The 144,179-nt window shown below is 37.7% G+C and overlaps 4 protein-coding genes and 1 long non-coding RNA gene across 11 annotated transcripts in view; 4 read left to right on the top strand and 1 right to left on the bottom strand.

The window, feature by feature from the left end:
* Positions 1–2,790, top strand: part of LOC121194648 — a 6,833-nt gene extending 4,043 nt beyond the window's left edge. The window contains exon 3 of the long non-coding RNA XR_005895397.1: positions 2,554–2,790. This is a non-coding gene — a long non-coding RNA (uncharacterized LOC121194648). The remainder of the gene's footprint in view (positions 1–2,553) is intronic.
* Positions 2,791–18,114: 15,324 nt separating this feature from the next.
* LOC121194834 (phospholipid-transporting ATPase IH-like) lies at positions 18,115–47,987 on the top strand. 5 transcript variants are annotated; one of them, XM_041057909.1, is made up of 31 exons: positions 18,115–18,563; positions 27,119–27,241; positions 27,490–27,579; positions 28,483–28,563; positions 29,174–29,281; positions 31,265–31,393; positions 32,691–32,794; positions 32,913–32,963; positions 33,114–33,178; positions 33,270–33,351; positions 33,454–33,604; positions 33,713–33,910; positions 34,000–34,173; positions 34,945–35,111; positions 36,183–36,254; positions 37,383–37,456; positions 37,596–37,699; positions 38,631–38,812; positions 39,223–39,456; positions 39,654–39,831; positions 39,928–40,030; positions 40,550–40,695; positions 41,103–41,162; positions 41,418–41,545; positions 41,671–41,806; positions 42,333–42,356; positions 43,381–43,446; positions 43,689–43,792; positions 43,892–44,057; positions 45,676–45,878; positions 46,987–47,987. In XM_041057909.1, exons 1-30 carry the CDS (start codon positions 18,525–18,527, stop codon positions 45,859–45,861), a joined length of 3,525 nt encoding a protein of 1,174 aa, XP_040913843.1. In that variant the 5' UTR covers positions 18,115–18,524; the 3' UTR covers positions 45,862–45,878; positions 46,987–47,987. The 5 variants fall into 5 exon arrangements, with proteins under 5 accessions (XP_040913843.1, XP_040913845.1, XP_040913844.1 ...); XM_041057911.1 differs by lacking the exon at positions 46,987–47,987 and adding an exon at positions 44,753–44,870 and having other exon boundaries at positions 45,676–45,812; XM_041057910.1 differs by lacking the exon at positions 42,333–42,356.
* A 13,792-nt stretch (positions 47,988–61,779) lies between these two features.
* On the top strand, positions 61,780–88,877 carry mcf2lb (mcf.2 cell line derived transforming sequence-like b). The gene is made up of 32 exons (XM_041057840.1): positions 61,780–61,845; positions 67,848–67,931; positions 69,784–69,898; positions 73,928–74,018; positions 77,259–77,378; positions 77,567–77,683; positions 77,863–78,012; positions 78,112–78,236; positions 79,025–79,139; positions 79,243–79,362; positions 80,208–80,399; positions 80,499–80,690; positions 80,887–81,046; positions 81,387–81,448; positions 81,566–81,651; positions 81,834–81,900; positions 81,983–82,098; positions 82,461–82,530; positions 82,625–82,717; positions 82,807–82,899; positions 82,998–83,123; positions 83,960–84,181; positions 84,318–84,410; positions 84,633–84,711; positions 84,889–84,961; positions 85,083–85,189; positions 86,529–86,594; positions 86,760–86,837; positions 87,315–87,424; positions 88,318–88,430; positions 88,528–88,631; positions 88,742–88,877. The coding sequence occupies exons 2-32, from the start codon at positions 67,856–67,858 to the stop codon at positions 88,819–88,821; spliced, it is 3,411 nt and encodes a 1,136-aa protein (XP_040913774.1). The 5' UTR covers positions 61,780–61,845; positions 67,848–67,855; the 3' UTR covers positions 88,822–88,877.
* A 1,504-nt stretch (positions 88,878–90,381) lies between these two features.
* On the top strand, positions 90,382–136,452 carry phf11 (PHD finger protein 11). Of its 3 annotated transcripts, none has more exons than XM_041057070.1 (17): positions 90,382–90,580; positions 91,320–91,424; positions 131,451–131,584; positions 131,746–131,780; positions 131,889–131,959; positions 132,414–132,426; positions 132,514–132,593; positions 132,706–132,728; positions 132,920–132,987; positions 133,092–133,180; positions 133,306–133,313; positions 133,722–133,756; positions 133,854–133,918; positions 134,224–134,380; positions 134,731–135,102; positions 135,190–135,261; positions 135,362–136,451. In XM_041057070.1, the coding sequence occupies exons 1-17, from the start codon at positions 90,470–90,472 to the stop codon at positions 135,436–135,438; spliced, it is 1,515 nt and encodes a 504-aa protein (XP_040913004.1). In that variant the 5' UTR covers positions 90,382–90,469; the 3' UTR covers positions 135,439–136,451. The 3 variants fall into 3 exon arrangements, with proteins under 3 accessions (XP_040913004.1, XP_040913003.1, XP_040913005.1); XM_041057069.1 differs by having other exon boundaries at positions 132,381–132,426; positions 135,362–136,450; XM_041057071.1 differs by lacking the exon at positions 90,382–90,580 and adding an exon at positions 90,582–90,688 and having other exon boundaries at positions 132,381–132,426; positions 135,362–136,452.
* Positions 136,453–136,512: 60 nt separating this feature from the next.
* On the bottom strand, positions 136,513–143,470 carry LOC121194283 (RCC1 and BTB domain-containing protein 1-like). Its single transcript, XM_041057068.1, has 11 exons — positions 143,213–143,470; positions 141,941–142,091; positions 141,692–141,858; positions 140,899–141,057; positions 140,707–140,814; positions 139,357–139,499; positions 139,066–139,256; positions 138,763–138,889; positions 138,502–138,653; positions 138,262–138,392; positions 136,513–137,849 (listed from the first exon to the last, which is right to left on the bottom strand). The coding sequence occupies exons 1-11, from the start codon at positions 143,336–143,338 to the stop codon at positions 137,709–137,711; spliced, it is 1,596 nt and encodes a 531-aa protein (XP_040913002.1). The 5' UTR covers positions 143,339–143,470; the 3' UTR covers positions 136,513–137,708.
* Between the last annotated feature and the right edge of the window lie 709 nt (positions 143,471–144,179).

The raw sequence follows: 144,179 nt of genomic DNA, 5'->3' as shown, positions 1-144,179 counted from the left end.
ACTCCTTAGTTATGCAAACTCAGTTTCCTTTGTAATTAGTGATTACTGGTCACATTATTGGTTTCACTCAAGTTTTTACCCTCCAGTGTTCGGGTTTAGTGGTATAAAATATGGGCTTGCTTATAACCCTTCTGACTGCTCGACCAGTTGTGTTTCTTGCCGCGTTGGACCTGTTTGGTGGCTCAGTATAACCACTGGCTAGAACTACCAAAATAAACCCCAAGTTTAACTAAACTGCTATTTGCCTTTAAAATGGGACCTCAGAGGGATGAATATTTGGTATTGCAGCGACCGTACCTCCCAGTTCCCACCACATTGTCATAATGTGGTGCAGTGGATCACATGAGAATGAGCTGCACTAGTCAGAGAAGCCAGTGTGAAGAAAACTAACACACCGATGCTGACTGCCTTGTTGGCTTGACATAAATCTACAATATATGCCACGAACAGGCACAAGAACATGAGATCCAACAGGACAAATGAATAATCACATAAGTCTGGATCATTTAGAGTTAAACCCCATTTTCTTGGGAACTCTGAGTGCCATTTGAGGCAAACGGAACGGAAAGGAAGCATCACATTAAAAGTTTTAAGTATACACACTACAGTCTTCCTATTTGTGTACTCAAACCAAGGATCTTTAGCCCGGTATTTGCTGCCAGTTTTTTTCTTTTTCCTTCTTTTTCAACATAAGTGGTTCCACAAAAAAACCAAACCAAAAATCAGCAATTGATCAAATCTGACCCTTTTTGCAGACAAAAGTAAATGTATAACACACTTTAAAGCATCTGGTCTGCAATGAAAGTAAGGGCGCCTCCTGTGTACTATTATTATATTCTTTCTTTTTTTATTGTTCTTTCATCTGTCCCAGTTGGACATACTAAAAAATGACAGCAGTATTATCAGGAACATTGCTTCTTCCTGCCCAATTAGTCCCTGCAGCACAATGATTCAACCACTTTGGACATACTGACTCTCTATACTTGGCTTTTAGCCATGTTAGCAGGGTGGCTAACAGGAAGGCGGTGTCCACGCACTGGTTAGTCCACCACTTTGCTCCTGGCTGAAGGATCTAAAAAAAGCATTAGATGTATTGCCATGAAATTTTGTACATAAATTCATTTTACCCAGAGTATGAATCCTACTGATGTTGGTGATCCCCAACTTTTCTTCTAGCACCACCATCAAGTCAGTGTTTTCACTTATCCCAATGAAATATCTCTTTACTATAATAAAGAGAGACTAACACCCACTCGTGGTTTTCAGTTGATGTATATCTGATGTGGCAATCTGATGACAATCCCTGTAGTAAAACCATGAGGTTGACATTTGTGTATTTTAATGAAATATTTCAACAGCTATTGGATGAATTGCCTTGAAATTTGGAGCACAATATGGTGCCATCATTAGGTCATTTTTTAAATTTGTGCACTTTGTGTTGACTTAATTGCAAATTTCTGAATTGTAAGTAGCTTTCACGTCAGAATCTAAGCCATAATTACAACAGATATTTTTTCTGAAATTTCCAGTTTAATTTAATTTAATTTAATTTAATTTGATTTGGCACCAGAAAACAAAATGTGGATCGCTCACGTGTGAATGTTCACAAGTTTGGAACATGGGAATCTTCTACCATCCTTCCCACATGACGTGGATGAAGCAATAACATGTTAGCATTGTCACTTTGTGCGTGTTAGTATGCTAACATTAGCATTTGGCTCTGCTGTGTCAAAGTACCCCTGTAGGCTCTTAGTCTTGTTCTTATACTTATCACAACTAGCTCACTGTCTGACTGACAGTCTCTAGCTCTCACTGACTCTTGCTAACCAGACAATTCACTCAATAAAGTGTGGTGTACAACACACCTGCTGTGTTTCTCTATCACTGGCTCACACACATACAAACCCACCACATGCTGTAAAGGATTTCTGCTCCTCTCTGGCAGGTGATAATTCTCAAAACAGCAGCGATGGGGTTAATGAGGGGTCAAAGAGTTCAGATAAGAAACAGCAGTTTTATAGTGCCTGCTGCAACCTGCAGCATGCTGATAGCTGTTTGGACTGGCTGACCTTTGAACTCTGCAGGGTCAAGTGATCAACAAACCGGGTCGTTTAGATAGGTCAGATTGGAACAAGTGAAGGATGTGTATGTCACAGCAATATGTCCAAGCAGCACAGATAAATTGTTCTTAATGATTATAACCCTACTCAATTTGTTTCCAGAGCCATTAGATTGTTGTCAGCTGTCAGACTGTTTAAGGTATGGGATAAATTTGATAAATTTGTAATTGAATTGATAACATACTGGCTATTAAGCATTCAGCTGACTGGATTATCTACTTGTGTGTGCTTGCATCTCTTTATACCTATGAATATGTATATGTACACCTTGTGCACAGTATGTATGTAAATTATAATCCCAAATAGGATACTACAGGGTTCTGTCGTTTCTGCTCTGCTAGGATTTTATTTATTGACTTTTGACATTTGATATCCCTGCAAATCAACATCCTCTCTCTGTCTGTCTCCCTTTTTCTCTGTCTGTCTGTTACAGCAGAGTTCACCTGAGGACATGGATCACTGTGGGGAGGTGGGGGCTGTGATTTACAGATAGCACCTCATCTCCTCTGCTGGCAGGCCATCATTACGACGAGCACTGGGAGATGGGTGCTGTGGGCAAAAAGACCTTTTGGAAAATGTCAGCAACAGTCAGAGCCCTAAATTTCCTCCATTCAGTCTTTCCCCTGTGATACTTCCCACTGAATTATTATTATTATTATTATTATTATTATTATTATTATTATTATTATTATTATTATTATTATTATTATTATTATTATTATTATTATTATTCAATGTTTTGTATCTAAGTACATTGTCTGTTTTCTTATGTGGCTTACCTTTGCACTGAATGTAACCAAAAACACCAGTTCTATAACTCGCTTATCTCAGCAAAAATAGACATTTACAAACAAATCAACAACAACAACAACAAACAGCAGTGTCTGCAGCAGCTGTCTTTCCCCATTCTGTTTCACTGGAGCCAGCTTCACTGTCTTAATACTCTTAGCCCCTCAGTTGGCATGTTTTGCATGAACCCACTGCATTTTCAGATTTGTAAATCCGTCAAAATGCCTGTAATGAATATTTCTACAGCCTTGAGTGTATTTAATGTGCTGTTTGACCAGCCCCGCAGGAAACATTGACAGATCTGGCACCAGGACCAGATCATCATTGGATAAAGGCCTCATTCAGTGTGGAAACAGGATGAAACAGGTGATTTACATTTGAACACAGACTTCAGACAGACTGTCTTTTATCAAGAGACTCAGAAATGAAATAAACATTTATTATTTGGCCACGTTCTTAGATTCTGATTAACATATTTCCCTTGCATGGGTGTACATGTCATGTATATTTCCATTTTAATTAAAAAAAAATGAAACTATTAGTACAGTTTTCTTGATGGATTAAATGTCATCTTGTGAAACAGGTCTTTGTTATGACCTCAAAAATTACATTCTACAGTCTGTTTGTCTGTCGTCTTAAACAGCTTTTGCTAAGAAAAAAAGAAAGGAAATATGTATTAAATAAACTCCTGCATCTTATTGCTGCGCAAGAAAAAAAATTGTCCTTTCCATCATTTTTTTCCAACATTCAATCTGAGAGGCAAATTAATACTTCAGAGTGAGAAGTTACAAAAAAGTTTTAACATTTAAACTATGTATTAATTTCAAGGCCTAAATGTGCCCTCAATTATTTTACCATTGCCCCTAAGTAATTGATTTTGAGAAGGAGAGAGGTGGAGGGATGATCTGTGTTGATGTGTGAAAACTGCAAAGCCAACAAATGAAAAATAACTTACAGCATAATTGCTATGAGTGATGTAACCTTGCTTTATTGATTTTTTTTTCCCCCCATCAATTTGGCTAACATCAAAGTTGGACCCATAATAACGTAAATTGTTCCACCACTTTCTGTGATAATTTATATTTTGTTCATTCACTTAGCGTCCTGTTTATCATTGACTCGTTGCATGTAGCCAACCACACAAAGACAAACATTTGTGAGACTCAAGTCCAGCGGCGTGTGGTGTGTGCCGAGGTGTAGACTCGGTGAACAGAACACAAACAGTGCGTGTACAGAGACAAGATAATGAGCATCTCAGGTGACTACATGCAGTGATTACCAGGTTGCTGGTGTTATAGGAACTATATCACATAAACATACACTCCCACTCTGTGCACACTTATTCAGACACACATATATGCGCACACACACACACATACACACACACACACACTCTTGAGAGATCCTTGGTTATCACACCCTTCCAGATTGTTCTGAACTACTTATGGAAAACACACACACATCTCAAGATGTGGCCACACTTGCCAATATGAGCCCAGTGTTAAGAACAGTTGTTGTCGTTGTCGTCGTGTGTTTTTTTTTAGCATCTCTAAATTCCTAGCGTTGCTAAGGTGCTTTGGGAGGGGATTAACAGAGGCTGGCGCCGATGAGCAAGCCTTGCAGATTTCCAACCAGCAGGAAAAAGACAAAGAAAGAGGGGAAAGAAGGAGGAAAAACAGCAGAGGGTTAGACAACAGGGAAATGGCAGTAACAGCTTGTGTAAACATGATGACTTGAGAGAGGTAAAGAGGTAAAAATGAATGAGCGCTGAGCAATAGAAAGTGAGACTAAATAATAAGTATCCTAAAGGGGAGGCCTCAACTTTCACACAGGTAAGGTAGAGGACACTCTCCCTTTTGCTCTTTCTCTCTGTAGTCTTTGCTTCCTCTCCTCAACATCTAACAAAATTTTCTTTACCCCTTTCTCCTTCTCCTCACTGTCTTTTCATGTGCTCTCTCCGCTTTGTTTCTTCTCTCTATCTCTTTATTCCCTCAAGGGCAACAGTTTCAGATCCAGACACTTTTGTCTCTCTCTCTCTCTCTCTCTCTCTCTCTCTCTCTCTCTCTCTCTCTCTCTGTCATAGCTTCAAACAGCGCCGGCGATCAGGTCATACTGATGTGCCCGGAGCGTCAGTGACTGTGCCGTCTCAGGTGAACGTCTCCCAGCGTGTCCTTGATGACACTCTCTCCCTTTATCCCATCTCACTGCTTTAAATTAGTGTAGTGAGTAGTGAAGGGAGCAAAGACAACACGGCATTTACCAATTATCGACCTGTTCAAAGGTACCCTTGTAATGGTGATGCAATGCTTTTAATATTTCTGCAGCTGAGAAAAAAAAAACACAACTACACATAAACATAAACTGACCTTGATTTTCTTTAAATCCCTGGACACATGTACACATAAAAATCTGAGTGTATTTTCTAAGAGTGAAATCTCCATTAGCCAAAGAAGGTGCACCAAAGGGAGGGAGGTCCACATGCTTTTCTTTGAATCCTCTCCTCAGGCTCAGCTTCTCAGGTAGAGTGTAACTGGATGCGATCTGTTTGTGGAATACAAGGCACTTGACCAAGGGCCAGCACTGCTCCTCCCTCGCCTCCCATCGCCTCCCTCCCCTATCCTTCCCTTACCTGGGTCAGGTTACCCCTCAGCCCCCCTCCTTCCCCTCTCCTTTCCTTGAGTGGTGGCAGGTAGTGTGTTTTGCAGCCGCATCAGTGTCTGCGGATGTTGAAAAGCATGTGTCTGTATGTTTGTACTCTACCCAGACAGGTGTTTGTGACTCTGTTTGGGCTCGGCAGCTGGGCTCCTGTAACTGTGCCCGTCTCGGCTGCGGTGGCTAATGTGACTGGGTTGGCTGAGGTGCGGAGGCGGCTGTCTTTCAACCACTGATCCCTCAGAACTACTCATCTGATCAGGCTGGATCTACGCTTCACGGCTGCTGGGGTCACACAACCCAACCCCGGGGTCAACCAACTAATTACAGACCCCTGTGTCCTCCGTCTCTGTCACCACTGGGGATATGGGGAAGGTGGGGAGTGGAGGGAAGAAGCCTGAGAGGAAAAAAGAGAGAGAATATTGACTTAGACATTACAAGGTCAACAGTGAGTATAACCAAGCCGTACACTTTTTCCCCTTCAGTTCCGTGAACAGTGGAAGAGTGTGAGGCTCTGGTTTACAGCATCTCGGTCGCACCCTTCCCAGCCCTCAGGCAGAGATAGAAGTTTAGACCCATGGGACCAGAACTGCATCAGTGTATGTGGAATAATGTGTCAGCTCCCCACTAACTTTATATTCAAGCACTGTGCCGGTTTCCATGTGTACTTTCCCGACTTATGTTTACAGATTTACTGGAGCAGTCCAGTATACTGGCCCCGATCATGTCTCTGTGGTGAGGCAAACTCTACTTTTGAGAAGCTGAGAGTCCACATGTTGTGCTTAAGTCCCTCTATCCTGACCTTTGGCTGTGACCATTGACTGACCCGGAATCTGAGGGACGCTGTGCACCAGTGGCAGTCATAGAGAGAATACACATGCACACACATACACACACTCACAAACTATGTACCAAACCACCGTTATACTATATTAGGCTGCAGGTTCATTAATCACAAATGCGAGGGCTTCTCAGCCAACGTAGGAAATTAATCAAAAAAGGGGACATTAATCACATGCATGAACAGCAGTAGTTACACCTGTGACAATGCCATCTGATTTAAACGTGTTACTCCAGACTGTGTTAATGATGCCACCCAGGGCCAGGCAAAAGCAACCTCTCTGCGATCACTGAAACAATAATGCACTAACTATGAAGCAATTTTCTTACATGTAGTCAAGGGGTATGCTGATGCACATTGCACAGGGGTCAGTGGGTGTTGCAGCAATTACCAGGTGCAGCTTTTTCCTCACAGCTTGACCACTGGGTTTTTCAATCTGAATGTTGAAATGTCTGTTGAAATTATATTTAGTCATACTTATTTTTTTTTTTCAAGCCATTTTGCCCACTGACAGAAAGATTATCAGTTTGAAACAGAAATACATGTGGTGTATAGAAACTAACAGTTTATGTGAGAGATACATACAGAAATAGGGAAAGCCTCAAGCAAACCCTGCATGTGTGGTTACACTGCCCTCTTTTGAATGCACTGCATTCTGTCCCAGTCCCTGCTGCAGGACTGGAAATCAGAAAATAGAAATAGATGAAATGTTAATATACAGAAAACTCTCACAACTGAAGGTCATTTTAAATGTGACAGAACAAATGAACCTTATAGAATGAATGATAATACCATATCAAATGCTGCACGATATAACACACTTCAAAATAAAGTTGTATAGCTGTTATACTGTTACATGCTCACTCTTTTGGAATTTTGGAATTTGCAGAATCTTATGTTTTGTTTCACTCCAAAAAACACTTCAGAGGAAAGAGGTTCTTTATTCTTTCAGATGCAGCTCAAATCTGTTGTAGGGGAAAGATGTTCAGAGCTCAAGGGCAATTACTTTTTTCTGTTCATGTACACAAAGAAACAGAATTATAACAAATGTAAAATTATGAATAACTAGCTCAGGTTTTTTATTAAATTATGAGTTCAAAGCAATAATATGCAGACTGGATTTTTTGGCTTATGAAAGTCCTGACATTGTTCTAAATAGGCCAAGCATTTAAAATAGATCATTTAAGATGTTGTGTTGTTTGGAGGGCTGCTCAGTGTGTGTAATGGTATCAGTGATTAGAATGCCATGAACTCCAAACAAAATATTTGAATTAAAAAAATGCTAAATATGTTCCAAGGAAGAAATAAATAGCTGACCCTCAATTCTGAATCCATTCAGATGGGCCAGCCTTTCAGGTTATCTTTTTCAGATAAATCTCTTTGAGATCAGAGATTAAAACACACTACTTAAAACAGAAAGTAAGGTTCATGTGATGATTGGTCCATTATCTTTTTCTCATTTTTTGACAGTCCCAGAGAAAATAAGAGTTTGCAGGGAGCCCCTGCGAACACAAAAAAAATGCTCAGCAGAGCACTTTTCTTTGAAAATGTGTGGAAATGTTTTTATTTGGTGTCAAGTAAGCATAAAATGACCCTCAGCTTTATTCAGTTAAGTTTTGAACTAAATAGTAGGTCTAGTGGTACTTCTTTTACTGCTATAGTAGTGATAATAATGAAACAATTACACACAGACAGTGGCTGTAATATAATTTAGTATTCCCATAATAAATTATTGTCCTCTTGAGCCTCTTAACATGTCTCTGAGCTTGAAAACAAAACATTTCAGCCAGGAGCTCTTTTAGTTCAGATCCGTTTGCTTCTCTCTTACGGCAACACCGTTCTCTGACCCCTGCAGCCTGACAGGCAGCTCTGATAAACTCATATCACGCATGGCAGGGAAACCGAAGACCTGGCCTAATTAGCAGGCGGGACCAGAATGATGAAGAGAGAGGGGGGGAGAGAAAGGAGGGAGAGAAGATTGAAAATCAAAACGAGGAAGACTTTATTAACAGAGCCGGTGACCCCTTGTTATTTATTCATGGCATTACTAAAGAGGACTTTGGAACAGAGTCCCCTGCCAAGTTCCCAACAACCATGTTGGGCCTGTTTGCTGTTTTGTTCCTGATAGGTTGCTAAGCATTACAAACTACCCTCTCTTTCTTTTTCTTTTCTCTCTTTCTTTCCCTCTCTCCTTCTCTGCCTCAAATACTCGCATACATGCACTTGACACCTTCCTGAGTAGACTTACCTGTCCAGGTATTCCAGTAATCCAGGCCAAGCCTTGTCAGGTGGAAGAAAGTCTATCCCTGGGCAGAGACAGGGGGGAGGTGGAGGAGGAGGAGGAGGAGAGGGGAGTTGCAGTAAGTCTAGCCGGTGGTGGAGTGGAGGAGGGAGGAAGAGGACCAGAGACAGGGGGCAGGTAAAGGGGATCGTATTCAGGCTCCTGGGGACAGGAGGCTTGGCGTGGCACTGCACTGCCCACCCAACATCAACACTCTCAAGTTCCCTGGCTGAGATGGGCCAGATAATCACCCTCTCTCCACAGGGACCATCTGGAGGCAGGGAGGGAGGTGAGGGCCATATTTAATTTCCATAAAACATAAATTTACTCATCTGCTGGCAAGATAGGAAAAAAACAAACCAAACGCTAACTCGTTTTTCTTTTACCTTAAAGCTGATTCACTCAAAACATCCACACATGAACACAACATGTAGAGCCCAGTCCGGAGAAAACATCACACACGTGCTCACGCTCACAGCAGTGCTCCCCCTCATCTCTGAGTGTCTCCAGCTTGATTGACGCTCCTATCCCTGTAGAGATCAGAGGACAGCCACTGTGATTATCATCTCACAGTGGTAACCGAGACACCCTTAATCCCATAATAATCCTTCACAGTCAGTCAGCACACAAGTATCCTGACCTCCTGCAAAGAAAACACATACACACATCGACATTTAACACTTAGCACATACACATTTTCAAACAAAACAAATACCAGACTACACAAACTCTGCCTGGCACTATTTTGTCATGTTTCCAGATGCACCATTTAACTTTAGTTTCTAATAAACGCAGATGCAGAGCAGCACCACACAAGTACCTGATCATTGTCTCTCATATTTCATATTTCTCACATATTTGCTCATATATATATATGTATAATACATATAAAGTAAAATAATTTCAATACTCATTTACATATAATTCAAATTCAGTCCAAAGCTACATGTATGTGTGTGTGTTCACTTTATTGTTATGCTTTAAATTTATTAAATAAAACTCTGGATTCTAGTTTTTGTTTGTTTGTTTGTTTGTTTTTGCCAGCAGACAGGTACCTGTATGTATGTAAATCCTTGTTAATTTTTAATATTAAAGAAAGTGGGAAAGTTGTGACGGTCTCAAGTTCACACTCACATGGGACCAGGTGGGTCAGACCCTTCTTCTTTAAATGACATATTTAGGCCTCTGGCCTATGTTTATTTATCCCCCTGTATATTCACAGTGCTCATGTGTGCTATGTGAGGTAACTGAAGTTTGTCACTACGAAGTAACTGCTGCCTTTCTGAAGAAGTTGAATGATAGCTGGTTCGCTTCCACGAAGCCCTAACTGCAGGGAGATGTGCTCAGCAGGGGGTCTGGGAGTCAGTGAATGTCATTGTTTAACAAGCTGTTTCAGCACTGTTCCATAGACAGGAAAAACTGCACACTGCAGACAGGACAAAGAAAGATTCTGCAAGTCTGTGTGTGTGTGGATATGGTAATAGCACATACAGGCTTGTGTGCCCCTTCAACTTGCTAACATGGTTAGGAAGTTGAAGGGGCGTCTAAATGGGTTATTATTTCACCTGCTAGGAAGAAATTGGTCGCTCTGCTTTAAATTTCTCCCTCTTTTTTTTTTTTTTTTTTTTTGGTGGCAAAGTGTGCCACAGTGACATTCTTTATATCCAGATATACAAAATGTCCTGTGATTACTTTTGACAATTTGGGTTTCATTACAACACTTAAGTATTTGACGTTCCTGCTGTTCTTTTATTCCTTACACTCATGGCATTTTGTGGTGGATTAATGATCGTAAAGTTTTCTTGTTTTTTTATTTCCTGTTAGTACACGGTAAACACAGAGAGGAGACTGTGATGCTGGTGACCTGATGGTGACCTGATACTCAAGATAGATTCCTCTTATAGGCTGGATTAGATTACTAAAAGCCATTGCACACACACAGAGGAGCAGAGAAACATTCAGCAGTAGATCTGATTAAAGTTAAAAATAAATAAATAAATAAATACTAGATATGTTCTACAGTTGTACAAAGAAGAAGAGTGAGGACTTGCAAATTTTCTTGTGTGTGATAATGTATTACATATGTTAAAATGCTACAGAAATTTTGTATGCATCTGTTAATGAGATGTGCCATTTTTTTTTCAATGAAGCTTTTGAATCTGATCTTGAAAGTAAAACAAAGTAAAAAACATAACTGATAACAGCACCAGATTTGGGCTCATTTATTTGTTTTCAATTGAGTCATGCCTGGGATGTAAATAATTCACTGATCGTGCATCCATTGTTCTCAAACCCATCCAAAACTGTACTTTTATTTTTACTGAGTAAAAATAATGAGTGTTGGCCTAGTCAGAGCTTTTAGTAGTAACAGAATCCATCTGATGACAGAGTTGCTTCACACAGACAATGTATCCACGAAGAAAACTTTTGCGATGCCCTTCAGGCTTTGGAGAGCATTTGTGTTATTCTGAGTGTGATAATAAACTCATAGTAAATTCAGGTTTAGAAATACCAAAACAAGTGCAAAACTACTTCAATAAATACAGCACTTTTTTTTAAATGCCAAAAATCCCATTTAACATAATGAACTGTATTCTCTTATTCCCACTTACCTTCATTTTGTAAACATCCACTAAAGATAAGACTGTTGGCAATTTTCCTTACATTCTTGACAATTCAAATTCAATCCAAAGCTACATTTGCAGGGATGTAATTTAGCCATTATAATTATTTAATGCAAACACTTTGAGCTTAGTATCGAGAATGGTTTTCAGTGACTACCTTTAATCTTTTTCCCTGTATGAATGGATGAAGCAGGCCTCTAATGTGTTCTGCTGGTCCCTTTTCACTCCACTTTCTCTAAAATACTGAAATATCATTCAGAGTTGTGTATGGTCTGATCCCTGTTATTGGTTACTTATGCATTTTTTTGGCCACAGGCTGGTAAGCTCACATTAGGGTCAGAGCTGCACTGAGGTTGATAATTTCTCACTGATAAATATTGTTCTTCTCCCCATTAAAATCTGAAACCTGTAGCTGTTGGCTGAATCTACATTTTCCAGGTTAAATTTAACCACATATGCAAAAGAAAAAAACAAAAAAGCAGTAGCCCAAAATGCTGCAAAGGGCAGAGAATGAGTGTGCGGCCAAATGATTATATGTGAGAAACATTTCATTTGGCAGGATACATATTTACAGCACGTGAAAACATACCTTCAAAATGGCTTGAAATCCTTGAAATATTTGTTCTTCTGTTGTGAGTAAGGCAAATACTGTAGTCTACTTGATACATGCTTTACATGTGCATATTCTTCAGCCAGCACCAGATGCTCTATACTACATTGTCTTGCTCTCTGCTCTCTTTCTGTGTGTCAGGTACACACACAAACATACACAGACGCACTTTGGAAAAAGAACGCACAAGCTTACTCAGACCACAGGATATCACATTTTTATGACTGGTCTCAGCAGTGTAGCTACAGTACACATCTGTCTCTTTTGCATTAGCGTGATAGATGTATTTTTCATGCTGCCATTAGGGCTGAAGCAGTGTGCTGTGCAGGGCTTGTGCATGCTAATGTGCCCTCTCACACCTGCAGTTTCCAATTACCCCTGAGAAATGGCGCTAAGACTCAGTTTGCAGCCACCAGCAATAATATGAGTAATAGCAAAATTGCACAAGTCCTTTGTAGAAAATTGGAAAAAAAAAAAAAAGAAGATGAAATCATTCAAGAGGGGGTTGGAGAGGTCATAGAACAAGAGGCAAGAAAAGGAAAAAGAGGTGAGGGTAGGGAGAAAGAGGAAGTGTGAGGAAGAGAGCAATGCAGGGGTTTCACTGTTTTGCCTTGAAACTTTTGTAACCACACTTCCGGGTATCCTTGGCGTATTGATTTTACTGCTTTGAACAGCATTTCCAAAGGTCAAGCTCAGAACACTGTCAACTTTGGCGCTTGATGCTCTCCTCAGATCAGAATTCAGCACAGTCTGAGATCAACAGAGAGATGTGAGATGAAACAGAAATGCCTCGAAGAATCCATTTAAGTACATCCATCTTGCCTTCCCGAATCATCTCAGCTCCTCAGTCATCTGTGCTTGGGTTCATAACTGATTTTGTTTTCCCTTTCTTGTACTCTTTCAGCTACAGGCAAATCGAGCCAACTATGTTTTCCCTTTCTTCTTCTTCTTCTCTCTCTGCTCCATCCACACACAGCCAACTATGCTGATTAGATTTTTGGTATGACCACGTGAGACAGAGAGAGAGAGAGAGAGAGAGAGAGAGAGAGAGAGAGAGAGAGAGAGAGAGAGAGAGAGAGATGATACTTGATAGGCCTATTTTCTGTGTATTGAGCTGCTGATGTGTGTGTGTGTGTGTGTCAGACAAGGGAGTATTAGAGGTCCTTGTGGCTGCTGGTCTCGATAACAGGGGGCGGAAAAATCAATCACCTCCTTTGACAGCCAGGCGAGTAGCCCTGCCCCTTTATTTCCCCACTCCTCCCTCCTGTTTCTCTCGGTTTCTTGTCAACCTCTATCCGTCACTTGCAGAAGATGATCTACACAGCGTGCATGCAGGAAACCAAGTACAGATATGAGCAAACATGTCATTACCCCTATGTAGGCATGCACACACACACACGCACTCAGGCAGGAGGCACCTGGTAAAGCCATGGCAGGATTAGCAAGTTGTATGAGTTGGTTACACTGAGGAACACATGTTCAGGTCACTGTCTCTCTGACTGAACTATGTTATTGCTCCAAACACTGTTCTTCTGATTATACTCCCCTCTCTGCTTTTCTTTTCTCTCCCTATCCATTCGCCACCCCCCACCCCTCCCACCCCCTTCTCTCTGTCATATCTGCACGTGTGTGTGTTTGTGTGTGTGCATGTGCACAAACTGAATACATTTAAGGGGTGAGGAGGGGGGCACCAAATCCGTAGAGAGGACTTGGCAGTTGCTCTTCTCCCTCCCGCTTCATTGCTTTGGTCCTTCCCAAATCCTATTTCACGGTGCCAAGCATCCGCTCCCTGGGATCTCCACAGCTCCCATCTCCAGACGCAGGTTTAAGCCCCTCTCTTGGCACCCAGACTGGGCATGGAGAGAGAAAGCATGTGACGCACATAAGCACCGCCAGAGACACAAACACACCTATTATCTTTGCTCAGAGAGGGACTGGCATCCTACAGTGTGTGCAGTGCTTACTCACACAATCTTAGTCGCACAAGCTGTATTTGCCACATTTACTAACCTCTGACATGAGCCGAGAGGTCACGCACAGACCCTGTAAGCTGGTTCAGTCTGATGCACATTCATTCCTTCATCAACTAAATCACTCAAGCAATCACTTGCACACCAAACACACTCAAAAACTCATTCAGTCAAGTAACAACAAATCAGTCTAATGTAGCTGTTGACACTGTTGAAGTTTCATGAATTAATAAACAGTAGACAAAAGACGACGGGCCTAATTGTCACCTCCTGTTTAATTTGTTCTCCCATGATACTGGGTAAACTCATGCTTTAACGGTCCTCCAATTACGACTAATCAAAGCAATTAATTAGCTGCCAAATTACCTGAATCTACACCAACAGAGCCATGGGGTACATATGAACATTGCTGCATTGAGACAACTGATGTGTTTTTGCGTAATGGCCACTAGATGACACCAAATACCTGAAATTACTGCAGGCCTATCTCAGTTCCCTTATCCTACAGTCTGTTTTCTGTTACACATGAACACCCATTACCCTATCACATGATTATGATATAAAAAAATATAGGTAAGGATTCATATGTTTTAGTTTATAATTGGTTTTGTAATTAAGCTATTTCTACTAAAAGTGGTGGGAATGTCAGATGGTCTATCTAAGAATGTTCCTATCACATTCCGTAAAATCAAATTTATGATAACTTGGCACTATTATTAACAAACATATTTCAAATGAATAAATAGTCAGGCATTAGAAACAGTAGGAAATCAGTTTAAATTTCTAAACACAGTAACATAACTGTAGTCAGCTCTGTAGCATGTTTGATTTCAGACATTTATAGTTAAATATTCGTACCTGTACATGTTTGCAGATGTGGTCACTCCCCTAAGGGGTGCAGAAGAAGATCTATAGGTCCCGTACCTTGCAGGGATGACTGCCTATTCGGAATGAATGTGTTTGTTTTTCCACAAACCCTCATCCAATATTCTCAATTTTCCACAGACAATGCATTGATACGGGAATAATTCACGTCTACAGCATAATAGGATCTGGTGTTTTTGCTGACGAAAGTACAGAGTCAGCTGCTCACATTGCAACAAGAGCTGTGATGATTAAAAATACATGAAAAAAAATGATGCTACAAACCTGTTTACAACTGAAAAAAAACATTACTAGAAAGTTTAAGGTTTCTGCTAATATACAAAATGTCAGCATATAAACATTGGTGGCTTGAACTTTTTTCTTCTTCTTCTTTTTGTTTTGTTGAGTTTTGTTCAAACAAATAGAACCAATAATCTCTTAATGAAGTATTCAGGAACACTCAGTCTGTGAAAATAGATGCATAATGTCCTGTCATAATGTAGATGCATGTGTCCAGTTATGTGTTGGGCACTTATTTACCCCCTACCTGCAGCCCTGTGGGGATTTGTATGTACTCTATTGCCTCCAAATTCCCATTAAGTACTGTGCACTGCTTTGTCGTATGCCCGGAGAACCGCAATATTACCAGTACTCCTAATTACCAAAACCAATAGGCCTCATCCATGAGCATAAAAATGGGTAGAAGTTTATCCTTGACAATACACTGATTTGTCCATGGTGCACTCCATCTTTTATTAAGTGTGTGGGGGGGGGGGGGGGGGGGGGGGGGGGGTAATCTAGGATGAAAAATAAACATGCGTCATGTTGGCCATGTGCTCCATCATCATTTGCAGTCATAAATTTGTTTTTTAAAGTAATGTGGCACTGCTCGATTGCTAGAATGACTGTCTTGGCCTTGGTCCTCATTGTTGTCTCAGACAAATGTGAATAAATAAAGGAACTGTCCAGAAATACAGAATGCAGATTCTGCCCACACAGGACTAATAGCAACATGAGGAAAGTAACCCACTGCCCCATATGTAGCGCTCCCTCGCCCACACAAAAGACAGAAGGAAGGAATGAACAATGACCCAGTTCCTCCACTCAGATGGAACATTAATAGTAAGTCAGTCAACTATGTGATAATCACAGCAACAGCAGTGGAAACATCAACCTATGCTGCAAACTGAGCAGCATCTTTGGCCCAGTTCATTTGGAAATTAAGGCCAGCTCCTCACAGACGAAAATCTAAACTCAAGTCAGATTTTCTGATTGGACGTAATCAGGTTATTTTTCAATTTATCCCAAAAAATGGAGGGATGAAGGATGGAGAAGCCATTGCTCTGAGTTGATCAGTCAGTATCTTCAACATGCAAAGACTCTAGTAAGTGAACATGAAAGACTTATTTTATCAGCCAGCAATTTAAAATGCATTTATTCCAAAAAGTCTGCTTTTCTTCTAGTCTTATTATAGCACACATTGTTTCATATTTATATCTTCCTAAGCTCTGCTAAATTTTTGATTAACATTGCACTTTTTTTGTAGGATAAAAAGGTAAAAAGAGGATAAGACCTATCTCCACAACATGACAATGACATTAACACGCAACATGCATAAAATTGTCACAGCCCATAAACAAAGAGCATGTTGTAATCTGTCCACTGAGGCAGACTCATCATTAGACACTAAGTGCCCTGGGGTCTTGAGGGAGGTAAACAGCAGCATCAAGCATTAGTAGGTCAGAGCTGAAAGTGCTTTATCCCCATGCATTATTAATAGTGTCTGTGCTAATTGAAAGTCATAACTCCGCAAATGAAACGTCTGGGGCAAACATCACGCCCTGCCGCCCCTCTGCCACAGGATCCCCCTGGATGGAGATGTGGCTAATTTTAGTTTTTCTCTTGATGACAAATGCGGTGGTGTTTCGTAAGGTTTTTGTAAGTTACATTGTGTAACAACAGGCACAACACTGGCAGGTTTGCTGTTGTGTACCTGCAGTAATAATAGGTACTGTCTAATGGCTTTATTAATGGTTATTAAATAATTTACAAATTCTTTAAAGAGCCATTAAAGTCAATTAATAATAGCAGCATTCATGAAAAACCCCTTTGACTAGTTAGACAGTTTGAGCGCACATTTCTAGGAAGGGGCTGAGATGATCTATTTAATTTTAAACCTCTTAATAACCCTGACAACTGCAGACTTGATGATAAAAAAACTTTATTTTCAATTTTTAAAAAACATTTAAAACAGAGCTGATGGCTTGTAAGAAAGCAAGACACCCATTAGAGTGTATTCATTGTTTATTAACATTTCTAAATACATTATTACCATGTAGGAAGGATAATCAACAGCCAAAGGGGATTTTCTCAACCTGCCAACCCAAAATGTGTTCCCACGATGTATTAACCATCAATAAAGCCATTAGTTACTCGGCTGTAAAGAGTAAATACCTTAACAGAAAGTGGTACCAAGGAACATTACCACTGAGTAAGGGTACTTCAAACAGAGACATATCTTGCAGTATTATTACATTATTGTAGAAATATTATGTGTCTGCATGAGAGTGTACATGCATGTGTAGTTAGTGTATTGTGGAAACAGACAGCTGGTATTTAGAGCGTGTGAAGTGTCTCCTGCCTAAATATACTGAGAGGCTGCTGGCAAAATAATTACGTCAAACAGACCTGCAATACACATGGGCACAGTAGTGGAAAGGAACTTAGTACATTTACTCAAGTGCTGACTCAAATTATTATCAACTAATTTTAAAATAGTCTATGACTATTTCAGCTCTAATTGTACTTTATTTACTGGTAGGTAATCTATAACAAATCATCCCATCTGAAATGCTCTTCACACGTGTTTGCAAAAAAAATACTTCATTTGTAAAGTAACTAGAAACTGAAATGGTCAAATAAAAGTAGTGCAGTAAATAGTCAAATGTTCCCCTCTGATATTAGAAGTGAAACTGAAGTACCTCAAAAGTGAAGTCATAAACAGTACTTACAGTTACTTTTCACTAGTGGTTAAGAATCTGAATAATTTTTCCACCACTAATTTAAGAGATATTAAAAATAACTTCTAGTTTCGCTCATAACACTGGCAACCCACAGCCACAGTGAGATTCTTTTGATATTGTTGTCATTTTAATAGTTTTTTTTGGACATGATCATGAGTTTTGGATTGTTTGGATCGTTTTCTTTGCTCTGTGGCTTCTGCATGTGAAAACACGACCACTTCTTTTAGTGCACTCGCATCTCCCGGATACATGTTCCAGGAGATGCGAGAAAAAAAAACCTCAGTGCGCATGTGCAGCGTAGTCATCTGACGGATGAGCGCTGTGGACGTTTCGTGTTGCCGCTACACCGACGGCCACCGCTGTAGCACAGAGCGGGACGCGGACCGTGTTCTCCTGCAAGAATTAAAACGCTTCATTACAGGGAGAGCTGAACGCGCTTACGACCCGGAGAGGCTCGGGGGCTCGCATGCGGTGAAGTTTCTCCGGAGATGTAGCCAGCAGTGTTGAGCGCGGCTCGTTGTAATCGCTCGGTCGCTGCATGGCTCTTCCCGGGGATGCCATGAAAATCAGAACAGCCGACTGAGAGACCGCTGCTCCTCGCTATCACAGACACGGCGGCTGCGGCGGTGGCGGTGGTGGTGAGCGATGGATACTGGTGGAAAGATCCACATTAGATAGCGTTCACGAAGACCCAAGGAGAGCTGAACGTCTCTGTAGCACAGTTTAGTCGCCGCCGGGGCTGTTTAAAGGATGGATTTCAGCCTGCTCCGGAATATCATCAGCAGATACGTAAGCCCCCCCCCCCCCCCCCCCCCCCCGCCGCACTCCCCCCACCCCGTCTGTCAACACTGTCACAACTGTGTCTGTCTCTGTGTAAATATAATGCGTGTTTCAACCCTCTGTTTTTAGCGTCTATCACACGAGTTGCAGGTTGGATTGCACGCTGCCTCGCTCCGAGGGTCTGAGCGTGGACGCGCACGGTGATAAACACTGTGTTCATCTATAATGATAAACATTTCTCTCCAGTTGCTTTGGCAGGCCATCGGCTGTGGGCTTTACAATGTTTTTCTTGTGCAGCTGAATGGGGAATGTGCCAGTGGCTACAGATGCAGTGATGGCTGGTGAATGTGTAGAATAGAAATGAACTTGGCTGGCCCACTTAAGTTGTTCTAGTGAGCTACAACATGCATGCATACTAAACTATCTCATGGCCTCCACTTGCCCTGTCTGTCTGCAGAGGAAAAAAATCCCAATCAGAACTCAAAGACAGACTTGAGAGGCCTTGTAGGGACTCACTCTGCAGCATTAGTTTGTGCATCGTACTCACTTCCAGCCTGATAGAGCAGTAAGTTGTGCAGGTTAAACTAGAGGGGGTCTTACTGGAGCTAGAGCTAAACTAGTGGGTAAAACTTACTCAGTAAAAAAAAGAGGGAGTCCAGCAAGGCCTCATCATTAGCATTAATCAGTTACCCAGTCTGTCTGTGAGCAGGAAATAGCCACATCATAACGAAGCGGATGATGGTGAACTGTAACCATATTACTACTTGGTCTGGTCTGAATAGGCCGGTGCCATCAGCAGCCTGTGATTATCTGCCAGGACAGGAAGCAGCTGGTTTGTGGGTGCCTGAATTAGAGGTGGTGGTGGTGGTGGGGGGGGCCTCTAGAAGGAACCAGCTCTAACACACTGAGTGATGCTCATCGGACCGGGCACCTCTGGAGTATCGACACATCTGCTATATGCAGTCTGCGACCCTTTCACCTGACCTTAAAACTGGCTCAGGTGTTGTGAAGATAACTATCTGTTTGTGTGCGTGGGCGCATGCTTTTGAGCGCGTACGTTTCTGGTTCGTCAAGCCTGTTTTGTGCAAATTAGTGTGTGAGCGTGTGTGTATTTGTGTGTGAGGCGGGCAGGTGACAGTGTGTAGGGAGCTTGACGGATGCTCCAGCAGGGCTAATATCAGGGGAAATCAGATCCACCACTGAGGCGGAGAGGAGGGCGGGAGGGATGGGGTCATTGAAGATGCCCCTCATCTCTCACCCGTTTCCTTTTGCATCCTCAGTCTGCCACATTATGAAGTAGACAAGGAATTAATCATTAATTCAATTATCCACATATTGATTTAGAATTGGAACGATGGTTGATGTATATTCCCGGCCTCTATTACTTGCGTGTCACCTTCTGTTAACCCTGCCATATTCTGAGTAACTGCTCCCTTAATGAGACTATGCAGAAGAACAAACATTACATCATGCAAGGTGATTAACATCTGATAAGCAGAGCTCTCAGGCCTTTTCTGTGGACAGAGAGATGTAAACTCCTGTCAAGGTCACTGCCCGAATGCAGCCAGCCTTGAATACCTTTATAATTTTCAACCAAAAAAAAAAAAAAAATTGCTGAATGTGTAAGTCTTCTTCAGCCATTAAAGAGTGTACGTCTGATTTAGTTCACTTTACTCCACTGGGCAAGTTTATGAGCCTTTCACTTCATATCTTGTTCCCTTATTATTACTCTGTCACTGACGTGTGGCTTGTCCTTGATGTATTTTCGTGTGAGGGACATTTGTGTTTCTCTGCTCTGCTTTTACTTGCTTTTGTGTTGGTTTGTTAACAACATTCTAATACATCTGTGGAATGCAACACACCACACTTTTTCAAGGCTAAAATGATAAAGTCCTGGACTTACTTCCATTGTTGTCCGTGGTGTGTACGCAGTCCAGCAACCACTACGAAGACAGGGACAGGCCATTAATGTCTGACAACTCTTAAATTCAATCATACATGTTTTTTCAGGAAGCAGAGGAGGTAAAAAAAAAACAAAACATACTATATACACACAAAAAGAAAATAACTATCTTTGCTGTGACCTGTGGTCAAACCAGAATTTTGTTCATTATTTGAGATAATTCCACGATTTGGCATTTTACTTAATCTGTATCTTGACCATTGGTGCATCAGCATTCACTGTGAAGTGTAAACTGTGTTGCCTGATAAACGTCATTATTAACTGCAGATAGTTATTCAGATGTATCCATTATGGCACTTTATAATGAGAATATTATTAATATTAACATATTCTGTCCTGCTTATAAGCCTGTTTCCTGACTCAAGAAAAATTGCTGGTGAATTGAGTCTTTACAGTTCAGTAAATACTTTTTGAAAAGGAAAAATATGGTGTCATGGTGTTTTGCAGAGCATGAAGTTTAAATGGGACGTTTTGTTGCATAATAACCTAAATCTGTTCAACTTTTTTCTCTGCTGGCATAAAAGAATGGCTAAGCCCTCATGCAATAAGATATACAGTTTAATAGGAGTGTGTGTGTGTGTGTGTGTGTGTGTGTGTGTGTGTGTGTGTGTGTGTGTGTGTGTCTGTGTGTGCGTGTGTGCTCTTGTTCTGGTATGTCAGCAGACCCCAGGCCAGGGCATGGCAGGAAGAGATTTATATTTATATATTTATTTATAATGAGATTTATCTGTAAAATGACCTGCTGTGGTTCTGTGCTGTATGTGTCCACTGTCTCCACTCACTTCTCTTCTGTGCCCTTTTGTTGTCTGGTAATAATAATAATAATAGCAATGGCGTGATGCCTCAGACAGGCGCAAACCGTGATAACTGCATGAGGTCACAATCCGGATAAGAACGATGCTGGCATGTGTGGGTGATGGTACGATCATGCCTAATACTTTTATAGGAGCTTCAATATGTCCTTTTATTTGTACTGCTTACCATTTATGTTCATGTAACAGCCTCTTGCGGTAACAACATTTTGATTTATATCATACTTGTGGCCACTGCGATCTCTTGTCTTCAGCTTGATTTAGCCTTGTCCCCCCCGCTATCCTCACCCTCCTTTATATCTTATCTCTGTATGTATAACTGTTATTCTTACAGAGACCTCTCACAAACTCAGCAGATAAAAGAGAAAGGCCAGTGATGTCTCCCTTTGATCAAAAAGGTGCCAGCGGGGCTCGGAGTGCTGAAGGGCTTAGAAAGGTTTTATAGCAACTTTACAACTCTTTGAGTCCCCTGGCTGGTGTTGAAAGGCAGAACACAGCCTGCTAGATTACTGTTTACCACATTAGTTCTCACTGCTACAAACGGTTAAGGGTAGTCTATTCCTGTCCCCTGCCCCCCTTGGAGATGGGACCCTGGCGGAGAGAGAGAGAGAGAGAGAGAGAGAGAGAGAGAGAGAGAGAGAGAGAGAGAAAGGCTGTAGGTGAGAAAAACACACAGGGATTTGTGTTTGGGCTGAGCGAGCATTGCCCACTGGCCTGAGTGTATATCAGAGAAAACAGCCATGCTTCTTCATAGGAATGATTTTTCTTTCCCACAGCGTGCCCTGAAGACAGAGGCTTTATTAGAAGACACAGCTTCAAGCCTGTGTTAGCATGTTGTTGGCGTTAAGTGCAGACAAAATGAGAAAGAGGGTTTGTTGGGATGCAGATTACAGTGGTGGGAGAAAAAAGGAGGGAAGAGAGGGAGGGGAGAGGAGAAGTAGCACAGCTGGATTAAAGACTTATGTAACAGTTGGATCACAGCAAGTCAAGTGGGAGAGGAAGCTGGGGCAACAACAGAATACACATTTTTGTCATTTTAAAGTAATCTCATACTTATCCTTTTGATTTTGTTGCAGATATACAGTTATTTGCATCATCAGGAATGTTATGGCTTTTGTCATCAGTGTCAGCCATTGAGATCAGTGTGTACAGGCTGCAAGTCACTATTTTCTTTCCCAAATTTTCAAACCCAAACATCTTTGTTTTCTGTCTGTACCTACAATGTGCAGTGTGTTCTCCAAAATATTATCCTCTGAGAAAAAATTATAACAGCTAATGGCACTTCCAGTGCTGCTTTTAATGTTTGTTCTTTCATTCCACTTTGTTTTTCCACAGAGTGTAGATTAAGAAGTCCTAGCTGAATCAAATAAAAGCTCCAGGAAGATCTCGACCATATTGTCAGTAACATTTAAATAATACTTCACATTTTCCTTAAAATTTCATCTCATCTTTTGTCACATTAGATTATTTTGTATTTCATTAGATTAAGGAGAAAATACTATACATTTGATCTTTAGTCTAAACATAATGAGTCCTCCGTGTGAAGCTGTTTCTTTGTGTTACGAACTTGCAGATGTAGTGTGGCGGCCTGTTGCTGAATACTGCATTGCTATGGTGATTAATGGGAAATGAGTGGCAGTGGAGTGCATGTTGAACAGGTAGCCTCCATCCTTTTTTAGCTGATCAAGCTCTCAAGGCTCCTTTTATCTTTGCTCAATGCTGCGACAGACCCCACAGCTTCCACTAATAAGTTATTACCTTTCTTTTAATATCTCTGGCCTAAATTAGCAGCTGTGCTACTTTCTCTCATTTTAATGTTGAAACGCTACCTTTAGATCAGTAAAACATTGCTCAAACAGCTGGGTTCACGAACAGGATTGGGTTGTGCCAGCTATTCATAAATTCATTACAAGTTTCTTGTAACTGCTAGCTAGGGGAAATTTTGTAATGTTGCAATGTGTAAATGTATATATATATATATATATATATATATACATATATAAAAACAACTAATTTCTGCGTGAGAACTAGTTTGTGCTGTGGAACCTGTATGTACACTTACGTCTAGGCTTTGAACAAATAAAGAATGTAACTGTATGTTTCTGCATACTCTGTACAGCTAACATGAGTAGTTCATTAAGGAAGAGCTCGGTCAGAGGAATCTGATCAGTGAGTTAATGAGGGAAACCTGCTCCACATGCTGCGTGCGTCTGCAGGACAGCATGGAAGAGGGATGAGACATGACAATTATAATCAGGCCAGTTAATGGTGTATACCTATTATTACACCTCTGTGGTAGAAAGGACCCACATCATGAACACAGAATGGGTAGGTCTGGGACTGCCAGGGTCAGGGCTTAGTTTTCCACTGTACATGAAAATGTACACATTCGTAGTCCTGTAAAAAGCTGTGAAGAAATGCATCTGCAAATGTTAGGCATACTAATGGGGGAGAGGGCCAGGATTAGAAAAACTGTCTAAAAATAGCAGACCTGCTTCTGTTGTCTCTTGTGAACCCAGAGTTTAAACAGTTAAAAAACATCTACCCAAGAGAGTGAACCACTGTACAGTTTGAAACATAAAAAGGAGTTGCAGCGGTGGGATGTTTGCTGCTATCAAATCCATCCTGTCATTGTTAATGATTGATGTAAGACCAGCCTCTCTGTGAGGAGGCTGTTTGAGCGTTGTTAATAAAGACAAAGCCTCCATGTCCTCCAACCAGCCAACCAGCCACTTTGTCTGATGGAGCAGTAGAATGGAAAGGGAACAGTGGGCCGGGGGTTGATACGGATCACTGAGGATTAATGATCAGATAACGACAAACCACAATGCAATCTCTCTGTGTGTTTCTCCATCCCTCTCCCACAGTCACACTGTCAGGGTGTGACATTTGCAAAGGGAGGACACAGTGCAGAGATATGATGGCACGAATGATGGGATCAGGGAAATGGGAATTTAGGTGGAAAATGTTTGAACAGTGGAAACTAGTAGATATGCTGTAGACTTAGATACAGATGGGAGATATGTTTGGAATCATTGTCGCAATATTAATAAGAATCATTTCTAGAACTGATATGCATTTATATATAGATATATCACAGTATGGACAGGCTATTTTCACAATTACATGTTAGATAATCAAACGTATGTTGAAATGTTGAAAGCAAAAAAAAACTGTTCCACTGTTGCATTGTGTGAGACCAGAGTCTTCATATGAGTAAAACAAAAATCTCAGCAACTAGTTTCTCTTTTTAAATTACACCTTGGTTATAATCATTCATTTAATAGCACGATATATTCATATCATTATGATTTGCAGTCTCATCCAAAAGTCTTTTGGGAACTTTTGGACTTCTCTCTTCTTAATAAGGTGTTGCTTTTCTTTGTAAACTTATAAACTTTTTGTGGTCAGAGCAACAAATAGAGATCAAACCTTCAAAAATTGTTTCAAAAGGTTTGTTCAGTTACCAGGATCTTTCCAGGTTAACTCTGTACGCAAAGTAAATCAAAATCTCTTGGTATAATTATCACAATTTTCAAAATATACATTTTAAGACCAAGAGTAGCTTGTTGTGTCGGCAACAACAGCTTGTCAGTCAATCTTTATTCTGGACACGTTCTCCTCTCTCCTTGTTGCTCTTTTTTTTTTTTTTTTTTACTGTTTCTTTCAGTCATTATGTTCATCTTTCTTTTGTCCCCTGCATCTAATGCTCCTGCTGCTCGCTCCCCTTCAATCCGCTCCTCCCTTTCCATCTCTCTCTCTCTTCTTTCCATTTCACTGTATCTCTCTGGGTCATGTTGACCCCACTAATGTTTTGGAGGGGTCTCAAGTCGGCTGCCACTGTTGGGTCAATGCCTATTTTTATCCCACTGCTAAGCGCCTGTTGATCACAGTGGCTAAGTTTAGATATGTGACTCTGATCTTTGTGCTGTTGCTGTTTGCTATTTTTACCAGGTAAAGTTACATTAGCCTACAGTTGATCTTGTGTCCATGCTTACGCCTTTTAAAAATGCATTGTTATGAATTTACAATGTTACTGTAACTCTAATGCAACAGGACTCAAGCGTTAAATTTACATCATGTCAGCTCTGAACACAAAAAAAAAGTTTTGGTCACTGGCAACGACGAGCTACATCCCTGCCAAAATGTGGAGGACATTTAAAGCAGTGAAGCGCCGCTTCCACCGAGGTGCTTGTTCCAGAACTTTTCTGCTAATGGTCAACACTTCTGCTTTGAGCTGTGTCAGGCAGGCTGCTTTGCCAAAGGCTACGCTCACACTGCCCACTCAGGCCAGAGCATTAGGAGCCATGTAGGAAGCCAGATGGAAACAAACAGCTGAACGTTGTGGTCTCCTGTTTTTTTTTTCTTGGAGAGTTCTCTATCCACAGTAATGTTTAATGAAGGACACCTTGGAAAAATGTGTGCTGCGCTAAACTCCCAGAATGCACTCCGGTACTCCCCAGGGAGCTACTTAGATGTAATAAAGATGAGAGATGAACTGAGATGGAGGTTTGCATACACTTTAGTCAATATGTATTCATTATTTTGTATCAAGACATTGAGTTCATTGTTGTTTTGGACCTGTGCAGGGAAAAAGAATAATCAAAGGATGGAGCAGAGCGCAGCCTGCAGAGAGGACCTGCAGGAAGAACTGAAAAAGATAAATAACAATTCCACACTTGTGTGACTCAGAGCTGATCCCACCTAAACACATCAACAAACATGCACTCATTCTTCAGCTGGCTCTGTCTTGTCTGTGAAGTTGTTTGTTAAAAGAAGTTATTGAAGTCATGTAACACAGTCTTGTGTAACATTCTGTTTCTTCGTTGCAGCGTTTAATCCACAGCAGTCAGTCCAGTGTCTTTCTAAGCTGATCAAAAATTTGAAGTACTGACGTTTTGAAAGTTTGTTGCAGTGATGAAGAATTAGACTGATTGTTTAGTAGGGATGCAGGGATCCAACTTTTTCTCTCTCAATGCTAATTCCCATATCTCAGCTCAGTATCTACAGGTGCAAGGTACTGATCTGATTCCAGTTCTCTCATTTCTACAAATTTAAAATCTATTTTAGATTTGCAGTCTATATCTTATTGGATGGAACTCATTGACATTATTTTGTATGTAGGGTAACATGATGCCAGGATTACTGTTGTGTCAAATGAATTTAATTAACAAAGAAAATGTATTGTGAATCAGCCACATCATGGCTGATACGGGATCAGCTTAAAAAAGGTCAGGATTGGCCCCATGTTACAGTTCTAATGTCCTGGATCAAGGCATCTGCAGTATATTTCTTTGTATAGGTACTGTCAAAAATACTAACAAATGCCCACTGTGATATTTGTTAGTATACTTGTTTTGTCTGACCAGCTGTCAGAAACCCAAAGTTAATCAGTTTGCCATGATCTAAAACAGAAAACCAGCAATCGTCATATTTGAAAAGCTAAAACCAGTAAATCAGTGACATTTTTCCTTAATTATCAGAATATCTGGCAATTCACTATTCTACTAATCCTTTCAGCATTGGTGTTGTTATTGCAGAGAACCAAATACAAAATTATACATCCAGTAAATTTTGATATACATCAGATTAAATAAATTCTAAACTCTAGATGTTTAAATATACAGCAGACCTTGAATAGCTCATCCTAATAATAATATAATTCAGGTAATAGCAAGTAGGTCATGTCAATTGTAAGCAAACACAGTTGAACAGTGTGCTTCAACCCATTTTTTCCCTCTCTACCTGTCTTGCTATTTATATCTATATATCATCTCGGCCTCCGTCAGTGTGTGGGGGAGGAGAACTGGGTGGACAGTCGGACGGTGTACATCGGGCATAAAGAACCCCCTCCGGGAGCTGAGGCCTACATCCCTCAGCGTTACCCCGACAACCGCATTGTCTCCTCCAAGGTGAGCGAGCCACAGCCCATGAGCCAGTATCATAACACTATTTGTCATCATGCTATTCTTTTGTTTCATATTCAGACAACCATGTCATCCCTATTGTGGCCATGTTTTCAAGGATGACACATTTAGCTTTTCTCGTCTTCGTCAAGCTGTGCATCGCAGTTTGCTTTGCCAGAAGAACTGATGTGCCATTGTTTCACTTTTTGTTGTTATGTGTGTGATAGTATTTTTATTGTCACTCTGTCCCACAGTATACCTTCTGGAACTTCATTCCCAAGAACCTGTTCGAGCAGTTCCGAAGAATCGCCAACTTCTACTTTTTGGTCATATTTCTGGTCCAGGTGAGATTTTCATGATAACTATAAGCTGTGGTTATTTTTCCACCTGTCTTTGATTAATCTGAAATTACAAAGCCAAAACTTTAAGGAAATAATCTCCTAGCTCTCACAAACGGCGGCTGGTAACATGGTAACAAACATTGCATTTCTGTGTCCATTTTTGTGAAATAATGTTTTTCATTCCTACATGAAACAGGCCCATATGTAATTCTTCTTTGCATTAGGATATTTGCAGGGCAGCTGGAGAAGTTAAGACAGCTGAACACTGCCCTGAATTCATTCAGTAGGTAACCAAATAGTGTTGATTTTTCAAGAACTTGGAGATTAATAATTAAATCCTGTGCCTGTGTTTGAATTTGGGAACATGATATTATCCTGAACTAATGAGTGGTGTACTGCACAATGTCTCTCCGTCTGTCTAAATCAGAATCAAAGAGAAACAGCTTTTTTCCTTGACCCACTATATTGCACCAAGTGATGAATAATCACCCAAGGACAAACTCATCATAGAGGAAGAGGACAGCTTGCAATGCAGTGTGGCCACAGCTTGGGCCTTTGTGTGCTGTATGTTTTCTCAGTAGCATGTGAAATACTGCACCCTCTTAATGGGACAAACTGGGCATGGCACACAGCAGCAATGTTTGTACTCCTTTTTCTTTTTGTCGACTGCAAAGATCCTACTTTATTGTGTTGCTCTCTAGTAAGTGCAGAGGGAATACATAAAACAAGATTTGATTACTGGGATACTTTAAGTTTGCAAGAGTGGTGCTTGATTCCTTATTGCAGAAGCTTTTCCCTGCTGCACTTCCTTACTCAGCGTTGCATTACTTGGCATCCTTTCCCCTCTTCTCTCTGTTCTCCCCCCTGCCCCCTGCATCGTTCTCCCTCTGTTCCTCTCCCTTGCAGCTTATCATCGACACCCCCACCAGCCCAGTCACCAGTGGCCTGCCCCTCTTCTTTGTTATCACTGTCACCGCCATAAAACAGGTAGGACACACACAAACATGCTCACATTTCCAGGAAATATTGCCCACAACGATCCCCTCACATACACCAACTCCTAGCCTCAAACACACACACACTCTCTACCAATCGGCTGCTCTATTATCTGTATATACGCATTCCTCTCTCAGCGAAGGGACATGCCATTGAATATGTCTGGTGATGTGAGAAATATGATAATGAATGGTCTCCTCTGTTAATCACTCTAGCTGAACATCTCATGCCCCAGGGAGATGCATCCTCTCTACCACGTCCTGGTACTGAAGGATGGGGTACTATCAGTGATAGATGAAGCTGTTCTGGCTAAGGAAGCCTGAGCTTTATTGGGACATAAATCTAAAACATGACGTGCTGGCTAGAAATCCAGGAAAGAGGTCGCTAAACTCAGAGAGCACAATGCTAATTAATTACAGTGTATGACTTTCACCTCTCCCCCCCTCTCTCTGTTGATTTCATGCTACGCTGTGGCCCCGATTCTCCCTGCACAATAATCTGTATTCGCTGTTTCTGCCCTGCCAACAAACACATTGGCTTTTCCTTCCGTTCCCCTTCAAATCTTGTTCTCTCTCCCTCCCTCTTGCTGCATCTCTCTCAGGGCTATGAGGACTGGCTCAGACACAAAGCTGACTGCTCTATAAACGAGTGTCCGGTGGACGTGGTGCAGCAGGGGAAGGTGGTGAGGACACAGAGTCACAAGCTACGGGTAAGAATGGCCTCATTAGAGAAGTATAGCACCTGAGGCCACAAAGCAACACTACTGCTGCATAGCTCACTTTTTCTATATCTGTCGCTCTCACTCCCCCCTTCTCTTCCTCTCTGCAGTCCTCTCTAACTTTGTTTGTTTCCTCTCTTGTGCACTTTTGTCTTTCCCACCAATTAATTGACCTGAAACTGTAGTAGAGGAACAGTCTGTGTCCCCTGGGCGCACCATGCAAGAGTCCCCAGGAGCCTTAACAGGACTGATGCGTTTCATAAGTTCGGATTCTCCTGTCGTCATCATCTCCTCATGTTCTCTTATGTCATTCTGATGCAACAGTGGACCACTGTTTGTTAGTGTGTCTGAGTCTAATCCGTACTGCATTTTTGATGGTCTTTGTGAAGCAGTGAGATTTAATGTTAACTATCTTTCTAAACATATAGTTGTTTTAAATTTTATTGGTGAAATCTACCTTTTCTTTGTCAAATTCAAAATATGTACCTTTGCACAAGGGATTTCACGAAGACATTTCATCTTGAGTTTGGTATTACTCTTTTTGGACTACATTGTCTAAAATGGTTTTCTTTATTTAAAAAATAAGTAATGACTGTAAACCAGTACAGAAGTTGCTCTGCGTCTGTTGCGTTTCTGTCAGAGGAGCTGCTCAAAGCGTGCTGGCTGATCAAAGTGGTAGATTCATGTGCCTACAAATTGGTGGGTACACAGACGTCCGCTTTGGCTTCACAGACAATAATGGTCATTAAGCTTAATTCATTGTTGGTTTTGGCATTTTTATGGGATGTGTTGACTGTGAGAAATATATAGAATCTCTGGACTTATCTTTTTAAGGATTATAACTTTGTTGTAGCAAAAATATGCAGCCCGTGTTCTCAATTTCAGCCATTTTCTTACAGTCTTTGTTCTAAATATTGACCAATCACTGCTGGTCCATATAAATTCTACAGTGGATATGACACTCCACTCCAACAGGGTTAATTTTCAGGAAATATACACAGCAAGAATGATAAAGAAGTGATAGAGTAGAGGAAATAAGACGCCGGTTTATTTAGTTGTTGTTTCGTTTTATTTACAGTATTCCTGGTACTGGTACCAGATGTGGGGTTGAATCTCAAGATTTGTGTCGAAAAGCAGGAGCCGGTTTCACTGAGCTTGCATGCTGCTCTGCAGAAATTTCTCTCATATCATTGCAGCGTGAATGAAAACAGAGATGTCAGACCATATAATGTGAGTGTCTAGCTCAGCACCTCCTATGTCGATGTATGGTACATTTCAGTCTTCAGTTTCACCATTGTGTCAAGGGTTTATTTAATGGGTGCAGGTACATCTAATTTCTGCTGCATCTGCTGCTCCTGTCGAGTGCGTAGAGAATGTAGGATGTTGAGGGTCAGCTCAGAATGAGGTTCCAATGCAGCTACACAGCAGAGCATTAGCTTGTGTTACCATAGTTTTCAGTAAATTTCATTGGTAAGGACAGACATAATACATCCATGTGCACAGAAACTCCCCTTGTCTTTTTCTGTCTCCCTTTGTCGTTGTCCTCATCTTTCTCTCACACAGTCCTTTCTTGCTTCCTCCCTCTGTCTCTCCATCTTCTGGCGTTCCCTGTACCAAGGTTTCTCACTTCCGTAGATCAAACAGAGAGGATTAGAGTGTGAATTGGGAGCAGGAATAATGATGAATATATTAATCATGCAAAATCAGAGAGCGTGTGTCATGTGTATGGTCACCGTGGAGATGGGATTTATCAGAGCTTAAGCTGCTCCGCTCGCATAATCTGTTATGCAACTTCTTAATCCTTTGAAAAAAAAAAAAAAAGATGTTAAAGGATGAGCACACGATTACCCGCAGGTCTGTCTGTATGTCTTTTGCTCTCTGTTTTTACGTGAAAATCTCGTCAAAATACTTCTCATTTATTATTGATGTGAAAGCCATTACGGGGTGCGTGATGTGCCTGTCCTCCTCTGTCAGGTGGGGGACATCGTTATGGTGAGGGAGGACGAGACTTTCCCCTGTGACCTGATCCTGCTCTCCTCCAGCCGTCATGATGGGACCTGCTATGTCACCACCACCAGCCTGGATGGGGAGTCAAGTCACAAGGTGCCAGGACTAGTGCATGATTTCGATTTATGACTTTAAATTTACTATCTTTGATCTCCAAAAAGAAAAACCCAAAGGTGAACATGGGTCCTTTTAAAAGTGTATAATCACCTATATTTAGGGCCTCCTAAAGGAGTTTTGCATAAGCCTTTTTTTTTTTTTAATCAAACAATGCATTCCACAGAACAATGCTATGGTATAATAGCATTACCAGCATCGTTATACAATGTTTTTTTATACTTAAATTTTATTTGAAAAAATCTTTTTTATGGCAGCAATAACAAAAGAAGACAACACTCTTGCCAGGCACTATGGTATCACAAATATGTATTATGGAAAGTAGGTTATCCGTCCTCTTCTTTTTCATTCTTATATGATGCTACACAGTAGGTCCACTAAACACACTTGGATTTTACGCTATGTTCCATGAAAATAGTCTCATTGTCCTTTTTCATATTTTACCTATTCACAGTTCGAAAACTTTCAGTTACGTCCATATGTTCATTTAGAAACTGTTTTTTAGCTTTGTTACAGTTTTTAAACAGATTTTAATTCCGATTTCACATTGCATTTAAAAAGGCTTAGGAAGTCCTACATTTTTCTAAAACCCCAATGCTGTGCACACTCATCTAGAGATGACATGTTCCGTATTTGAATTTCTTAGATGTATTGACAGAATTATTCAGCCATATTTTGATAGTCAAATAATTATTTAGGTCCTTTTTTTTTTTAAAAAAGGACCAAACAGCCCCTTTAGGTTAGTTGGCTATTTGCCTTTTCCTAAATCCTCAGCTTTTGTGATGGGCATTTTTCACAAATCTCTGATATTTTATTGATAATAATTAGCAGGCAAATATGCATGAAAAATAATCGTTAGTTGCCGCCTTGCACTTTTCAATCAACACATGCAGTGAGACTCACACCGTCACGCTCCACATTTCACGTTTTCACTTCTCTGATGTTCATCGATGTCACTCACACCACCATGTGCGTGGCTGAGCACACACACACACATATTCTACAGTGTAGCGTAAAGTACTCCACCCACCCTCCTCAAACAATAAGTGCCCCCAGGGAGACCTCCTGCTGTGCTCACCTTCCCAGCATGCTCTCCTCTGCTGATCAGGGGAGCACTTTATAACGGCTCACCTCCCTGGCTCTTCTGGTCATTTAGAAAACCTGTAGGAAGCCAGGCTGAGGAGTCAAATGAACCCCACTCTCATTAGTGGCTGTGGGTGACATTTATCTCTGTTGTGTTCTTCTCCTTCTTCCCCCTTCCTCCACCTTTCTGTCTCAGACCTATTATGCTGTACCAGATACCATGGCCTTTAGAACAGAGCAGGAGGTGGATTCGCTACATGCCACTATTGAATGTGAACAACCGCAGCCTGACCTCTACAAGTGAGTCTTGACAGGCGCTCACTGATGCATCATGTACTCCAGACCTGCTATCACCTCTTAGAAATGAATCTTCCTTTATTAATATGTCTTGATTTGATTTTGCCGTGACCTTTTCCAGATTTGTGGGACGCATCAATATTTACAAGGACAAAGAAGAGCCTGTGGCTAGGTGAGTGTACATTTTTTTTGTTGGCAGGTAATTTTTAAAATATTCTTCCTTTAGTTTTGACAGGGACAGCGTTTTCTCTTAGATTAATGAAATATTTTGAATGGTATTTTTGAAACAAAGACAGCCACGGATTCTGTTTTATTCTTGCAGACCACTTGGGGCTGAGAACTTGCTTCTTAGAGGAGCCACACTGAAGAACACACAACACATTTATGGTAGTAACATGCAGATTCACGCAGCTTAGCAGTTAAAGGAAAGGCTAATGTCATTACTGTCTTGGTAACTCAGTGTTTTCTTTCCCCTCAGCTGTTGCAGTCTACACTGGCATGGAGACAAAGATGGCACTTAATTACCAGTCTAAATCTCAAAAGCGCTCTGCTGTAGAAAAGTATGATTAATGTTGAAACTCCGCTCACTGCATGATTTCGAGTTGTTCTTTTTCGATTGGTTCGTTTCCTGATCCCTTGCTTCACTCTCTGACTCTCTGCAGGTCGATGAATGCCTTTCTGATAGTGTATCTGTGCATCTTGATCAGTAAAGCGGTGATCAACACTGTTCTAAAATACGCTTGGCAGTGGTCCCCCGACCGAGATGAGCCCTGGTACAACCACAGAACTGAGAATGAGCGCCAGCGGCATGTGGTCCGTTCATCAACCTCTACTTTAAAAAAAAAAAAATATTGACACCTGATCCCAGATTTCATTTCTCTAAAACTTCATGGCTGTTGTCCTTCCTGCTCCCAACCCCAGGTGATCCGAGCATTCACAGACTTCCTGGCTTTCATGGTCCTGTTTAACTACATCATCCCAGTGTCTATGTACGTGACGGTGGAGATGCAGAAATTCCTCGGCTCCTATTTCATCACCTGGGATGAGGAGATGTTTGATGAAGAGCTGGGAGAGGGAGCTCAGGTCAACACTTCTGACCTTAATGAAGAGCTGGGACAGGTACATCAGCACGCACAGACATTTGCATACAGTATCTGAATGTAAACTTTATGTAGACATGCCCTTTCTCTGCCCTTCCTCCCTGCCAGGTGGAGTATGTGTTTACTGATAAGACTGGCACTCTAACTGAGAACAACATGGAGTTTATCGAATGCTGTGTCGACGGGAACGTCTACATCCCGCATGCCATCTGCAACGGGCAAATCCTCAGCGCTGCTTCCAGTATAGACATGATTGATTCCTCACCTGGAGGATACAGGAGAGTAAGTGTGTGTGTGTTTGTGTGTTTGTAAAGTAAATAGGCTTCTAAATCTAGCCTGAGTAGAAACTTGGCTTTACTAACTAAAAAAAAGACTTTAAACATATTTTAGCTGAAAATGTGAGTGAACTACATTTGCAGATTAACATGTCACAGTTTCAGACAGGAAGATCATTAAAGTAATTTCCTCTGACATTTTAATGTAAACAACTTTTTCACTTGCATTGCTGATGAACACAGTAAACGCACTCTTCAATATATCCAGTTCATGACCGCAAAGTATATGCTCTGTCTTACATGGGGAAAAAAACCCTGTGATACACAGAAAAGTGATGCGCTGTGCATTTCTGGCAGCGGCAACAGTGATTTGTTCTGATTTAATAGAAGAAAAAAAAAATTGTGTAGTCAGCTTGAGCAGCAGTAGCCACCACAGATGACCAGAGAGAGAGAAGAGCACTCCCTGCCAAAATGTAAATGGCCAGAAAACTTAAAAAAAAAGATTTCATGCTATGTTTTCTGGGAAATGTAGTTAAAAAAAATACCACATTAGTGATTAAATAGCACCAAAGTACTCTCCAAAAAATGGCAAGGAACTTGAGGATTACTGCTTGAAAAAGGGAAAACATATCGGGCAGGCTGAGGGTTTTAAACAAGCTCTTCACTTTTGTATTTTACTTCAATGATGCACCTTTGAAAATGAACTTAACTGTTGCCTGAGTGAAATAAAAAATAAAGTATTATAATGTATTGCTGTGTTATTTGTCTGTGTCTGCAGGAACACGAGGATCTGTTTTTCCGGGCACTGTGTCTGTGCCACACGGTGCAGGTGAAGGAGGAGGAGACGGTGGATGGTATCAAGAGGGGCATCCACCAGGGCAGGCCCACCTCCTTCTACATCTCCTCCTCACCGGATGAAGTGGCTTTGGTGGAGGGAATGAAAAGGTAAACACACTAAAACACACAACTTTGCGGTCCCAAAGTAATAGGGCGGTGTTTCTTTTTGTTGGGTTGCCTCTGCATTAAAATAACATTCTTTGTCAATTTTAGGATGTTTACAATCACATCAGATAAACGGTGAAGGAACTGGTGCCATTTACATTCATAGTCCCCCATTTTTAGGTGATCTGGGTAAATTCAATTGTCCTAAAATTCGGAGAGGTTGTATAAAGACAGTAGTCCTACACCATTTAACCAGTATGGACATGAGCACCCTCAAACACCATTAAAAGTAAATTATAGCACTGAAGGGCAACTTTGCAGTCATTGTTTCATTTAAATTCAGGAAAAATGTTCTTGAACTCAGCCTCATACGTCTTATGCTGTGTTCAGACTGTCATTAGCCTTGTGTCAATAACAGCCCCCTTATTGATTTCAGTGAGACCACTGTGTTGGCACAGTGTGGGTGCTGGAACAGAGGACGCTGGCAAAGAAACGCAGGGTCGTGCAAAAAAAAAAGTTGGTCGTGGCTCAACTTTTTCTGCAATACATTTTGATAAAACAGATTATTGGCCAGTCAAAGAGGCACGCTCCTGGTAAAATACTTTCGAATCTTAATGGCTGAGACAGAGGAGGACCTGATTGCTGCAGTAAAAATTTTACAGAGTTGTATAAACCATCCTTATAGTGTTTTAAATTGCTGTGCAGTGTTTTACTGTCTGATTAGCTTTAAAATTGATTGATTTGTTGCTCAAACTGGACTTCCTGGGTTGTATTTCATCTTATCACCAGTATCTGAAGCAACACGCTGTTCACTTTTGTACACAGTGCTATTTGCAGTCTGAACGTAGCCTTGCACACATGTGTGGACACAGCAAGCCCCATCACAGTGTGTTGCTCTCACATATTGCTTTCACACATGTTAAGTACTGTAGACAGCTCCAGCTGCACTAAATGCATCAGAACACCTTCAACCTTTCCGGGAGTGATACAAATGATAACTACTGCACAGTATATGTGTATATATACCTTCTATCTGACATTAATGAACCTTTTTTCCATCACTCCTGTTGCCAGGCTGGGTTACACCTATCTGAGACTGAAAGACAACTACATGGAGATCCTCAACAAAGATGATGAGATCGAAAGGTTGGTCTGCTAAGTGTCCGTTGTGGTCACACCACAGGAGATAAAATAGGAGTAAGTCGGTTGATGGAGTTGTGCTCGTACATCAGCTTCCTGGAGGGGAGCGGCCTTCGGATAATGTCTCATGTTCAGCGGAGGTTTACAAAAAAAACCACTACAACCACAGAAGAGTGGGCAGGGATTTGTTTTTAGAAACTGCTCAATCAGATCAAAATGCTCCAACTGATCTGTAATAATGAAAGGCAGCAAGGTTCCATTAGAGAGTGGTTTTGCGGAAAATGTCTAATGTTTTCATCTGTGGGAAGTGTTCTTGTAACCATCCTCGCTCTCCATCACTCTCTGCAGTGGCCTGTCAATAGTGTACTATTTTAGGGAAGCAGGGGAGCTGGAGAGGGGGGGGGGGGGTATATCCAGTGATGTGAAGACATAGGATGCAATAGGAAGGCAAAAGGTTCTAGACTATTCTCACACTGGCTGTTTTAACCTTTTGTAGGGAATCTGAATCTTTTGCTCCTGTGCATAAACTACCACACTTGTCTAAAACGTATTTTATTCACATTTCAGACCTCAGTCTCACATTTTCAGTCCTTACTGTGTTTCATTTCATCTGAATTACATCTTTAGGAAATTTAAGGATCATCTACAAGTCTCAGCAACAGCAACAGAAAGAGGGATCATTTAGTCAGAAGTGGATGTGATGACGCTACATCACATCCATTATGGCATAAATGTATTTTTAAAAAAAACATAAAATCCTATCAAACGCTATTGTACTGTAGATGAAGAAGATCATGAATGTGTCATTTGAAGCCAAACAGGCACCTTTGAAACAAACAAGAACAAACCATTCAATACCTGATTGCTTTCTGTGTTTGATAGTACCCTCTTTTCCACAACAACACATTAGGGGCCACTCAAAAACAGAGAAGTAGAATATGTACCTAACAAAAATAAATAGACTGGGAGGGGAAAAAACCTTGGTCCACATAAAAAAGGAAAAAGCAGAATATACACGGACAACTCTTTAGTGGACATATTTTACTTCATTTGCAAGCATTTAGAAAAACACACCAATTGAGATTAATGGATATAAGTCCGAACATTTTAATGCCATTGCTGTCTCTCCTTTAGGTTTAAACTGCTCCATGTCCTGAACTTCGACTCTGTCAGGAGGAGAATGAGCGTCATAGTCAAGTCAAGCTCAGGTAAGATGTACTCTGACTCAGAAGTGAAACAGAAATCTGCACTGTGTTAATATATTTTACAGGTCATGATAGGACACTTCAGTGGTCTTGCTGTTTGTTTAAAATGTTTTTTGTTGTATGTGTGTTTGTGGACTCTCAGGAGAATACCTGCTCTTCTGTAAGGGCGCAGACTCATCCATTTTTCCACGGGTGGTGTCTGGGAAGGTGGAGCAAGTGAGAGCCAGGGTGGAGCAGAATGCTGTAGTAAGTGTACAGAGTTTGTATAAATGAATACAGTGGATTTGGAAATACATCATATGAGGCCAGTTTTGGCTTTAAATATCAGCGAGTGACAGTTTTTCTGGCTAAAGGGCAGTATTGTATTCTTATAAGCTTCTACCTCATTAAATGAATTTCATAAATATAAGGTTCATAAAAGACGATTCAGTGACCCACGATGACCTAAATCCTTGGCTCCTGCCAAGAATTTACTTCGGTAAAACATTAAACACTTCAGAAGCTCAATTTAAAGTTAAGTTAAATTAGAATTTTTAAATCAGAGTAAAATGTCTCCCTCAGCGGCTTCAAAAAAATCAATATCTGTATATTAGCAATGAATCAAATGACTTTGGTGTAATGTGAAAAGGTTTGCTTGTTGAACCTACAGAGCATTATCACACAGCTTTGCAGCTCCCCCACTTTAGCAGCCTTCAGCACATTTGTTTTGGCTTACAGCCCACAATTTTACTGTCTCAGCCTTACCTCTCTAGTAACTAGCTGGTGGACCTAGTGAAGCATTTAGCAGTTAAAGACCAAGAAATTTCCCTCGTGAGTTTTGAATGCCAAAACTGAGCTTATAGGAGATTGATTATTGGACTTTCGTACATCAGGTGGACTCCAACACAACTACAAATGAATGCTAATGATCTTGTATGTCTGCTGGATGTTTAAAAACACAATTATCCACCATAATAACTTTATAAAGTGATAATATTCCAGTGTTGCATTTACAGCTTGTTGCACTTCCCTGAAGAAGCAAAATATAAAAGTACTGGCATCGTCCCTCCACAGCCCATATTGATCTAACTTTAACAAACTCACTTGGGATCACATTACATCAGATAACATCTACAGTGGTTGTGTATGAAATCACAAATCCAGTCTCTCTTCATCTGTCTCTGCACTGTAACACCAGGAGGGGCTGAGGACTCTGTGCGTCGCCTATCGAAGGCTGTCAGAGTCAGAATATGAGGAGGCATGTCATCACCTGACTGAAGCCAAGCTGGCCCTGCAGGACAGGGAGCAGAGGCTGGCACAGGCCTATGACATCATCGAGAGGGACTTTGTGCTTTTGGGCGCTACGGCAGTGGAGGACAGGTTAGTCAACGTGGAGAAAAAAAGAGAGACAGGAAGGGATAGATTTAAAAGCAGTGAGACAGAACGGAAGAATTTACGAGTCATGGAGCTGTCTTTAAAGTATTGTCATGACTCATGAGGGCAAAAAAAGACTCAGCCTGAGCTCAGATAAGCAACTTACTGTTTGTTCCCCTTTCTTTTATTCTTCACAAAGCTATGATACAAAATGGTTTTGTCCTCTGACAAAGTAGACTTCAGTATTGACCCTAACTGACAGTTTGACTTCCTAATAGATAAACTGGTGACGAGCAGGGACAGGGGTGGCCGTGCATTGATAAGTTGTCACCAGTTGGTAATTGATTGAAGTTTTGATGGATGCTTTAACCTACCCGACTGGAGGCTGAAACTCTGATTGACTTATTGATGTCCAGGCTCCAGGAGAAAGCTGCAGACACCATTGAGTCGCTGCACAAGGCTGGGATGAAAGTTTGGGTCCTGACGGGAGACAAGATGGAGACGGCGGCGGCTACCTGCTATGCCAGTAAGCTGTTCCGCCGAAGCACGCAGATCCTGGAGCTGACCAAGAAACGCACAGAAGAGCAGAGTCTGCACGACGTTCTGTTCGAACTAAACAGGACCGTTCTCAGACAACGCTCGATTTCTGGGTATGAGATAATGCATGCATGCATATCTACAGCATGAATTACGCCACATAATAAATACTGTGGATCCACATATAACATGATCACAATCCGTATACTTAGCTTTGGTCAAATCAGAATTTCAAGACCACAGACTCATCTATGATTGGTTGTGTGTACATAAATCTCCCTTTTGATTGGTCTGTGATATTATCTCCCAGGTTGTCGGTGGACTGCCTCGACTTTGGTTTGATTATCGACGGGGCCACTCTGTCTGCAGTGTTAAAGCCTAACCAGGAGGGTTCTGGCCACAGCAACTACAGAGAGATCTTTCTGGAGATCTGTCGCAACTGTAGCGCAGTGCTCTGCTGTCGCATGGCACCTCTGCAGAAAGCACAGGTGACAGAACTGCACGTCCTTTCGCAAATATACCCCAGGCGCTTTCTTAAATGACAAAAAGTGGTAGTGATTGAAATGGGATTTTTGTTTGTACAGATTGTGAAGCTAATTAAAGCTTCCAAGGAGCACCCCATAACCCTCGCCATCGGCGATGGAGCCAATGATGTCAGCATGATCTTGGAAGCACATGTGGGCATCGGTGAGCTCATTTCACTACTCTAATTAGTGGCTAATTTGTTAAATCATCCATTGATATATGAAAGACACTGTTTCTATTAGAGCCCGAGTTTCTAAAGCTTGATACTGATGTTGTAATTTGAGAGCAAGAGAAATCTGATGAAGCTGTACCGGCCAATATTTACTTTACACAATGTAAACAAACATTTCTGCTAAGAATCCCTTAAATTTGGTGATCACTCTTTACAGATTTGTGCTGAGGAAATTTTCAGGATATTTGTTATCAAAAATCATTGCAATGGTAAATATAATTGTAATTCTTAAACAGAAAACGTAACTGGTAATTAAATAATTATACATCATAAACAAACCATATATTAAACTTAATCTTAAAAGTGGTCAAATATACTTACAAATTAACACAGTAAAACATGAATGCTTCAGAGTTTTTTTGCCTATTTGTCACATAGCTTTGCCTCACATATGGCTTTGTTACATTCCTGGTCACATGACATTTTAACAACCTCTTTTGTTCCCTCAGGCATCATGGGTAAAGAAGGTCGGCAGGCGGCAAGGAACAGTGACTATGCCATCCCGAAGTTTAAACACCTGAAGAAGATGTTACTTGTTCATGGCCACTACTACTACATCCGAATTGCTGAGCTTGTTCAGTACTTCTTCTACAAGGTACTAGACAAATGTTTTGTGTACTCCAGTGGCTCACACATTTTAATCACTTTATCGTAATTCCCAGTGAAACACTGAGTTACAAAGAACCAGATTTTGCCGCTACTCTGACAGATTACTGGATTCATGAATCCCTGGTGCAACATTCTCTACTGGATTCATGGCCGCGATGATCAGTGTGGGCGGCTTCCACAGAAAGCAGCGCCCTGCCAACTGATTCATTTTTTCCTTTTTGGCAGGCCAGCTCTTAGCGGCCCACTCAGTGAGCTTATAGCACAATCTCTGCATAAACAGAAATGTGTAGATAGTAGCATTTTTAGATTCTTCAAATCTTTTCGCATATACTTGTCACAAGCTTATCACTTTCTCCACTTGTTTTTTTTTTCCCAACTCTTAAATCTCTCCAGAATGTATGCTTCATCTTTCCTCAGTTCCTGTATCAGTTCTTCTGTGGGTTCTCCCAACAGGTAAGTAGTTTATACTGTGCTAGGGTTACAGAATGCAAGCACATTGTGAAGTATGTACATTCATTACATATCCCCAGCACTTTACAGTGAAAAGTTCTGTTGAACCCTTTTCACGTCGCTGCAGAACACACTGTAGTATTTAGCTGTAGAGAGCAATACAGAACTAAGAGAAGAATTCAAATAATGCAGGTGTAAATTTTAAGATGTACTTTTAGTTCCAGATGTCTAATGCTGTCTGTGTTTGTCCCTTGGCAGCCTCTGTACGACACCGCCTATTTGACGTTGTACAACATCAGCTTCACCTCACTCCCAATCCTCCTCTACAGCCTGGTTGAGCAGCATGTCACCATGGAGACATTGAAGAGGGAGCCCTCCTTGTACAGGTGAGATTGGAAGAAAATGTCTGACTCTCCCAAATGTTGTGCTGGTAAAAATATTGTATAACTGATACCGTAAAATGTTTGTTGCATTTACTCAACTGTCCCTTTTTTCCAACCGTCTCTCTCAGGGACATAGCGAAGAACTCCCTCCTCCGCTGGCCTGTCTTCCTGTACTGGACGTGCCTGGGTGTCTTTGATGCTGTAATCTTCTTCTTTGGTGCCTACTTCCTGTTTGACAACACCACCTTCACCAGCAATGGCCAGGTGAGCCTCTGACTCTGTGTCAACAGGCAGCAAGGTCTGTTCAAATTTGTGAAATGAGTAGGAATAAAACAGCTTTTTGGGGTGTTTGAGGCATCCAGTAGGGAAATTAAAGGAGGATAATGGATATAAAGAAAGTGCTGTCTTTACGAACACTCATCCATCTCCATTGGATTCTCATGAAAAGAAGAGTTAAGTGTTATGGGATGACTTTGTGGCCGTGTTTTTGTTATCTGTAACAGTAAGGTTTCTGTCCTGGGGCTCCCCTATAGGTCAACAACATTGGATCTCCATTCATATCGACAACGCAACAGCATCTTTCTCTGTATCGTTAATTTGTATCATGTCAACTGTTTTCAATTGCCTTTGGTCCTGTTTTTTAAGTTGAAACATCCTGAAATTCATTTTACCCTTTGTCCTGATTCTTTTCTCTTTTCTTCCCCCTCCTTCTCTCTGCTTCCTCTCTCTTTATTTTGCTCCTCCTCCTCCTCTTCTTCTTTTTCTTCTTCTTCTTCTTCTTCTTCCTCAGCTTATGACCACCAACACACAGATGGTAAGCCTGTCTCCCTCCCTGTCAGCTCTCTCTGTCTTTCACGCTCTTTTAGTTCCTGTCGTACCGTTTAAGCTTTCAGTTTGACCGTTTCATCCGGTCTCATCCTTTCTCACTTCACATCATCCATGCACTTTCATTTGAATGTGTAGTTTTCTAGTGCTCCATTATTCCCCTAATCTCTGTAAAGCCCTGAATCCTGCACAGTACCTGATCTTAACTACCCGACTGACATAGTAGAAACCTTAGATGCAACCCCCCCCAACATTATCCTTGTGGCTTGTTGTGGTAGTAAATAGAGTAATGCTAGTATGTACTGTAGATTAAGATCCAGCATCTGTTTGTTTTTCTGTCTAATGTGTTTGTGCATTTGTCTGTGTGTGTGAATTTGTTTGCCCATGTATCTGTGGTAGCAGTTTTTTGGGGATGGTTGGTTTTTAATTTCACTGCTCCAGCATTCATGTGGTGGCTGAATTTGTTTTCATCCTGTACACTTTCTGTACAGACAGAAAAAAAAGCTAAAAAGAAAACAACCCAAAAAAAAGCAGGTTTAAAATGGAAATTCTCACTATTTCTGTCACTTAAAAAGGAAAGGAGTAATGAATGAAGGAAATCTAGCAAAGATACTGGTACCAACAACCAGCTGTGGCTATTACATAAAGTCCCCACTTTCCTTGTCATGATCTTTCTTTCCCCTCCGCCCTCCTTCGTTCTCTCCCTCCCAACTCTCATTCCATCTGTTCACTGTTGATGTCTGCTTAAGCCTTTCTAGGATTTCAGCAGGTAGAAAAATGTGGCTGCTGAGAGGTGAAGTGAAAATATTCCTGGTTTATTGGCCCCAGACCTTAAAAGAGAGTGGCAGTGAATTCTCTTTTCCTAACAGATTACCTCTCACCACTGCAGATATGATGTGAAGGTGTCTGTCTGCTCCTTTCCTATGCTCAAAGTTCAAAGATGTAGAACCGTAGGAGGGGGTTGTGTGATTGATGTGGCCACTGACCCTCCTCTTCTTCTCTTCCTCTCACAGATGTTTGGGAACTGGACCTTCGGGACTCTTGTCTTCACTGTGCTGGTGTTCACCGTTACGCTCAAGGTGTGTGAGCACAAGTCACATTTGTTTTCATTTTATTGCATAATCTCTCCATTTCAAAAGAGTTCATTACCATCACACGTGTTCCTGACTGGGCTTGTGGCGCTCATGTTAACTATCATGTTACATAAATGGTCGAGTGCACTGGCTGCTCGATTTGTGCAGCAGTAAAGCCTAAAGGCAAAGTCAATGACTTTATCGACTTGTTGAGTGTTTACTATGTATATATATTCTGTTTGTTTCAGCTTGCCTTGGACACGCATCACTGGACCTGGATCAATCACTTTGTCATCTGGGGGTCGCTACTTTTCTATGTTATTTTCTCTCTTCTCTGGGGAGGCATCATTTGGTATGATATCCTTTGTTATTTACTGTATCTGTAAACTTTATGTTGATTAGAACATTCCTGGAAAACCAATCCTTTTCTGTCTTTCCTGTTTCTGCTCAGGCCCTTCCTGAACTACCAGAGGATGTACTACGTGTTCATGCAAATGTTGTCCAGTGGTCCGGCCTGGCTCAGCATCATCCTACTGATTACAGTCAGCTTGTTGCCAGATGTCATCAAGAAGGTCCTCTGCAGGGCCATGTGTCCCACAGCCACTGAACGTGCACAGGTAGGTCTTGGCACCAACTCCACAGTGAAACTGAAGCTTTAAATTGTTTCTTTTTCTACAGTGGCTTCTGATATTGTTAACTAGAAGCTTTGCTAAAGCTATTAACCACTAATTAATGCTTTCCCATTTTTATAATATCAACTGTTTTAGCAGTGCATTGCAGCTCACAAACTGAAATGAGCTGCTACAGCCAATAGAATTCTCTCAAATCTTAGCTCACGCTTAATATTTTGATGGTAATAAACCATATGAGTAAGCCTCAAATCTGTTTAACTCTATTTATTGCCCAGAAAAACCATTAACCCCGTAAAAGCTTTGAGCATCAGTGTGATTTAGGGTGACTTCCTATTCCCTGTGGCTTTGCCTCACCTTCCTATGAAGCAAGCTTCATTATGGATGGAAAAATGAATGAAGGGTCTGACAGATTTCCTCTTCCTGTGCTTTTTTCTTTTTTCTCCCTTGTCACTGCACTCTAATGGACCACCCTAATCACAAATCTCACCATCCTCCATTGTTCTTCCCTTTTCCTTTCATTCACCATTTAATGCCTTATCCATACTACTGCCATCCTCCTTTTTCTATTTTCTTCCTCCCTCTTCATTACTCTCTCCTCTCTCTTCTCTTCTCTTGTTTCCTTCCCCACTGCCCCTGTGATTGTGACTCTGCACTCACTCGCTCTTTCGTGGTAACTGCAGTCCACTCGCCCGTGCCTTACTGTGGAGCCGTCCACCATCTTCATGCTTTCTCAGTCCTCCAGCAGAATGAGTTTCTGATTGGCCCAGAGAGACGAGAGAGGAGCAGGAAGAGGAGGAGGTGACTCTCTCTTTTAAGCCCTCGTCTCTGTATGCATGGTGGCATGTCCCGGTGTAAACCACTTATCACTGTCTCAACACCTCGCCTAATGTGAAACTAACTAGTAGGGCGCTATTGATGATGCCATTATGTCTGGTTTATGAGCCAAGATACATTTACAGTATCCTTTTCCTGCCATTTATGAAGTCTATTTACTGTTTAAAAAAATGAAAGTTGCATGTACTATACCATGTTTTCATGTTTCCATGTTGTCACCTTGTCATGTTATGTTTTTTGTAAAATGATATGTTATGTTGGTAGGATAATGTACAATGTGTCTTGAGTGACCAGATCACAGTTAAACAGTGTGAAAATACACTTGTGCCTCAGTGAGTGGGATCTAATATAAAGGAAGTCAAAAAGACATGTAGGGTAGTGAACACAGAGTAAATGTGTCCTCACTGCACTAAAAACCTGTCCTGTCAAATTTAGAGTCAAGACGAAGTTTGCTACAGTTTATTGGTTTGATCTCTCAGTGTTTTGAAGCCCATAACCAAAGTAAGATACCAAAAAGCCACAGCAGTTAATTGTTGTGGATTTTTCTACAGTCAGTTTAACGGGGCTCACAGTTTTCCCTCACACAACAGTTGGAGAAAAATCAGATTGAAGCAGGCGCTCAAAACACATTTTGAGCTGCATTCTCATGCCAGGTGAGGACTCTTGTCAGCTTTAATTGGATCTAGACACAAGCTGGATGTTATTAGATACAAAACACTGGTCTGAATAGGTTCTATTATCACCTCCTTTCCTTTAACGTCATCCACAGAAGGTAAGGACAGCGGGGGCCCTGGAGGGCTGTGTGGCTCCTGGCCCTGCTGGTGGAGGGGGAGGCAATGAGCAAGACCCGCTCCACCCTGATAGGACCTGTGAGGGAGACAGTGGAGAAAAAGCTGCTAGGACCTATGACTCCATGATGTCACACAGCCACAGCACCCCGCTCAGCAAACCCTAGAGTCCCCCCCCCACTAGGTGGGCTATGGTCACCATGGTAACAGCACACAGTGGGGAGTCGGGTTCTTAATGCTGCTGCCACGATGCTTCCTGCTTCTGTGCATTGCATTGGGCATGCTGTCGCGCTATGGCTCAGGCTTTTCAGGGTGGGGGGTTAGCTAGGCCTAAATGACTGTGTCTGCACAAGAAGTTTCCTTCCATCAAACCTACTTTCAGGAATCACAATATCCAATTACCTCTGCAGTGCTGGTTTCTAAGCATGCTGTGCTTCTCACCGCATGTGGCATGGGAATTAACTTGATCTGGGTAGCAGCCAAATGAGAAATTTTATCCTCTCTTTATTAGACCCAGGCTACTTAAAATCCGTTGCCACTTGTCATGTCGGCTCCAACAAGTTGTAGGCTTGTGACTGCTTACAGTCCTGGACTGTAGCTTAGGACAGATGTGAAAGTAATGATGAGGGGCTCACAGTGAAGGTTCTGGATCAGAGGAGGCTTTGTGATGTAATATGGAATGACTGTTAGGTTTTATGCATATTTAGTTGGTAACCAAGGTCATATTTCTGTAGACAATGCCACTACTAGGATACTTAATCCAACATTGATGTCACAAACAAAACTGATATGGAAAAGTAGTTACCCAGGTTGCCCAGGCAGCTCAGCAAACCACACGCAGTTTATCTGAGAACTGTCATTTTGTACCAGGAACACTGATGACATCTAGTGTTGGAGGGTGAAATTGCGAGTGTGAATTTTGCCTTTGTTTCTTAACCATGCTAAATCCAGTATGACTGTTAATCATAATGGGAATTTTCAGTGTTTCTTATTATTGATCTGTAAATTTTGTCTAACATTCACACTTTATTTGGATTTTTTTTGTTCAGTAAATTTCATACAGGGGTTCATGGCATGGGGTCATTAATCATTAAAACTAACCATCTGGATATCTAAAATCTTTACCTTCTGATTATAACCCTGCTGTTTGATCTAATGCATCAAGCCATCATATACCTTTGCTCATTTACAACTTCTGTGATTTCATCTGCTTGTATTTATTGTTTTGATTTCATCTTCTCTGTTTTGAATTGTTTGGTGATGGTGCATCTTTCCTCCCTCTCTCTCTGTAGGATCATGAGAGGCTTTTGCGGGGTGGCGTGGCTGAGTTGACTCCACTGTCCTCTCGTGGATCCTACAAAGGCACGAGCGCGGACTCCTCTCACCTCCACCTTGGTGCTGCGGAGACGCTGTCGCTCCGCAGGTCTGATCCCCTGCCCCAGAAACTACTGGCCCACTTGGCAGAAGGGGGAGGGGCAGACTTGTGCTCCCTCAGCCCCTACATGCTCCGTCTGTCAGGGGCGGGATTCGCCTACTACGCTCCAGGACCAGAGACCTCCGTGTGAACCACAAATGCTCTGAAACTATGTGTATGTGATTTCTGTTGGCTAAAACATACAGCATGTTGTACATCCCAAGATATGCGACCAAGATTTGCATCTCAAGGATCAAGGATTTATAGAATGAAATACAAACATGTTCATATACATGAAAAGCATGGACACTCCATGCTGAGTTCACCATGTGCATTTTCTGGAATACACCTGAGTGGACAGCCCTTTATTTCCCTGACTCGTCATCATCATACTTTGGTACCATCTTTTTGTTTCAGTGTAGTCCCTGTCTTAGTCTCATCAAAGTTCCTGCTCAGACTCTTACTTGAAAAAGTCTAAGAACAAAAGGGGAACCACATGCGAGGGTGCAATATTTTTTTGCACTATGGAACTGTCCAGTTTCAACGTGTCAGCAGTCGGGCCTTTTTGTATTCCTTGTCCTCATTTTTCAGTCTCACATTCTTGCCTGTTCCTCCACTTTTGTGTCCTTTTTGCTTCTTTGTAAATGTTTGTTGAAAACATTTATGTAGATTATGTGGTCTGGCCAAGTAAGGGGTAGCCGTCAAGCTCAGCCCTTTAGGTGTGCGTGCGTGTGCATGAGTGTATGCATGAATTTGCCTGTTATTGTATGTTTGTATGTGATACACCTTTGCCTTACAGGTAACCACACAGCAGCAGTCTAGGAGCCAAAGGAGAAATGTGTAAACAGAAGAAAAAAAAAAAACAGAAGTGGTGTATTACCAAGCCTTACACAAACACACACACACACATCAGCTGGTGGAGAGAAATGGGGAAAATCTGTAGAGGGATGTGCAGTATTCTAGCCACCCTGCCTTAATTCATAGAGACCCATTTTCAGTGGATTGTATTTCTAGGTCAACTTAAACTTGTTTGTTGGAGTAGGAGGAGGTTTAGAGGGCATAAATGTCTGGTACAGTGTGCCTATTCCTCTTTCTCCTTACTTTTACCATCATGATGGTGTCACGCTTTGTTTCCCTCCTTATCTGACAGTGTAGCATGTTGTATCTCTCTGCTGCATGCTGATCTGTTCTTCTCTCGGTTGTTCCTCATCTTCCTTCGTCCCAGACATCATTCATCACAAACTATATCATGACACCTTTTCTTTCTCCTGAACAATGAGCACACTGTACCCACTCCTGCCTCCATGTGGCCATGTAGGGTAACAGCAGCAGTCTTTATTTATGACGTCCTAAATTACTTGCTATCCCTCACCATTGCATTGTTCTTGTGTGTTTGCTGCCATGCTCTGTGTTATGCAAAAGTTAATGTAAGGATGCTAATGTCACTTAGTCACGTTATGAGGGGGGTTCCCTGTGTTGCATTAAACCAGGAGTTTTTCTGTATAGTGTTCTAAAATTATTGATGGCAGTCACCATGTATGTATGGATGTAACTTAATTTTTTTTCATATATATATATTGTAGTGAGCAGGGGTGTTAGATAGTCTGTGGTAAGTAGGCGGGAGACTTGAATCGGCGATGTCACAATCAGATCAGTGAGAATGTTGAACTGATTTGTCCATCATGTCCTCCAGCTCAAGATTGTAGCTCATAATGGATGAACCTCTTTTCTGCATTTCTAACATCTGAAGTCCTCTTTGTCCAAAGCATATATATTGCGTTACATAGCGAGTGACTGACTCGAGAAGTCTTGAATGTCAGATTCTGAAGCATTTTTGTACATTTATACAGTTTATTTTCGTACACATCACCATCTGCCAACATGTATAGATTTAATAACAGGTGTTCAGTATTTTTGTACTGGAGGCACAGATGATTTATCAGTTGCTGGAGGTCTGGATTTGTCTCAGTCAGAGGCCACAAAGGCTCAATATCCTGACCTCAGCTGTTTTAAAAGAAGGGCCTTGGTGCTTGTTATGCAGTGTCCCACCTCACTGTACTTTAACAACGGGATGGGGAATCTTTGTAGTCATTCTTCAGATACAGTTTTTTTTTTTAGGTGAGTCCTCCACAGCTCAGTTTTTCACTATTTCCTGTCATTTTTGTGTTGTCCATTGTGAAAATTTCTTTTGCTATTTTTTGTATTCTGGATAGAAGACTATATTTGAACTCAGTTAGAATGTGTGTTTAAGTTTGTAACCAAAATTGAGAGCAACATTCATTAGAGATTTACCAATAGGTCTACACACTGCACTTTGTTCTACAAGAGATCAGTTTTCCCCTAAAAACAAGGTCTATTGTCTGTCGACTGGGGTTTATAAGTGTTCACTCTTCCTCACAAGTTATTTTTCTAAGATGATTGTAGTGGGTGAGAAAAAAAAAGTGACCAAATAACTTGACAAGGAATGAACTGTCTGTAGGTGTCAGCGTCTGTCTCAAAATGGGTTTATCACACCAGCCTTCTAACTGCTGATCAGAATGTCAAACTGCTTTTCTAAGTCCATCAGCACAACAGCAGGTGCTCATCCTGTCACTCCTGAGCTTGGCAAAGGTCTGAAATGTTGACTTCTGTGCTCTAAGCAGCACGCTTCATATCATACCTTCAGTACAGCACTGTTTGTATTACTAAACAGGTTTTGAGAAATTACTTTTTGTTTTTCTGGTGGGGGTAAAGATTTTAAAACTTCACTTGTTGACTTTTTTGCCAGCCTGTCTGTAGCAAATGAGGGCAAAGCACTGTATTGTCATTCTGCTTGTAATAAAGAAAGAGTGAAAACACTTGTCCTCTGATCATGTTGCATATTATTACAGCGACTGCTTCATCCTGTCATTTATTTTTTTGTTCCTCTGCTGTCCATGCCTGACATTTTAACCTTTCCTGTCGTTCCCTGCCTGTCCAGTAGTAGTCCTCAGTCAGCACACAAGGGGGGAGTTGTAGGTTTCAGCAGTGAGGATCACTTCCGCGTTCAAAAAGCTGCAGTTCCTCGGCTGCTGGCTCCAGAAGTGAGCAATTCTCCATTGACCCCCATGTTAAAATAGCAAACTTTACAGCCTAATAAAACATATTTATAGCCTGGTACATTTTTTGTTTATTGATAGTTTCCACCTCCGTGAACACTGTGAGGGGGGTAATTTTTTTTTGTACCACAATCGTTTTAGTGTTATTTAGACTTAAGATTCTTTGGCGATTTATAGTCGTTGCTGATACAGCTAGAGGACCGGAGCAGCTAATGTTGCATGGAGCTGCGTGTAGCTGCCGCTTAGCTTGTTAGCCTAGCTGATTAGCCTTAGGCTAGCTCGGTTGCTCCGAGCTAAGTAGCCGGGTTCTCGGCCGGCTGACCCGCAGAGTAACCGCCTCTCCGCCAAATATGGAAAGTACACTCCCACTAAAATCCAAGATGGCGCAGCTCAAATGCCCATGGTTTGGTCACAAAACCGACTCCCCGAAACCAATGGGTGACATCACGGGTGCTACGTCCATGTTTTATACAGTCTATGCTAGCACACCTGATCTTCATTCCCCTTAATCAGCCTCTCGGTACCTGCACCTGCCTACAAACACTGGCCAGATTGTGTAATTCAGGCAGAAAGTATCAAAGTCGATACCTGTGGAACCACAGAGATCATCTTTTTTTTAATTACACGCATTTTTTAGACTACGTTACCCACAATGCAACCGCCAGTTGTTTGGTTGGAGATTCAGGTGTGTTATGCTATTAGCCGCTAACGTAGCACCGAGTAGCGGCCCTCAGTCAGAGTAGAGGAGCGGGTTACAGAGGTCCGGTAAGCTAATTTCTCTCAAACTCTACACCTGCAGATTTTCCTTCGTTTTTCAAATCTGCAGTTTTTCCTCGCCAGCTGACGTTGACTCACGTGACATCACTTGAGGCAACAGACTGGTAACTGGTGTAAATAATAAAATGAATGATAGCTGATTTCCATTTGGCTGCTTCGGTTTCACAGGCTTGGCTCGTGGTTCGTGCTGCCTCACGGTTATGGCTTGTTTTCATACTTGACTAGTCGTTCATGTTATTAGTAACACCTGTGCTTTTTCTGCAAAGACAGGCCAAAAACATTGACTGTGTAAAAGGCCTGTTAAGCTCAAACCTAATATTTTCGTAATATTTTGGCCTTTGCCGCTTCGGTTTTGATCATTTTTAAAAGTCTTCCTCTCACAACTGCTTCAGCTTATGGATGTACAATACTAAAATGATTGAATCTCCCATGAACAGTACGCTAAATGTTTTTCCTAGAGTCTTAAAACTGAATGGAAAGCCTTCTTTTTGCCGGCTATATTTGCTTTGTTATTGTTTTTTGCTATGGGTCAGTTTGTGTGTGTGTGAGTAACAATAGTCTTGTAGGGGTGAATCAGTATTTGACAGGCTTCACTGGCTGAGTACTAGTGAATAATCTTAACTCATATCAGATCAGTTTGCAGTTTAATTCTTGTGTAAACAGTAGTAAGGGTTACCAAAGGAGCATAAATCTTTATTCAGCATTTTAAAAGACCAACGAATTGAAAGTCGTGTGGAAATGCACCAGGAGTTTACTGTTTGTAAAGAAGCCCAGCCATTTTTGTCATTACCTTGTGTTGTCACATGGTGGCAATGCACCATTATCAATGGTGCATGACCAGTAGCAGTAAACGTGTATGTTTCTGTGGATGAGAATGTTTCATGACGCAGCTGTTATGCCTTTCTTCCACACTGGATGTCACTGTTGTATCAGCTGTTTGTGTTAAGCTACAATGCTGACCTTCACTTCCCCTCCCCCTCTCTGTCTGCCAGGTCTACACAGGTTTGCACCATCATGTGTGCTGTAGCTGAAGCATGCATTTGTGAGTGAGGCTGCCTCCTGCTCCACCTCCTCCCCATCTCCATTGCCGGCATCCTGTGCTCTGCAACCCTCTGCGGACGACTCGTCACTGCAGCTGAGCTGTCACAGGCGTAGCAGCTTCAGCATCATTCCCTCATCCGTCTCTGCAGCATCCTCTCCATCCTCGAAAGCATCCATTTCTCACAAGCATCCCAACACTGCTGGGCTGCACACACCCCCTTTCTCTCAAGTCTCCTTCCTCAAGCATCCGTGTGTCAAACAAGGCTGCGGCCAGGCAGTCGCATCCAGGGCTGGTTTACCCTGCTTGCATCCCCTTCTTCCCTTCTGCTCGGCTGGGCTTGTCACCGCGACAGTCCCCCTCTCCTGTCCTTTTCAACATCATCCGCTCTCCGAAGCACAGTTCAGAGAAAAACAGGCAAGCTGTCTCTTCTTCCTGTGAAAGTGTCTGTTGGCTGGGCAGCTGGTCTTCCACTGTCCCTCTGGAGGATGATCCTGTGGATGAAGACAGAGGAGATGGCTCTGGGGGAGCTGCTGGAGAGACTGAGGACCGTCACCCAGAGCATAGGTGGGTGACAAAAACACACTCCATACAAACTACGTTCACTAGTCATTGTGCTGTTGAGTGCACAGGATTATGTATGTTTACTGTATACAAATCTGTATGCAAATACAATAAGAAACAATATTGTGTATGTATGTATATATATATATATATATATATGTATATATATATGTATATCTATATGTATATATATATATATGTATATCTATATGTATATATATATTTATAGTTCAATTTAGACCAAATGGAAGCCAAAGCTAAGTGGTTTATGAAGAAAAATGGAGGATCATCATATCAAAGCTTTGTTTCTGCAGGAAGCCACACCAAGTTTAATGTGCTCCTGTTCATGCTGTTTCTGCCTCAAGCTAGGCAGGTGTTTGGCCAGCAAGCTGTGTTTTTTGAGACAAGTCATGCTTGTGGTTGCAGTGGGAAATGTGATACTGACCCATATTATTTGATCCTGTAAGAGAAAAAGGATTGCGTGGTGTTGTGAAACTGGGGTTGAAATTATTCATAACGCAGTTAAGGTTGGCCAGTTATTGCATGGAAATCTTATAACTGAACAAATTTGTTAAAAATGTTAAATTTGATCTGATATGTTATCAATACACAGATGTCTGTAAAATATGCAGAAACGGAGGCTGTAGGCAGGTTGATTTGTGTTGTGATACAGTACCTCACTGGCCTATTTCCTCAGTACTCCACCCTAATCAGTTACAGTATTTGGTATACGTGTGATCAGAACATGCGTTGAGGGCAGATATGAGAGACACTGTGACCAATATATGATCCACACACCTTTGTAACCCTGGACAGATTACTTAACAAGGACTTGTCACCTTGAAGTGGTCACACCTCTCAGTGGATTCTGGCTGCAGGATTGAACTCCAGCATTTTTCTTTCTTTTTTTTTTGCAGAGCTCTGCTGGGGATCTTCATGGCCTTTGATACAAACAATCAGGGCTGCTGCAGAGAAAACATTTTAGGCTTTTAATTTATGGCTGCAGTGCAAATTCATTATGTAGCCATTGAAAAGAGATCCTGAAGTTGCTTCTGCAGCCTCATCATTTATCAGCACTGGTCACATGACAGATTTTTCTCCTTTGTCAAACTAAAGCCACTAATATGATTTCTCATGTTTGTTTCTCATCTCTTTTGATCCATTTGCAGAGATCCCCCTTAATCCACTCATTGCCAGCATACAGCTACTCTCACAAGCCCGAATGCACACACACAAAACACACACTTTGACAGTACACTGTTTTTTTTTTTTTTCATGTGGTGTTGATATTGTTTCATTGGAGGACAGTGCTTACTTCATTTAGAGAAGCCATGGCTGCTCATTTAGTGTTGACTGACATGTATTGTTTTCAAAACATGAATCTTTTGTGTATATAAAGCTACAGTATGTACAATATGTGGAGTGAAGGAGAATGTTTAGTAAATGCATATACTGTGCACACGCACTGTCGATTTTACTTTTGCATGATGACTTTTGATTGAGTCTCTTGTGGTGCCAGCTCTGGCTGCAGTCATTAATACAGCACAGAATAGTCTGATTTTCTCCTTCTCAGCTTCAGAGATGGTGAAAGCATGGCAGTAGTGAGTGGGTGGAGGAAGGAGGGGGACGTAGCTATGCCCTAGCCAGAAGAATGAAAATGCTCAAAACACAGATCTGAAGGTGAATTACATGCTGCATCACTCCACCACAAACAAGCTAAAAACAGTATGAAATGCAAATGAAGAAAAACAATGGTCATAGTTTGCTTCTTGCCGACAGACATTAAGTACGTGCTAGTATACTGAACATTTACAGATATGCAGTCATTGGCAGCATTCTGTTTATAAGGAAATGTGACAGGAATGTGCTGCGGCAGGAGGATGAGAGCTGTAATAGGCTCAGAGAGGAGAGTCTAACACTGATCACAGAAGACAGCAAAGAGGAAGGGAGAGTGAGGAAAAAAGAGATTCAAGGAAACACAGTCAACTGAGGATGAAAAGGATTTTGCATAGTCTAATCTAGCGAACTGCTCGTTTCCCCTGAGCTGGAAAGGAAGAAAAAAAAATGCCGAAAACAGAGAACCTCAGTGTTTTTCCTTCTCCCCAGAGAGAAAGTTACAGACATATCAGGTGTGATTATCAGTGCTATGCTTGCAACATGAGTGTAAATGCCATATCCTGAATGTGATACAAGGATGAACTATTTGCATCCCGAACTTTGGTGGTTTTTCTTTTTTTTTTAAATGTACTCAGTGAACCAGTCCACCCATCTGTGAGTGTAGTCATTCAGTCAGCACTGGCCAGAGCTGTTTAGCACAAATTAGGGGCTGATGGTCAGACAGAAACAAGATTAACAACAGCAAAAATTTTTACTGTGTTCACCATCCCAGTTTATCACATTAGCATGCTAATATTTGCTAATTAACACGAATCATCAAGGACAATTAATGCTGATGATCTTTTTACAGGTCACATACCGAAGAGTTTGACACATTTTAATTTTGACCTGATGATGGTGCTAGAAGAGAAGTTGATAAATCACCAGTTATTGCAAGGGGAACATGAATGTATGAACCAAATTCCGTGGCAGTCAATCCAGTAGCTGCTTTGAAATTTCATTCAGAACCACTATTGTCATTCTCATTGTAGAAGAAAAGTCAGGGGATCACCAAAGTCATTAGGATACATCACCCAGGAACCATGAATGTCTGCACAAACATTCATGGCAATTCATCCAACAGTGGAGGAGATGGTCTGGACCAAAGTGGTGGACCTACCAGCTGACATTTCCCTACACAAAGCCACAAGTATGATGCTTGTTAAGCTCTAGTAACCTGTGATAGGTATTTTATTTTAAAGGGGGTTAATGATTAATCAATTAATTGAAAGAAAAACAACTGTAGATTAATCAGTTATGGTAATTGTTACTTCCAGCTCTAATCACAGACAGCCTCTCCTCGACTCGCTAACTGGGCATTTGACCTACTTCCAGTTGATTTAAAGGGACACATCCAGTTCAATGCGTCACAGGTCTCAGCTTTTCCAGCAGGAATGTATTCATCTGCTGCCAGTAATGCTTGGGGGCCAATTTTTACTTATCGTGTAGTAATAATGACATGTGTTGTATTTTTTTGAGCTGATATGGCTGATATTTATCACACCATGTGCGTGTGACTGCTAAGGAAGGAGCTGAGGTTTATAAAAGTGTCTGAGCTTAACTTTGTTACATATCAAACGGTCCTCTGTTGCATTGGGTGGATAAAAAGCACAAAAAAGAAGGTTGTTGATAAACTGGATCTATGTGAGACTTCATTGTTAACATAATGGGAGTGTCAGGCTCCTTTTTAGCTTGAGGCTTGAGGTTAAGGGTTCATTCAGCCTAGGTGAGCTGTACTGCTCATCCCTACAGGCAGAGCAGGTGCACAGCCAGATGGATCCAGCAGGTCACTATTAGTCTCCAGCCAGGCAGCTATGGCCTGAAAGACGCAAGTAGCCAGAGTTAGGGAGAGTGCTTCAACAATAAAGCATTCTTAGTTTATTTCATTGTGTTTTACTAAGGCTACTCGTAATGTGTTTGATTTTTCCTGTCAAACAAAGTGTCATGTAAATTGGCTGCAGAGGAATTTTAAAGATTTTATGTTAAATACCACTTGTACTGTTCTGTTTTAGATTCTTATCTGTGTTTCTATCTGTCTGTGTTTTCATTATGTTTGTGAGTAGAAAGAAAGTGTTTGTTGTCACAATACAAACTAATGGGTATCAGATTTTTACCTACACTAATGGCATGGCTTTCTGGATGGCAATATGTGTGTGTCTGAAATATCTCAACAACTGTTAGATTAATTGGCACACAATTTTGTGCAGACTTTCGTGGTTCTCAGAGGATGAACCCTAATGATTTTGGTGATTCCCCTGACTTTTCCTCTCTACAGTAGCACTGCCATGAGGTTGACATTTGTGTTCAGTCAAATGTCTTGACAACTTTTGGGTTAATATCTGTAAAACTTGGTTCACACATTTTTTTTGTTTCCCTCAGAAAATGGTGATTCCTTAACTTTTACTCCAGCACAGTCATTGAAATCTGTATGTGCCCAGTACCTAGGTTTATGAACTTTGTGCTCTTCTTCTAATCAGCAAAGGTTAGCATGCTAACAAACTACAAAAGTGGTGTCATGGTCACTCCACATGCACCTACACCTTCATGGATTTCATCGCCTTCAGTTATAAGTATCACTGCATCGTGTATGAGTCATAATGGTGACTTGTGGGTAAGAGAGAAAAGTCTGACCCTTTGAACATATGTTTGTGTTCCACACATGCAGGTGTGTCTAAATGTGAAGTCACTGTGGGTTCAAACAGTGAGGGGCTAAAGATGAGGTAGCAAGCAGGAGGTGGGAGCTGCCATGAAGCAAGGATTAGACTTAATTAACAGGGGAGCTGAAAAAGAGGGGTGAGACGGAGAGATAGAGGCAAGGGATAAGGGTGAATGTCTCTGAATAGGAGGCTGGTGTTTTGTGTCTCATCCCCTGCAGTCTCATCAGTATGTGTGAGAGAGCAGCTCCTCTCTCATCTCTACTCTAAGCCTATAAACTGCAAACTGCCTTTTGCTTGCCAGCTTTAACCACACAACACAACCAAACGCACACAGAGACACACACACACACATATAAATATAAACTTATAAGCCTGTCAGAAAGCAATCTGCTCTGCTCTCCCATCAAAGGCGACCCTCTATGTTTGCTGCTCCACCTCAGTTACTGACCACATATTGAGCAACATCACACCCTGAGCTGTCTATGGACAGCACGTTTTCTTTAAAATGCTGCAGCTGATTTGTTTCTGTGCAGTGTTTATTCTTTTTGCATCACCAGGGATGAGTGACCTGGGGACATAGAAAGAGGGAAAGAATAGGCAGATTAGTTAAGGAGTGGAGGAATATAATTAGCCAGAGCAGCAGAAGGGGATTTGTGCTCCACCGGCTGCCCTCTGCTCCTGCTCCCCTCTACCCTCCTCCCCTCTCGTCCTTCCTTGGAAACCTATGCTACTCTGAGCTGTCGATAGTTGCACTGACGGCGAGATATGTGTGTGCATCAGAGTGTGTGTGTGTTTGTGCAGAGCTGAGGCAATTCTCACCTTCAGTGTGAACAGTGTTTGTTTCAGAGGTTGTGCAGACAGTGACTCAGCTACTTTTCGTTCTGCTGGTTTTGCACTGTGCCACTTCTTCGAGTCCCCAATGTGGCTCTGCAGAGGACCCTGGACTTGTCTCATGTGTGGCCAATGCACACAGCTCCTCACAGGATGCATGTGAGAGCATGTCGGCTTGATCCTGAGTGACCTGGCACTTCACAGAAAAAAAGGATCCTTCCCATGCCTGCATTTTGGGGCTGCGTTCTGGAGTCTATTAGAGTGTGCAGCGGAGCTTTGCAGGTGCAGCGAGGGGTCTCCCTGCATGACAGAGTTTGTTTGAGAGTGTGAGACCAGCAGCCGGCTCTCATGTCTCTGCATGACTTTCTGCGGGAGGGTGGTGAGGCATCCTACCGGATCATGAACCGGCTCAGCCATCTGATCCAGAACTTGGACATCTCTGGACTGGGCACTCCTTTCCCTTTCAGCCCTGCCAGCCGCAAGAACTCTTGGAGAGATTGGGATGGTAAGACCAACAGAGGAAGGGAGACTGTGTGTGTGCTCAAGTGTGTATGGTTTGCAGTTTTTGCAACTTTCCAGCTTTGGAAATCATGCCCAGAGCTTCTCACACAGTTTCCTGTGGGCTTCCCTTGCTCCCCACTGGGCTGTTTCTGTGTCTTTCTTTGTGTGTATAACAGTTTGTGTGAGTGCGTGACTGCGCAGCTTAAACAACCACTTCAGTTTCCAACATACAGATCCCGGCAGCTGCCCTGACATTTTTCCGTAGCAGTTACAGATTCACCAGCAAATGCAGAAATTGCTGTACACAGCACCTTACCAGCAGACGAGCTGGTGCAAAGGAGGGGGAACTGCTGATTAAAGCTGCTGACTTCTCAAGTTGGTGTCCTGTGAACCAGATTGTTGCCGCTTGGAGACCTTGGTTTTGCCACTGCATAGAAAAGGACTCTCCCAAGTCTTTCTAACACACAAGGGAAAAAAATCATGGTGAGGAAAAGCAAGAGGAGTGCTTCTCAGTGGGACAGTGGGATGCCGATGGTCCCGCTTAAGCCACGTGAGTCAGGAGATGTATGGATGGTGTTTTTGTGCATCTCTGTTTGAGTAGGCTACTTGTTTTTTTGTTAGTGAAGGACAAGCTCACTTTGTGTCTGTATGTGGATTTGCATTTGTAAGCTATTACACAAAGCCTGCCTACATAATTAGTGTAAGATAACCTTACATAGAGACATATCCTTACATATTTAAATGTACATGGCGTTTTTTTTTCCTCTAACCTCATTCTTGCTTGTGAGAGGCAGCTTCATCTAGCATAGAGGTCATCCTCATATATTTATGTTTATTCTGTCCTTGAATATTTGTCATTGCGTTGTCCAAGCTTTTTATATGCCTGGGACCTATGGATTGAGTGTATGCGCATGTATGTGTGTCTGCATATATACGTGTGTGTGTGTGTGTGTGTGTGTGTGTGTGTGTGTGTGTGTGTGTGTGTGTGTGTGTGTGTGTGTGTGTGTGTGTGTGTGTGTGTGTGTGTGTGTGTGTGTGTGTGTGTGTGTGTGCGTGTGTGCGTGTGTGTGTGCTGGCATGCATGGACATATGGGCATGTTGTCTTTGTCTGTACCTGAAGCTGTGTGGTTTCAGGGAAAAGTTTTCCTTTCCCTTCCTTTCCCTCTGTTTCCTTCTGCTCTGTTAAAGTCATCAGCTGTAAGGGGAATTTAAACAAGAGAGGGATCATGTTGTTGCTTCTTCAGTTGTTTGGTTTTGCAGACTGAGGCCAACAAGGATTAATACCATACAAAATCAGATACTTTTTTTTAAATGTATAGGGAAAGTTTTTTCAGAATAGTTTTTATGTGCTAGCTTGCATTTGTAGGTTACTCACACAAAACATTATTCTGCAAGTTAGTCCACCTACTGCTGATCCTTAAAATGATCTCTACTTCAGAACAAATGAAAAAGTTCTAACTTGGTTATTTCCAAAGCGACTCAACTCGTCTCATTTTTTAAATCAAGTGTAACTGTATTAAATGGATTCTTGATGCCCTTGCACCAATTTGTGAAAATGAATGAGAAACAAGTGTGTGGGTACATTCAGACTGTTAGACTACTGTATATTATAATCTTACTAGTCCTACTTCTGTGCACTGAAGTCTGTTTGTCTGGGAAGAGGAATCCCTCCTCTCTCTCTCATCCTCTTAAAGTTTTCGGTGTGTGTATTTCCTCTCTGAATTGAGAATCTAAACATAAAGGATATCATATTTTCTACAAATTGCAAAATGGCAAACTTTTGATTTGAGAATACATAAACAAAAACTGTGTTGGCAAATGAGAAACAAGTAGTGAGTGATCATGTTGTTGCTGTTGTCAGTGGAGTTGGCCATATCAAACTTGGTAGAAAAAGTGATAAACATTTAAAAAAAAATTAAAAATAAATGATAGTTGCTTGGATTTGTTAAACGTATTTTTCTGAGACTCAGTTTCTGAGGGAAACATGTCTCAGAGAAAAGTGTGTATGATACACCATTTCCTTTCAGCTTCAGTACTCACGAAGTCTTTCAGTGAATCAGTGTGTCTAAGTTTGACTGGGTTGATCAGTTGCTCTGTCCCTTTGTTTGACACTCTTAGTCGCTTTTAAGTTGTGCACCTCTCCAACCTGATGGCTTTGGTTTTTATCTCTCACGGTTTATGACACTGATAACCTCAAGCATGACCTTGGTCATAGATCACACTGATATGTTAAAAACTGTGCCCCACACACTCATACAGACGCAAGCTTTCCCAGCGACGCACACACACACACTCAACACGAACATCTCCTCTCAAACCTTTTTGCACCACTGGACTTCTTTTAGTAGGTACTGACTGCACTGGGAGACAGAGTGATGTCTATTAGTTCATTTAGACTGGAATATATCTTTTACACAACTCATTGAAACGGCATCTAAATTGCCACATTCTGTTAAGAAACAGTGTTCGTCTTTGAGAGGTCTCATTAGAATTAAGTCTTTCAGTAAGTTTGTAAGAATGGGGCCTTTTGACTGGTGTAAACAAGAATAGAGGCTTTGAATAGATACAGTCTGTGAATGGTTAAATGGGGATGCAGGCAGTGTTTGAATGAGCTGGTCAGAATGGAGGCTTTGTACTTTTGGTCCACATATTCTGAGATAAGGCAGACGAGGAGCCCAGGCTTTGTTGGCCTAGGTAAATGAGCTCAGGGAGCAAAAAGTACCTACGTAACCACTGTAGCACAACATAACTTAACATTTCAGTTTCAGAATTTCTGGATCCCTTTTTAGAAGACTCAGACTCACACATACACCTACTCACACATATTAGCAGGTTGAATGCATTGCTGCTGAGCCAGGAGGGGTCAGGTAATTGTCCTTTAGGGGAGGGATAAGGGTAGTCGGGCAAACAGGAAGGGTGGGGTTGAGTGCTACACTGTGGCTTTTGTCTACGGGGAGGGTAACCTGAGGTTGCAATAGGAAGTCCTCACAGTTACTGAGTGACGTCCTGCAGGTTGGAGAGCACCTGCAGCCTGGCAGAGATTGAGAGTCTGAATGTGGCTCCTCGGGAAAGTTGGAGTCAGAATGAGAGGGATATTGTTACTGTGACACCTTTTGCTGCATGGAACAAGTGTTGCAGAAGAGGAGTGTACAAGAGGAGGCCTGGAACAGCAGGATGGGAGGAGAGGAAATGGCAGATTCAGGCTTCTTGATGGAGGAGGATGTGGAGGTTGAGTTAGAGTCAGAGTTTTGCATGGAAGCAGATTCAGAGTTCAGTCTAGCAGGGACGGTGAGCACAGGTTCTGATGAATGCCCAGACATAGAGGAGTTAGACTGGTTTGTGATTACAGGGCACACAGATTCTCAGTCTAATAGTAAGGTGCAAAGAGAGGGAAGCACAGGAGAGGATGGAGGGAGTCACACTCAAGAGCAAGGTGAGATGGAAGCTGACTCTGAGTCAAAAAAAGTAAATGGTAGGACTGATGATCAAACTGAGGAAGTCAAGGAGGAGGAGGTGAACGAGGGAGCGTTTGATGTGTTTGTGGCCAGCTGAGGAGAGTGGGGGCCATGTACGGATCTCTCTGGAGGAGGTGGAAAGATACTACAGATTTTCACAGCGCTGCCACTGGCTGCGTGGTAGGTGTCAGATGTTTTCATACTGTTTTCTCTTATCCTTTCTTCCCCTATGTGTCACATGATAATTCTTCCCTTGACTTTCTGTCAAAATACTGTATTGGCCTGTTTCTGTGGGCAGTTTATCCCCGTATTACATTAACTTCAGTTTGGTTCTGTTATCTCAGCTTGACATCTTCCACCCTGTCCCTGACCCTGTTCTGTCTGATTTCCTCTGCCCCCTACCTTTGCTACCATTGAGTGGTGGGATTGGAAAATAGCACTTGGCGGTACAGTTTCAGAAATATCTGTTCCTTTGCCTTTTTAAATCTACTACACTCTGAAAATATAAGCTCTGTAAATGACAGAGGAATCAGATGCTTTGTGCTCATCCATGTACTTTGTGTTGCTGTTTTTTGGGATCTGGCGTTACCTATGTAACATTGTGATATTAATCAACAGCGATGCATTACTATACTCTGCTTTGGGGGGAGGATTCCAATTTTTTTAACATGCCTTTTGGACTAATTAATTTTTAAACTTCATCTGAACCCTCTCACCCCTTGTGCTTTCCTCATGATATTATACAGACTCACCTCTCACTGTTCAGCCCTGTTTAGTGATTTGCTTTATCTCTGTCACTCCTCTTCCATGACCATAAGCCCCTTATTTCCACTTGTTGCCCTCCCCCACTTCCCTCTTTGTGGGCTTCCAATGTTCTCTGCTCTTTTCTTTCCCCACCCATGACCTGTCCAACATTCAGAGTTCATTATATTTTTAGAATAATTTCACATTTCCTTTATGAGGGCAAGGAAGGACTGGGCAGAAACAAGTAGCTCTGGCTGAAGCAGCTATTTCTTAAATATTAACAATCTAATATTTAATATTAAATTGTTAATATTTAAGAAATATTAACAATCTAATGACCAGCTTCCTCTACAGTTGAAAGGTTTTTACTTTTTTATTTTTTTTGTGTGTGTTTTTGTCCTTTCTGGCCTGGTGAACCAGGATTTCAGGCTTCTGCTCTAGTCCTGTTTAATCTGTGTCAGCAGTGGCAGGCAGTCCAGGTGTGTGACTGTGACCCACTAACGTTTGACTCGTCACCCACAAACGTGAGCGTGAGTGGACACTAATCCCCATCGTTAAGCCTTTTAAAGAACATTAGCGCCTCAACCAGCAGGTGGTGTGTATGTGAGTTTGCGTTTACGTGTGTGTTTGTAGGGAGTGTTGGAATAATTTTATGTTCAGGGAGTCAGGCAGTGTATTTTCTCCTTAGCAGAATTACCTCTTCAGTAAGGAGCAGAAGAAGCACTGTAATTATGTTTGTATAATGGAGAATGAAAATGTAATTTGTCATTTTATTACAAGGTTAAAACAGCAAAGACTTTGGTATCTTCAAATTATCTATTATGTAATACATTACAGGCAAATGTGAGTAAAATAAACACCAAATGTAGTTTGAACCCTCATCATTGAGCTTCATAATTCTTATTTTCTTGCTGGGAGGATGTGGCCTGTGTCAATATACACAGAGTGAGTTTCATTTAGACCACCCCGGAGACAATAAAACATTAATAATAAACTCGGGTTTCTTCAGTATACTTTCCTGAACTCTCATTAGATTGTTGTGACATGATCGATTCTCATTGATGAGTGAACATATAAGGAAAAGAGATGGGAAAAGACACTTGAGTGGTTTCACTCTGTCCTTTTGTTAGAAATACAGTAGTATCTGATACTGGCTCTTTTTCTCCCTTCAGGTGGCCAGAGGGCCTTTTAAGGTTTGTATAATACTGTGAGAACCGTAAGTGGAAGTTTGGAAGGAAGTCCCCGAAATAATAGGAAGAAAGGGGGTGGGGAAGAAAAATATAGAGGAAATTTAGTGGATATTATTTTGTAGTATAGAACAGAAAGTGACCCCAACAAGTGACTGAAACTCAAGTCTGACATCATTCAGGAGGGGATTTTTCAGTAACAGAATAGCCTCTCTCTGGAAACAAAGTGTGACTCTCGCTGGTCTGGGTGGTGGTGGGGGGGTTGGGGGTTGAGGGGGTTTGATTTGATATGTGTGGGAGTTGCTGGGGGCAAGGTGTGGCCGGCTAAGTGAGGCAGGGTCAGAAAGTGGAAACTGATGGAGGTTTCTGTGTGAACTTGAGTCCTTAAGGAGCGCGTCAGTACCTGGGAGCGCTCTGTAGATGACTGGACAGTTGCAGCTTTGTGTCCAAACACCTCAGGCAGTGAGTGGCCACATGGCAACAGTGGTTACAAACATCACAGATATGGTCATTTATCTAGTCTCATTCCCACTTGCCTGGCTTCTGTTAAGGAGCCACTTTGGTGTGCACACCCTCGCTTCAGGTTAACCTCAAAGCAAAGAAGAAAAGGAAGCTGTGTCTCAGGTAACAACAGTAAATATCAGTCAGTTGTCCCTAATCAATATCTGTTAACTACACGTTATTGGAAATAGTATCCAGTCAATAGGCAAGATGGAAGACACGCAATACCCTATTCCCTTTCAGTATGATAAGGGTAGAAGGAACAAAACTGATTTGGCCTTAAAAAATGTATAACAAACTGGCACAGTCCATGATAGTGTGTGAAATCAATAATGTTTGTCCAGCAACAGAAAGGCTTTTAATTTATAGTAGATGAGCTAGTGCAGTTAGCTGTGTTTGTCTGTGTCTGGACATGGTAGATGAGCAGAAATGACGCATCAATCTCATTGGTCTCCTGCTGTCATAAGACGTAAAACCACCTGCTTCAGTGATCAGGAATTCCTAAAACGAAGTAGCCTATTGAATCCTAATGGTATTGGTTAAAGTTTGAGAACCAGTGTTGTTCTTGTCTTTTTATTTCTATGAGCTATAACAACAGACCATTTGATTTTCCCCAGCTGTTTTCTAACCAACATTTTTGCTTGGACCTGTCCAGACCCCTGTGATCAGGTTACAAGCGTTCAGTAAAACAGCAACAGTAAAATGCAAGAAACCACCAGATTCACACTACCCTTTTCATATTGGGTGGGTGGGTGAGTGGGTGGTTTATCTGACGGCATGGGCCACAAATACTGTTTTTGGCAAACGTTTCTCAAATGTGGGATATCAGAGCATCATTGAACACACAGCAACAAGGCGATTTTTCCAAAATATTCCCGCTTGCAGCTGCCGTGTCTTGTTCTGTAGCATTAAACATTCTTTTTAGTAGCTTGTTTTCTGATGACATCTGTGTCTTCCTATTCCAAAATGAATAAAATGTCATGTAGTTATCATATTATTTTGAAGGAAAACAACACAAAGGTGCTGAAATGTTCATGTGACAACAGTGATGCAAAATAAAGATTTTCACTGTACAGTTGTCAATGAGCTTGTGCAGTACACACATGACAAAAATCTCAAATCACAAAAAAACATGGTATGGTCCTTTAAGTCTCCTGACTGGGTTAAACCTTTGATTGATGTTGTTTTGACACATCAGTCATGGCACCAGCTGGTCTCAGAGGAAAATGGTTTAAAGGAGGCCAAACCTAGAAGACACATTTGAATGAGTCCTGTCCCCATGTGTGTGTTTGTGTGTGGGAGAGAGAGGGAGAGGAGATGAATGTCAATGTAGTAATACCTTAAGGCTAAGTCACCTGATAGGTCTCATTGCCAAACAGAAAGTATTGTCAGAGACAAAGACAGTTGTCTTAACGCACAGGAAGAAAGAGGGGAACATATGTAACACTGAGGGATATAATGTGATGTTCTGTAATTCCAATGAGCATGAAGCCAGACTAGGTGAATGAGTCTGGTGTCACCGCTGTTCCATGCATCACAGGACAGGTACAGTGCCTTACAGGGAAAGCTCTTGGGATAGACTGTGTATTCTTAAATGTCATATCAGTGTACTTTCTTATATCCTTGATTCTTTGAGACTGTGTATGGGTTTTTTGTTTTTTTGTTTTTTTTGGTCTGAGAGTCTCTTTGAGGTTACCATGCTAGTGCGGATAATATTCAGAAAAAAACAAAGGAAGGAAGAGTCTCTACTTGTTATCTTTTATTCTGTGTTATGTCTCTAAAAGTCCTTTTAGCCAGGAGCAAAAGTCCTTTGAATTAACATAATTATATCTCCTCACATTTTTCATGCTCCGCCTTCCTCAGCATGAGGGGAGCAGAAATGTCTGTGTAAGTAAAGGGACTGTTTCTAGCTGTAGTATAAACTTACGTACAAACGTAATTTAAAATTTTTGATGGATAATGATTATGAGCTTTACAAATAATGAAGTGGTATTTTGAAAGACATGAACTGCGCGGAATAACATTTCCAGCATTGCATGGTGACTCATCATGGACTACCTCAGAAAATGGAGCAAACAAAGTCAGCTTAAGACCAAAAGTCAATATTGCTCTTTCTGTTACTTTAACTTACCTGTCTATGTTTGTACTGTGACCACATTTACGTGATAATGTCTGTGACCGTGAGAAACACCCTTCCTGTAGTCTCCTGACTTTTCAATTTCCCAGTGATTTTCACACGTGTTTTCACAGCTGCAGCCTATTTTACCTGAAGTACAGCATCATAAAACAGTCTGTGTACAATAGAGAGGTTATCACATTTTTAACACAACACTATTTTTTGCATGCAGAAGACTGCAGCTCTATAACCCCGGGGGATCTTGGTAAGCAAGTAGTGCTTTTATACAGAAAATGGAAAAGTAATGAAGGGCCGTAGAGGCCAGTGCTTCATTTTTTTATGACTCCGAACTATGTCGGCTCTGACCTGAGATGTGGTCTCTTAGCGTTCATGGCACGGATGCCTACAGAGCCCCTTTTGACTGGAACTAAATATAAAATATGCAGGCACCTTAAAACATGGCCAGTAAGTGAGGAATTATTCAGATTTTAATCTTTACTGCTATTGTTGAACTGCTTTGATAAACGGCATCTTAGCACAAACGTTTCCTTGCCAAAATGCCCCAAGGTAAATTAGTTACCTTACAGCAGCTTCTCAGAGCAGTATTTGACCACAGTGCTTATTTTTGATCTTCCTCAGGCCTTTCGGTATGACATAAGTGAATCTTAAATTGAATTCAGCTTTTAAAATGTAAAATAATTGGATGTGTACCTTTAGCTTGTGCGAACAGAAGAGCGTGAGAGAGACACAAAGCAGTAGCATTGTAATCCAGTAACAATGAACTGTACGTTGCCAATTTTCCTGTATTGATCTGTTTTGGCTTTTGCTGTTTTGCTCTCAGTTTCAAGTTGAACTGTGGCCAGTTTTTGTTCAAAAGTTTCTTGAATGCAAATTGATGCATGTGCTGTATGTTGCATGGATGCTGTTTACGTTTAATGAATGATATTCATGAGACCTAACAGCTGTCAGACACAGATGTTTTTCAGTGTAACCTACATCTTTTCCACATTCACTTCATCGGAGTGAATAACGTCTAATTTGTGCTTTGGAAAAGGACTGTATTTTTTCTGCTTCCTGAGTGTATTACTGTAAAAACTTCCTGCATGTTTTGATATTGTAATGACATACAATACAATACAGTCTGTCAACTGGCCAAAAAAATCACTGGCTAGACTACTAATTCCCCACCGCCCCTCCTGCCCTATGGGTGTCTGCTGGCCAGCCACCAGTTCAGCCCTTGTATGACCGGAATCTCTGTTTCCGACTGTGGGAATGAATCTTAAATCTGATTAATTTAATCCTTATGAACGGAGTCCATGGGGGGTACGGAGCTGTGATCACCACAAACCTTAATGTATTGGATGCTGGCTGAATGCTACTGCCATAGCTATTTTTCTTGGAAAATGCATGTTTAAGTTTTATATCCGCCTGTATATAGTATGTCTGGCAAAGGACCACTTTATACATTGCCTGAAGAAGGTGGTTATGTGCAAATTATAAAATATAAATTATAAACATAGCAATTAAGAAAACTTGATAATTAAACAGACCAGAGACCTCAGGCTTCGGGCCAACCTGCACATCTTCACCTCTGATCTGTCACTTATATTTGCACTTCTTTCTTTTTTCCCCAGATGAAATTATGCAGCTGGACAGCAGTCCTCTCCGCGCTGCCGACATCACGCCTGACCTCAAGAAGCAGTTTGCCTTCCTTTCAGGTGATGCCCTCATGTCTTTCTCTGTTTCCATGTATAGGGACATGTCTTTTCAACTCATCTGGTGTCTGTTTATTTCTTCATTAACTAAACAGTTATCGTCTTTCTCATCTCTGAGCAATTGTTTATATATTAACTGTTCCACTTGATATTTGCATAGTTCCTGTCAGCTGGTGTCCCCTGGCAGTCATGTTTTGCTATTCAAATGTCACCTCCCTCCTTTTCCTCTTCAGTGGTTGACAGGTTTTGGTCCAGATACCTGCCGCTTTTTTGCTACTGTTACCTGATCATTCACTCCTTCTAAATGTCCAGGTCATGTTTTCATCCCTACACATGCCTCAGAATATTTCTGCTGCAGTGTGTGTGCGTGTGCGTGTGCGCGTGCGTGCGCGTGCGTGCGTGTGTGTGTGTGTGTGTGTGTCAGAGGTGACCTTGTGGCTATAGCAGAGTTGGGAACCATTTTACAGACAAAGATCTAAGCAGACGTTGAAACCATGACCATGCACTTGCTGTTGCTATAGCAATGAGAGAAGAAAAGCCAGACAGATTGATATTCCAGTCACATGAACTGACAGAGCAGCTGTTCCACACAAGGAGTGAGATAGTGTCCGTGCGTGTGTGTGTTTGTGTGTGCACGTGTAAGAGGTGAGATTGCCCTAAGAAAAACATTTTCTCAGTTGGCTTCTTAATAAAAGCCATGGAACACAACCGTCTGCCAGCGCTGGAGCATTTCGCAGAAGAGATTTTTGTATTAAGTGTTTTATTTATTTATTTATTTTTTGGTCTGTGCTCTTTACACTGGTTTGAAGTGGGTGAGGCTCAGTTGTAGAAAGGGGATGTCTCATATTTGGCATTAAAGTCTAATTGCACTTATGGGGTTGTTTATTTAGGTCTCCAGGCGACAAATCAAATCAGATCAAACCGTACCCACATTGTCCTTAGGAAGAAGATTTGCTGTATTTTTAATGAAGCTTCTTTCTGTTTAATGAAACTAAGAGCAGTTTCCAAATGTTGTGAAAATTTGTGGTAAGATGGGGGGAATAAGGGGTAAGATAATGAGATCATATCACTTTTTCAGTAGAAAACAGTTTATTTTTAATATTTAATTTTAAATCAGCTGTTGGTTGACACTTGAGGAGCCTGAGTCTTCCTTTTTTCCCACATACTGATTCACTTCATATTTTGTGTTTAATCTTTTTTTATTCTTCTCAGACATATATTACAAGGCTACTAAATGTGTACAACTTTTCATTAATAGCTGCCAGAGTGGTAGAAAAGGGAAAAATTGGGAAAAAAGTACTAGCTGCCTACAAACCAAGGGGAAACAAAGGGAAAAAAACGTGTATTAAGACTGTCAGTCACTGTAGTAATGAAGTTATACGGATCTAATGGAATCTATTAGTCAGCTACAGTGAAAAGTTAAATTTCTTAAGATAGATCTGCAGGGGACCCTTTTTCACAGAACCTTTCAATGAGCTTTTAAATTCCTGTATTTTGAGTGAAGCACTTCAGGCCACTGGCTTCTCCTTGCCTGTTTTTAGATGTAAGCATATGAGACTAAATTATTTGTTATGATGGACACTGAATTTTTTTTCTGCCCTGCCTCCACTCATCAGTCACAGAGCTTTAACATCAGTGCCCCCATGTGGCCACAGTTTCTTCTTACTCAGTGCTCTATTCTTTTATTTTTACTGTAGTATTTTGAAAGGCATTTTCTGGGTCAGATTGATTAACAAAGCTCTCAACATCTGCCCAGAAACCATGAAAGCTAGGATGTTGTCTTATATTTAAACTTAAATTTATTTTTATATAAAGTTTCAGTGTTCCTCTTTTTTATATATTTTTTATTTTCTAGGGGGTAGAGGAGATAATGGCAGCCCCATCATTGTGTTCCCAGAATTCCCAGCATTTGGAGAGATCACCGACAGAGAGTTCCACAACGTGCTCACCTACCTGACTAGTGTGCCCAGGTAAAGTCTCTCACTGCCTGATTGTCACACAAACGCACACACACAAATCTGAGATTGTTGCTGATATCCACACCTCCCTCTCTCACCTTTTGTATCACCTCAGATTTTTTCTCTACCTTATTTCCTGTCCTTCCTTGTTTAACAGCACTCGCTTTTTTTTTTTTTAACACCTTCCGCTCTCTTGGTGTCATCATCGGCTTGTCTCTGCCTCAATGATGCAGTCATGTGATAAAGTTGGAGAGTCGTTTCAAGTTTGAACCTGACCGAATGAGGCATTTCTGTGCGGAGCTTGGATTTTCTCTCATTTTCTTCTGCATTCCAAAGACAGGCATAGTGGTGAAGCAAAGACGGGTGAAGTGAATTGGAAATGGTTGGATGAAGGAGTGACAGTATGAAGTAAGGGAGACAGCAGACCTTAAAAATTGAAGATGCATTTGTATATGAAGTCTGCCAGTAGGTGGCAGTGGACACTTAATCATAACTTGACTTCTTAAAGATGTTGAATACTGAGGATTTGCTCAGTGGATGAGACAGCTAGTTCATTGCACTATGATATCTGTAAAAGCAGAAGAGGGTTGTGATTCCTTTATTAATAAGAGGGCCAATTCATAATCCAGGGTCTTTATCAGTCTTCTGCAGATTGTCTTTGTACACATGGGAAGACCAGAGGAGACAAGGGGGGAGGGGAAACAGTATAGACCACCATTTCCCCCATATATCCCCCCAGAACAGTCAACAGTCTTGTGCCCCCTTTTTTGCTGTTCATTTTTATTTTTTCTTTGATATTTTCCTCACAGTTAAGTCTTTCAGTTTCTTCATTTAGCCCTTCCTCCTTTCTGTCACATCCTTCCTTCATCTTGCCTGGAATGGCAAAGCAAGTAAAAATAGAAACCACAGTGATTCTGACTGTTTGAATCTGAATAATGCATACAGACAGCTGAGCAGAGCTGTGTTCTGAAGGAGGTGTGTGTGTGTGTGTGTGTGTGTGTGTGTGTGTGTGTGTGTGTGTGTGTGTGTGTGTGTGTGTGTGTGTGTGTGTGTGTGTGTGTGTGTGTGTGTGAGTGTGAGTGTGAGAACACCTGCTCACACTCATGTGTCTGTATTAAGGCATACAGTACAGTAAGTTTTTGTCTTTAAAGGCTTTTAAATAATATGTGAGTGGACTGTAAAAAATACTTATGAAATTATTCCTCCATATTTTTATTTCAATAAAAATAAATTCACCTCCTCTGAGGAGTGCAGAGGTTACCAGTCATCTGAAGGAAGGTCGTCCACAGAAGCTGTTGTGAATACAGGAACAGATGGCTGGAGCTACCTGAGGGGACCAACACCCCTGATGGGGCATACATAGTCCACAGCCAGGGGCAAATGTCTGTGTATCATAACCATGAACAGCTGCTGCTAGTTTGAAATGAATACCTTTGGATCAATATTAATTGCAGACATGATTTCTACATGTTAAATCTATCATTCCATCCATGTGTATGGTTTTTAACATAAATTAACTGTAAATATTATTTTTATTAAGGCTGAGGCAGACTGTTTGGATGTGTTAAATATTTAAATAATTTCTTGTCACATGATTTTCTGGTTCTTAATTCATTTATATCAGGCTTTTCTCCTAACAACACAGTAAATGATCTAAGAGCTGTGTCCTTGCACAGACCATGTTCCCATCTGAAACAGTTCTGCACTTTGAGAAGCTGTAGCTAAAAATGTTTGGTGCTTTTGCTTTATAAATAGTTTTCTTATTTCTTTTTCTCTCTCCTAAGCCCTGCATGCGTTCATTCACCCGTGGACCTAGTTTGATTGACTGGTTTTATGGTAAAAAGATGCAGTGAACACAGAGATTTGGCCTGAATTTTAATGCTTTCTTCTCCCATGGTTATTTAATCTATTTTTAGTTTTATATATCACTGACCTTATATTCACAGTCACTTTCGCTGCTCTGTTCAGTACTTCAGAAGGAGGGGAGGGTGTAGCAGGATGTGTATTGCTATGTCTGCATATGCATTCATGCAGCAAATTTCCCTCATCACTGCATTGCCATTAGGCAGAGCCTTTTCGCAGCTCAACTCACAGCTCACGGTGCTACTACACACTTTTACTTCAGCAGTCCAATTATTACCATGACACTCACACACATGCAGCCACAACATCACCAGGCAATTCTATTAATATTTAAATTAAGTAGTTTAAATGTGAGACCGTGTCTGTTTGCTATACAATATGATAATTATTCATAACATTGTATGATTTACCATAACCATTTATGTTTTTAGGAATCCAAAATCACCTTTGACTGCAAAACCAAAATTGGAAATTGTTCCTTAAAGTGTGTTTTGATACACTGTAAATACTGAATTGGTCCAAAGACTGAATCAAATGCTGAGCACTGTTTGTTTATAGGTGTCAGTGCACCTTTATCAGCATTTTGAAAACACCAGAGTAAATGTGGCTTAGATGAGGTTTAGCTCAAAATTTACACTCACTGTACCAACACAACTAAGAAAAAAAAACAGAAAACAAATGTATTATTTAAAAAATAGGTAGGACAGTTATCTGGCACGCAGTTTGGGTCATCGTGGTTTAGTAGCACCTGCAGAGGCGCATTTCGTCATGTTCTTCGGATGTTCCTTCTCTTTACCTGGGTTGCTGTGTGCTCACCCTAAACCACCCTCTCATCTCATCAGCTGTAAATGTCCTGAGGCAGAAAAGCTCTTGTCCCGCTCTCCCCCTCCTCCTCCTCTGCGGCTGAGATGTAAAGCAGTTTATGGTTCCAAAGCCCGAGAGGCTGTGAGAGCGTGTGTAGATGATTGTATGCGGGGCCGAGAAGTGGGGATGATGGAGGAAAAGAATAGGAAAAGATGAAAGGGGAGGGAAAGTGCAGGAAAAAAATAAGAGAAGAGCCGTTACGACTGTAAATGTTACAGTGAGAGAGAGTAAAGTAGAGAGGCCAACATGGATAAACATTCTGTATTTTCCTAATAACTGAAACCCTCATACTCACAGTGGCATTCTCTTTGAATCTGTCCCCATCCCACATATATGAAGATCTACTGATTGGCTACTAGAGCTGCTCGTCCCTTTGCAGCCATCTTGTGATTGGCTTGTGTCCCAGCATCTCCCGGTGTCTCATTGGATAGCTTACAAATGCCGCACAGGGTACGCTGAGGCTGGATGCTGTGATGGTCTGAGGAATTGGCTCCCTCCTCTTCAAACAACACAGCACGCTGGGATCTACACATCTCCTGTGTTTTCAATTCGACTTTTTTGTTACAAGGACTCCTCTTTTAACCCTGTTTGTGCAGTTAATAGCGGCAGAATGGCAACTTTGAAAGCAAATACTTGAAGATTACGGGGATATTTCTGCAAGATAGGTGCTGACAGTGCTAAGGTGCTCATGTGTCGCCTTAGGTGTATCATGTTTTCAGGTAAGCATGAGGGATTCTGCTGGTGAGCTGCACATGTGATTGTCATTGATTGTCGGCATACAGCCCTCCTCTCTTCTGGGACTAGAGAGAGCAGCAGGGGAATGAGGGGGTGCATGGCGAGAACAGGGAGCTGGAGGCTGATGGCCAAGAAATCTGGAGGTGCTTCACAGCCTCTCCTTTTATGGGAGACACCAGCTGTCCAAGAAGATAAAGAGCAGCATAACAAAACAGTGAGCTGTGAACAAGCACTTGGCCTCTTGACTGTACATTTTATGTTTTTTTTGTTTTTTCTTTTTTCCTCATTACACTTTTACACACTTACATTTTTTTGTGGGCTCCCTACTTTACGTAAGTTACATCAGCTTCTTTTAAACCTTTGACTTTTCTCTGTGGTTCTCCAAACTGCTGCACTGTGTGATTTTATTTATTTATTTATTTTTCTTTCAAAGAGTCAGAGTTTAGATAGTTTACATGATCTAATCTTACCATCCACTGTGGTGCTAAATCAAGTTCGGCTCACCCCCGAACTATTTCTGTGGGAAAATAGACCAGTGTGTAATTTGTGTTAAATGCACTGCCTCTCTGTGTGTTCCAGTTTGTCGTCGACAGGCGTGGGTTTCATCCTGGTCATTGATCGCCGGCAAGACAGATGGGCGGCTGTTAAGGGGACCCTGCTTCGTATTGCAGTAAGTTTGTCTTTGTGTCTGCAGATGTGACCGTGCACTTACTTTCTGCGTGCGTTGTCTGTGTTGCGAATGTCTTTGTGTCTGTGTGGGAGAGAAACGGCCCTTTAATCAGCTGTTGAGGTGAGAGGATCAGGGTTTGAGAGGCACTGGCCTTACACCCTCTCCCAAGGGTGGAATAGGAGGTTTTTAAGGCGACAGAGAGGTGCTGGAGCATCCCCATCTCTCTTTCACAGCTTCACCACTAATATCACCACCAGCCCCCTTGGGGGTTTATATGAGCCAAAATCATCCTTGAACTCTCTCCTATCACTGTCACAGCCTGTCATGTGTTTCCATAGCTACAGGGAAAAATAAACAGTCACATGCCAAAAAAGACAGAAGGAGATGGTGACTATTTTTGTTCACTCATTCATATAAATCCCTCTTTTCTTCTTCAAGTTGATTTAATTTTTAGAAAAAAAAAAAACGTTTTAAGCATTCTTTTAAAACAAAAGGCCTAAACTAAATTAGTTTAGATAAGGGTTAGGGTTAGATCACCCCATCATACAGGCCATCAACATATTATTTTGGTCTAAACAATAGACAGTTCACTAGCACCCTGTTTTTAACAGCTTTACTAGCTACACTTCATCTTATATTTCCCTTGTAGTGTATACATGTTTATTTTTCATGTCCATATACTGTCAACACTTGCATTTTTTAGAAATCTCATAGAAGATAAAAGTGTTTATGTAATTGAATATGTTAATGACATTAATCGCAGCAAAATAGTAGTCAACACAGAGGGCTACATGAACAGACGAAAGGTCTGAGAGGGACAATGAGAGATGAATATCACCACTCATGGTCTCCAGAGACATGGGAGACCCACTCACTCATTTCAAATTAAATCAAGCTTTATTAATCCCACAAGGGGGACTTTTACAGGCTGACAGGCTGGTAATAGGGGGCATTCAGTCATCCCTGCAGTAATGTCCTGTTTGGGGTGATTCAGCCAGGCTGCTAAATACATCATGATGAAACTAGACTCTCCAAACTGCTGCTGCTGTCTCTTTGTAGTGAGGACTAGTTTGGGAGCTTCATTAAATTGTATTAAAAGCACATTGTGATATATTTACTCAGCAAGGTTATTTAGTCAGTGTGTACACATATATGGATGTGGGGATCTGTGTGAGAGAGAATAAGCATTTCTGCTGTTGAATGATCTTCTTTGTCTTTTGTCTTTTTGTGTGTCTATGTATATGAGGACACTTGTGTATTCACATGCCTCTGTGGATGTGAGTTGGTGTGTTTCAAGGAGAGCTCCCCGTTGCTGTGCATGACTGATTTTGATCTGATGACAGACACAAAGCCTGTTTATAGACTGATCCTAATTAAGTCTACAGTGTCAGTCCCTAAAGCAGACCCTCCTCTCTTGTTATTTATCAGGCTCTTCCTTGAGGCTTTGTACATATGTGTGGGTGCATGTGTGTGTGCATAGACCATGACCATAACTTCCAGTGACCACAGATCCAAGCAGCATGGTTGAATGGTTAGAAGCTACAATATTTAAATGGCAAGAGATATTGTATAGTGCTGTTGTCAACAAAGCTCATGAAATGACCAAATCCATAATGAATTAGTCTGTGTCTCAGTACTTTCAAACTTCTCTACCCTGTCTATGGCTCTTAGCTCCAAGTACATTAACTCTCACTTAAGAAAAATCAGTGGTCATAAATATTTAGTTCTTTATCTTTAAATGCTAAATAATCCCACCGTGTTACACTTTGGCCTTGGTAGCACTACTTTAGATGTGTTTTGGTCTGTACTGGACTCAGTCATCACAACCGTGACAAATTATACATTGTTTGACAGCTCTAAGTCTCCTGCTTGATTCTGTCTGTGCAAAGCATAGCAGGATCCACATATCACTGCGACAGCTGTGGGCACACAGGAGAATAAGATATCTCAGGCTTTGGCTACACGGGAAAGACTTGTTAGTAAGATCAGGTAGGATTAGTTGTTAATTTGAGTCTTTTCTCTGGATTTATTAGTAAGAAGAATATAGAGTCTTGCCAGACTTTTCCTTTTAAGAGACCAGTTTTTGCTGTACCACATTATCAAAACCATTAACATTAAATACACTGAATAGCAGCTCTTTCCTTGCTGTGTGGTAACACCTACTGTTACCAGCTGTGAGTTCCACAGATTGTGGTTTTCATCTCTCCAGATGGTTTTCAACACTATTATTTTCCTCCTCTCCGGCAGGTCAGCGAGGACAAACACTGAATTGATTTATTAATCCCATTAACAGTACAGATCCTATGTATTCATTTTTATTTCTGCTTAGACCAGCATTCTTCAGCTCACTCGGGGAGGACGGCCAATCAGACGAACCATCCGTTTAGGTCATTAGCTAATTAAAGCTGCATTAATAATTGCATTGCTTCAGGAGAGGAGATAAGTGTCCACCCTCAACCTTCATCCATCTGCTTTCACAGCATTATTTAGTCTATCAGTGGGTGTCAATCATGACATTTTAATTGGCATTTTATTGGTTGTGTTGGCTGAGCTGAGTGGATGGTGGATACATAGCATGATGAATAAGTAGAGGATTAGTATGGATGTTCCAAATACATCTTTTAGAACAACAGTTTTAGCTTAGTGAGTCTTTGCTTTATGCTGACTGATGCTTGTTAGAAACAACAATTTTTCTTTTAATGTCAAGGCTATCGAATTTATATCACCCAAAATCACAAATCATGAATTTACCTCAATGGTTTTTGCAGATATAAAATGTTAACCCTGTGCGTCATTCTGTATTAACAAATGCATTGTGCTAATTTAAAGCTTAACAATACCAGCTGGGTAAATAAAAGACTGAATTCATGTGCCTACACACATGTATGAGTTGGTGCTGGTTCTTTCTACCTTCATTATCCATTCAAAAGCATCTTGGGGACATGAAGATTAATGTCCCTGCCAAAGGATAGCGTCCTCTACATCCCCCACACCTTCTCCGTTCTGTTGTATTCCCCACATTGCATGTACATGCGTGAATGTGTCTAAATGAGAGTTTTCACATGGGGAAACAAAGGGAGAGACAAAAGGAGGGAATAATACGTAGGAAGTGCTGGTTGTCAGCAAAAAAAATAAATAAATAAAAATGCGTCCAGTGATGTATAACTGACTCAGGTTGGAGGAGGATCCTGTCTGCTTTGTTACATAGATGACAGTCTCCGTCTACTCTCAAATTTTCAGGGCTCCTTCCCAGGGAACCTCCAGCTGGTTCTGGTTCTGAGGCCCACCACCCTCCTGCAGCGCACACTGTCCGACATCCTCTTTAAGTTCAACAAGGATGAGTTCAAGATGAAGGTGCCGGTGCGTGCAGTCACTCTCTCACTTGTGGGAACATTGTGTAGATATTACATGATGTTTTGATCTTATATATAAGATCAAAAACAGAAAAACATCATGAAGAAAAAAGATTTGAGAATTCTCATTGAACAAAAAATGCAGTTAATATATGGTGTCTATAATCAAATGACATGTAGGTGTTTCTGTCTCAGGTGATCATGCTGAGCTCTGTAACTGAGCTGCACTCCTACATCGACCGCACACAGCTGACCCAGGAGCTCGGGGGTACGCAGGAGTACTGCCATGAGAAGTGGATCTCTCACCGCACTGTATGTACACTGTACAACAGACACCACCTTACACTGAACAGTTATCATACATACAGTCATTACAAGAAGCTTTACAAATAAAATAAATTATTACATACAGTGAAATGAGTACATGTAAAAGGTGAGAAATACAAATAAGAATAAAGTAATCAGTCTCTGTTGTGTCTTGTATGCGTCAGGCTATTGAAGGCTTTGCGCTGATGGTAAAGAAGACGGCACAGACCCTGCAGTCATTTGGGACTGAACTGGCTGAAACTGAGCTCCCAAATGAAATCCAGGCCACAACCGTCCTGCTCAGCACACACACAGATAAGAAAGACAAAATGAAGGTAATGCCATCAATGAATTTATGTGTATATATGTATGTTTCTATATACAGTACACTAGTTATTTGTCTGGATTGTGGTTCCATCTGTCTGTGTCTATAGGAGGATCTGCTGGTGGCTCTGGGTCAGGGTGGCAGGCTGTTGGAGAGCATCAATGAGCCTGTAGTACGAGACCCTGACCACAACATGAACCAGGATGAACTGGAGAATCTAGCTACAGTGCAAAGGTTAGAACCATGAGAGCTGATAGAGCTGCGTGATGGCTACTGGAAACTGGAAAGATAACCATTATGGAAAATACAAACTCATGGAAATGATGTAGATCAACCATTACTCATCAGAATTATTTGGGTATATATATTTGGGTATATATATATATATAGAAAGATTTAGATAGTAAAAAGCTATTCAGTTTCTGAACAGTGATATAGTCATCAAATAGAAACTTGACAAAAAATAGTCATTGATCATTTTAACTGATTATCACTTAAACAATTTATCAAGCAGAAGTACCAAACATTTTAGTTACAGCTTCCTTCAATGTGAAGGGTTGTTTAAGACATCATTTTCAACTGTTGTCACAACATGAAGAGAAACTCATTAATAGGCTCTCAGTGGTGCATCTGAATTATCGATGTAACAAAAAGTAAAGCCAGGAGACGTCTGTTTTGATAATTGATGGCAGGTGATTTGTTCATGGCTGTCTTGTCTCCTCCCATCAGTATAGTCACAGTAATAGTTGCCAAGGCCATGTGCTCTGAGGTCAGTCAGTATTTTGAGCAACACTAAAGGCACTGATTCCCTTGTTAACAGGCATTAGCTCTATATAGCATTCACATACGCAAACACACATAAAAAATATCCAAATACCTCAGTCAGCGTCCCTGCTGCATTTTCTGCTCTATTCATGTTAACCCCACTGCTTTTTTGCTCTACTCAACTGCCTGTTTTTTTTACAGTCCATCTTCATCTCTGTTTCTTACTGTTCCCATCTGTTCCTCTGCTCCTCTGTCAGACTGCTGTCTCAGCTGGATGAGACAGAAAGGGCTTTCGATGAGTTCTGGGTGAGGCATCAGACCAAACTGGAGCAGTGTCTCCAACTGCGCCACTTTGAGCACAACTACAGAGAGGTGAGCTGGAGCCTGTTAGCTCAGGTGAAATCCTCCGTACCAGACCTCAGTCAACACTTTCCCTTTTTAAATCTGAAAACTGACTGTGGTGTTTCTGCTGCAGGTGAGGGCTCTGCTGGATCAGGTGTCTGAGAAACTTGCAACCTTCTCTGAGGTTGGGATCAGCCCAGCCCACGCTGACCATATCTTCTGTGAACTCACCACCTATGAGGAGAGAGTCTGTGTAAGTAATACCCAACCCCTCACAATCAAAGCTTTGTCTAACCATGGTGTGAATGGCTCAAGAATATCTTCAAAATGTGGGTTTTTCAAATTCTCAGTTCGGTTTGAGTCCTGTTATATACAGTCACAGTGTTCTGTTTCCCATCTAACCATATCACTCCAATAATGCTGACAGTGTGGTCGAGTTTTTGCCATCAGGAAAATTAGTAAGCATTTAGCTTGTAATACCACTTTACATTTTGTTTCAAATGATTGTGTTTGGAAAGATCCTATCTTACAGTAATACTGCACATATCATTGTAACTTCCTGAATAAGGTCTGATGGAGCACAGTTCCATTAACAACTAGAGAGCTCTTCCAAGGCTGCGCATTAATGAAAATTTTAAAAAACCCTTTAAATTTTTTCATCCAGATCTGAGTGGAAAAAATACACTTATCAAGCATGTTGATTGGCCGGTGGTGGCCAAATTATGTTTTTTGGAGAATACTACTAATTGTGCAAAAATGAGTTCATAACCACCAAGTTATGAGCAGTTGAATTGCTATATAGCACCTCTTTCAGCACAATATATATAGCACAAATGGCATGTAATGTACAGTTTATGTGTTCAAGTTTTGCTAAACAAAAAATGTTCATAATAGCACAGTGAATTCAAAATTCTGTTGGAGTTTATGTCCACAAAAATTCTCAAGCAAAATAAAAAGCCAGTTCCAGATTTCAGGCTCATCAAAATGTGTAGTCGATTTGGTTAAAACTGAAGGAAGTTTATGGGAAGACTGGTAGAAAATCTGCAAAAATATCATCCGTGGCAGAGATAATAAACGTCATCCCACACTGCTCCACAGGAGGTGCTGGACAGAGCCTTGACCTTGTCTCGTGAGGGTGATGAACTTATACAGAACTCGCACTATGCTGACGACTCCATTCAGCCCAAATGCAGTGAGCTTAGAGCAATCAGCGAGAATGTGAGCAGCAGCCTGAAGGCGAAGAAGGACCATCTCCTCAAAGCTCTGGAGCTGCATCACTGTTTGGAGAGGGTGAGAAGACAACACACACGGACACACTCCTAGTGTGGTTTCCTTGTCTTGTTTGTTGTTATTTTTTTCTGATTCTTCCTCCCCTTCTGTCCTTTTCAGGCTTCTAAATGGGTTGATGATGGTATATACCTGCTGGCGTCTCAGCCCGTAGACAAATGTCAGTCACATGAGGGGGCTGAGTTAGCACTGCAGGAGCTGGAGCGTTATCTGGATAACGCAGGCCAGAACCAGCTGACAGACCTGAGCACCATCTGGAGAGAATATGAGGCAGTGCTCAACCAGCAGTTCAAGGTAAGAGGGACCAACCAAAGAACCATGTGTTGCATTTTTAATCCTCATTCTGTCACTGTCATATAGATTTTAACAATTTGATGTAGTTATTGTAAATAGACCAAAGTCTGATAATTGTTCACATCTGCCTTAAGCATTAGTTTCATATTATTGTGGTTTAACTAATACAGTGAACACATGACTTCCTGTGTGCCAGGACCAAGTGGAGAGGATTTTCCAGAAGCAGACATCCATGCAGGAGATGTTTGACAAGAGGAGGGTCAGCCTGAAGAAGCTAGCAGCCAAACAAACCAGGCCGGTGCAGCCGGTAGCCCCCAGACCTGAGGCCTTCATCAAATCCCCTCTCAGCTCACCTGGTCAGTCTCCACACAGCCACACATGGACCATTTATTTTACTCTGTGCAGAGTCTTTCCAGCCCTTTTGTTTTCATAGAGGATTTTATGTTCTTTATTCTTTGCATGACCCCAATTCTACTGGTATTGTGAATTTAGAAATGTTGTTGTTCTTCTATTGATATGTTCTTCCCAGGTATTTCCAAATACAATACTTGAGATTTAACCACAAAATATATGGCATTCATTAACTTTGAATAGCTATTGACAAGCCTGTCTTGAATACTGTCATGAGTGTGGTGCTTCAAATGTTATGTTGGAAAGATGTTTTTAATAAGCTACAAATGACAACTGTTTCCACAGCTCACAAAGCACAGCAGGAGAAAAACTGTTCAGAGACTGACCCTGGAAACAACTGTGAGAAAGTGAGTGGGCTATTGTCATGATTCTGTTTGTGTCTGCACACTGTCGGTCCACTTGTTCTCTCAAGTTTGTATTGTCTGTCTCTTATCACAGTGGTCCTGTGTTGTTTTTTTCCCCAGGGAAACAGCCAACTGCAGAATGGAGACAGCAACAGCAGACATGCCTCTCTGACAGAGAAGGAGGAGAACCTGGCAGTGCTCAGGAGGTGGGGGGATCAGCCACTGCTGTTTCATCTGTAATCATATTACACAGCAGATGGACTGTATGAAAACAGTTATCTCATCATCTATAGTGCTGTGCATCTATCTTTTCAGAGTACATCAAATCCTTTATTTGATCTCCCTTTTTGCCTTTCTGTCTGTTTCACTCTTCTCATTCTGTCTGCAGGCACGTTATGAACGAGCTGCTGGAAACTGAGAGAGCCTATGTGGAGGAGCTGCTCTGTGTATTGCAGGTGTTTATTATTATTATATAGGATTCATATTCTGTCTTTTACCCCTGTTTCTAATTTCACATTTTGTTTTGGTGTGTTACAGGGATATGCCTCTGAGATGGATAATCCAGCAGTCTCTCACCTCATCCCTGCTCCTTTGCAGAACAAAAAGGAGGTTCTGTTTGGCAACATGCCTGAAATTTACCACTTCCACAAGAGGTGATTGAGCGCCATCTGGCTGTCATTGATGATACCTGCACTGTGACTTGACATTTCAAAGGACATTCAGATTCAGAGTCAGAGAACTTTATTTGTCCCCGGGGGAAATTTAAGGCACATTGAGCAGCATGAGGTGGAAAAGCGACATTTCAAACAAGACACACACACAAAAAAAAAAAAAAAAACACAATATATACAGGTATTTACAATAGCAGGGTATATATTTACATGTTATTGCAGAGGTAGTATGGTTAATAAATAGTAATAAATATCATCAAACATAATCAGCATTTTAATCAGTCATCTTTGTTGTCTTTTGTCTCACTCTCTGTTGTCCTGTCTCTTGATTTTGTTGTTTCCAGGACTTTTCTGAGGGAGCTGGAACAGTACACCGACTGCCCAGAGTTGGTTGGAAGGTGTTTTCTAGAGAGGGTGAGTGAGTTATGAGATTTTGAGTACAGAGATGTGAATCCAGTGGTGCAGATGAGGTTTCCTGAACACAAATCGTTTGCACTTCCCTCCTCAGATGACAGACCTGCAGATCTATGAGAAATATTGTCACAACAAGCCTCGCTCTGAAAGCCTCTGGAGGCAGTGCTCAGATTGCGCCTTCTTCCAGGTGAAGAGACTGTTAGATATTCTGGTTTTAGCTTAATGTTAATTTGTGTGTTCTATTTAACATAATTATTTTCTGTTTTGTTGCATCAGGAGTGTCAGAAAAAGCTGGAGCATAAACTGGGTTTAGATTCCTATCTGCTGAAGCCTGTTCAGAGGATTACCAAATATCAGCTGCTACTGAAGGTATGATACTCTCTGTTAGCAATAAGTCAGTTGGATTTTTTTTTTTTTTTTTTTGAGTAATTGCCATGAGCTGCTTGTTTTTGTGTTGCTAACTACAGGAAATGCTGAAGTACAGTAAGGGCTGTGAGGGGGCCGATGACCTGCAGGAGGCACTGACCTCCATCTTGGGCATCCTCAAGGCCGTCAATGACTCCATGCACCTCATCGCCATTACAGGATATGAGGTAAGACATTAAACAGGATCCAGGCTTATCAATCGCAGAACGGATGCTCGATATAGGTCACCAACAGAAAATGGAAGACAGAGACAAGCTGAGTGTAGCCTCTTAATAAAATATTGTGTAAAAGGCACACTGCTGATGAAGTGTGATGTCCTGGGATGTTTCATAAGATTAATTGAATGATTGTTTCTGTCATTTAAAGAAGGAAATGATCAATAAAGGAGGATACAAAAAGGGAGCAAGGAATACTGTTAGGGTAAAAAGGAAAGAGCAACACAAAATATAAAGTGGCCACAAATTGAATAAATACAAAGACTTCAATTAAAATGACAATATAAAAAAATAAGAATACAAAATAAAATTATATACAATAATAGGTTCCTGTTGGTTGTTCTGATGCACCAGTGAGAACTTGCTTTTCTTTGTCATACATAACTGTAAACTGAGGTTTAGAGACAAAACAAGACATCTGAAGACTTGTACTTGGAAGCAGCTTCCAAGTAAAGAGACAAATTACTATAATTAATCCTTTAGAACAGGGGTCCTCAACATTTTTCAGGCCAAGGACCCTGAAACTGATCCTAATCCCCCCTCCCGCTAATATGTTCAATTCATGTTAACGTTTTTTTAAAGGCATTTAAATTTGTGGGGAAAAATGGGGGAAAAAAAAGATTAAAAATAGATAAAAAATTGTCTATCAACCAAAAATTTCACGACCCCCCTGCAGTACCTCCGCGGACCACCTAGGGGTCACGGACACCTGTTGAAGACCTCTGTTTTAGAACATATACGATACATGGTCAATCAGTTTTTTCTCACAGCATCTTTCCCTTTCTTAGGGTAATCTGAGTGAGTTGGGAAAGCTGCTGATGCAAGGGTCATTCAGCGTGTGGACAGAACACAAGAAAGGTCATGCCAAGGTTAAGGATCTGGCCCGTTTCAAGCCCATGCAGCGACACCTCTTCCTCCATGAGAAAGCCCTGCTCTTCTGCAAGAGGAGGGAGGAGAATGGGGAAGGCTACGAGAAAGCTCCCTCATACAGCTTCAAACAGTCCCTGAATGTGAGCTCCTCCACAGTCGCAATGTTGTGAATTTTGTTGCATTTGTGTCTCCATACTGCCATCCATTTGTATTTAAAGAAAAAAAGAAAAAAAAAGTTTGCCATTTATACCTCACTATTGTTTTTTTTTTTGACAGATGAGTGCTGTGGGCATTACTGAGAATGCAAAGGGAGACAACAAGAAGTTTGAAATCTGGTGCAACTCTAGAGAAGAGGTTTATATTGTTCAGGTACATTGACTCATAAAAATTAATAATCTGGAGACATCCTTAATTTTTCTAATTGTAAACAAATCCCATGAAATACTAAATAAAGACAGGCCTTATCTTTTACATGCAATATACTGTATTGGAACAATACAAAGCATGCATTTGGCTGTCCATCTCCAAGTTACTGTAGTAGTGTTGCATAGCTTGCACTAAACCTTTTAATATTTAACTGTCCTATTTCAGGCACCGACGACTGAAGTAAAAACTACATGGGTAAATGAGATCAGGAAGGTTTTGACAACCCAGCTGGAAGCGTGCAGAGGTACAGAAAGATAAACCTCTCATTACAACACATTTTTATTTTAAATAAATGTTCACATAATTCCAGTTTCAGGTTATGGTCACACTAATATCTACATTTAACCAGAAACTGAAACATCTGAAACAACTGTAATGTTCATAAAAGTAAAATCGTTCCCATTCTCCCTCTGTGTTTCAGAAGCCAGACAGCAGAAGGCACCAGACCAGGTTTTCCAGTTCCCTCCTGTGTCCAGTGGAACAGTAAGTCTAAGGTGAGTGTCTGTTTGCCACTTCATTTATTCTCTCTAAACAATTTAGCAGACTGTTTGATTTGTGGTTGCTTTTTAAAACTGAACTGTGGATAATCAATGTTCCACTTCTGTTCACCCACAGTCCGTTCAAGACGGGTCAGAAGAGCTTTAAAAAGGGAGAGGAGAAGAAAGCTGAGCCCTGCAGCCCTGATGTCAACTCCTCTTCTTCACCAAAGCCCACAGGAAAAGGTGAGTAGAGAAACCAGGACAGATCCATTTAGATGGATGCAGTCGTTCTTCAACTTTTTTTCTGTTAACAAATCCACCTGTGGCATTTGTTGTGCATGTATAGTACAGGCTACACTTATTACTGCACCTTTGCTTCCCCTGCCCTGATGATTAACCCATGTCTTAACTTCTGTTGTCTTCACTGAAACATACAACTGCTTCCCTCTTTATTTATTTTCTCCCTTTGCACTTGCTTAACTTCCTCCCTTTCTTCCTTCCTTCCTTCCCTCTCTGTCCTTTATTCTTGTTTTTCCTCTGGGTCAGATGAGGCTGTGACAAGCCCTACCTCAGACAGAGCTGCTGTTGCTAAAAAGCGCTTTACTTTACAAGGCTTCAGTAACCTCAAAGCTCAGAAAGGTAACTGCAGGCAATTGTCTATTTCATATCCAACACATCTCATCATCTTCTGCATTTGTAAAATTAAAAAGTGCACTTGTAAATAGAGGATGGAGAATTTTGTTGAGTCATTTAATGAATAGAAACCATTGATATATACTGACTGGATTTTGTGAAATAGTCCACGATTTGTCACTTTTTACACATCAGTTTTTGTTCGATTTAAGCAAACTGGACATTTACATATTACCCAGAGATCTTTCAAGGTGCTGGCAGGTGTTTTTTGTTACCTTTAGACAGAGCCAGGCTTGTTGTTTCCTGCTGTTTCCAGTTTTTATGCTAAGCTAAGCCAACCAGCTGCTGATAGTAGCCTTATATTTACCAAACAAACATAAGAGTGCTTTTTGATCTTTTTATCTAACTGTATGCACAAAATGTGTCCATGAAGATCAAAACCAAGTAAAGAACTAATATATTTTAAGTTTGGTCAGTAGGTCAAATACTGCATGCTTCCCTCCACAGAGCCCTCAACTACTGATGATAAAAGTTTTACATTACCCATGACAGTCCTACCGTCACCAGGTATCACACAGCTCTAGGCCCCAGCTTTATTCAGTCTATCGGAATGTACTGTTCCTTTTGTTGTACAAAATGCAGTTCTTTCTTTGGGAATGCATTGCAACACTGAGCTGCACTGTGCAGTTGTTCTCCTTATTAGAATTAGTGTGCCTGTGTTCGTTTTTCCTCAGCCCCTCTAATTTAGCTGTAAGTTCACTGTGCATCTGTAGCAGAAAATGGCAGTTTCCCCTTTGACTTTATTATTATTATTATTAGTAGTAGTAGTAGTAGTACGACTAGTATTATTCCTCATCAAAATTAACCTTTTACTTGTCAGTGTTTGCTCATGGTTCCTTTCTTGCCTCGCCAACCATCTCTGTCCCTCCTTTTTCCTGCTTCATGGTAGGATCGCCCACGAGCCCTGATCACAAGACGAAACGCCAGAGTGACCCTACACCATTCGGCTTCAAAGGTAGTTAGTCTGTTCAGCAACAACTGCGGTAACAACCCTGTCTGGTTAGCTGTTTATCCGTGATGCTGGAGCACAGCCAAGGTCTCTAGCACAGATGAGTTTGATTGGCTGTAGCTTCTGCAGGATGAGTGACTGGCTGTGTTTCCGTTGCCTCCTGTCCCTCAGATGCAGGTCCTCCTCCCCTCCACCTGAGCAGGGCCAGGTGGTTCAGCACCTCTAATCTCTTACAGACAAAGTGGAGAGGTACACTGGCACGAGTCGGCTCACGCTGGCTGTGTGTTTGGTCCACGGTTTCACTACTGTAAACCCTTTATAGACCATCTCTCACTATTTTTTGCTTTGCCCATGTGACCTCTCCACGTTTCTTTCAGGCTTAGTGAGAATCATAGAAACTAGCGCACTGATATGGAGAAATGGTTGCCTGCCACTTCACTTCTTTGTTTCAGTTGTTTCAGAGTTTAACATATAGAGCTGCATGCCCGTCTCACCAGTCGTAGATTTTATGATAATAGCTGTGGGACTGGTTGTGTCATGCTGGGATTCCTGGGATTAGCTGTTCTACCTTCTCTGTGCAAAGGGCATATTGTGGTTCTCCCTTTCACTCTTTCTTTCACACTCGTAGATCTCTCACTGCAGGTCACTCACGTTTGTCAGCAGGTTAGGTTGATAGGTTGGCAGGTTGCTGTAACCTAAACACCTGTGTTTCCCTCTTCTCCTCAGGCTGGAACAAGGCTTCCCTGTCACTAGATGCCTCAGAGGAGCATGATGGCTATTCCAGTGCTGAAGATCCTCTTAACTCTGACCCAGAGGAAGACAGTGGCAAGAAGCTGGTGAGTCACTGTGTGTGTGACAAACATATCAGCCTGTCTGCGTATTAATCACACTATGGAGACAAAAGCCAAATTATGGGCAGTCTGCTCCTAATAGGGACAAAAAAAATGCTGATCCCCACAACATAAACTATGAATGTTTAGCTTTTTTTGCTTAATTCTAATGTGAGAGGGGACTTAGGTATGTATTGGTTGTAATTAAGGTTAAAGTAAGTTTCCAGGGAATAAATATAAGTCAATGAAATGTGCTCCTAAGTGACAAAGAAAAAAGAAGTCTGCATTTGTGTGTATCTTGTGCATAAGAGTATTTATTTCCTCTTTTCCCATACATAACCTTTACTATGTGCATTTTTTTTAACATTTCTGTGGATTTTAACATTTTGTCAGTTATGAGTCATAATTACTGTGTTTGTGAAAATCAACTATTTTGCCAACATTTCTCAATTACATGGGTAGATAATGGAATAGACAACATGTAATGTGTTACATATAAAATTATTCATTGCTAATTTTCCAGTTCCCAAAAAAAAAAAAGAATTTTCAGTTTACTTCTAGTTACAGCTGCATTTTTTATTTTTGGCCACTTGGTGGCAGCAGAACAAGCTGTTAAGGCAGCACTTAAATAGAGGGTTTCTCAGAATTTCTTCATTGGAGAAAACAGCTTCCTGCTGCCATCGGAAACATCATTTGATCCATTGTTAATATAAAAGTATTGATTAGTGCAGCTTTAAAGGTGACACATCACTCAGTCGTCTCAATCAGACGTCACTTGTTTGCCCACTCATAGCACAAAATCATCTTGCGTGCCGCTGTAACTCTTGATCTGACAAAGCTCCTGATTTTTCTAATTTCAGTGTGTGTCCTTGTCTGATTCTTATCTTGGCTATGAACAGAGTGCTGGAAAATATACGGTGATGGCCGACTATGAGAAGGGCAGTGCTCAAGAGCTCTCAGTGAAGAGTGGAGACAGGGTTCAGCTGGTCAAAGAGGAAGATGATGGACAGTGGTCAGAATACAATCTTACTGCCACCTATTATAAATAATAACAATTAAAGCAGCACTGCTATAATACTACCTTTGTGCATGTCTGTGTGGTCATGCAGGTTTGTACGTAACCTGAGCACTTCTAAGGAGGGCTGGATCGCTGCTGCTAATCTTATCACGCTGATTGGAAAATCCAAGTCTTGCCAGTCTCTCACCAGCTCAGGTATTCAAACAAAAGATTCCAAATAAAGCATATGAGACATTAACACATCATTGTTAAGCAGGTGTCCCACATCTAAACATTAATCTCCAACACCTGCGTCTTTCTAACAGAAGGCAGTGGCTCTGGAAACCTCAGCACATCGTCCAGCTGCAGTGAGACCTACGCAAGCTTCTCTGACATCAAACCCTGAAATCTTCAGCACTTCCTCCATCACCAAACTTCCCTCCTGAATGCTAGCATCGTGTGGCTATCTGTGCTGTAATGCCAACATCAGTAGTCATAAGTATTTTGCCAGGTTTCCACAGAAAGCTGTATTTTTTCATTGTTTTTATCACGCACTTGCACCACATAGTGTGAGACAATGGCTCATGTTTTAGATTTGACCGTGCTGCCAACGTACCATGAAGATATTGAGTAGATGAATACGTTACATAGTAATTTCATCGTAAAGTAAGGTGATCTTCCTCTAGTCACACATTTGTCTGTTTATTTTTTACGCAGGACCCGCCTGATTATAATGTAATAGATGTATGAATGGACCAGCAGGACTGATCTCAGTTAATGCATCTATTTGTGTTCGCATTTAAAATGGGGAAAGATTTGTGATCAAATGTGGATGACGGTTGTTTTTGTGTTGGTCTGCACTAATTCACCCATGAGTTTACATTTCCACTGTTACTGTAAATAAGAAAGAGGGAGAGAGCTAAATGCCTACAGCTTGTTTAGCTTTAGTGAATGTTTTCTGAGAGTCTAATCACTTCTGTGTCCAGTTCTTTATTTTTCCTTTTTCATGTTTATTTATTTGTAAGAAAGGAAAATGCCCACATAGATTTAGTCAGTTTTTAAATTTGCTTCTAACTTTTTCTTTTCTTACTTCTTTTGTTTTACTCTCTTCCTGGAGTCTGTCTGTCTCTCTGTCTCTCTGTCTCTCTCTCTCTCTCTCTCTCTCTCTTTCTCATCAGCCCATCATTAGAAACCAGCTGTCCAGACTGTGCGTTTTTCTTTTCTGGTCTCTGATGGCCTCACGGTCCAACTCTCTGTGGGTTGTCATGTACGGTACTGTTTTGAAATGTTTCTCACTATGAATAATCACAGATCACTGTATAGCGCTAACTTATTCCCTGTGGAGGGATCATGTTCTGAATGTAGATATTGTTCATTAATATCAGTCTGTCATGAAATATTTGTTATCGGAGATGCTATATTGTACATTAAGTACGGTGATGTCACTACTTTGTGACTTGTCTAATTTTTTTATATATATATAAAGGACTTGTGATAATTCAATTATTGTGTGTGTGTCTAATTTTGCAAGCTTGATACTACCTGGCTCCACTGAAGAGTTGCTCGTATGTCTTCTCTCTTTATCTCTTTTGTAACAAACAAACAAAACACATTTCTTAAATACCAGGAGCGTTTATTTGGGCAGTTACACGCATATGAGGCCGTAGATAACGTAACGAGGCATCCTCCGTGTGACCAGAAATGAAAGTGAAACTGTCCGACTGGGTTGCCAGGTTTGTTAAAACCCGGCTATTTACGCTTTTATCCAAATGTTTTACAGGACAGTGCCATTGTTATCATAAACTGGAATTTCGTTTTTGAGTTTTTTGAGATACTCTGAACAGATTTTTTTTAAATTTGATGGCAACCCAGAAACGTCTTTAGATGGGTAATTCAGTTTATATTCTCAGTATTTCTAGTTCGGTTACAACCTGGCAACCATCCACCAGAGGAATGGCTGGCGCGCTTACGTTAAGGAAGTAGTCTGCAAACACGGAGCAGAGACTGATGTAAACGAACTATCACCCAGTCTGAACATTTAACGGTCGGTAGAAATGAGCCGCGGCCGCAGCGTGACCTGCAAACTTTGTCAGCAGTCCGGTGAGACGGAGTCAACCGGGGCGTTGTCGAGCAAAGATCAAGTCACCGCTCACCAGAACTGTTTGGTAAATATTGCCAACGAGAGTGGGTAGTGAAGTTAGCAGTGGGTTATGGGCTAAATGGAATTGGCGCCGAGATTTGCTCAAGGGAAACGAAGAGGCAGGAAGGGAACGGTGAAACCTTTGTGTTTTTTATGGTCATCTTTGATGTTTTCCAGAAACTCCAGCAGAAACCTACTACCACACTTTGCATGTTTGTGCCGACATGCGCTCCTACACACACGCACGCACACACACACACACACACACACACACACACACACACACACACATATTGTTCTGCAAAAGTGCAGAGTTCATATCTGTGTTGCCAAAATGGACAGCTTCAGCTTTTTCCTCATTTTTGGTGAGGATCTTTTAACGTTAAATGTAGCCATTGAACAGGCCATCAACGTCCCAGGAGTGACATCAAATAGTAGAAATAATTTTAAAATGAAATTAAATTAAATCGACATAAACTCCATAACCCTCTTTTGCCTATGAGCAAACACATTTATTCAGCTATCTGTTTAATCTAGATTTATTTTTTATCCTTACATTCATTTGGCTGAGTCATGGTATTCAGTTGTTTTTATTTACAAATTTGCAAAATTTCTGTGGTATTGCTCTTAGTTTATGCTTTTAATGTATAGACGTCCACTAAATCCTTTCATTTACAACTGAAACACTGAGATATGCATCTTAAAATCAATCAGTGTTATTGCCCAAGACATTTCCTTCTCACTTGTTGTTTTTGTTTTTACAGTTGTTTTCCTCTGGTATTTTTTGTCGCAACTCACCAGAGTTTGATGACCTGTTTGGCTTCGCCGTCGAGGACGTGCTTGGTGAGATCAAACGAGGAAGCAAACTGGTAAAGATAATTGTCATTTTTGAATATCAATACGCCCAGTCTACTAATTGTGTGCTTTAGGGATGGGTCTGATCCGATCCAGTATCCGTATCTGGTTCCGATACCAACACATTTCATGGATCGGAAATTTCCGAACCAACCTGCAGAGATTTCCGATCCATGGCCCATGTCTGTGCTGTAGTGTTGTCTGCTGAAACTACTCCATAAGTGATTCCCTGCCGGCTGCTCTGCTAACTGGCTGCAAAATGTGGAATGGATTTTCTGAACAGGGGCATGTCTCAATGAGACACACTGCAGTTCAGGAAGTCCATTCCACAGTTTGCAGCCAGCTAGCAGGCAAGCATTGAGCAGCACCGTGGCTAACCAACTTTTCAGCACGTCTGCTGTGAAAATATTTTGCACTAGAAACACCCCAAAGCAAGACAGCAATGTGCAATTTTGAAACCTTACTATGACGTTTTGAGGTCTTACTAAAATATGACTTTTTTTGGGCCGATTTTGACGCCTTACTATACTATGATGTTTTTCTTGACATTTTGAGGTCAAAACATTTTTTGACTTTTTTTCAGCATTTTTTGACGCCTTACTATACTATGACGTTTTTCATGACATTTTGAGGTCGAAAAAAATTTAGACTTTTTTTGACGCCTTACTATACTATGACGTTTTTTATGACATTTTGAGGTCCAAAAAAATTTTTGACTTTTTTTGCCTGAAAAAAACGCCTTACTATACTATGACGTTTTTTATGACATTTTGAGGTCGAAAAAAATTTTGACTTTTTTTGTCCGATTTTGACGCCTTACTATACTATGACGTTTTTTATGACATTTTGAGGTCGAAAAAAATTTTGACTTTTTTTGTCCGATTTTGACGCCTTACTATACTATGACGTTTTTTATGACATTTTGAGGTCCAAAAAAATTTTGACTTTTTTTGTCCGATTTTGACGCCTTACTATACTATGACGTTTTTTATGACATTTTGAGGTCCAAAAAAATTTTGACTTTTTTTGTCCGATTTTGACGCCTTACTATACTATGACGTTTTTTTATGACATTTTGAGGTCCAAAAAAATTTTTGACTTTTTTTGCCCGAAAAAAACGGCAAACTATACTATGACGTTTTTTATGACATTTTGAGGTCCAAAAAAATTTTGACTTTTTTTGCCTGAAAAAAACGCCTTACTATACTATGACGTTTTTTTATGACATTTTGAGGTCAAAAAAAATTTTGACTTTTTTTGTCCGATTTTGACGCCTTACTATACTATGACGTTTTTTATGACATTTTGAGGTCCAAAAAAATTTTGACTTTTTTTGGCTGATTTTGACGCCTTACTATACTATGACGTTTTTTATGACATTTTGAGGTCCAAAAAAATTTTGACTTTTTTTGTCCGATTTTGACGCCTTACTATACTATGACGTTTTTTATGACATTTTGAGGTCCAAAAAAATTTTGACTTTTTTTGCCTGAAAAACCGCCTTACTATACTATGACGTTTTTTATGACATTTTGAGATCAAAATAAATTTTGACTTTTTTTGCCCGAAAAAACGCCATACTATACTATGACGTTTTTTATGACATTTTGAGGTCAAAAAATTTTTTGACTTTTTTTGTCCGATTTTGACGCCTTACTATACTATGACGTTTTTTATGACATTTTGAGGTCAAAAAAAGTTTTGACTTTTTTTGCCCGAAAAAAACGCCTTACTATACTATGACGTTTTTATGACATTTTGAGGTCAAAAAAATTTTTGACTTTTTTTGCCCGAAAAAAACGCCATACTATACTATGACGTTTTTTATGACATTTTGAGGTCCAAAAAAATTTTGACTTTTTTTGCCTGAAAAAAACGCCTTACTATACTATGACGTTTTTTATGACATTTTGAGATCAAAATAAATTTTGACTTTTTTTGCTCGAAAAAAACGCCATACTATACTATGACGTTTTCTATGACATTTTGAGGTCCAAAAAAATTTTGACTTTTTTTGCCTGAAAAAAACACCTTACTATACTATGACGTTTTTTATGACATTTTGAGGTCAAAAAATTTTTTGACTTTTTTTGTCCGATTTTGACGCCTTACTATACTATGACGTTTTTTATGACATTTTGAGGTCCAAAAAATTTTTGACTTTTTTTGTCCGATTTTGACGCCTTACTATACTATGACGTTTTTTATGACATTTTGAGGTCAAAAAAATTTTGACTTTTTTTGCCCGAAAAAAACGCCTTACTATACTATGACGTTTTTTATGACATTTTGAGGTCAAAAAAAATTTGGACTTTTTTTGTCGGATTTTGACGCCTTACTATACTATGATGTTTTTTATGACATTTTGAGGTCCAAAAAAATTTTGACTTTTTTTGTCCGATTTTGACGCCTTACTATACTATGACGTTTTTTATGACATTTTGAGGTCCAAAAAATTTTTGACTTTTTTTGTCCGATTTTGACGCCTTACTATACTATGACGTTTTTTATGACATTTTGAGGTCGAAAAAAAATTTGACTTTTTTTGCCTGAAAAAAACGCCTTACTATACTATGACGTTTTTTATGACATTTTGAGGTCAAAAAAATTTTGACTTTTTTTGTCCGATTTTGACGCCTTACTATACTATGACGTTTTTTATGACATTTTGAGGTCAAAAAAATTTTTGACTTTTTTTGTCCGATTTTGACGCCTTACTATACTATGACGTTTTTTATGACATTTTGAGGTCAAAAAAAATTTTGACTTTTTTTGCCCGAAAAAAACGCCATACTATACTATGACGTTTTTTATGACATTTTGAGGTCAAAAAAAATTTTGACTTTTTTTGCCTGAAAAAAACGCCTTACTATACTATGACGTTTTTTATGACATTTTGAGGTCGAAAAAAATTTTGACTTTTTTTGCCCGAAAAAAACGCCATACTATACTATGACGTTTTTATGACATTTTGAGGTCGAAAAAAATTTTGACTTTTTTTGTCCGATTTTGACGCCTTACTATACTATGACGTTTTTTATGACATTTTGAGGTCAATAAATTTTTTGACTTTTTTTGTCCGATTTTGACGCCATACTATACTATGACGTTTTTTATGACATTTTGAGGTCGAAAAAAATTTTGACTTTTTTTGTCCGATTTTGACGCCTTACTATACTATGACGTTTTTTATGACATTTTGAGGTCCAAAAAAATTTTGACTTTTTTTGTCCGATTTTGACGCCTTACTATACTATGACGTTTTTTATGACATTTTGAGGTCAAAAAAATTTTTGACTTTTTTTGCCCGAAAAAAACGCCATACTATACTATGACGTTTTTATGACATTTTGAGGTCAAAAAAATTTTTGACTTTTTTTGGCCAAAAAAAACGCCATACTATACTATGACATTTTTTATGACATTTTGAGGTCGAAAAAAATTTTGACTTTTTTTGTCCGATTTTGACGCCTTACTATACTATGACGTTTTTTATGACATTTTGAGGTCCAAAAAAATTTTGACTTTTTTTGTCCGATTTTGACGCCTTACTATACTATGACGTTTTTTTATGACATTTTGAGGTCCAAAAAAATTTTTGACTTTTTTTGCCCGAAAAAAACGGCAAACTATACTATGACGTTTTTTATGACATTTTGAGGTCCAAAAAAATTTTGACTTTTTTTGCCTGAAAAAAACGCCTTACTATACTATGACGTTTTTTTATGACATTTTGAGGTCAAAAAAATTTTTGACTTTTTTTGTCCGATTTTGACGCCTTACTATACTATGACGTTTTTTATGACATTTTGAGGTCCAAAAAAATTTTGACTTTTTTTGGCTGATTTTGACGCCTTACTATACTATGACGTTTTTTATGACATTTTGAGGTCCAAAAAAATTTTGACTTTTTTTGTCCGATTTTGACGCCTTACTATACTATGACGTTTTTTATGACATTTTGAGGTCCAAAAAAATTTTGACTTTTTTTGTCGGATTTTGACGCCTTACTATACTATGACGTTTTTTATGACATTTTGAGATCAAAATAAATTTTGACTTTTTTTGCCCGAAAAAACGCCATACTATACTATGACGTTTTTTATGACATTTTGAGGTCAAAAAAATTTTTGACTTTTTTTGTCCGATTTTGACGCCTTACTATACTATGACGTTTTTTATGACATTTTGAGGTCAAAAAAAGTTTTGACTTTTTTTGCCTGAAAAAAACGCCTTACTATACTATGACGTTTTTATGACATTTTGAGGTCAAAAAAATTTTTGACTTTTTTTGCCCGAAAAAAACGCCATACTATACTATGACGTTTTTTATGACATTTTGAGGTCCAAAAAAATTTTGACTTTTTTTGCCTGAAAAAAACGCCTTACTATACTATGACGTTTTTTATGACATTTTGAGATCAAAATAAATTTTGACTTTTTTTGCTCGAAAAAAACGCCATACTATACTATGACGTTTTCTATGACATTTTGAGGTCCAAAAAAATTTTGACTTTTTTTGCCTGAAAAAAACACCTTACTATACTATGACGTTTTTTATGACATTTTGAGGTCAAAAATTTTTTTGACTTTTTTTGTCCGATTTTGACGCCTTACTATACTATGACGTTTTTTATGACATTTTGAGGTCCAAAAAATTTTTGACTTTTTTTGTCCGATTTTGACGCCTTACTATACTATGACGTTTTTTATGACATTTTGAGGTCAAAAAAATTTTGACTTTTTTTGCCCGAAAAAAACGCCTTACTATACTATGACGTTTTTTATGACATTTTGAGGTCAAAAAAAATTTGGACTTTTTTTGTCGGATTTTGACGCCTTACTATACTATGATGTTTTTTATGACATTTTGAGGTCCAAAAAAATTTTGACTTTTTTTGTCCGATTTTGACGCCTTACTATACTATGACGTTTTTTATGACATTTTGAGGTCCAAAAAATTTTTGACTTTTTTTGTCCGATTTTGACGCCTTACTATACTATGACGTTTTTTATGACATTTTGAGGTCGAAAAAAAATTTGACTTTTTTTGCCTGAAAAAAACGCCTTACTATACTATGACGTTTTTTGACATTTTGAGGTCGAAAAAAATTTTGACTTTTTTTGCCTGAAAAAAACGCCTTACTATACTATGACGTTTTTTATGACATTTTGAGGTCCAAAAAATTTTTGACTTTTTTTGTCCGATTTTGACGCCTTACTATACTATGACGTTTTTTATGACATTTTGAGGTCAAAAAATTTTTTGACTTTTTTTGACCGATTTTGACGCCTTACTATACTATGACGTTTTTTATGACATTTTGAGGTCGAAAAAATTTTTGACTTTTTTTGCCCGAAAAAAACGCCATACTATACTATGACGTTTTTTATGACATTTTGAGGTCAAAAAAAATTTTGACTTTTTTTGCCTGAAAAAAACGCCTTACTATACTATGACGTTTTTTATGACATTTTGAGGTCGAAAAAAATTTTGACTTTTTTTGCCCGAAAAAAACGCCATACTATACTATGACGTTTTTATGACATTTTGAGGTCGAAAAAAATTTTGACTTTTTTTGTCCGATTTTGACGCCTTACTATACTATGACGTTTTTTATGACATTTTGAGGTCAATAAATTTTTTGACTTTTTTTGTCCGATTTTGACGCCATACTATACTATGACGTTTTTTATGACATTTTGAGGTCAAAAAATTTTTTGACTTTTTTTGCCCGAAAAAAACGCCATACTATACTATGACGTTTTTTATGACATTTTGAGGTCAAAAAATTTTTTGACTTTTTTTGCCTGAAAAAAAGTCTTACTATACTATGACGTTTTTTATGACATTTTGAGGTCAAAAAAATTTTTGACTTTTTTTGCCTGAAAAAAAACGCCATACTATACTATGACGTTTTTTATGACATTTTGAGGTCAAAAAATTTTTTGACTTTTTTTGCCTGAAAAAAACGCCTTACTATACTATGACGTTTTTTATGACATTTTGAGATCAAAATAAATTTTGACTTTTTTTGCTCGAAAAAAACGCCATACTATACTATGACGTTTTCTATGACATTTTGAGGTCCAAAAAAATTTTGACTTTTTTTGCCTGAAAAAAACACCTTACTATACTATGACGTTTTTTATGACATTTTGAGGTCAAAAAATTTTTTGACTTTTTTTGTCCGATTTTGACGCCTTACTATACTATGACGTTTTTTATGACATTTTGAGGTCCAAAAAATTTTTGACTTTTTTTGTCCGATTTTGACGCCTTACTATACTATGACGTTTTTTATGACATTTTGAGGTCAAAAAAATTTTGACTTTTTTTGCCCGAAAAAAACGCCTTACTATACTATGACGTTTTTTATGACATTTTGAGGTCAAAAAAAATTTGGACTTTTTTTGTCGAATTTTGACGCCTTACTATACTATGATGTTTTTTATGACATTTTGAGGTCCAAAAAAATTTTGACTTTTTTTGTCCGATTTTGACGCCTTACTATACTATGACGTTTTTTATGACATTTTGAGGTCCAAAAAATTTTTGACTTTTTTTGTCCGATTTTGACGCCTTACTATACTATGACGTTTTTTATGACATTTTGAGGTCGAAAAAAAATTTGACTTTTTTTGCCTGAAAAAAACGCCTTACTATACTATGACGTTTTTTATGACATTTTGAGGTCAAAAAAATTTTTGACTTTTTTTGCCCGAAAAAAACGCCATACTATACTATGACGTTTTTTATGACATTTTGAGGTCAAAAAAATTTTTGACTTTTTTTGCCCGAAAAAAACGCCTTACTATACTATGACGTTTTTTATGACATTTTGAGGTCAAAAAAATTTTTGACTTTTTTTGCCCGAAAAAAACGCCATACTATACTATGACGTTTTTTATGACATTTTGAGGTCCAAAAAAATTTTGACTTTTTTTGTCCGATTTTGACGCCTTACTATACTATGACGTTTTTATGACATTTTGAGGTCAAAAAAATTTTTGACTTTTTTTGCCCGAAAAAAACGCCATACTATACTATGACATTTTTTATGACATTTTGAGGTCCAAAAAAATTTTGACTTTTTTTGTCCGATTTTGACGCCTTACTATACTATGACGTTTTTTATGACATTTTGAGGTCAAAAAAAATTTTGACTTTTTTTGTCCGATTTTGACGCCCTACTATACTATGACGTTTTTTATGACATTTTGAGGTCAAAAAAATTTTTGACTTTTTTTGCCCGAAAAAAACGCCATACTATACTATGACATTTTTTATGACATTTTGAGGTCCAAAAAAATTTTGACTTTTTTTGCCTGAAAAAAACGCCTTACTATACTATGACGTTTTTTATGACATTTTGAGGTCAAAAAAAATTTTGACTTTTTTTGTCCGATTTTGACGCCTTACTATACTATGACGTTTTTTATGACATTTTGAGGTCAAAAAAATTTTTGACTTTTTTTGCCCGAAAAAAACGCCATACTATACTATGACATTTTTTATGACATTTTGAGGTCCAAAAAAATTTTGACTTTTTTTGCCTGAAAAAAACGCCTTACTATACTATGACGTTTTTTATGACATTTTGAGGTCAAAAAAAATTTTGACTTTTTTTGTCCGATTTTGACGCCTTACTATACTATGACGTTTTTTATGACATTTTGAGGTCAAAAAATTTTTTGACTTTTTTTGCCCGAAAAAAACGCCATACTATACTATGACATTTTTTATGACATTTTGAGGTCCAAAAAAATTTTGACTTTTTTTGTCCGATTTTGACGCCTTACTATACTATGACGTTTTTTATGACATTTTGAGGTCAAAAAAATTTTTGACTTTTTTTGCCCGAAAAAAACGCCATACTATACTATGACGTTTTTTATGACATTTTGAGGTCAAAAAAATTTTTGACTTTTTTTGCCCGAAAAAAACGCCTTACTATACTATGACGTTTTTTATGACATTTTGAGGTCAAAAAAATTTTTGACTTTTTTTGCCCGAAAAAAACGCCATACTATACTATGACATTTTTTATGACATTTTGAGGTCCAAAAAATTTTTGACTTTTTTTGCCTGAAAAAAACGCCTTACTATACTATGACGTTTTTTATGACATTTTGAGGTCCAAAAAAATTTTGACTTTTTTTTTCCGATTTTGACGCCTTACTATACTATGACGTTTTTTATGACATTTTGAGGTCAAAAAAAATTTTGACTTTTTTTGTCCGATTTTGACGCCTTACTATACTATGACGTTTTTTATGACATTTTGAGGTCCAAAAAAATTTTGACTTTTTTTGTCCGATTTTGACGCCTTACTATACTATGACGTTTTTTATGACATTTTGAGGTCAAAAAAATTTTTGACTTTTTTTGCCAGAAAAAAACGCCATACTATACTATGACGTTTTTTATGACATTTTGAGGTCAAAAAAATTTTTGACTTTTTTTGCCCAAAAAAAACGCCATACTATACTATGACATTTTTTATGACATTTTGAGGTCCAAAAAAATTTTGACTTTTTTTGTCCGATTTTGACGCCTTACTATACTATGACGTTTTTTATGACATTTTGAGGTCAAAAAAATTTTTGACTTTTTTTGTCCGATTTTGACGCCTTACTATACTATGACGTTTTTTATGACATTTTGAGGTCCAAAAAAATTTTGACTTTTTTTTTCCGATTTTGACGCCTTACTATACTATGACGTTTTTTATGACATTTTGAGGTCAAAAAAAATTTTGACTTTTTTTGTCCGATTTTGACGCCTTACTATACTATGACGTTTTTTATGACATTTTGAGGTCAAAAAAAATTTTGACTTTTTTTGTCCGATTTTGACGCCCTACTATACTATGACGTTTTTTATGACATTTTGAGGTCAAAAAAATTTTTGACTTTTTTTGCCCGAAAAAAACGCCATACTATACTATGACATTTTTTATGACATTTTGAGGTCCAAAAAAATTTTGACTTTTTTTGCCTGAAAAAAACGCCTTACTATACTATGACGTTTTTTATGACATTTTGAGGTCAAAAAAAATTTTGACTTTTTTTGTCCGATTTTGACGCCTTACTATACTATGACGTTTTTTATGACATTTTGAGGTCAAAAAATTTTTTGACTTTTTTTGCCCGAAAAAAACGCCATACTATACTATGACATTTTTTATGACATTTTGAGGTCCAAAAAAATTTTGACTTTTTTTGCCTGAAAAAAACGCCTTACTATACTATGACGTTTTTTATGACATTTTGAGGTCCAAAAAAATTTTGACTTTTTTTGTCCGATTTTGACGCCTTACTATACTATGACGTTTTTTATGACATTTTGAGGTCAAAAAAAATTTTGACTTTTTTTGTCCGATTTTGACGCCTTACTATACTATGACGTTTTTTATGACATTTTGAGGTCAAAAAAAATTTTGACTTTTTTTGTCCGATTTTGACGCCCTACTATACTATGACGTTTTTTATGACATTTTGAGGTCAAAAAAATTTTTGACTTTTTTTGCCCGAAAAAAACGCCATACTATACTATGACATTTTTTATGACATTTTGAGGTCCAAAAAAATTTTGACTTTTTTTGCCTGAAAAAAACGCCTTACTATACTATGACGTTTTTTATGACATTTTGAGGTCAAAAAAATTTTTGACTTTTTTTGCCCAAAAAAAACGCCATACTATACTATGACATTTTTTATGACATTTTGAGGTCCAAAAAAATTTTGACTTTTTTTGTCCGATTTTGACGCCTTACTATACTATGACGTTTTTTATGACATTTTGAGGTCAAAAAAATTTTTGACTTTTTTTGTCCGAAAAAAACGCCATACTATACTATGACATTTTTTATGACATTTTGAGGTCCAAAAAAATTTTGACTTTTTTTGCCTGAAAAAAACGCCTTACTATACTATGACGTTTTTTATGACATTTTGAGGTCAAAAAAATTTTTGACTTTTTTTGCCCAAAAAAAACGCCATACTATACTATGACATTTTTTATGACATTTTGAGGTCCAAAAAAATTTTTGACTTTTTTTGCCCGAAAAAAACGCCATACTATACTATGACGTTTTTTATGACATTTTGAGGTCAAAAAATTTTTTGACTTTTTTTGCCCGAAAAAAACGCCATACTATACTATGACGTTTTTTATGACATTTTGAGGTCCAAAAAAATTTTGACTTTTTTTTTCCGATTTTGACGCCCTACTATACTATGACGTTTTTTATGACATTTTGAGGTCAAAAAAATTTTTGACTTTTTTTGCCCGAAAAAAATGCCATACTATACTATGACATTTTTTATGACATTTTGAGGTCCAAAAAAATTTTGACTTTTTTTGCCTGAAAAAAACGCCTTACTATACTATGACGTTTTTTATGACATTTTGAGGTCCAAAAAAATTTTGACTTTTTTTGTCCGATTTTGACGCCTTACTATACTATGACGTTTTTTATGACATTTTGAGGTCAAAAAAAATTTTGACTTTTTTTGTCCGATTTTGACGCCTTACTATACTATGACGTTTTTTATGACATTTTGAGGTCCAAAAAAATTTTGACTTTTTTTGTCCGATTTTGACGCCTTACTATACTATGACGTTTTTTATGACATTTTGAGGTCCAAAAAAATTTTGACTTTTTTTGTCCGATTTTGACGCCTTACTATACTATGACGTTTTTTATGACATTTTGAGGTCCAAAAAAATTTTGACTTTTTTTGCCTGAAAAAAACACCTTACTATACTATGACGTTTTTTATGACATTTTGAGGTCGAAAAAAATTTTGACTTTTTTTGCCCGAAAAAAACGCCATACTATACTATGACGTTTTTTATGACATTTTGAGGTCGAAAAAAAATTTGACTTTTTTTGCCTGAAAAAAACGCCTTACTATACTATGACGTTTTTTATGACATTTTGAGGTCCAAAAAAATTTTGACTTTTTTTGCCTGAAAAAAACGCCTTACTATACTATGACGTTTTTTATGACATTTTGAGGTCCAAAAAATTTTTGACTTTTTTTGTCCGATTTTGACGCCTTACTATACTATGACGTTTTTTATGACATTTTGAGGTCAAAAAAATTTTTGACTTTTTTTGTCCGATTTTGACGCCTTACTATACTATGACGTTTTTTATGACATTTTGAGGTCGAAAAAAATTTTGACTTTTTTTGCCCGAAAAAAACGCCATACTATACTATGACGTTTTTTATGACATTTTGAGGTCGAAAAAAATTTTGACTTTTTTTGCCCGAAAAAAACGCCATACTATACTATGACGTTTTTTATGACATTTTGAGGTCGAAAAAAATTTTGACTTTTTTTGTCCGATTTTGACGCCTTACTATACTATGACGTTTTTTATGACATTTTGAGGTCAAAAAATTTTTTGACTTTTTTTGCCCGAAAAAAACGCCATACTATACTATGACGTTTTTTATGACATTTTGAGGTCCAAAAAAATTTTGACTTTTTTTGCCTGAAAAAAACGCCTTACTATACTATGACGTTTTTTATGACATTTTGAGGTCAAAAAAAATTTTGACTTTTTTTGTCCGATTTTGACGCCTTACTATACTATGACGTTTTTTATGACATTTTGAGGTCAAAAAATTTTTTGACTTTTTTTGCCCGAAAAAAACGCCATACTATACTATGACATTTTTTATGACATTTTGAGGTCCAAAAAAATTTTGACTTTTTTTGCCTGAAAAAAACGCCTTACTATACTATGACGTTTTTTATGACATTTTGAGGTCCAAAAAAATTTTGACTTTTTTTGTCCGATTTTGACGCCTTACTATACTATGACGTTTTTTATGACATTTTGAGGTCAAAAAAAATTTTGACTTTTTTTGTCCGATTTTGACGCCTTACTATACTATGACGTTTTTTATGACATTTTGAGGTCAAAAAAAATTTTGACTTTTTTTGTCCGATTTTGACGCCCTACTATACTATGACGTTTTTTATGACATTTTGAGGTCAAAAAAATTTTTGACTTTTTTTGCCCGAAAAAAACGCCATACTATACTATGACATTTTTTATGACATTTTGAGGTCCAAAAAAATTTTGACTTTTTTTGCCTGAAAAAAACGCCTTACTATACTATGACGTTTTTTATGACATTTTGAGGTCAAAAAAAATTTTGACTTTTTTTGTCCGATTTTGACGCCTTACTATACTATGACGTTTTTTATGACATTTTGAGGTCAAAAAATTTTTTGACTTTTTTTGCCCGAAAAAAACGCCATACTATACTATGACATTTTTTATGACATTTTGAGGTCCAAAAAAATTTTGACTTTTTTTGTCCGATTTTGACGCCTTACTATACTATGACGTTTTTTATGACATTTTGAGGTCAAAAAAATTTTTGACTTTTTTTGCCCGAAAAAAACGCCATACTATACTATGACGTTTTTTATGACATTTTGAGGTCAAAAAAATTTTTGACTTTTTTTGCCCGAAAAAAACGCCTTACTATACTATGACGTTTTTTATGACATTTTGAGGTCAAAAAAATTTTTGACTTTTTTTGCCCGAAAAAAACGCCATACTATACTATGACATTTTTTATGACATTTTGAGGTCCAAAAAATTTTTGACTTTTTTTGCCTGAAAAAAACGCCTTACTATACTATGACGTTTTTTATGACATTTTGAGGTCCAAAAAAATTTTGACTTTTTTTTTCCGATTTTGACGCCTTACTATACTATGACGTTTTTTATGACATTTTGAGGTCAAAAAAAATTTTGACTTTTTTTGTCCGATTTTGACGCCTTACTATACTATGACGTTTTTTATGACATTTTGAGGTCCAAAAAAATTTTGACTTTTTTTGTCCGATTTTGACGCCTTACTATACTATGACGTTTTTTATGACATTTTGAGGTCAAAAAAATTTTTGACTTTTTTTGCCAGAAAAAAACGCCATACTATACTATGACGTTTTTTATGACATTTTGAGGTCAAAAAAATTTTTGACTTTTTTTGCCCAAAAAAAACGCCATACTATACTATGACATTTTTTATGACATTTTGAGGTCCAAAAAAATTTTGACTTTTTTTGTCCGATTTTGACGCCTTACTATACTATGACGTTTTTTATGACATTTTGAGGTCAAAAAAATTTTTGACTTTTTTTGTCCGATTTTGACGCCTTACTATACTATGACGTTTTTTATGACATTTTGAGGTCCAAAAAAATTTTGACTTTTTTTTTCCGATTTTGACGCCTTACTATACTATGACGTTTTTTATGACATTTTGAGGTCAAAAAAAATTTTGACTTTTTTTGCCTGAAAAAAACGCCTTACTATACTATGACGTTTTTTATGACATTTTGAGGTCAAAAAAATTTTTGACTTTTTTTGCCTGAAAAAAACGCCTTACTATACTATGACGTTTTTTATGACATTTTGAGGTCAAAAAAATTTTTGACTTTTTTTGCCCAAAAAAAACGGCATACTATACTATGACATTTTTTATGACATTTTGAGGTCCGAAAAAATTTTGACTTTTTTTGTCCGATTTTGACGCCTTACTATACTATGACGTTTTTTATGACATTTTGAGGTCAAAAAAATTTTAGACTTTTTTTGCCCGAAAAAAACGCCATACTATACTATGACATTTTTTATGACATTTTGAGGTCCAAAAAAATTTTGACTTTTTTTGCCTGAAAAAAACGCCTTACTATACTATGACGTTTTTTATGACATTTTGAGGTCCAAAAAAATTTTGACTTTTTTTGTCCGATTTTGACGCCTTACTATACTATGACGTTTTTTATGACATTTTGAGGTCCAAAAAAATTTTGACTTTTTTTGCCTGAAAAAAACACCTTACTATACTATGACGTTTTTTATGACATTTTGAGGTCGAAAAAAATTTTGACTTTTTTTGCCCGAAAAAAACGCCATACTATACTATGACGTTTTTTATGACATTTTGAGGTCGAAAAAAAATTTGACTTTTTTTGCCTGAAAAAAACGCCTTACTATACTATGACGTTTTTTATGACATTTTGAGGTCGAAAAAAATTTTGACTTTTTTTGCCCGAAAAAAACGCCATACTATACTATGACATTTTTTATGACATTTTGAGGTCCAAAAAAATTTTGACTTTTTTTGTCCGATTTTGACGCCTTACTATACTATGACGTTTTTTATGACATTTTGAGGTCAAAAAAATTTTTGACTTTTTTTGCCCGAAAAAAACGCCATACTATACTATGACGTTTTTTATGACATTTTGAGGTCCAAAAAATTTTTGACTTTTTTTGCCTGAAAAAAACGCCTTACTATACTATGACGTTTTTTATGACATTTTGAGGTCCAAAAAAATTTTGACTTTTTTTGTCCGATTTTGACGCCTTACTATACTATGACGTTTTTTATGACATTTTGAGGTCCAAAAAAATTTTGACTTTTTTTGTCGGATTTTGACGCCTTACTATACTATGACGTTTTTTATGACATTTTGAGGTCCAAAAAATTTTTGACTTTTTTTGTCCGATTTTGACGCCTTACTATACTATGACGTTTTTTATGACATTTTGAGGTCAAAAAAATTTTTGACTTTTTTTGTCCGATTTTGACGCCCTACTATACTATGACGTTTTTTATGACATTTTGAGGTCAAAAAAATTTTTGACTTTTTTTGCCCGAAAAAAACGCCATACTATACTATGACATTTTTTATGACATTTTGAGGTCCAAAAAAATTTTGACTTTTTTTGCCTGAAAAAAACGCCTTACTATACTATGACGTTTTTTATGACATTTTGAGGTCCAAAAAAATTTTGACTTTTTTTGCCTGAAAAAAACGCCTTACTATACTATGACGTTTTTTATGACATTTTGAGGTCCAAAAAAATTTTGACTTTTTTTGTCCGATTTTGACGCCTTACTATACTATGACGTTTTTTATGACATTTTGAGGTCGAAAAAAAATTTGACTTTTTTTGCCTGAAAAAAACGCCTTACTATACTATGACGTTTTTTATGACATTTTGAGGTCGAAAAAAATTTTGACTTTTTTTGCCTGAAAAAAACGCCTTACTATACTATGACGTTTTTTATGACATTTTGAGGTCAAAAAAATTTTTGACTTTTTTTGTCCGATTTTGACGCCTTACTATACTATGACGTTTTTTATGACATTTTGAGGTCAAAAAAATTTTTGACTTTTTTTGTCCGATTTTGACGCCTTACTATACTATGACGTTTTTTATGACATTTTGAGGTCGAAAAAAATTTTGACTTTTTTTGCCCGAAAAAAACGCCATACTATACTATGACGTTTTTTATGACATTTTGAGGTCAAAAAAAATTTTGACTTTTTTTGCCCGAAAAAAACGCCTTACTATACTATGACGTTTTTTATGACATTTTGAGGTCGAAAAAAATTTTGACTTTTTTTGCCCGAAAAAAACGCCATACTATACTATGACGTTTTTTATGACATTTTGAGGTCGAAAAAAATTTTGACTTTTTTTGTCCGATTTTGACGCCTTACTATACTATGACGTTTTTTATGACATTTTGAGGTCAAAAAATTTTTTGACTTTTTTTGTCCGATTTTGACGCCATACTATACTATGACGTTTTTTATGACATTTTGAGGTCAAAAATTTTTTTGACTTTTTTTGCCCGAAAAAAACGCCATACTATACTATGACGTTTTTTATGACATTTTGAGGTCAAAATATTTTTTGACTTTTTTTGCCCGAAAAAAACGCCATACTATACTATGACGTTTTTTATGACATTTTGAGGTCAAAAAAATTTTTGACTTTTTTTGCCAGAAAAAAACGCCATACTATACTATGACGTTTTTTATGACATTTTGAGGTCCAAAAAATTTTTGACTTTTTTTGCCCAAAAAAAACGCCATACTATACTATGACGTTTTTTATGACATTTTGAGGTCCAAAAAAATTTTGACTTTTTTTGTCCGATTTTGACGCCTTACTATACTATGACGTTTTTTATGACATTTTGAGGTCAAAAAAATTTTTGACTTTTTTTGTCGGATTTTGACGCCATACTATACTATGACGTTTTTTATGACATTTTGAGGTCGAAAAAAATTTTGACTTTTTTTGTCCGATTTTGACGCCTTACTATACTATGACGTTTTTTATGACATTTTGAGGTCCAAAAAAATTTTGACTTTTTTTGCCTGAAAAAAACACCTTACTATACTATGACGTTTTTTATGACATTTTGAGGTCGAAAAAAATTTTGACTTTTTTTGCCCGAAAAAAACGCCATACTATACTATGACGTTTTTTATGACATTTTGAGGTCAAAAAAAATTTGACTTTTTTTGCCCGAAAAAAACGCCTTACTATACTATGACGTTTTTTATGACATTTTGAGGTCGAAAAAAATTTTGACTTTTTTTGCCTGAAAAAAACGCCTTACTATACTATGACGTTTTTTATGACATTTTGAGGTCAAAAAATTTTTTGACTTTTTTTGTCCGATTTTGACGCCTTACTATACTATGACGTTTTTTATGACATTTTGAGGTCAAAAAATTTTTTGTCCGATTTTGACGCCATACTATACTATGACGTTTTTTATGACATTTTGAGGTCAAAAAATTTTTTGACTTTTTTTGCCCGAAAAAAACGCCATACTATACTATGACGTTTTTTTATGACATTTTGAGGTCAAAAAATTTTTTGACTTTTTTTGCCCGAAAACAACGCCATACTATACTATGACGTTTTTTATGACATTTTGAGGTCAAAAAAATTTTTGACTTTTTTTGCCCGAAGAAAACGCCATACTATACTATGACGTTTTTTATGACATTTTGAGGTCAAAAAATTTTTTGACTTTTTTTGCCCAAAAAAAACGCCATACTATACTATGACATTTTTTATGACATTTTGAGGTCCAAAAAAATTTTGACTTTTTTTGTCCGATTTTGACGCCTTACTATACTATGACGTTTTTTATGACATTTTGAGGTCAAAAAAATTTTAGACTTTTTTTGCCCGAAAAAAACGCCATACTATACTATGACATTTTTAATGACATTTTGAGGTCCAAAAAAATTTTGACTTTTTTTGCCTGAAAAAAACACCTTACTATACTATGACGTTTTTTATGACATTTTGAGGTTGAAAAAAATTTTGACTTTTTTTGTCCGATTTTGACGCCTTACTATACTATGACGTTTTTTATGACATTTTGAGGTCAAAAAATTTTTTGACTTTTTTTGCCCGAAAAAAACGCCATACTATACTATGACGTTTTTTATGACATTTTGAGGTCAAAAAATTTTTTGACTTTTTTTGCCCGAAAAAAACGCCATACTATACTATGACGTTTTTTATGACATTTTGAGGTCAAAAAATTTTTTGACTTTTTTTGCCCAAAAAAAACGCCATACTATACTATGACGTTTTTTATGACATTTTGAGGTCAAAAAAAATTTTGACTTTTTTTGTCCGATTTTGACGCCTTACTATACTATGACGTTTTTTATGACATTTTGAGGTCAAAAAAAATTTTGACTTTTTTTGTCCGATTTTGACGCCTTACTATACTATGACGTTTTTTATGACATTTTGAGGTCGAAAAAAATTTTGACTTTTTTTGTCCGATTTTGACGCCTTACTATACTATGACGTTTTTTATGACATTTTGAGGTCCAAAAAAATTTTGACTTTTTTTGTCCGATTTTGACGCCTTACTATACTATGACGTTTTTTATGACATTTTGAGGTCCAAAAAAATTTTGACTTTTTTTGCCTGAAAAAAACACCTTACTATACTATGACGTTTTTTATGACATTTTGAGGTCGAAAAAAATTTTGACTTTTTTTGCCCGAAAAAAACGCCATACTATACTATGACGTTTTTTATGACATTTTGAGGTCGAAAAAAAATTTGACTTTTTTTGCCTGAAAAAAACGCCTTACTATACTATGACGTTTTTTATGACATTTTGAGGTCGAAAAAAATTTTGACTTTTTTTGCCTGAAAAAAACGCCTTACTATACTATGACGTTTTTTATGACATTTTGAGGTCAAAAAAATTTTTGACTTTTTTTGCCCAAAAAAAACGCCATACTATACTATGACATTTTTTATGACATTTTGAGGTCCAAAAAAATTTTGACTTTTTTTGCCCGAAAAAAACGCCATACTATACTATGACATTTTTTATGACATTTTGAGGTCCAAAAAAATTTTGACTTTTTTTGTCCGATTTTGACGCCTTACTATACTATGACGTTTTTTATGACATTTTGAGGTCGAAAAAAATTTTTGACTTTTTTTGCCCGAAAAAAACGCCATACTATACTATGACGTTTTTTATGACATTTTGAGGTCCAAAAAATTTTTGACTTTTTTTGCCTGAAAAAAACGCCTTACTATACTATGACGTTTTTTATGACATTTTGAGGTCCAAAAAAATTTTGACTTTTTTTGTCCGATTTTGACGCCTTACTATACTATGACGTTTTTTATGACATTTTGAGGTCCAAAAAAATTTTGACTTTTTTTGTCGGATTTTGACGCCTTACTATACTATGACGTTTTTTATGACATTTTGAGGTCCAAAAAATTTTTGACTTTTTTTGCCAGAAAAAAACGCCATACTATACTATGATGTTTTTTATGACATTTTGAGGTCCAAAAAATTTTTGACTTTTTTTGCCCAAAAAAAAACGCCATACTATACTATGACGTTTTTTATGACATTTTGAGGTCGAAAAAAATTTTGACTTTTTTTGTCCGATTTTGACGCCTTACTATACTATGACGTTTTTTATGACATTTTGAGGTCCAAAAAAATTTTGACTTTTTTTGCCTGAAAAAAACACCTTACTATACTATGACGTTTTTTATGACATTTTGAGGTCGAAAAAAATTTTGACTTTTTTTGCCCGAAAAAAACGCCATACTATACTATGACGTTTTTTATGACATTTTGAGGTCAAAAAAAAGTTGACTTTTTTTGCCCGAAAAAAACGCCTTACTATACTATGACGTTTTTTATGACATTTTGAGGTCGAAAAAAATTTTGACTTTTTTTGCCTGAAAAAAACGCCTTACTATACTATGACGTTTTTTATGACATTTTGAGGTCAAAAAATTTTTTGACTTTTTTTGTCCGATTTTGACGCCTTACTATACTATGACGTTTTTTATGACATTTTGAGGTCAAAAAATTTTTTGTTCGATTTTGACGCCATACTATACTATGACGTTTTTTATGACATTTTGAGGTCAAAAAATTTTTTGACTTTTTTTGCCTGAAAAAAACGCCTTACTATACTATGACGTTTTTTATGACATTTTGAGGTCCAAAAAAATTTTGACTTTTTTTGTACGATTTTGACGCCTTACTATACTATGACGTTTTTTATGACATTTTGAGGTCCAAAAAAATTTTGACTTTTTTTGTCCGATTTTGATGCCTTACTATACTATGACGTTTTTTATGACATTTTGAGGTCCAAAAAAATTTTGACTTTTTTTGCCTGAAAAAAACACCTTACTATACTATGACGTTTTTTATGACATTTTGAGGTCGAAAAAAATTTTTGACTTTTTTTGCCTGAAAAAAACGCCTTACTATACTATGACGTTTTTTATGACATTTTGAGGTCGAAAAAAGTTTTGACTTTTTTTGCCTGAAAAAAACGCCTTACTATACTATGACGTTTTTTATGACATTTTGAGGTCGAAAAAATTTTTGACTTTTTTTGTCCGATTTTGACGCCTTACTATACTATGACGTTTTTTATGACATTTTGAGGTCAAAAAATTTTTTGACTTTTTTTTTCCGATTTTGACGCCATACTATACTATGACGTTTTTTATGACATTTTGAGGTCAAAAAATTTTTTGACTTTTTTTGTCCGATTTTGACGCCTTACTATACTATGACGTTTTTTATGACATTTTGAGGTCAAAAAAAATTTTGACTTTTTTTGTCCGATTTTGACGCCCTACTATACTATGACGTTTTTTATGACATTTTGAGGTCAAAAAAATTTTTGACTTTTTTTGCCCGAAAAAAACGCCATACTATACTGACATTTTTTATGACATTTTGAGGTCCAAAAAAATTTTGACTTTTTTTGCCTGAAAAAAACGCCTTACTATACTATGACGTTTTTTATGACATTTTGAGGTCTAAAAAATTTTTGACTTTTTTTGCCCAAAAAAAACGCCATACTATACTATGACATTTTTTATGACATTTTGAGGTCCAAAAAAATTTTGACTTTTTTTGTCCGATTTTGACGCCTTACTATACTATGACGTTTTTTATGACATTTTGAGGTCAAAAAAATTTTTGACTTTTTTTGCCCGAAAAAAACGCCATACTATACTATGACGTTTTTTATGACATTTTGAGGTCCAAAAAAATTTTGACTTTTTTTGCCTGAAAAAAACGCCTTACTATACTATGACGTTTTTTATGACATTTTGAGGTCCAAAAAAATTTTGACTTTTTTTGTCCGATTTTGACGCCTTACTATACTATGACGTTTTTTATGACATTTTGAGGTCGAAAAAAAATTTGACTTTTTTTGCCTGAAAAAAACGCCTTACTATACTATGACGTTTTTTATGACATTTTGAGGTCCAAAAAAATTTTGACTTTTTTTGTCCGATTTTGACGCCTTACTATACTATGAAGTTTTTTATGACATTTTGAGGTCGAAAAATTTTTTGACTTTTTTTGCCCGAAAAAAACGCCATACTATACTATGACGTTTTTTATGACATTTTGAGGTCAAAAATTTTTTTGACTTTTTTTGCCCGAAAAAAACGCCATACTATACTATGACGTTTTTTATGACATTTTGAGGTCAAAAAAATTTTTGACTTTTTTTGCCCGAAAAAAACGCCATACTATACTATGACGTTTTTTATGACATTTTGAGGTCAAAAAAATTTTTGACTTTTTTTGCCCGAAAAAAACGCCATACTATACTATGACGTTTTTTATGACATTTTGAGGTCAAAAAATTTTTTGACTTTTTTTGTCCGATTTTGACGCCTTACTATACTATGACGTTTTTTATGACATTTTGAGGTCCAAAAAAATTTTGACTTTTTTTGTCCGATTTTGACGCCTTACTATACTATGACGTTTTTTATGACATTTTGAGGTCCAAAAAATGTTTGACTTTTTTTGTCCGATTATGACGCCTTACTATACTATGACGTTTTTTATGACATTTTGAGGTCAAAAAAAATTTTGACTTTTTTTGTCCGATTTTGACGCCTTACTATACTATGACGTTTTTTATGACATTTTGAGGTCAAAAAAATTTTTGACTTTTTTTGTCCGATTTTGACGCCCTACTATACTATGACGTTTTTTATGACATTTTGAGGTCAAAAAAATTTTTGACTTTTTTTGCCCGAAAAAAACGCCATACTATACTATGACATTTTTTATGACATTTTGAGGTCCAAAAAAATTTTGACTTTTTTTGCCTGAAAAAAACGCCTTACTATACTATGACGTTTTTTATGACATTTTGAGGTCCAAAAAAATGTTGACTTTTTTTGTCCGATTTTGACGCCTTACTATACTATGACGTTTTTTATGACATTTTGAGGTCGAAAAAAAATTTCACTTTTTTTGCCTGAAAAAAACGCCTTACTATACTATGACGTTTTTTATGACATTTTGAGGTCGAAAAAAATTTTGACTTTTTTTGCCTGAAAAAAACGCCTTACTATACTATGACGTTTTTTATGACATTTTGAGGTCAAAAAATTTTTTGACTTTTTTTGTCCGATTTTGACGCCTTACTATACTATGACGTTTTTTATGACATTTTGAGGTCAAAAAAATTTTTGACTTTTTTTGTCCGATTTTGACGCCTTACTATACTATGACGTTTTTTATGACATTTTGAGGTCGAAAAAAATTTTGACTTTTTTTGTCCGATTTTGACGCCTTACTATACTATGACGTTTTTTATGACATTTTGAGGTCGAAAAAATTTTTGACTTTTTTTGTCGGATTTTGACGCCTTACTATACTATGACGTTTTTTATGACATTTTGAGGTCGAAAAAATTTTTGACTTTTTTTGTCCGATTTTGACGCCTTACTATACTATGACGTTTTTTATGACATTTTGAGGTCCAAAAAAATTTTGACTTTTTTTGTCCGATTTTGACGCCTTACTATACTATGACGTTTTTTATGACATTTTGAGGTCCAAAAAAATTTTGACTTTTTTTGCCTGAAAAAAACGCCTTACTATACTATGACGTTTTTTATGACATTTTGAGGTCAAAAAATTTTTTGACTTTTTTTGTCCGATTTTGACGCCTTACTATACTATGACGTTTTTTATGACATTTTGAGGTCAAAAAATTTTTTGACTTTTTTTGTCCGATTTTGACGCCATACTATACTATGACGTTTTTTATGACATTTTGAGGTCAAAAAATTTTTTGACTTTTTTTGCCCGAAAAAAACGCCATACTATACTATGACGTTTTTTTATGACATTTTGAGGTCAAAAAATTTTTTGACTTTTTTTGCCCGAAAAAAACGCCATACTATACTATGACGTTTTTTATGACATTTTGAGGTCAAAAAAATTTTTGACTTTTTTTGCCCGAAAAAAACGCCATACTATACTATGACGTTTTTTATGACATTTTGAGGTCCAAAAAAATTTTGACTTTTTTTGTCCGATTTTGACGCCTTACTATACTATGACGTTTTTTATGACATTTTGAGGTCAAAAAAATTTTAGACTTTTTTTGCCCGAAAAAAACGCCATACTATACTATGACATTTTTTATGACATTTTGAGGTCCAAAAAAATTTTGACTTTTTTTGCCTGAAAAAAACGCCTTACTATACTATGACGTTTTTTATGACATTTTGAGGTCCAAAAAAATTTTGACTTTTTTTGTCGGATTTTGACGCCTTACTATACTATGACGTTTTTTATGACATTTTGAGGTCCAAAAAAATTTTGACTTTTTTTGTACGATTTTGACGCCTTACTATACTATGACGTTTTTTATGACATTTTGAGGTCGAAAAAAATTTTGACTTTTTTTGTCCGATTTTGATGCCTTACTATACTATGACGTTTTTTATGACATTTTGAGGTCGAAAAAAATTTTGACTTTTTTTGCCTGAAAAAAACGCCTTACTATACTATGACGTTTTTTATGACATTTTGAGGTCGAAAAAAATTTTGACTTTTTTTGCCCGAAAAAAACGCCATACTATACTATGACGTTTTTTATGACATTTTGAGGTCAAAAAAAATTTTGACTTTTTTTGCCTGAAAAAAACGCCTTACTATACTATGACGTTTTTTATGACATTTTGAGGTCGAAAAAAATTTTGACTTTTTTTGCCCGAAAAAAACGCCATACTATACTATGACGTTTTTTATGACATTTTGAGGTCGAAAAAAATTTTGACTTTTTTTGTCCGATTTTGACGCCTTACTATACTATGACGTTTTTTATGACATTTTGAGGTCAAAAAATTTTTTGACTTTTTTTGTACGATTTTGACGCCTTACTATACTATGACGTTTTTTATGACATTTTGAGGTCCAAAAAAATTTTGACTTTTTTTGTCCGATTTTGACGCCTTACTATACTATGACGTTTTTTATGACATTTTGAGGTCCAAAAAAATTTTGACTTTTTTTGTCGGATTTTGACGCCTTACTATACTATGACGTTTTTTATGACATTTTGAGGTCCAAAAAAATTTTGACTTTTTTTGTCCGATTTTGATGCCTTACTATACTATGACGTTTTTTATGACATTTTGAGGTCCAAAAAAATTTTGACTTTTTTTGCCTGAAAAAAACACCTTACTATACTATGACGTTTTTTATGACATTTTGAGGTCGAAAAAAATTTTGACTTTTTTTGCCTGAAAAAAACGCCTTACTATACTATGACGTTTTTTATGACATTTTGAGGTCAAAAAAAGTTTTGACTTTTTTTGCCCGAAAAAAACGCCTTACTATACTATGACGTTTTTTATGACATTTTGAGGTCGAAAAAATTTTTTGACTTTTTTTGTCCGATTTTGACGCCTTACTATACTATGACATTTTTTATGACATTTTGAGGTCGAAAAAAATTTTGACTTTTTTTGCCCGAAAAAAACGCCATACTATACTATGACGTTTTTTATGACATTTTGAGGTCAAAAAAAATTTTGACTTTTTTTGCCTGAAAAAAACGCCTTACTATACTATGACGTTTTTTATGACATTTTGAGGTCGAAAAAAATTTTGACTTTTTTTGCCCGAAAAAAACGCCATACTATACTATGACGTTTTTTATGACATTTTGAGGTCGAAAAAAATTTTGACTTTTTTTGTCCGATTTTGACGCCTTACTATACTATGACGTTTTTTATGACATTTTGAGGTCAAAAATTTTTTTGACTTTTTTTGTCCGATTTTGACACCATACTATACTATGACGTTTTTTATGACATTTTGAGGTCAAAAAATTTTTTGACTTTTTTTGCCCGAAAAAAACGCCATACTATACTATGACGTTTTTTATGACATTTTGAGGTCAAAAATTTTTTTGACTTTTTTTGCCCGAAAAAAACGCCATACTATACTATGACGTTTTTTATGACATTTTGAGGTCAAAAAAATTTTTGACTTTTTTTGCCAGAAAAAAACGCCATACTATACTATGACGTTTTTTATGACATTTTGAGGTCAAAAAAATTTTTGACTTTTTTTGCCCAAAAAAAACGCCATACTATACTATGACATTTTTTATGACATTTTGAGGTCCAAAAAAATTTTGACTTTTTTTGTCCGATTTTGACGCCTTACTATACTATGACGTTTTTTATGACATTTTGAGGTCAAAAAATTTTTTGACTTTTTTTGTACGATTTTGACGCCTTACTATACTATGACGTTTTTTATGACATTTTGAGGTCCAAAAAAATTTTGACTTTTTTTGTCCGATTTTGACGCCTTACTATACTATGACGTTTTTTATGACATTTTGAGGTCCAAAAAAATTTTGACTTTTTTTGTCGGATTTTGACGCCTTACTATACTATGACGTTTTTTATGACATTTTGAGGTCAAAAAAATTTTTGACTTTTTTTGCCTGAAAAAAACGCCTTACTATACTATGACGTTTTTTATGACATTTTGAGGTCGAAAAAAATTTTGACTTTTTTTGCCCGAAAAAAATGCCATACTATACTATGACGTTTTTTATGACATTTTGAGGTCGAAAAAAAATTTGACTTTTTTTGCCTGAAAAAAACGCCTTACTATACTATGACGTTTTTTATGACATTTTGAGGTCCAAAAAATTTTTGACTTTTTTTGCCTGAAAAAAACGCCTTACTATACTATGACGTTTTTTATGACATTTTGAGGTCCAAAAAAATTTTGACTTTTTTTGTCCGATTTTGACGCCTTACTATACTATGACGTTTTTTATGACATTTTGAGGTCAAAAAATTTTTTGACTTTTTTTGTACGATTTTGACGCCTTACTATACTATGACGTTTTTTATGACATTTTGAGGTCCAAAAAAATTTTGACTTTTTTTGTCCGATTTTGACGCCTTACTATACTATGACGTTTTTTATGACATTTTGAGGTCCAAAAAAATTTTGACTTTTTTTGTCGGATTTTGACGCCTTACTATACTATGACGTTTTTTATGACATTTTGAGGTCCAAAAAAATTTTGACTTTTTTTGTCCGATTTTGATGCCTTACTATACTATGACGTTTTTTATGACATTTTGAGGTCCAAAAAAATTTTGACTTTTTTTGCCTGAAAAAAACACCTTACTATACTATGACGTTTTTTATGACATTTTGAGGTCGAAAAAAATTTTGACTTTTTTTGCCTGAAAAAAACGCCTTACTATACTATGACGTTTTTTATGACATTTTGAGGTCAAAAAAAGTTTTGACTTTTTTTGCCTGAAAAAAACGCCTTACTATACTATGACGTTTTTTATGACATTTTGAGGTCGAAAAAATTTTTTGACTTTTTTTGTCCGATTTTGACGCCTTACTATACTATGACATTTTTTATGACATTTTGAGGTCGAAAAAAATTTTGACTTTTTTTGCCCGAAAAAAACGCCATACTATACTATGACGTTTTTTATGACATTTTGAGGTCAAAAAAAATTTTGACTTTTTTTGCCTGAAAAAAACGCCTTACTATACTATGACGTTTTTTATGACATTTTGAGGTCGAAAAAAATTTTGACTTTTTTTGCCCGAAAAAAACGCCATACTATACTATGACGTTTTTTATGACATTTTGAGGTCGAAAAAAATTTTGACTTTTTTTGTCCGATTTTGACGCCTTACTATACTATGACGTTTTTTATGACATTTTGAGGTCAAAAATTTTTTTGACTTTTTTTGTCCGATTTTGACACCATACTATACTATGACGTTTTTTATGACATTTTGAGGTCAAAAAATTTTTTGACTTTTTTTGCCCGAAAAAAACGCCATACTATACTATGACGTTTTTTATGACATTTTGAGGTCAAAAATTTTTTTGACTTTTTTTGCCCGAAAAAAACGCCATACTATACTATGACGTTTTTTATGACATTTTGAGGTCGAAAAAAATTTTGACTTTTTTTGCCCGATTTTGACGCCTTACTATACTATGACATTTTTTATGACATTTTGAGGTCGAAAAAAATTTTGACTTTTTTTGCCCGAAAAAAACGCCATACTATACTATGACGTTTTTTATGACATTTTGAGGTCAAAAAAAATTTTGACTTTTTTTGCCTGAAAAAAACGCCTTACTATACTATGACGTTTTTTATGACATTTTGAGGTCGAAAAAAATTTTGACTTTTTTTGCCCGAAAAAAACGCCATACTATACTATGACGTTTTTTATGACATTTTGAGGTCGAAAAAAATTTTGACTTTTTTTGTCCGATTTTGACGCCTTACTATACTATGACGTTTTTTATGACATTTTGAGGTCAAAAATTTTTTTGACTTTTTTTGTCCGATTTTGACACCATACTATACTATGACGTTTTTTATGACATTTTGAGGTCAAAAAATTTTTTGACTTTTTTTGCCCGAAAAAAACGCCATACTATACTATGACGTTTTTTATGACATTTTGAGGTCAAAAATTTTTTTGACTTTTTTTGCCCGAAAAAAACGCCATACTATACTATGACGTTTTTTATGACATTTTGAGGTCAAAAAAATTTTTGACTTTTTTTGCCAGAAAAAAACGCCATACTATACTATGACGTTTTTTATGACATTTTGAGGTCAAAAAAATTTTTGACTTTTTTTGCCCAAAAAAAACGCCATACTATACTATGACATTTTTTATGACATTTTGAGGTCCAAAAAAATTTTGACTTTTTTTGTCCGATTTTGACGCCTTACTATACTATGACGTTTTTTATGACATTTTGAGGTCAAAAAATTTTTTGACTTTTTTTGTACGATTTTGACGCCTTACTATACTATGACGTTTTTTATGACATTTTGAGGTCCAAAAAAATTTTGACTTTTTTTGTCCGATTTTGACGCCTTACTATACTATGACGTTTTTTATGACATTTTGAGGTCCAAAAAAATTTTGACTTTTTTTGTCGGATTTTGACGCCTTACTATACTATGACGTTTTTTATGACATTTTGAGGTCAAAAAAATTTTTGACTTTTTTTGCCTGAAAAAAACACCTTACTATACTATGACGTTTTTTATGACATTTTGAGGTCGAAAAAAATTTTGACTTTTTTTGCCCGAAATAAATGCCATACTATACTATGACGTTTTTTATGACATTTTGAGGTCGAAAAAAAATTTGACTTTTTTTGCCTGAAAAAAACGCCTTACTATACTATGACGTTTTTTATGACATTTTGAGGTCAAAAAATTTTTTGACTTTTTTTGTCCGATTTTGACGCCTTACTATACTATGACGTTTTTTATGACATTTTGAGGTCAAAAAAATTTTTGACTTTTTTTGTCCGATTTTGACGCCTTACTATACTATGACGTTTTTTTATGACATTTTGAGGTCGAAAAAATTTTGACTTTTTTTGTACGATTTTGACGCCTTACTATACTATGACGTTTTTTATGACATTTTGAGGTCCAAAAAAATTTTGACTTTTTTTGTCCGATTTTGATGCCTTACTATACTATGACGTTTTTTATGACATTTTGAGGTCCAAAAAAATTTTGACTTTTTTTGCCTGAAAAAAACACCTTACTATACTATGACGTTTTTTATGACATTTTGAGGTCGAAAAAAATTTTGACTTTTTTTGCCTGAAAAAAACGCCTTACTATACTATGAAGTTTTTTATGACATTTTGAGGTCAAAAAAAGTTTTGACTTTTTTTGCCTGAAAAAAACGCCTTACTATACTGTGACGTTTTTTATGACATTTTGTGGTCGAAAAAATTTTTTGACTTTTTTTGTCCGATTTTGACGCCTTACTATACTATGACATTTTTTATGACATTTTGAGGTCGAAAAAAATTTTGACTTTTTTTGCCCGAAAAAAACGCCATACTATACTATGACGTTTTTTATGACATTTTGAGGTCAAAAAAAATTTTGACTTTTTTTGCCTGAAAAAAACGCCTTACTATACTATGACGTTTTTTATGACATTTTGAGGTCGAAAAAAATTTTGACTTTTTTTGCCCGAAAAAAACGCCATACTATACTATGACGTTTTTTATGACATTTTGAGGTCGAAAAAAATTTTGACTTTTTTTGTCCGATTTTGACGCCTTACTATACTATGACGTTTTTTATGACATTTTGAGGTCAAAAAATTTTTTGACTTTTTTTGTCCGATTTTGACGCCATACTATACTATGACGTTTTTTATGACATTTTGAGGTCAAAAATTTTTTTGACTTTTTTTGCCCGAAAAAAACGCCATACTATACTATGACGTTTTTTATGACATTTTGAGGTCAAAATTTTTTTTGACTTTTTTTGCCCGAAAAAAACGCCATACTATACTATGACGTTTTTTATGACATTTTGAGGTCAAAAAAATTTTTGACTTTTTTTGCCCGAAAAAAACGCCATACTATACTATGACATTTTTTATGACATTTTGAGGTCCAAAAAAATTTTGACTTTTTTTGCCTGAAAAAAACGCCTTACTATACTATGACGTTTTTTATGACATTTTGAGGTCCAAAAAAATTTTGACTTTTTTTGTCCGATTTTGACGCCTTACTATACTATGACGTTTTTTATGACATTTTGAGGTCAAAAAATTTTTTGACTTTTTTTGTACGATTTTGACGCCTTACTATACTATGACGTTTTTTATGACATTTTGAGGTCCAAAAAAATTTTGACTTTTTTTGTCCGATTTTGACGCCTTACTATACTATGACGTTTTTTATGACATTTTGAGGTCCAAAAAAATTTTGACTTTTTTTGTCGGATTTTGACGCCTTACTATACTATGACGTTTTTTATGACATTTTGAGGTCCAAAAAAATTTTGACTTTTTTTGTCCGATTTTGATGCCTTACTATACTATGACGTTTTTTATGACATTTTGAGGTCCAAAAAAATTTTGACTTTTTTTGCCTGAAAAAAACACCTTACTATACTATGACGTTTTTTATGACATTTTGAGGTCGAAAAAAATTTTGACTTTTTTTGCCTGAAAAAAACGCCTTACTATACTATGACGTTTTTTATGACATTTTGAGGTCAAAAAAAGTTTTGACTTTTTTTGCCTGAAAAAAACGCCTTACTATACTATGACGTTTTTTATGACATTTTGAGGTCGAAAAAATTTTTTGACTTTTTTTGTCCGATTTTGACGCCTTACTATACTATGACATTTTTTATGACATTTTGAGGTCGAAAAAAATTTTGACTTTTTTTGCCCGAAAAAAACGCCATACTATACTATGACGTTTTTTATGACATTTTGAGGTCAAAAAAAATTTTGACTTTTTTTGCCTGAAAAAAACGCCTTACTATACTATGACGTTTTTTATGACATTTTGAGGTCGAAAAAAATTTTGACTTTTTTTGCCCGAAAAAAACGCCATACTATACTATGACGTTTTTTATGACATTTTGAGGTCGAAAAAAATTTTGACTTTTTTTGTCCGATTTTGACGCCTTACTATACTATGACGTTTTTTATGACATTTTGAGGTCAAAAATTTTTTTGACTTTTTTTGTCCGATTTTGACACCATACTATACTATGACGTTTTTTATGACATTTTGAGGTCAAAAAATTTTTTGACTTTTTTTGCCCGAAAAAAACGCCATACTATACTATGACGTTTTTTATGACATTTTGAGGTCAAAAATTTTTTTGACTTTTTTTGCCCGAAAAAAACGCCATACTATACTATGACGTTTTTTATGACATTTTGAGGTCGAAAAAAATTTTGACTTTTTTTGCCCGATTTTGACGCCTTACTATACTATGACATTTTTTATGACATTTTGAGGTCGAAAAAAATTTTGACTTTTTTTGCCCGAAAAAAACGCCATACTATACTATGACGTTTTTTATGACATTTTGAGGTCAAAAAAATTTTTGACTTTTTTTGCCTGAAAAAAACGCCTTACTATACTATGACGTTTTTTATGACATTTTGAGGTCGAAAAAAATTTTGACTTTTTTTGCCCGAAAAAAACGCCATACTATACTATGACGTTTTTTATGACATTTTGAGGTCAAAAAAATTTTTGACTTTTTTTGCCCAAAAAAAACGCCATACTATACTATGACATTTTTTATGACATTTTGAGGTCCAAAAAAATTTTGACTTTTTTTGTCCGATTTTGACGCCTTACTATACTATGACGTTTTTTATGACATTTTGAGGTCCAAAAAAATTTTGACTTTTTTTGTCCGATTTTGATGCCTTACTATACTATGACGTTTTTTATGACATTTTGAGGTCCAAAAAAATTTTGACTTTTTTTGCCTGAAAAAAACACCTTACTATACTATGACGTTTTTTATGACATTTTGAGGTCGAAAAAAATTTTGACTTTTTTTGCCTGAAAAAAACGCCTTACTATACTATGAAGTTTTTTATGACATTTTGAGGTCAAAAAAAGTTTTGACTTTTTTTGCCTGAAAAAAACGCCTTACTATACTGTGACGTTTTTTATGACATTTTGAGGTCGAAAAAATTTTTTGACTTTTTTTGTCCGATTTTGACGCCTTACTATACTATGACATTTTTTATGACATTTTGAGGTCGAAAAAAATTTTGACTTTTTTTGCCCGAAAAAAACGCCATACTATACTATGACGTTTTTTATGACATTTTGAGGTCAAAAAAAATTTTGACTTTTTTTGCCTGAAAAAAACGCCTTACTATACTATGACGTTTTTTATGACATTTTGAGGTCGAAAAAAATTTTGACTTTTTTTGCCCGAAAAAAACGCCATACTATACTATGACGTTTTTTATGACATTTTGAGGTCGAAAAAAATTTTGACTTTTTTTGTCCGATTTTGACGCCTTACTATACTATGACGTTTTTTATGACATTTTGAGGTCAAAAAATTTTTTGACTTTTTTTGTCCGATTTTGACGCCATACTATACTATGACGTTTTTTATGACATTTTGAGGTCAAAAATTTTTTTGACTTTTTTTGCCCGAAAAAAACGCCATACTATACTATGACGTTTTTTATGACATTTTGAGGTCAAAAATTTTTTTGACTTTTTTTGCCCGAAAAAAACGCCATACTATACTATGACGTTTTTTATGACATTTTGAGGTCAAAAAAATTTTTGACTTTTTTTGCCCGAAAAAAACGCCATACTATACTATGACATTTTTTATGACATTTTGAGGTCCAAAAAAATTTTGACTTTTTTTGCCTGAAAAAAACGCCTTACTATACTATGACGTTTTTTATGACATTTTGAGGTCCAAAAAAATTTTGACTTTTTTTGTCCGATTTTGACGCCTTACTATACTATGACGTTTTTTATGACATTTTGAGGTCAAAAAATTTTTTGACTTTTTTTGTACGATTTTGACGCCTTACTATACTATGACGTTTTTTATGACATTTTGAGGTCCAAAAAAATTTTGACTTTTTTTGTCCGATTTTGACGCCTTACTATACTATGACGTTTTTTATGACATTTTGAGGTCCAAAAAAATTTTGACTTTTTTTGTCGGATTTTGACGCCTTACTATACTATGACGTTTTTTATGACATTTTGAGGTCCAAAAAAATTTTGACTTTTTTTGTCCGATTTTGATGCCTTACTATACTATGACGTTTTTTATGACATTTTGAGGTCCAAAAAAATTTTGACTTTTTTTGCCTGAAAAAAACACCTTACTATACTATGACGTTTTTTATGACATTTTGAGGTCGAAAAAAATTTTGACTTTTTTTGCCTGAAAAAAACGCCTTACTATACTATGACGTTTTTTATGACATTTTGAGGTCAAAAATTTTTTTGACTTTTTTTGTCCGATTTTGACACCATACTATACTATGACGTTTTTTATGACATTTTGAGGTCAAAAAATTTTTTGACTTTTTTTGCCCGAAAAAAACGCCATACTATACTATGACGTTTTTTATGACATTTTGAGGTCAAAAATTTTTTTGACTTTTTTTGCCCGAAAAAAACGCCATACTATACTATGACGTTTTTTATGACATTTTGAGGTCAAAAAAATTTTTGACTTTTTTTGCCAGAAAAAAACGCCATACTATACTATGACGTTTTTTATGACATTTTGAGGTCAAAAAATTTTTTGACTTTTTTTGCCCAAAAAAAACGCCATACTATACTATGACATTTTTTATGACATTTTGAGGTCCAAAAAAATTTTGACTTTTTTTGTCCGATTTTGACGCCTTACTATACTATGACGTTTTTTATGACATTTTGAGGTCAAAAAAATTTTTGACTTTTTTTGCCCGAAAAAAACGCCATACTATACTATGACATTTTTTATGACATTTTGAGGTCCAAAAAAATTTTGACTTTTTTTGCCTGAAAAAAACGCCTTACTATACTATGACGTTTTTTATGACATTTTGAGGTCCAAAAAAATTTTGACTTTTTTTGTCCGATTTTGACGCCTTACTATACTATGACGTTTTTTATGACATTTTGAGGTCAAAAAATTTTTTGACTTTTTTTGTACGATTTTGACGCCTTACTATACTATGACGTTTTTTATGACATTTTGAGGTCCAAAAAAATTTTGACTTTTTTTGTCCGATTTTGACGCCTTACTATACTATGACGTTTTTTATGACATTTTGAGGTCCAAAAAAATTTTGACTTTTTTTGTCGGATTTTGACGCCTTACTATACTATGACGTTTTTTATGACATTTTGAGGTCCAAAAAAATTTTGACTTTTTTTGTCCGATTTTGATGCCTTACTATACTATGACGTTTTTTATGACATTTTGAGGTCCAAAAAAATTTTGACTTTTTTTGCCTGAAAAAAACGCCTTACTATACTATGACGTTTTTTATGACATTTTGAGGTCAAAAAAAGTTTTGACTTTTTTTGCCTGAAAAAAACGCCTTACTATACTATGACGTTTTTTATGACATTTTGAGGTCGAAAAAATTTTTTGACTTTTTTTGTCCGATTTTGATGCCTTACTATACTATGACATTTTTTATGACATTTTGAGGTCGAAAAAAATTTTGACTTTTTTTGCCCGAAAAAAACGCCATACTATACTATGACGTTTTTTATGACATTTTGAGGTCAAAAAAAATTTTGACTTTTTTTGCCTGAAAAAAACGCCTTACTATACTATGACGTTTTTTATGACATTTTGAGGTCGAAAAAAATTTTGACTTTTTTTGCCCGAAAAAAACGCCATACTATACTATGACGTTTTTTATGACATTTTGAGGTCGAAAAAAATTTTGACTTTTTTTGTCCGATTTTGACGCCTTACTATACTATGACGTTTTTTATGACATTTTGAGGTCAAAAATTTTTTTGACTTTTTTTGTCCGATTTTGACACCATACTATACTATGACGTTTTTTATGACATTTTGAGGTCAAAAAATTTTTTGACTTTTTTTGCCCGAAAAAAACGCCATACTATACTATGACGTTTTTTATGACATTTTGAGGTCAAAAATTTTTTTGACTTTTTTTGCCCGAAAAAAACGCCATACTATACTATGACGTTTTTTATGACATTTTGAGGTCAAAAAAATTTTTGACTTTTTTTGCCAGAAAAAAACGCCATACTATACTATGACGTTTTTTATGACATTTTGAGGTCAAAAAATTTTTTGACTTTTTTTGCCCAAAAAAAAACGCCATACTATACTATGACATTTTTTATGACATTTTGAGGTCCAAAAAAATTTTGACTTTTTTTGTCCGATTTTGACGCCTTACTATACTATGACGTTTTTTATGACATTTTGAGGTCAAAAAAATTTTTGACTTTTTTTGCCCGAAAAAAACGCCATACTATACTATGACATTTTTTATGACATTTTGAGGTCCAAAAAAATTTTGACTTTTTTTGCCTGAAAAAAACGCCTTACTATACTATGACGTTTTTTATGACATTTTGAGGTCCAAAAAAATTTTGACTTTTTTTGTCCGATTTTGACGCCTTACTATACTATGACGTTTTTTATGACATTTTGAGGTCAAAAAATTTTTTGCCTTTTTTTTTACGATTTTGACGCCTTACTATACTATGACGTTTTTTATGACATTTTGAGGTCCAAAAAAATTTTGACTTTTTTTGTCCGATTTTGACGCCTTACTATACTATGACGTTTTTTATGACATTTTGAGGTCCAAAAAAATTTTGACTTTTTTTGTCCGATTTTGATGCCTTACTATACTATGACGTTTTTTATGACATTTTGAGGTCCAAAAAAATTTTGACTTTTTTTGCCTGAAAAAAACACCTTACTATACTATGACGTTTTTTATGACATTTTGAGGTCGAAAAAAATTTTGACTTTTTTTGCCTGAAAAAAACGCCTTACTATACTATGACGTTTTTTATGACATTTTGAGGTCAAAAAAAGTTTTGACTTTTTTTGCCTGAAAAAAACGCCTTACTATACTATGACGTTTTTTATGACATTTTGAGGTCGAAAAAATTTTTTGACTTTTTTTGTCCGATTTTGACGCCTTACTATACTATGACATTTTTTATGACATTTTGAGGTCGAAAAAAATTTTGACTTTTTTTGCCCGAAAAAAACGCCATACTATACTATGACGTTTTTTATGACATTTTGAGGTCAAAAAAAATTTTGACTTTTTTTGCCTGAAAAAAACGCCTTACTATACTATGACGTTTTTTATGACATTTTGAGGTCGAAAAAAATTTTGACTTTTTTTGCCCGAAAAAAACGCCATACTATACTATGACGTTTTTTATGACATTTTGAGGTCGAAAAAAATTTTGACTTTTTTTGTCCGATTTTGACGCCTTACTATACTATGACGTTTTTTATGACATTTTGAGGTCAAAAATTTTTTTGACTTTTTTTGTCCGATTTTGACACCATACTATACTATGACGTTTTTTATGACATTTTGAGGTCAAAAATTTTTTTGACTTTTTTTGCCCGAAAAAAACGCCATACTATACTATGACGTTTTTTATGACATTTTGAGGTCAAAAAAATTTTTGACTTTTTTTGCCAGAAAAAAACGCCATACTATACTATGACGTTTTTTATGACATTTTGAGGTCAAAAAATGTTTTGACTTTTTTTGCCCAAAAAAAAACGCCATACTATACTATGACGTTTTTTATGACATTTTGAGGTCCAAAAAAATTTTGACTTTTTTTGTCCGATTTTGACGCCTTACTATACTATGACGTTTTTTATGACATTTTGAGGTCAAAAAAATTTTTGACTTTTTTTGCCCGAAAAAAACGCCATACTATACTATGACATTTTTTATGACATTTTGAGGTCCAAAAAAATTTTGACTTTTTTTGCCTGAAAAAAACGCCTTACTATACTATGACGTTTTTTATGACATTTTGAGGTCCAAAAAAATTTTGACTTTTTTTGTCCGATTTTGACGCCTTACTATACTATGACGTTTTTTATGACATTTTGAGGTCAAAAAATTTTTTGACTTTTTTTGTACGATTTTGACGCCTTACTATACTATGACGTTTTTTATGACATTTTGAGGTCCAAAAAAATTTTGACTTTTTTTGTCCGATTTTGACGCCTTACTATACTATGACGTTTTTTATGACATTTTGAGGTCCAAAAAAATTTTGACTTTTTTTGTCGGATTTTGACGCCTTACTATACTATGACGTTTTTTATGACATTTTGAGGTCAAAAAAATTTTTGACTTTTTTTGCCTGAAAAAAACACCTTACTATACTATGACGTTTTTTATGACATTTTGAGGTCGAAAAAAATTTTGACTTTTTTTGCCCGAAAAAAACGCCTTACTATACTATGACATTTTTTATGACATTTTGAGGTCAAAAAAATTTTTGACTTTTTTTGTCCGATTTTGACGCCTTACTATACTATGACGTTTTTTTATGACATTTTGAGGTCGAAAAAATTTTGACTTTTTTTGTACGATTTTGACGCCTTACTATACTATGACGTTTTTTATGACATTTTGAGGTCCAAAAAAATTTTGACTTTTTTTGTCCGATTTTGATGCCTTACTATACTATGACGTTTTTTATGACATTTTGAGGTCCAAAAAAATTTTGACTTTTTTTGCCTGAAAAAAACACCTTACTATACTATGACGTTTTTTATGACATTTTGAGGTCGAAAAAAATTTTGACTTTTTTTGCCTGAAAAAAACGCCTTACTATACTATGAAGTTTTTTATGACATTTTGAGGTCAAAAAAAGTTTTGACTTTTTTTGCCTGAAAAAAACGCCTTACTATACTATGACGTTTTTTATGACATTTTGAGGTCGAAAAAATTTTTTGACTTTTTTTGTCCGATTTTGACGCCTTACTATACTATGACATTTTTTATGACATTTTGAGGTCGAAAAAAATTTTGACTTTTTTTGCCCGAAAAAAACGCCATACTATACTATGACGTTTTTTATGACATTTTGAGGTCAAAAAAAATTTTGACTTTTTTTGCCTGAAAAAAACGCCTTACTATACTATGACGTTTTTTATGACATTTTGAGGTCGAAAAAAATTTTGACTTTTTTTGCCCGAAAAAAACGCCATACTATACTATGACGTTTTTTATGACATTTTGAGGTCGAAAAAAATTTTGACTTTTTTTGTCCGATTTTGACGCCTTACTATACTATGACGTTTTTTATGACATTTTGAGGTCAAAAAATTTTTTGACTTTTTTTGTCCGATTTTGACGCCATACTATACTATGACGTTTTTTATGACATTTTGAGGTCAAAAAATTTTTTGACTTTTTTTGCCCGAAAAAAACGCCATACTATACTATGACGTTTTTTATGACATTTTGAGGTCAAAAATTTTTTTGACTTTTTTTGCCCGAAAAAAACGCCATACTATACTATGACGTTTTTTATGACATTTTGAGGTCAAAAAAATTTTTGACTTTTTTTGCCAGAAAAAAACGCCATACTATACTATGACGTTTTTTATGACATTTTGAGGTCAAAAAAATTTTGACTTTTTTTGTCCGATTTTGATGCCTTACTATACTATGACGTTTTTTATGACATTTTGAGGTCCAAAAAAATTTTGACTTTTTTTGCCTGAAAAAAACACCTTACTATACTATGACGTTTTTTATGACATTTTGAGGTCGAAAAAAATTTTGACTTTTTTTGCCTGAAAAAAACGCCTTACTATACTATGACGTTTTTTATGACATTTTGAGGTCGAAAAAAGTTTTGACTTTTTTTGCCTGAAAAAAACGCCTTACTATACTATGACGTTTTTTATGACATTTTGAGGTCGAAAAAAATTTTTGACTTTTTTTGTCCGATTTTGACGCCTTACTATACTATGACATTTTTTATGACATTTTGAGGTCGAAAAAAATTTTGACTTTTTTTGCCCGAAAAAAACGTCATACTATACTATGACGTTTTTTATGACATTTTGAGGTCGAAAAAAATTTTGACTTTTTTTGCCTGAAAAAAACGCCTTACTATACTATGACGTTTTTTATGACATTTTGAGGTCAAAAAATATTTTGACTTTTTTTGCCTGAAAAAAACGCCTTACTATACTATGACGTTTTTTATGACATTTTGAGGTCAAAAAAAATTTTGACTTTTTTTGTCCGATTTTGACGCCTTACTATACTATGACGTTTTTTATGACATTTTGAGGTCAAAAAATTTTTTGACTTTTTTTGTCCGATTTTGACGCCTTACTATACTATGACGTTTTTTATGACATTTTGAGGTCGAAAAAAATTTTGACTTTTTTTGCCCGAAAAAAACACCTTACTATACTATGACGTTTTTTATGACATTTTGAGGTCAAAACAAATTTTGACTTTTTTTGCCCGAAAAAAACGCCATACTATACTATGACGTTTTTTATGACATTTTGAGGTCAAAAAATTTTTTGACTTTTTTTGCCCGAAAAAAACGCCATACTATACTATGACGTTTTTTATGACATTTTGAGGTCGAAAAATTTTTTGACTTTTTTTGCCTGAAAAAAACGGCATACTATACTATAACGTTTTTTATGACATTTTGAGGTTAAAAAAATTTTTTGACTTTTTTTGCCTGAAAAAAACGCCTTACTATACTATGACGTTTTTTATGACATTTTGAGGTCCAAAAAAATTTTGACTTTTTTTGCCCGAAAAAAACGCCATACTATACTATGACGTTTTTTATGACATTTTGAGGTCAAAAATTTTTTTGACTTTTTTTTGCCCATTTTGACGTATTACTATACTATGACGTTTTTTATGACATTTTGAGGTCGAAAAAATTTTTGACTTTTTTTTGGCCCAAAAAAACGGCATACTATACTATGACGTTTTTTATGACATTTTGAGGTCAAAAAAATTTTTGACTTTTTTTGTCCGATTTTGACGCCTTACTATACTATGACGTTTTTTATGACATTTTGAGGTCCAAAAAAATTTTGACTTTTTTTGCCCGAAAAAAACGCCATACTATACTATGACGTTTTTTATGACATTTTGAGGTCAAAAATTTTTTTGACTTTTTTTTGCCCATTTTGACCTCTTACTATACTATGACGTTTTTTATGACATTTTGAGGTCGAAAAAATTTTTGACTTTTTTTTGCCCCCAAAAAACGGCATACTATACTATGACGTTTTTTATGACATTTTGAGGTCGAAAAAAATTTTGACTTTTTTTGCCCCAAAAAAACGGCATACTATACTATGACGTTTTTTATGACATTTTGAAGTCAAAAAAATTTTAAACTTTTTTTGCCCGAAAAAAACGGCATACTATACTATGACGTTTTTTATGACATTTTGAGGTCAAAAATTTTTTTGACTTTTTTTGTCCGATTTTGACGCCTTACTATACTATGACGTTTTTTATGACATTTTGAGTTCAAAAAATTTTTTGACTTTTTTTCAGCATTTTTGAAAAACGCCACCATTCTTTGTTTCGCACAGGTTGTACATACAGCATGCACATCTTTTCTACATTTTTTACCTGAATTTAATAAACATTGACAGCTAACAGGATATCCTTTTTTGCTCACCTTATACTTACCTCAAGTTGCCTTGTGGGACATACATGCATACATTCGTACATATCATACTTGCCTGTAGAGAAGATTTTTTACAGCATCATATAAAAGCAACAATAATGATAATAATAATAATAATAATAATAAAACAAACAGCGCTCTGGTATCGAAATAGTTTCTGAATCTGCAGATATCCAAATTCAGGTATCAGGATCAGATTGTAAGTGAAAAAATGTGGATCGGTGCACCCCTATTTTGCTTGATATTTTTTTTTAGTTGTTACTCATTTGTTTGCATTAGACTTGTTACAGATGTAAGAGAAAAGGTGCCACAGCTGGGTGTGAAGTCCAACGCTGCAAGAAGTCCTACCACTACCCCTGTGCTGTTCAAGAGGGAGCTCAGACTATTGAAGATCCAGAAAACGGGAATTATGGGTCAGTCTAGGCTGCAGTCCTGTGTTCAAAAAAGGCTTGCACTGCAGTTGTGTGTTTGTTTTCTTGGAAGAAACATTCATGTTTTATTGCTGTTGAAAATAAATTCACAGCAACAACTGATTATTTTCATGAAACTACCTTTATGTGTCTTTATCTATCAGGCTGTACTGCTCCAAACACTATCAACAACAACAAAGTAAGTGGGCGTCTGAATTTTTGCACTTCTTTTTTGTCTCCCTGCAACCATGTTTTTTTTCTTTTCGATGTATGAGATATGTGTTGGATTTTGCTTTTTCTGGACTAGAAAGGAGAAACGATGGTTCTGTAAACAGGCTCAACTCCTCCAAAAGTTCCAAAACAGCTGGATCATCTCAGGTTTGATTGATGGAACTATCTGCTACATGGAACTAAAAAAGAAAGAAAAAGATCAGTAATTTCCTAAAACAGCAGAGCACTGTAGTTCTCAACAAAGCATCAGTTAGTTATTTGTTTTGATCTTTTCATGAGACTTATCAGTATAGATGTAATTGTCTGTATTTTCTGTATTTATTTCAGGAAGTGAATGATCATTTAACTCTTTTAGTCTCACCCCAAACTCTTTTTAGCAAGCACTGATATCCATATTAATTTTCCTGAGGTATTTTGCCTCACCTGTGAGAAGACAGAAGGAAGTATCAGCCTGGAAAGTTTGTCTAATAGCATTATTATGTAAGTGTGTTCACATTTTGCACATTACATTACTGAATATTTCTGATCTGCTCTTAACATCAACATGTGATCACATTGTGACAACCAGGCATGTGACAAACATGCTCCTTCATCATATCAGAGAGACGCCAATGGTAAGTCCTGCTCAGAGAATTTCGTGCCTTCTGTTTTAAGGCGTTTCACCTCTCAGGGCCATGATTAAACGTCTTTCTCCTTGACAGACAATTCTATGGAGGCTGGACCGTCTTTTTACCACAGTGACACAAACTCATCCAGCAGTGCGACGCATCAGACTTCCAAGGTTCATATATTATCCATAGTCACTTAATAAAGCTTTTTAAAAAAATACTACTTAATTTCTCTTCAGAATGATTAAGTGATTTTTAAACATTCTGCTTTTGTGTTTGATGCAGAGACGGTTGAGTTTCAGTGAAAAGTAAGTGTATGATGATTTGCCAACTTTTTCCTGCGATGTTTTGAGACTTCTGTGTGAATGTGTAGCATGCCATTCTTTCACTGACAATTACATCCGTGCTTTTATTTCACCACTTTTTGCTTTTCAGAAATAGTTTAACAAATCTAACAGTTACAATTGTTAAGATAACTGATCTGTCTCCTTTGTCACAGACAGAAGGAGAGCCCCTCTAAGCGTAAAGTCATGGTGTCGAGAATATCCGATGATTCTTCAAATTCAGGTTAACCCTCTTAAATTAAGTGACAGAATGTAACCTATGTCGGTCTAGCACTCTTACATGAGCCACTTAACATCCTGATTTATATGAATCCCTTTCTTCTACAGATGACAACGAACCTAACCCTGACATGGAAATATACCCTCTTGTAGAGTCAGGTTTAGAAGAGAGTGGAAACTCTGCTCCAGAACAGCCAGTAAGTCTCATCTTAGATATGAATTATTCCTGACTAATATCATCATTAGAGACTGAAGATGTTTAATAATCTGATATCCATCTTCTGTATCATTAATTCTTCTCCACTTCTTCAATGTGCCTCAGCTCACCAGGTAAGATCAATTCTCTGTGATTCTTTGAAAGTATTTATTTGATAAAATGTTTTTTGGTTGACCAAAAATTAATCAGCAAAGTTATTTAATCAAGAACAAACATAAATTCTTTGCCTATTTCAGCTTTTTAAATGTCAGTATTTTGTTTTTGTTTTTATTATTATTATTATTATTATTATTATTATTATTATTATTATTATTATTATTTTAATTATTCTAATTGTAAATTGAATGTCTTTGGGATTTGAACTCTGATGTGGACAAAACAAGCAGGCTTTCAGAACGTGCTATGGGTATTTTTCAATTATCTATTTATTTATTGATTGGCATTTTATAAACAAAACCTATAAACAATATAGCTGAAAAAGCTAGTGAATAACTGACAAATCAGATGTTCTGCCCTCACAGAAAAGACAACGAGCGTCAGACAGAGTCGGCCTCAGGTAAACAGTCACAGCAGATTCTGTTCATATAGAGTGTGTAGCTAAGACGTGATACTGTGTGCAAATGTAGTGCAAACTTGTGCTGTCTCACTTTTAGCAAGGCAACAAGAGGACAGGAGCAGCTGTAGAAATAGAGATGAAGATGAAACACAAATAGATCTGGTGAGTTGTTGCTGTACAAAGGGCATCATTATTGTCAAATGTGTGTTTTTTCTTACCAGCTAACATTCTCATCTTCTGCTTATGCTCTAAATTTGAGCACTTTTAATCATTTCTTTTAGTGCAGGGGAAGATTTAGTCTTTCTATCTGATATTTACTCAAATCAAAGCTGATTTTAATTAGTCTGTCCGCAAAGGACATTTAATCACAGAATCTACACACTTTTTTATATGTGATGGATATATGGTATATCATCACCACTGGCAGAACAGTATTTGTGACATGAGATATGCTTACTTCCTCTTAGGTTGCTGAGTCAGAGAGTCTGCTGCTTCCTGTGAAGATCTCCACGGAGGCTCAGTCACGTTCAGAGACAAGTTCTGCACCCTCACCTCAGAAGATATCAACTCAATCTCCCAAAGTGATTTTGGTTAAGGCGGAGGAGGACAGGAGAGAAGATGAGGGTAAATTTTACTCTTACAGTGTCTTACTGTTATTTACAAATGCAGATGATAACATTAACTTCATTAAGTGTTTCAGGGGCTTTGAAAAGCAGATACAAATTCAATTTAAGCGAGCGATACTGCTGGTATACTTAAAAAAAAAAAAAAAAAAAAAAAAAAACTGCAAAAGCATTAGGCCCTACATCATGCATTGTTGTGTGAAAGTGCACACATAAATTATAACATATCTTTATTAATCTACTTGTCTAGTGAGCAGAGGACAGTGCTGTTCAAATAGTTTGAAAATTACTTAAACATCAAATTATTGTTATGGGAGCTGTGGTAACATACGGAGCGGTCTCTTCTCTTAGGGTCGGTTCCTGAGCAGAATCCTGTCCACCGTCCTGATCAACACACCACTGGACCCTCTGTCCCACAGCAGAGCTCCGCTGGGATCCCTCCTGGTCCTGACCACAACAAACCCCACAGAGTTACTGACTCACCTCCGTGCATCAGCTTGGCCATTTCTGCATCTCCACCTGAAACCACCGCTGTGTCCCTCATCTCCTCCTCCTCCTCCTCTCCTGTGGCCCCTCCCTCCGACCCAGAGCTCAGCATCGACTCCTCTAGTTTCTGGAGAAGCTGCAACGCGGCAGGATGTACACAGGCCATCTTTAATGATTTCATTAATGACATGAATGATATCTCCCACAGAATTCAGTCAGACCAGGCCAGCCAGGAGGGTAAGAGATGATTCAAGATACTCACAAGGTCCTGTTTCACACTTATTCATGTTGTCTCTTCATGTTGTCTCTCTCTTCTTTCCACAGATTATGATTTTGCACTAACGGTGATGGCAGCTTCTGGGAAGCTGGCAGACCTCGTGGCCAAGCAGCAGAACGGTGAAGTAGACTCAGTGTAGCTCTATGGATGGCAATGTGGGTCGGTATTTTTGTATAATTCTAGGTATAATTTATAAATGACAATTTATTGTATTTACAGAATTACAACGGAAACAAATGGAGCTGAAAAAGGCAGCAGCAGCTATGACGGAGGTCATCTCAGCACTGAGGAGATGAGTCCATCAGTAGCGACTGTAAGAACATGGACATCAAGGTTTACACAGGTTTAAGCTTTCTCTTATTTTTTTTCTATGATTCTCACTGTTGTTTTGTATTTCATATCATTCATATTGGTATTTTAAAATTTTTATACAAACTATATATTTCTGTTGACTGTCTCAGTATCTAAGATGGTGGAAACGGCTGGATATGGAAATATTAAACTGTACCAATATTTGGCACTAATAATTCAAAAGCACTTAAAGATTTAAAATAATGAATTTTTCAGTGTTGTTAAATTCCAGCTCGTGTTTCACTTCCACTTAGAAAACATATAAAAAATATATATGAAATAAGACTGGAATATCTGATTCCAAAACCTATACTGCACATGAAGAACTGGAAAGAAGATTTGTCTTGAAAATGTTCCATATCCAGGTTTATAAACTAAATTAGAATATACTTCAGATTTTTTAAAAATATGTTTGTATTGAACTAGTAAACAAAGAACAGACAAGCTAAAATAATGTTGCAGTTACAGTGGTTGAGTATTTGCAGGCAAATATCTGCATCCTGTAGAATACAAAAGTCAGTTTTAATTACATTATTAGAAGGATTTGTGTTTAGTCTTCTTCGTTTGGTTTACTTTTTTAACTGTTATAGATTAAAACTGATAAATGCTAATTTGAAGCTGAAATAATGTTGGTTTATGTTTCTTGTTCTTAAGATTTTCTTTATCAAGTTGTTACATATCTTCTGTTATAATAACTGACATTGTCTGACATTGACTGCTGTTAAAAGCATACTGTGGTGGTGGTATCCTGGAGATAATTTAGCTCGATACATGGTGAAACAAAACACCCTGTGGTGGCGGACTTGCTTTACAAATTGTGAATGCTGCATTGTGTATTTTTGAAGATTGTTTAGATCTTGGCTGTTCCATTGTGTTAATCACCTGTCAAACTTATACTCTTGCTAATATTATCATGGTACATGAAAATCTTATTGTATTTTTTCCAATTTGGTTAACTGCATTATGTTTTTTTTTTTAAACTGAAAAACCTCTGCTTACAGAAAATACAAGCGGATCAGAGTCTTTTTATTCATTTGCTTGCAGAGGTCAAAACAATGGAACTGGCACTTCAAAATACTCATCAATCAACATAATTATTGATTTTAAATTAGAAATATACATAGAAATGAGCAAACATATTCTTCAAAAAGTGCAGATGTCACTGAACAACTTTATAAATGTTAAAACCATAAAATATTGCATACAATAGATCATTCGTATGCAAAAGTGTCCTTAAAAGTCTAATTTCAGGCTCACTCAGCCAAAGCTTCTGCAAGGCCCCATGCCTTGTGTACATTTGTTACAGCTGGCAACCAGGCAGGTTTAACTGCCAGTGAACTATTTTGTGCAACAGAAACAGACAAACTAAAAATGTTATGGATCTATAGCTGCACAAATTAAAACTTGCCAACCTGTGCATTCGACAAATGTAAAGTGGAATCCACGGTTTAAGACTGGATCACTTTGTTCTGAACCTCTTGCAACCTGAGTTCCCATCTTTGGGTCAACTTATAACCTACACAAAAGATCACACCTCAGCAGCTGTGGAAGCCACTGGGACTAATAATCAATGACCGGAGTTTGACCTAAACAGACTTTATCAAGCATTCGATGCCTGTGTCCTTGATATGTCAGGGTCCAGTCTTCAGATTACAAGTTCTATCCTGACATCTATAAGTGCAAAGAGCCTCATACCTCAAACTGAAAACAACAAATCCAGATACCACATCCAAACTATGATGCGGTTCTCAGCTAAAGTGGAACGAAGTCATAATAAAAATGCAAGTGCAAACACTAAGGAAGTAACTTGGTCAATTAAACAGAAAAATAGAAAAAGTGAAGTGATATTGGGCGACTGGCAAAAATCTTTCAAGTCAATAAGAAACAGCTTGATGAAGCGATACTATCCTCCTCTACACAATGTGCAAATGAATAGGCAGTCAGGCACTGAGGCAAACATCTACCATAACTGTACTCTGTAATGATGCTGCTACCTGTCAGCTCTGTCGTCTAATCTCAGTACATACAGCTCCTAATGGACAAACTGGTTCTAGCCTGGAATGAGATAAATAACAGATTTGACAGTGATGGTGATAATCAAACATACCCACTGTGTAACCAGCCCCTAATGGGTGTGATGACATCCTTTGGGAATTTACTCCCAGAGTTCCACAGCATCCTTTGCATCTGTTGCTATCATGACCTCGGGTTGAGGTCAATTTTTGAAGGCTCCACAGCGACTGGCTCGACATATGAAATCTTTGAGCAAGTTGCCGTCAATCTGCCAGAAAGCAGCAGTCTGGGTCACCTCTGTCAGGTGATTCACGCAGAACTTAAAGCAGAACTCTTCAAGGTCCTGAGTGACAAAGGGAAGAGCACAAAAAACCAAAGGGTTCCTCACATTGGTCAAATGTTCTCCAAGGCATTAATGAGATTCTTTTGATAACTCAAGTCATGACCCAAGTTCCTGTATCCTGTAGTAGTTTCTCTCGATTCTTCCAAGCATCACTTGCTTAGAATTTTTTTGCTAGATGATGCATATACTGTATATGGAACAAATACATTTTGGAATACATGCTGAAGAGCTTAGGCTTTTTCAGCTATTTCAATTTTACAAAGTATGTCTTACCTACATAAGAGACTTTACAAAAACTGTTAAAAATAATAAAAAAATAAAAAATAAAATAAAAATAAATTTCAAGGTAAAGCTTTCTACACTATCTACATAAAAACAGATGATAGTTTATTGATTGGTGTTGAAGACTGACCTCGGCATCATAACGCACCGCTGCTGACAGCAGGGAGAAAGCGTTTTCAACAGTGATTCCCCTCTTGATAATGTGTTGACAAAGCCGTTTCAGGCGGTTCTCACAATACGATGTTGCCAGATCCAGCAGCCCTGAGAGAGAGGCACAGACAGTAACACTGTAAGTAGATGCAACTGACAGATAAACGTCAGGATATTAAACATTTATTTATAGGCAGTGACACGTGTGTGGGGGTCTGACCAATAGCATCCTCAGGAGGCAACTCCACGTTGTCTGTGTAGAGGAACTCCAGGAAGGAACGGTAGACTGGATAAGAGAACTGGTCTATTTCAATCACTTCCTTCATGTCTTCATTCCAGTGGGACTGGAACATGGATCTGAAGTGTTCACACCTGCATAATATGTTGTTTCAGGATGGATGCAGATGTTATTTATTTGCAAATTATTTATATTTTACAGTTTCATGACTCAAATGGGCGGCTGTGAGATGAAAATCCTGACCTGATTTTGAGAACTGCTTTGTGGACATAGATATATTTGCCATCGACGCAGAACTTGAGGTCAGCTGTCTCTGGGTTGTCAAACTCTTTCTTCAGAGACTGAGCCACGGTCAAGAAGTCGTCATGCTCTGGAGTGAGAAAACACACCCACACATACACCCACGCACACAACTTCTGCCATGAGAAAAATAAAAACTGTAAAAGGATCTTTAACCACTTGTATTTTTTAATGTAAAATACAGCCTTTGTGTCGTACAGTGTAGTAATTAGAGAATCAATATTGTATATAAGATTCTTGTCTTACCCATGGAAAGAAGCCTCCACATAACTGAGGGGGTGGCGAAGCATGCAAAGACATCGTCGGTGCAGGTAAAGTGCGTGAGGTGAGGCAGCACTATGGACTGGCTCCTGCATTGGCCCCACATGTACACCTGACCGCTCTGGGTCTTTGCAGCTGACGTATGTGTGGAGTGACAAGCAGCAATCTCTACAATTCTGCCAAAGACCCCAGAAAAGAGAAATCAGTCAATGGCAGTGTGGGACACAGTGAAGAGAAGACCCATTTCATCTGTGGCGATGTCACGGTCTTGCTCACCTCTCTTTTTCAGTCATGATCTGAACTGGGCTCAGCTGGTTGCTCTTGTTGCCGGTGCCCAGCTGTCCATATGTGTTGGCGCCCCATGCGTAGAGCAACCCCTCATCTGTTAGTGCCAGGGAATGGGCATAGCCTGAGACAATCTAGAGAGGAAAAAAAAAAAAAGAAGAAAATTTTAGATGTGAGGCCCGCCATTTTAACATGACAAATGTAACGCACAAGAGATTTTTAACATCAACAAAGCTTTACACTGAATAAAAACAATAATACAGAGTTGTCCACTTTAAGGTTACAGTACTCTTTTAACTGGTTGATAAATGGATAAGTGTATACTGATGTACTGAAGTCAAATAATCATTTTGATTATTTGAGTGATTTATCATGAATACTTGTTCTGTTTCATATCGTAAGCTGTTTTTTTTTTTTTTTGATTAGACAAGAAAACCCGTCACTGTAGGCTGTGGTTACTTTGACTAATCTCACCGTGATTCAATACTGAGTGAGCACTTTATGCAAAGATTTACAGCAAAAGCACAGCACAGAAAAAGGCGAAGAAAAGCAGTAGGAAGACTTTGGTTTACGATACACTAATACAGTGAACTTAAAAGTGATCTGAAATGCCAACTATAGTCAAGGTTTGAGGTTCTGAAACTGAAAAGGGTGTGAGTTTGCAGTGTAAGCAACTCAAGCTGACCTAGAAACAACCCTTGCCTTTGCAGTTACTTAAAACTGTATTCATAAAACTGAATTTGTGTGAACATCAGGGGTGTGATGAAACACCAAATAAAAACCTTTGTGTGTGACTTAAGGTTAAATCTTAATTCAGGTTAAAGGTTAAATCAATTTAGCAGTCAATTTCTCAATACACAAAAACATAGATGCAGGCTTCAGTACATCACCAAACCACATTATGACACCTTTATTTTCAATATTTAACATGTGGTAAGAGAGTTTGTTGACAATATTCAGATGCATCTATCAATGAATTTGAAGTTACAGGAGCTGAACTAATGCAACAACTATTTTGGTATTTAAATTAAATCTTCTGAAATCTTTCACTGCTGTATCTCAAATAATAAACAAATTTAAATTCTAAATTAATTATAAATTAACAAATTATTTCCTTCTTATAACCATTCAGAGAAAAATAATATTGAAAGAGTTGCAACTGAAGTAACAGGGCAGAATCAAACTGAAATACTAGATGCTTAAAAAGCTTAAACATACATTTGGATGTACTGAATTCTTCACTGCATATTGATATGATTTTGTACGATCTGAGATCAGATCTCACCCTTAGAATCCACGAGTACTGAGAGTTTAAGTTTTTGTGAGTGTGTCATTTCAAACCTGTTGCACACATAAACCCTGCAGAGCCACAAGTCGACAGGGAGTGAGCTGGTTCCCATTATTTCCAAGTCCAAGTTGTCCATTCCCATTATAGCCCCAACCGTACACCTGCAGAGACAGGAAGAAAACATAAGTCATTATTTTGGCACTGGATAACACCTTTTATACTTCCACTATGAATGAGACACTCACTTCTCCATTGTCCACTACAGCCAGAGATGAGGTCTGACCACAGACGATACTGACAGCCACCTTGTTCTGCAGGCAACTGGACACTCTGCGAGGTGTAGGCTGGTTTGCTGTGGAGCCTGAGCCCACCTGACCACAGTTGTTGTAGCCCCATGCATACACCTGGCAGGCAAGAAGGTGAGACAATACATTAAAAGGATGGAGAGAGAAAGCAGTTCCAGTTTCATGATAGCTTTTGATTTTTCTGAAAGATGGAGAGTTAAATATCCTCCATTTCTTCTATTAATATGAGAGCAGACTGTTTTATATTACAGATTATAAAGTCACAGAAAATATTGCATGTCCTCACGTGTATCCTCTGCTCCAAATTCCAGCTTTTAGGTCCCCTTAGTGGAAGCTAAACTGCTACAAACATTCCTTAATGTGTATGCAAACTACTTAATGATAAGAAGTAAGTAAGTTGTTGGCTGCAGTGTTTACACAATGTGACACCAGTTAATTTAGTTCATAAAGATGTTTCTAACTGTAACCACAGTCAATCAGCTGTGCAGTGTCCTTCACTAGAAGTGGTTTGAGGCATAATAGATTCCTTATGGCTAAGCTTAGTTCACTAAGTTTTCAGCTCAGGGGGATCAACTCCTGCTGTGATTGGACTTAGGGTCCCATTATGGTCTCTGTGACAAAGCACTTCCTTCGACCAAAGCTGAGTCATTACAAAGGTTTTAAACAGGCTTCCACTCTGCTCTGTGCACAGTTTTTTTCTGTGAAAGTAATTTGTTTTACCCTAGACACTTACTTCTCCTGAGTCAGTCAGAGCCATTGAGTGGTGAGAGCCACAGGACACCTCTGTGACCTTCTTATTGAGCAGGTTGGCAGACACGAGCACCGGAGCTACTCCTTGGTTGGTTGTCCCGTTTCCCAGTTGACTGTAGCCATTATGTCCCCAGGCAAATAGCTCTCCGTCTGAAACACAAAGAGATTAGTCATCCTGCAGCACTTTTTAATCCTACTGTGAAGAGGAGGATTACATATTTTGTGCAGCTACCCTCTGTGGCCAGCAGGATGTGGGGTCCACTGCCGTAGCTCAGGCTGACCACCTTCCGCCCACTCAGGAAGTCCAGCTTCTTGGGTACAATGGTGCTCTGACTGTCCCCTGTTCCCAGGCAGTTGCTGCAGTTTAACCCAAACACATACACCTGAGTGTGGTGAGAGGACGGGGTGGGGGGGGGGACAAAAGACATAACATGTAATGTGGATCAGTGATAAGCAGGGCTAAGCAAAGACATTCAGAGTCAGCCGAGTAGGTAACAGGTCACATACAGGCACACAAACATCAACACCAGCATGCAGCGCTGATAAGAGCTGCAGGTGTAGGTCTCGTGCCATCAGCCCTCCATACCTTCACACACGACTTAGTGCAGCACACAACAGCACTAATACAGAGTTGACAAGCAAGGACAGGAGCACTGGACTAGAGTTTATTTTTGACATTTATTAAAAGACTAACATGGAACACCTATGGAGCCCCAGAGTGTTCAATATTTAATAAATAATTATGAAATAAACAATCACATGAATAAATTATGTAAATATAATAATAGATTTACAGAATAATTTACAGAAATAATTTAAGAAATTATTAAAACTCATTACACTAAAATGATAAATTAAAGAATAAACATCCAAGGTTTGATGGTTGGCGGCCAACAACCTTTTCAGTGCCATAATGAGTTCATATTTTTTCAATACGCTTGTCTTCCTCTGTAACACAGCATCTGAATGAAAATCTTTTTAGATCTGTTTTTATCTCTGGAGCTGCTAAATGCTCCACTATGTTCACCAGCTGGTTGATAACTTTGTGTGTCTGCTCTTTGGTGCTGTGCTTTTCTTTTGTGCTTTTTTCTTTTTTTTTTGCTGAAAACAGCTGCCTGTGCTGGAAACAAGGTTAATGAGAGGGGTGACACAAAACTGTAACACTGACAGGATAATAATAAAGCAGAATAAATGTCCCCTGAGGTGGATTACCTATTGTAAGCCTGTTTTACTGCTGGCTTAATGTGGCATGAACTGAAACCAGTAGCTGCTTAAAAGGTAGAAAACCACTCTAAGCACCCACAGAATGCTGAAGAAAATGACAGTAATATAAGGTAGACATGATTTGTAGGTTAACAGCTAAGCATACTATCAGCTACGTAGCAGTTAACTTCTTCAGAGCAATCCCGGAAGCCTTACATCATCACCCAGAAGGATCAGCAATGACTTTTCCTTGAATGATTAAAACACAACTGCAACCCTGCTTTCCTCTACCTCATCTCACCTCTTCATCACTGGTGATGTAGATGGCCTCATTAGCAGACGTTCCAAACACGCATGCTTTCCGTATCGCAGCGAGCTCCTGAGGCCCCATCAGGCTGAAAAGGGGCCATTTGGTTACATCCACCATGATGTGCTCGCTGTGAATCTGTGGCGAGGGCAGTGGGGTGGAGGGATGAACCTCAATTCAAAGGCAGGACAGAGAACAGGGAACAGGGGCAGGGGGAGGGTCTGGGTGGGCAAGGCTGCCAGTGCTGCAGTTGCTGTTGTGAGTGGATGTGAAAATACACACAGTCAGGGAGAATCAGAAATCTGTCAACCTATATGAACATTAATTCAGTCAAAACATTTAAACACACTGATCTGGGAAAAGAAGTACTACATATTGACACATTACATATTTACTACATATTTAATCTCTAGGAACTACAGATGAAAATTAGCTGGTAGCTAATTCTGGTGTGGCTGAGAGCTTTGCACTCTCTGTTAAATAAACAAATAAATATAAATATATATAAAAAGCAATTTACAGCAAAATCTAAGAATTCTGACTTTTTAAAGGTGTTTAATGTTTAATTGCTTTGGAACAAACAAAGGTTCCACACACATACAATGATTTTCAGGTTAGTAAGAATGATGTTAAACCCTTGCATGATCTCTCTGAGGAGATTAGAGAGCAGCTGAGTCATGTGGTATAACATTAGGCCCAAGCGATCAGTGCTGGTGTGTATAAAGCTGCTCAAAGTAAATTTTGGTCTCAAGTGCTTTAAAATTCTAAGACTGATATATTTTTTTCTCAGCCTCAAAATTAACTATATGAGCTTTTGAATACAGAGTCCTAAGAGTTAAGATTTGGTGTCACGTCCCAAATTATTTAAGAGAGCTCTAGAGGTTTCCTAACCCAGTTAGGAGTCACTAGCAAATGCCTGAGTTACATGCACAGAGGCAGAGGATTTACACTTTACGAAAAG

Source organism: Toxotes jaculatrix, chromosome 15 (genome assembly GCF_017976425.1).
Source record: "Toxotes jaculatrix isolate fToxJac2 chromosome 15, fToxJac2.pri, whole genome shotgun sequence".
Classification (NCBI taxonomy): Eukaryota; Metazoa; Chordata; class Actinopteri; family Toxotidae; genus Toxotes; species Toxotes jaculatrix.
This window is presented reverse-complemented; position numbering and strand designations above follow the sequence as displayed.

Excerpts from the sequence above, each read along its gene's own strand:
- LOC121194834 (XM_041057913.1), top strand. The coding sequence starts at position 18,525 with ATGGATTTCAGCCTGCTCCGGAATATCATCAGCAGATAC. Across the intron at positions 37,700-38,630 it reads GGGTGGAGCAGAATGCTGTA|GAGGGGCTGAGGACTCTGTG; the intron begins GTAAGTGTACAG and ends CTGTAACACCAG. Across the intron at positions 40,696-41,102 it reads TTCAGTACTTCTTCTACAAG|AATGTATGCTTCATCTTTCC; the intron begins GTACTAGACAAA and ends AAATCTCTCCAG.
- mcf2lb (XM_041057840.1), top strand. The coding sequence starts at position 67,856 with ATGCAGCTGGACAGCAGTCCTCTCCGCGCTGCCGACATCACGCCTGAC. Across the intron at positions 82,718-82,806 it reads CAGATTGCGCCTTCTTCCAG|GAGTGTCAGAAAAAGCTGGA; the intron begins GTGAAGAGACTG and ends TTGTTGCATCAG. Across the intron at positions 84,411-84,632 it reads AAGAGGTTTATATTGTTCAG|GCACCGACGACTGAAGTAAA; the intron begins GTACATTGACTC and ends GTCCTATTTCAG.
- phf11 (XM_041057069.1), top strand. The coding sequence starts at position 90,470 with ATGAGCCGCGGCCGCAGCGTGACCTGCAAACTTTGTCAGCAGTCCGGT. Across the intron at positions 131,585-131,745 it reads CCAGAAAACGGGAATTATGG|GCTGTACTGCTCCAAACACT; the intron begins GTCAGTCTAGGC and ends TTTATCTATCAG. Across the intron at positions 135,262-135,361 it reads CGTGGCCAAGCAGCAGAACG|AATTACAACGGAAACAAATG; the intron begins GTGAAGTAGACT and ends TTGTATTTACAG.
- LOC121194283 (XM_041057068.1), bottom strand. The coding sequence starts at position 143,338 with ATGGTGGATGTAACCAAATGGCCCCTTTTCAGCCTGATGGGGCCTCAG. Across the intron at positions 141,859-141,940 it reads CATCCTGCTGGCCACAGAGG|ACGGAGAGCTATTTGCCTGG; the intron begins GTAGCTGCACAA and ends TTTGTGTTTCAG. Across the intron at positions 138,890-139,065 it reads GTGGAGGCTTCTTTCCATGG|AGCATGACGACTTCTTGACC; the intron begins GTAAGACAAGAA and ends TTCTCACTCCAG.